Source organism: Diadema antillarum, unplaced genomic scaffold, assembly GCF_040938485.1.
Source record: "Diadema antillarum isolate AM-2024a unplaced genomic scaffold, OU_Dant_1.0 seq00000187_RagTag, whole genome shotgun sequence".
NCBI lineage: Eukaryota > Metazoa > Echinodermata > Echinoidea > Diadematoida > Diadematidae > Diadema > Diadema antillarum.
This window is the reverse complement of record NW_027271251.1, coordinates 1-101,521: the sequence shown is the minus strand read 5'-3', so window position 1 is coordinate 101,521 and position 101,521 is coordinate 1. Positions and strand designations below refer to the sequence as shown.

Here is a 101,521-nt window from a genome sequence, read left to right as displayed (position 1 = left end):
GATTAAATGCGAGCGAGCGAGCCCCTTGAAAATTTTGACATTTTATAGACCCAAAACTGCCGTTTTACATAGCTATTTGTTTTCGCTTTGGAAATTAAGGGGGTGCGCACTGGGCTCAACTGCTGGCAATTACTGGCAGCAACATCAGGAGAATGGCATAACGATTTTTAAAATGCGAGAGAGCGAAGCGAGCGAGCTTGAAATTTTTGACATTTTACAGTCCAAAAACTGCCGTTTGTAGCTATATTTTTTTCGCTTTGGAAATTAAGGGGGGAGGGGGCGCACCGGGCGCAACTGCTAGCAATTCTGTACTGGCAGCAACATCAGGAGAATGGCATAACGATTAAATGCGAGCGAGCGAAGCGAGCGAGCTTGAAAATTTTGACATTTTACAATCCCCAAACTGCCGTTTGTAGCTATATTTTTTTTTTCGCTTTGGAAATTAAGGGGGCGCACCGGGCGCAACTGCCGGCAATTACTGGCAGCAACATCAGGAAAATGGCGTAGCGATTAAATGCGAGCGAGCGAAGCGACCGAGCTTGAAAAGTTTGACATTTTACAGTCCAAAAACTGCCGTTTGTAGCTATATTTTTTTCGCAATTTGGAAATTAAGTGTGTGTGTGTGGGGGGGGGGGGGGGGCGCCCGGTGCGCCCCCTCCCCGGATCCGGCACTGGTAGTCAAAGGTGTCGGTTTATGTTCATGATTGGGGGAGGTATGACCAGCGACGGGGCGTCGAAGTGACCAAGTGGGGGAAGGATGTCCAGAATCTGCACTTTAGAGCATCCCCTAATTGTTTGTGTGTGTGTGTGTGTGTGTGTGTGTGTGTGTGTGTGTGTGTGTGCTTTATATACATGGACAAGTTAGGAAATAGCCCAGGTCAAGTCTTATTATTGGCAATGCAAGGCATTTTAATATAGACTAGTATGTAAAGCAACACTGCAAAATCAACGATCTATAGCTTTTATGTAACGAAGAGTAAGGTACAAAGGTGTACATTTGATTTAACACATTGCGCAACATTGCAGCGACTCTTTTTGCCGTTCGGATGTTCTGAGTACACTGCGCACATCCTGCTTATATTCAGAATGCCAACCATGCAGGAATCACGCTGAATCACAATCTTTTGTCGGCTAGTTTCACACTATATACCTCTTTAATTATGGTTAAAAGAAATCTTAGAAAAATGTTTTATTTCTTGATCACCCTTTCATGTCGATTTCAAAAGCAGTTTACTAACCCTTGACAGGGTGGTCCACAACTTGAAATTTTAGCATGTTGCAAGCTCACAATCTGAGAATATTGCAGAAAATTGAATATGCGCGGAGCGCACACGATGAGTACATAGTACGCAATATTTTGCTGCTTATCTCTCTTTGTGCTGCTTACATTCAATGTTCTCTCATGTTTTATATATCTAAAGTACCTAGTAGTTTGATGTTTCTTATGTTATGCACATGTTTTGCACATTTTTGAATACTTTTACTTTGAGCTTGTTGCAAATTCTTGAGGATGTTGCATAGCATGTTGCTGGCTTTTTAGGATGTTGCACAAGAATTTTAGCATGTTGCAGCGACATGCTGAAACCCCTCGTGGACCACCCTGCTTGAATTACCATTTTGGTTATTTTTTTATTTTTATTTTTTTACCAGCGGATGGGGGGGGGGGGGGGGGCACGTGCCCCCCGTAGTTACACCACTGCATAGACCTATGATGGTCAAACATAATGTGGTATAATAAAATAGACATCAAACAAAATGTAGCGGGTTGCAATTTTCTCTTCGAAATAAATTTTGCGAGAAACATTTGTGACTTTTTTTTTGTGCAAGCCAAATGAAAGGGCGAGCATTGGGTCATGCTCTTTAGGCCTATGGGCTGTTTTAGCACGTCTGTAAATAGGGCGCCTAACTTCACCATCTTCAACACAATACTCTACAATTAATATAGTACAGGATGTACCTGCATGTGCAACTGTCGTCTTTCTTATTTATTTCAGGCCTGTATGTCTCTCATTCTTTGACATTAGGCCTAATGTTTATAAAAGCAAGCAATTTAGTCGTAACTCCTGTAGGTCTATATCAATCTGCTTATCAATATATGAATTTATAACTCAATCAAAGCATGTCATATACCTATATACTTTATTAATCTTGGAGTATTTTTTTTCTATGTATCCCTGAGGGCCTATATCGGGTTTCCTTTATAGTGTCCGGGATTTTGTTTGATCTTGGAGTTTCTATCTATAATATCCAAGTATTTTGTTCACCTAATTCTATTCTACTATTGTTATCATTTGGTCCATTATAAATTACCTTATCCGCATACTATAATTCCTTGGGGTTTTTTTTTCTTTCTCTCTTTATGGGGATAGGGTGGGTGGTGATGAGGCAGTTTCCAAAACGATGCATGATTTAGTTACATTAAAGGTCGTCCATGCATGGGAGTGTTCATGTGAACATGCATGCTTCTCATCATTTCCGTGCCTTACAGAAACGCGGATTTTGGAATTCTGCAAGAGATCTTTTGGCATGTATAACCAAGAAAAACTGTTTATTACAATGAAAACTGTTTGCGAATTTGACTGCAAGTTGTTTACGAATTTGATTACAACTGTTAAAGGGATCGTATAGTCTTAGTTGAGACCTAATTTCAGGTTTCTAACATTTTTTTTGGTGAGATAATGAGAAACCTCTTATGAAATATGAAAGAGCATGTAATTCCATGAGGAGTTCAATGTTTATTTGATGAAAATTGGTTTTGAAATGGCTTAGATATCCAAAAACAGAGCAATTCTAATAAAATGTGGGACCCACCTTTTATTACGATCGCTTTGTTTTACTTTGTTTTTTGATGTTTCAGTCATTCCAAACCCAATTTTCATCTAATAAACTTTGAATTCCTCTTAAATTGGTATGCTCTATACTTTTTCGTAAGTTTTTTCTTGGTATCTCGCGAAAAGTTAAAAGCCCAATTCTCATCTCCACCAATACTGTACCATCCCTTTAACCCGTATACCCTGAAGTTCCCTAGAATTCGCGCTTTACGCTCGCAAACATTCCCAGCTCAGTCCGCGTTTAGGTGTTCGTGCTTTTGGTAGAGCACGTTTATATTGAAGGCTACAATACAACAATACAGCGCGCTAGACTACGGGAAAAAAAGCGTCGTAGACAACCGCGAGAAATGATATGGTGTGACTACATTTTTTGTCTTCTATTGCAATATTAAATAGTAGCAAGTTTTGAAAATGCCCAAAGAAAAGAGTCCTCTCAAAGCAGTTCAGAGGGAAGGGGATACCGTCAAGAAAGAGGTAACTAATACCGCATTTTTTCACTTTGTTTGTTTATCTGTGACTGTGAGTCTGTGTAAACCAACTCAGGGTGCATTCTGTAGCCCCATTCATACCATTTTGCGTTTCTTAATTAATATGGAACTGCACCATCACACACACCTAACCTGGCCTGGTTACTGTAAAAGTGGTTTCTTTCGCGTACAGATACTTTCGCGGTTTCCATCGGTGCCGACTTTGGAAAGACTTCCATATGTACCCCCCCCCCCCCATTATTATACACAGTCTACATTGTATGAGCTTCCTGTGAAGTCCACATTTCCCTAGGAGTCGGACACTGAGATCAATGACGTTACCCTAGCCTGACCAGTGTCAGTGTCTGACATGTGGTAGTGTTAAACGTTGTAAACGATCGTCACTATTGACGGCAAAATCACATAAAATGCCTTTTGTTTTGTTTGATTTTAAAGGACAAGTTCACCTTCATAAACATAAGGATTGAGAAAATGTAGCAATATTAGTAGAACACATCATTGAAAGTTTGAGGAAAATCAGACGATCCGTTCAAAAGTTATGAATTTTTGAAGTTTTTGTGCAGTACCCGCTGGATGAGAAGACTACTGCTGTGTATGAATAACTTAGATGTCACATGCGTACAACAATATAAGGAAAATATAAAGAGAATTTCACAAAATTCCATCTTTTGAAAAAAGTACACATTCCCCTGACTCCTTACCGACACATGTTATGGGTAATATTATTCCCCCTGCCTTTAGAAAGAGGCAAGTCAAGTGCTCTTTTATTATGCGAAAAAAGTGAAAATATGTTGAATTTTCTTTTACATTTTCTTTATACTGTTGTACGCATATGACTCACAAGTTGTCGTAGTCTCCTCATCCAGCGGTTCCAACACAAAAATTTAAAAAATTCATAACTTTTGCATCGATTGTCCAATTTTCCTCAAACTTTCACTGATGTGTTCTGCTAATATTGTTGCATTTTCTCAATCCTTATGTTTATGAAGGTGAACTTGTCCTTTAAGAGTAAGATAATTTTTACCACTCACCTACAGCGTATTTTCCTGATGGTTGAGTTGAATTCGGCGTTTTGTTGGTATCCAGACCTTATTGTTGAATTTTTCAGAGTAGATTGTGCGGTGGCATCTTTTCCTTCGAGAGCTTCACAAAATCGACAAACTACCACGCATGCGGAACCGGAAGTGCTTGCGTTTTACGTACGCCTGCGCTTTTTATGTGTTACGTACGTAAAGCCACAGCACTCGTATCCGCGCGTGCTGCGCTGGCAATGATTTGACCTTTTTATGGGTCATCCCAACTAGCTATGTTGTAGTATAGGAGAGTGAATGCCATTCAAATAACACGCAGATGAGGAGTGAAGCAATACGGACATTTACAGACCTGACTTTAGCCACGGATTTCGGTGAGTTTTTGACGTAATTAAACAAAAAATCGCATACCGATTATTGAATGATTATCATAGATAACGAGGATTCCTTATATTTTAGTTTTCCATGATTAATAAAGATATTCATGAAGGAAACGCACACCCACCGCTGAAAAATAACAACGTCTGCGAAGGAATAGACGTGCAGCCGCTGTCGCTTCACGACAGCGGCTGCATGTAGTTAATGTTACCCTAACTCTAACCCTAACCCTAACCCTAATCCTAAACTGAGTAAACTCTAATCCTAATCCCAAAGCCACCTAAACTTATTCATGTTACTTATACATAACGCATAGCGGGGGGTACATATGGAAGTCTTGCCCCGACTTTTTCGTGTGTCTTTAAATTCGCGGTCGGCAAAATTTGTGAATTCACAGTCGGCAAAAACCGTTTTATTTTGCGCGTGAAAACCCAAACTATAATCCAATCATTCTTTTATTTATTAAATAGAAATTAAAATCAAATGCAGACTTACCTGAAATCCCGTCTCTCGAGTACTTTAAACATGCTTTTACCTACATTGCGCAGTATCGCTATGTGTGTTGGCCATCAATACACTCAATGCGCGGAATCTACGTGTGTGCATGTGCGCAATACTGTAGCGTTGTAACAAGCGGCGAGTTCAAAACATTTTCGTGTGATGTTAAATTCGCGGTTCAACCTCAAAGCGCGAAAAGCGCGAAAATAAAACAACCGCGAAAGAAACCACTTTTACAGTAACTAGTAGGTACAATGTACCTATACACAGCCCTTTCGTGCACGGCGTCTGGTCGGGCTGCATCACACCCAGCATAGCATAGCCTCGTAGGTTCTAACTAGCACTGTGGTAGCAGACCAGAGCGCTCCTTGTGCACAATACAGTTGTAGAGTCGACAGAGTGCTGTTTCTGTTAAACGATGAAAGAGAAACACAAATTTTCGCCTCTCTAATAAGTTGGGTATTTCACTAGATCTAACCCCGGGCTGGGGCGCTCCTTGAGTCCTTGACCTTGTATTTTGTAGTTAGTCTAAACTTTACACAGTTTTTGTGGGAGCGCCCCGAGTTGAAAGAGTGCTGTCACTGAACGTTCGAAGACAAACCCAAATTTTTGCGGCTGTATAAGTTACGTATTTCACCAGCAAAAGGCTTACTTTTATACTCTGTGACTACATATTTAAGTCTCTTAGTCAATTCATACTTGCAGTGCACTTGCACACTTTGAAACTGATCCTATTCTATTGACTTGAAAAGACGTTTTTCTACGAGTCCATCTCTATTCTCCCTGTTTCTCCCTTCGTTTTTTGAAACAATCTTTGCGAAGGCACACAGCGCATTGGCGATATGAATATGCATGAAAGGTGCAATGTCTTTTGCCTTTGGACAAGGCCCTTTCGCTCTCACGCTATTGCGCTCGGCTGGGATATCGCTTCTTCATTCGACCAGAAAGCAATGCAATACAGCGAGAAGGCGAGGTTAGCGCACGTGCACAGGTTTTAAGTCCGTTGAAGGGAGCAGTTATCACTCTCACAGATTCCTCTTGACCGGATCATTTAAAGTCTCAGATTTTTACAGAAGGAGGAGTAAAACGGAGCAAAACGTTCTCAGGCAAGTGTTATCATGAATTGGACCAAATCTGTAAGTATTCAAATTGAAGCAATTTTTAGTACTTAAGTTGGAATTCATCCGCAATACTACCCCATACTGTGACTCAATATCCTTCCATAAAGGGCTGTGTTTCGCAGTTAGGTATTTCACCAGCAAAAGGCTTAAATACTTTTATACAAACGTCGATTACCATTAAGTCGCCACTACCTAAAGTGGCCAGACATTCACATCGCATGTAACGTGTGCCGCGATTGGAGATCAGCTGGGGCGACGGATTTTCATCACTCTCAAAATACATTCCTAATTCACCTTTCTCCACCACAAAACACAAATAATTTGTAATCCAAATGTATTTTACCATATGTAACAGGTGACAAAACCATTTTTAATGCGAGGATGTTTTTGATTTTGAATGGATTTCAGGTGGCAGATTAACAAAGTTTTTCAAACGCGATAATGCACAATGTATCCTACATTGAAGTGTGTGTACAACACATGTGCTTAATAATGCGTGGTGCACTATGGGCGGGGAACTAACAGTGCCTATCATTAGTTCGCCAACCCGGAAGTGCATAGGAAATACACGCTTGTAAGTGGCGACTAAGCGATAATTGACGTTCGATCTATAATTACATGCCATAGTTATGGGTGAACTCGACCCCCAGCGCGCATTCTAATTTCTAGTAAACTCGGCCTAGCGGGTAAACTCGGCCCCCACCATGCGCATTCTGGCTTAGCGGGTAGACTCGGCCACAGTGCGCGCTGGGGGCCGAGTTTACCCAGAGTTTACCCATAACTACGGTACGTTTCCTATCTAACTCGGTCATAGTCGATAGAATAATATCTACCTGCCATTCGAGCTCACTTGCTAATTTCCACACTGATCCCATGGTCTTGAAAAGACATTTTTATACAAGTCCATCTCCATTCTCCCTGTTCCTTCCTTTGTTTTTCAAAACAACCTTTGCAAGAAAAAGCGCTATGTTTTTTGCCTTTGGACAAGGCCCTTTTGCTCTCACGCTGTCGCGCTTGGCTGGGATCACTTCTTCACTCGCCCAGAAAGCAACACAATACAGTGAGAGAGGGCCTTCTCAACAGCTTGTTAAAGTGTATCTGTACACAAAAATTCAGTTTTCTGACATTGTAGGTTATTGTACTGGTAATATCCCTATGAAAAATAAGAGTGCAACGTTACTCAAACACAGAGATATAGCAATGTATTAAGAGACATATAGCAATCTCTAGAATGCCAAAAATTACATGCACTTTGATCTAAGAGTAGTCTTCTGGCCTTATCGACTGCATTAAATTGTGTAGTTCGAAAATTTTCTGTACGATGAGTTTACTACGCTACTCTCAAAACACACAAACGCACGCAAATGTCCACGTACGCAGCTAGGTTGGTGCTACCGCGCCGCGCCAGGCCACTGACCAGGCAACCGCGGCAGCCTCTACTCACGCGGATGCATATGGCTCGATGAGGCGATACTGATAGACAGTATTCGATATAGCTGTGTGCAGACGAAGGTGAACGAAGGAAACGTACAAACAACGATGGTCTATGCGCGGCTACTATTTTCAAATCTGGCTACTATTGCAGCGCACACTAGTGCGTGCTGATTTATTATTAAAATTAATATTTCACAGTTTGGGACATTTTTTGTGATGGGATAGAATTTTCTGTAGAGTTCGTAGGACATGTTCTCACATCTCTCAAATTCAAATTTATGGGGAGAGATTCCCTTTAAAAGGCTATACTGCACTCCTGCGATTTCCTGAATTCAACAAATATTGCTTAGCTTGAACAAAAAAAAAAAAAGAAGAAAATCACCAAAGGCTTTGGCAAATTTAAGCATATAGAGAGTGCTCAACAGACGGTGTAAATCATGTCAGTTGAGATCGCAAGGTCATACCTTGCAATGCATTGCAGGTTCTGTAGTATTACACTTGGAGTTAGATAACATTAGACTTTGGCACATTCTGGGGAATTATGTCTGCACTTTTTGAGATACACAAACTCTGCTGACGTTGTATTGATTCTCTTTTTCTACCAGATTCAGTTCAAATATGTTGATATCAATATTGTGTCAGGTGACTGCTTCTATTTATTATGTAGGTCTTTTGTGCTACCATATGGTTTGGTTATCAGTTATTTGATTTCTAACTTTTCAATGAAAAATCTTGTAAAAATGCTTGTACACTGTTTTTTATCTGCAATAGAATGCTTCCCCTCGTTGTTTACCAATGTCTTTGTTTATCCCTGACCCTAGATAATAACAATTCTACTTATAGTTCAGTTATGCACACTGTTTTGCTGCCCTCTTTATAGTGTTGATTACTGCTTTCTACATGTAGCTTAAACAGCTCAGTAATGGACATGCCTTTATAAAAGCTTTACATATGATACCAACTTTGTCCGTCAACATTTGCTCTTTTAATGAATTGATATAAATGACCAGAGAATTTATTCTGTTAGTGTTTTAAGTTTGTAAAAGTAAGTTCCAATGCATTCTCATTCAGATGTCATAACAGTCATGATACATAAGTTTTGCTATATCAGGTGCTAAAGTTTATGAATGCATATTGTCAGCATGTTTCTGCTTACAATTTGTATTTATGGCCAGATTGGACCCTGACTTTATTTTGCAATGCCTTTTCTTTTTTCTTTTTCATATAAACCTTCCAAACTATCAGATTGATGCTTACATGGAAGAATGTGGGCTAGTTTTGGATGATTCCACTCTCAAAGACAGAACCTCACGCATGAAGAAGCTGTATGAAAGGTATTACCATAGGGATAATGTGATCAGTTATTGCAGATTTTTGTGTGTGTATTTGTGTGTGTGTGTGTGTGTGTGTGTGTGTGTGTGTGTGTTTGTGCAAGTGTGTATTTCTGTTCGCTGATAATAAAGACATAACTGGATTTCATCTGAAGTTTTGATTATTTAGGGAGAGGAAAGAATGCAACCATCTTATCACATTCTGTGTATGCAGATTTTCAACACATCCTTGAAAATAATGAAGTTTATTTGTTGTCTGAATTCCCTGTGTTGCCATGCTTTGTTTTTAATTGATTTTCCTATATTATCTTCTCCGTGATGTAATGTTCAGGGCCGGTGCACCGGGGGGCTAACTAATTTGGCCCTGATGTTAGCTTGTTCAGAAGTAATCTCACTCAAATAACATCCACATACATTTACTAAAGGTCAATGGATGCTTTGTTTTTGTCACAAAATCATGACTGAACTACATGAAGATAAATTTGAATAAACAATGTAAGTTTGGGCAAACTGACTGTCATTTTTTTTTTTCATGCATGGCAGCTGCTATAAAACATTAGGACAAAGAGCATAATTGTTATTTTGGTAACAAAGAGTGGAAATGAAGTGTTCCGTGCACACCTTTTGGCTATTCACTTGATGGTTTGATGTGATAAACTGGAATGGCAGATTTTAGTTTTTGAAAACATGATGGTGAAATGGATTCAATCATCTCTGAAGTCTTCTCTGCTGCTTGAATTGAAGAAAAGACATTCAATGACATTATCTCAGAAGTCAAGTACATGTAACTGTAACCTTGTTTTATAATGACTTCTTTCTGATTCATAATAAGTTTGCACACTGCCTGATAATTTATACTTGTCTGCATGTAAGAGTCTGAGTTGTCATTTAGTGTTGGTTATTTCTGTTAGTGGTAATGTTACACTTTTTTGTGTACTTTGTGATTAATTAGAATCAATAGTAAATTGCCCACCATATCCACACTCTTTAAGGCTAAAAAATAGTACTCGACAGGGCCTTAACATTCATCTTACACCACTAGTAATTTGCTTGCTATATATCAGAAAGATCTACCAAGAAACTTGTCTGGCTGGCACAGTTTGCCAGGGTATCGAATTGTTTTGTAGTATTTTGAGATCAAAAAGTTTGAAATTTAAAAGTCAGTATACTGATTCTGGAAGCACTCTCGCCTGTTCAGTAGTGGGTGTGTAGAATGCTGCAAGTATGTGATAATCAAATCGTGTCCTGGTAGTGTTTGTATTAAATCGCATGCAGAACAAACTGCATGCAATTCACTCATGAGAGTGATGAATGCCACTATGGTCTGATATATATTGTAATCGATGTTAAATTATGTAAAACATTCTGTAGCAACCACGTACGGGTAAGCCTTGAAACCTTTGGGTGAACCTTTCTGGTTAATATTTTGCAATTTCATCAATACCCAGCAGTAATTGTGTTATCATGGCATTCTTTCGCACATTTTTTATGCAGAAGTATACAACCAGAGGTAAAATCAAATGTTCTGCAAGTATACAAAACTAAGTTTTAGCTTTAATCAATGCTTCACATTACATATTTTTTAACTTGTGAATTTTTCATCTTTAGGAGTAAACAGCTCAGGCAGAAGTGCAAAACACTGGAAAAGAAGATACAGAAAGTTTCAAAGGTAAATAATTGGAATATATATTTACAGTGATGTTTTGCTTTTTTGTTATGCTTTTGATTTTAGATTTAGAGTATGTACATTTTTGTTAAATAAATCAGGTTTTGTATATTATTTTTGTTCAAAATGCATAGTAAGACATTTTTTTTCTTGTTTTTTTAACACGGTTGCAAATATGTAAAAATGCAAGATATGAGAGCAAATCTTACCCCAAGGGAGAAGTCGTTTGAGAGGGAGCAGTGAAATAAAGGTGAAAACTGTATGGAAATTTAAACAAAGTCAAACAGATGGTGAGAATAGTATGGCCATTTACGTCTTAGTATTATGAAATATACACTATGTAGACATTCTATTGCGATAACAAAATTAATTCCTCCGTCATATGACTTGTTAAAATATCAGAGCAATTTCATTTATGTCAAAAAAAAAAGAACATTGTTGTATTGAGTGCACTCAAAGTCTCTTTACTGATAGGACAAGATATAATTGAACATCTACTAAAGAGGAAGTCAATATCATGGTAACGGTTTGGTTTTCTGTAGGTTCGTTAATCCAAACTTGAAATAAGGTTCTTTACTCAAAAAACTTGTTAGTTTGAAAATATAAAAAGGTTTGTTATTCCGAAGGTTTGTTTATCTGAAAACGAAATAAGGTTTGTTATTCCGAATGTTTTCTAGTACGCACCATCTTTATATTTTCTGATTAACAAACCTTATTTTATGTTTGGATAAACGATACCTTAGGAATAATGAATCTCACCTAATTTTCAGATTAACGAACCTCTAGGTGTAGGAAATTTGCTTGTTTGGAAATAATGAACCTTATTTTATTTTTGGATTAATAAACCTTCAGAATTATGAACATCACCCAATACTACTCTGCAGGTTCAAGACAAACCATATTCTGGTACTTCTACATAGGAAGTGAGAAGAGCTATGCAAGAGGCAAAGTGATGTCTAATTGCGGATGTTTGTAAGGCTGTAGATGAAATACTGGCATGCAAAAGCCTACCAATTTCATGTTTGTGTGATTATATTCACACTGCTCTACTTCTTCAGTATTGCTGCTTCTATCATGAAACTTTTTTTTTTTTTTTTTTGGGGGGGGGGGGGGGGGGGGGCTAAGTATTCCTAAAAGAAGTAAGAGCATTGAAGATATCAAAACAAAACAAAAGATGTGCACAACACATAATTGTTCATTGCATGGCACATTTTTCTTCACTGGAGTTCTGCATTCTGTAGCAGACTGCAGAGGTAAATTGAATCTTCCTCTCTCATGAATATGATATAGATATTTATAGCAATGCGGGAATGTTTTTATTGACATCATTGGCAAAGAATGTAACATGTGTCAATATTCATTTTGTGTTGACTCCTAATGTCTGTCCTGCCATCCTGTATTTTCCCCTATTGCCCGAGATATTTTCTGATCTCTGTTAATAAACTCTCTTTCTCTTTCTCATGTATTTGCGTTGTCTTTGAAAGGGCAAGGAACCAACAGTCATCCCTAATTTTGATGAGATCAAAGAGAGGGAGATTGAGCGAATGCAGACTCTTGCGGTAAGACAACTGCTGATGCTGCTGTGCTGTTGTGGATGTGACAAAAATTTGCTTTTCTCACATATGCTTAGTCAGGCTGGTGGATAAGTGCAAGCACATGCCCAAATAGAAAGGTCTCCTGGCAGAACAAAACAAAAGAAAACAAATTGAAATTATATAAACAACATCAACAAACATATTGCAGTCACTGAAATCCTTATCGGTTACTCTCACTGCACAATTCTACCTCATTATCTTTGTGGCATTGCTCTGGCTACCTGATTTTAATTTTCCACAGTAAGAACACAGGACCACTTTAGTGTAACTTGGGGTTTAGTTGCTCAGTAGGGCATCTTTAAATTTTGCATATGTCTGCAATTTTTTTTTTCCTTGTTTATGGAGATTGATTGATGAATAGCACCATGGCATTTGCTTTAAACTATGAGCATCTCCAATCTTAATACCGTACTCCTATTTTATGAGCTTTTTATGTGGAGCCCATTTACAACAATTTATATACACTGTATATATCAAGACACTGGGTCTGTCATTATTTTAGATGCAAAAGAAATAATCCGATGCTTGTAGAGTGACGGTAAGTATGTATTTCAAATCCTCTGCCACAGAAGGGTGCCAGAGGCATGAGAATGCAGATCATTTGTCAGTTTGTACATCTCTGATGTTGTAAGTTAACTCAATGTAAGACAATTAAAAATACCCATACCCTTGGATCTTTTTGATGCCTGATCTAGGAGGGTACAGGGGGAGCGCATATGCTGATCAGACTTTGGAGAACATCACTGAAGGTCAAAGGTCAAGACCACTGAAATTCATGTTATATCCTTTATGCAACCATAACTTTGGCTAGGAATGTCCAGTGGTGATATAATGTATTAGAAACTATAGAAATGAATAGGCAATGGTCTTTGTGACATGATAGGATGACAGCCAAGATCATGTACCTAGTATGTAAATGAAGAGCCACCCTGCAGCAGTATAGCTCGAGAAGGTTGTAAGGCATTCCACTTGGCTGCATGTGGCAGACGTATTGCTCTAGTTAGTTTTCAATGCCATCCTAAGGTAGGAGATTTCATTTACTGACTGTAATTAAAATTGCTTGGTAAGAATTTTAGGCACATGCAAGTTCAAGCTGAAATTCAAAGCAATGTAGATATTGTAGTAGTGCTACATGATGCTGGACACACACATACATTGTGCAATGTAGAATGAGTCTTGCATATCTTTTAGTATCAACAAGATTACATGCAATTATGATATGAAAGCTGACCTGAATTATTTTTGAAAATAATCGAGACAAACTAATTTTAACCCATGCCATTTTGTTGGTTGGACATTGTTATGGACCTTGTAAATCAGGTACTTTCTTGCACAATCAAAGAAGTATTCATGAATGCAAATAAGCAAATTGTACTGTATGTACAACTGTCTTTAAATGGAGATGAAAAATGCCTTGGCATCCACTGCAGGTACGACTAGAGAAAGTGGGTGACAAGCTGGAGCCAGATGAAGTTGAGGAGTCATATTTTAGGTGAGCATATTTCATCCTTTTTTCTTTTTTTTTTAAAGCTCTCACTGTCACTTTCAGTATTGCACTAACGGTACTGCAAAATTCCAAGCAAGTTATGTCTCAACTCTTCGTGTACCATGGTGTAAACCCCATGTGTGCCACATTATTCTGAGACCGCAATGCATGAGCACATTTGGAAAACATTCTGTTTTTCAAAGCCATGTAACTTTTTATAGAATAGTTTATGCCAGAAATTCAATCCAACAAAATTTTAGAGAAAATTGTAAGCCGTCCTGTAGTGTAAATCTTATGACAAAGATATGACTTTTTAAAAATTTTGTGAATGGCTAGCATTCAAAACAAATCAGGTTGTGCATAGTTTTGTGTTTGAGTTAAAATATGCGTAGTTGGCAAGCCATCGACTGAGTTGGACATGCAAAACTGGCACACAAAGAGTTGATAATAGCGAAAAGTTTGTGTAGTCCACCTGTTAAAATGGAGACCACAAAATGTTATTGTCTTTGTTTCGTACATGCAAGTGTACTTTGTTAGCAGAGATATTTGACCAAATTGTGTACTTTACTCTTTTTTTTTTCAAGAAAGGTGTGTTACATTTAAGCATGATTGAAATGAAATGCATATGATTTAAATTGTTTTATGTTGTGTAAAGAATAATAGACAAATGAGTGAGAGACACTTTAAAACAATTTACAATTATGACGATTTGGATGTGAAAATTTATCCCGTGGAAATTTTTCGCAAAGTTACATCTGACCAGAAATTTTACGTAACAAAGTAATATAAATTTTACATAACAAAGTAGTATAAACTATATGTTCATACATCCTGTGTCATAAGAGAGTGGGTTCTTGCAAACGTCTGGAATTAATTTTGTATCATTGAGTTTCCTGATTTGTTTCACAACTTGTATGCAGAGTGCCCACATAGCATGGAAATTCAAGTTTCACTGCATTTAATGTACATTGTTTGCATGGTATGCAGCTAACAATAGAGCATTACTGCCGTTGTAATGCATGTTTTAGATACTGCAATGATGGTGTGGTTTGTGCAAATGCTTGAATATGTAGGCCGGCTACAAAATGACGGTAAGATACCTAGTTATCAATTATGTAATTTGTTGAGGATCAGCCAACAAAGATGTATGCTTGCATTGTCTCTGGCCAAGAATGGCCAAGAACACTGCTGTTCTATGTTCTATATAATATGAACTTTTTCTTTTGTTCCCTCAATGCACTCATTGAAAATGTAAGAGAGAGAGAGAGAGAGAGAGAGAGAGAGAGAGAGAGAGAGAATTTTGACCTATCCTGTTAGTATTGAAAATGTGCTGTCTGCATCCTGTAATGCTGTAGAACACTTTTCAAAGTTTGACAAGTGTTTGCTTTGCAACGGCATTATTTTTAGGACATTTTCCCTGTGTAGGTGATCCATGCTGAATGGCGATTAATCATTGATGCCTTAAACAAATGTATAGCTTAAATTAATAGAAGCATGTCACTAGTAAGTAATGAGCTATATACAGAACATTACTCGCAGATGAACAAGCTCTGTGCGTATATAGTGGGCAAGTGAAATATTTTCTGTCCTGAGCCAAGGGGAAAGAAAAAAAGATTCTTATAAAATGTGGAACTTTTTTTGAAGAATTTAACCAACGATGAACATTGCAATTTACCAAAAATAGGAAATTCACCAGTGATGGCCTTCCTAGCAAGCAGCAGGCCAGTAAAACTGTGGTGGAAGAGTTTGATGATGATGATGATGATGACGAGGATGACGACACCGATGATGATGATGATGATGATGAAGACTGTGAAGATGGAAATCAAGATGAAGATAATGCAGGAGGAGCTGATGACAGTGTACAGAATGTAAGTGAAGACAATGAAGACGAAGATGAGGATGAAAACGGAGACAAGAGTCCTCAAACAAAATCAAAATTTGGTCGCATGGGGCTCTTTCGTCGATCTAAGAGTCCAACAAAAGCGGCAGGAAAATCTGAGAAGTCGGAAGAGGATACTGACAAAGGAAAGAAGAACAAGGGGAAGGACAAGAATGATAAGGAGAAAGAAAAGACTGAGAAGGAGAAGGAAAAGACCGATAAGGAGAAAGAGAAAGAGAAAAAGGAGCAGGAGAAGAAGGAAAAGAAGGAGAAGGAGAAACTTGAGAAGGAGAGGAAGGAGAAGGAGAAAAAGGAGCAGAAGGAAAAGGAGAAAGAAGAAAAGAGGAAGAAAAAAGAAAAAGAAGCCCTGGAGAAAGCTGCAAAGAGTGGGAAGGGCAAGAAGGATGCAGATGGAGAAGACAAAAAGGACAAGAAAGAAGATGAGGAGGAGCAGCGGCCGGAGTCACCCAGCAAAAGAGGCTTTGGGGCTAAACTCTTCAGCCGTGACTCCAAGAAACCAAAGACAGATGAGAAGAGTAAGGATAAGTCAGCTAAGAAAAAGAACGCCAATGACAGTCGCCAGGAGGAAGATGACGAAGAGGAAGAGGATGAAGAAGAAGAACAAGAAGATGAAGAAGATGAAGAAGATGAAGAAGATGAAGAAGAGGAAGGAGAAAGAGAAGAAGAAGATATGAAGGCTGAAGACAGGAGAAATGAAGAAGAGGAAGAAGAAGAAGAAGAGGAAGAGGAAGAGGAGGAGGAAGAAGAGGAGGATGAAGAAAATGATGAAAAAGAAGCTAAACAGGCAGCAACTGCTCCAGTTGTGAAAGAAGAGAAAGCGGACAAGAAAAGAAAATGGAGTCTCTTTCGGAGGGAGAAGTCGCCTCAAAGGTGATTCTTTTGTTCTCTTGAAATACCTTGTCATCTGGTAATGGTGTCCTCTGGTTTGCTATACTGTCTCTAATACCATGACTTCTTGTGTGCATCTCATCTCCTGCAAATAGCAATGACATGTGACTCAGCACCCATTCTACCTTTCACAATCTACTGACTACCACATCTTCTCTTGAATTAACCATTTTCTTATGAGATGTCATCTTGAAACTTGTTTGTTTTTTAGTGTGTTGTTGTTGTTTCTAATTGCCTATGTTGTGGCAATATGAGTGACAATTCACATTTATGTGATGTGGTGTATATGTCTACAACTGGTAATGCATTCACTTTTTATTCTTCTTTCAAGCAATCAATGCACTGTGTTGCTTGTTTATGTGTTGTAGTGGATGTAAGGAGATGATATCTGTAAATGTTTTGCATATTAATGTATCAAAACTGCTGCAGAAAGCAACATGAGAAGAATTCCATTACTGTAAAGCAAGACATTTTCTTGGCATTAAATTTTTTGGGCCTTTGGGCTTTTTTGCAATGTGGATTTTTCGCTGATTGCCGCTGGCATTCAATGCAGATAGTGTATTTATAGACAAAATTTTTTTTTTTTTTGTTGTGGTGCATTTAGAAATATGAATCTTGGCTCTCGCGACAGCAATGTCTGGTTTTTCAGTAGTCATGTTTAATATTGCATATATATGTTATTCTCTGTAAGAGAGACCTACCTCATGCACATGCAGTTACAGGATGTACAAATACATGTATGTTGCTTCTTCCCATGGCTCAGCTGGAGTTTAAAAACCAGTCTTGAAAAATCCTTTATAGATAGATTTGATTTTTTAAAGTAAGGATAGCCTTATTTAAAAGAGAAGATTTGATCTTCATGATCGTTTTTAAGTTGGTTTTAGACTGGTTCAATGTAATGTTGGGAGCACAAACATAATTATCACTATTTTCATCTGAAAAATTCCTACTGACTCCACAAAAGGATAGCATTGTGTAATCTTTTGCTGGGTTGATGATCTGTGATGATACACCACTTGATACAATTGATGTAACGTAGGGTGATAAATTGCTGCAAGCCCATGCACCCAGTCACAACCACCATACGTGTGTTCATGATAATTTAGCTGCTCTATGCCTGCTGTTTGATCATGTGTATGGCCAATGATATACTATTCTCTATACAGTGGTCCCAAAAATTTAGGATAAATAAGTATTATTGTACGCACAAAGAGATGATAGACAGCTTCAATAGAGCCTGCAAATGCCATTCATTATATTCTTAGTTCTTTTCTTCGCAGAAATCAAGAGACATAGATATGTCATTGCCATGTGTTTTAAAGCAAAACAGATTTATAAACAAGTCTCCCTTAGCCCTGTGGTCCGTGTTATTCACACTTGTCAAGATGTTTTACAATACATGTTTAATTCATATGTGAATGGTGAATGGTATTCTTTCTGTCTATTTTACAGAGTGCAGTCTCACAATATCACAAATGTGTCATTAATTGAGTATGGTAATGTCATGTATTGTCAACACAAACTACACTAATACATGTTTGTGTGTTTGTGGGTGATTTTATGTCTTGTGTGTATGTCCATAAAAGTCTAAAGACATATGAATGGAACATGCCTATTACACTTGCCTGTTTGGTGTAGTAAGCAACAGATAGCAGATAATGTATTTCAAGTGGGCTTTTGTATGGGGTTGCAAAAGGGTCTATGGCATAATTACAACTGTACGTGACGGCGGTTCCAGACCTTTAGTAATTTTGTGTATTTCAAACTTGCTGAAATCAGTCAAAATTTTTAACATATTAACATGAAAGTGCACATGGTCTAACTGCAAAAAAAAAAAAAAAAAAAAAAAAAAATCAAGCATGTGTACAACACTTGTATGTTTTGAAGCACTGCATTATTGATGTTCAAAGTGCTGTTTGCAGATCCTATGCATTTTTATGTGTACATTGTTAATTGTTTGTCATGTCATATTTGTACATTTGTGTCATGTTTCTTGTTTTCTCCACTAACACAATGCAACATGTCTGGTTTTGGCATCTTTCAACGAAAGTGAAAAGGAGGTTGACAGGTTTGAGCTCAAAGTCCCAAAAATGCACATATCTCGTAATCATCAATACTGTTACCTATGCAGCTTGGTGCTTGCGCACATTTCATACATAAGACTTGCATAGTCTATCATGGTGTAATGCTTCATAAGATTGCAGCAGTTGATATGTGCTTTATGCAGGGCCTTATGACTTGCACTTTTCATCACTTCTCCTTCAAAAAGGTTTTCATTTAAAATATGTACCTGATTGATCGTCGATTTTATGACTGTTCAAGGAGGAAAAAACCCTTATCTTTGCTTTTATGAAATCATGTAGATGATTGTCTTGATGATTGAACAAATTACTTCCTCTGCATTCAATGAGTTTATATATATATACACAATTGTAGCTCTCTCTTAATTCTGTGTGTATCAAAAGCTAGATGATGGAAATGTCAATTTTTAGTCTTGCTTATAGAATATATCCTCTTCAAACAATAAACATCCTTGAATGCAGCCTTTCAATAAGAATTTGAAGAGTGTGTACTATCATTTCTTCCTATAATCTTATGTTTTGTGTTGTAGTGATGCACAAAATAGCTTACAGAAGAAACTTTTTACAAGAGAAGTTATGCATAATGCTATTACAATATTCCGCATTTGTCTTGTGGCCATACAAAGAGATTTATTGCATAAGTTTTGCTCACAGTCCAGAGTATATACCTCCAAGTGAAAAGGGAAATTAATTCTTGTGCCTCCTCTGTTACTCTTGTGTGTGTCGGTATATATATTTTCAGATTTGGTTTTTTTTTTTGTCGTATGTTACAAGTTACACTGTACCGTTGTTGCTATGGTGTGATGTCTGCTATTGCACTACAAAGTCAGTCAACCCTCTCTCATCTAAACACATTTTAGACCAGCCCTGCTACTAAAAATAACTGTCTCTTTGCTTTTTTTTTTTTTTTTTGGTTACTTCTAACGTGCTGATGAAGTATGTTGATTGTTGCTTTTTTTCGAATTCTTATTTCTTTTTTATTCTAGTCTATTTCCCTGCTGTGCTTGCACCTCTATTTCCAGGGGCCCCATTAAATAAAGATGTTTGCAATCATTGTAAGTTTCAACAATTGGTTGGTTACCACAGCAACGGCTTCAGAGTTCATAGCTGTTTGGTTCTCTCTGGCTCATGACTGTTGTAACTACACATAGCACAACTTACAATAATTGCAAACCTATGTTTGAAATGAACCCTTGAATGGGCGTGCATTGCTGGAAGAGCACAGCCATCTTCCTCTCTTGAGTGTCTGTGATATTTGTCAAAGGAATGACTGGAAGCAACCACCATTATTTTAAGTTTAATAGGTAGACAAGAAAGGTCTTTGCCATTTCATTGCCCCTTTTTATAGCATAGTGTAAACATGAATGTATTTCTATGACTGTTCATTTGGTATAATTTAGTCAGACTAATGAAAATTTATGGAAAAAGGTAAACTATAGGTCAAAATCTATGAATGAAAAGAATTCATGTAGAGTGTGATCATATGAACAGCAGAACTTACAGTTTTGCAGAGGACCTTCCCAAAACCATTTAATATGATTGAATTTAGTAGTTGGGCACAATCCCAATTATTTTGAACAAAGAAAAGTGATATCTTATAGGTTAATTTTGCGGTTGATGAATTATTTGAAGGGAATCAGGTGAGGAAATAGAAATGTCACAGAAAAAAAAGGTTTGCCAGACAAATAACTTGGTAGCAGGAAATCTTTTCATAAACCTTTTGGATCAAGATATGAGGGAGGTTGCCCCAGTCCCTTTAAAACATATGACAAAATTGTCTAGATATTGGAAAGTACTGTTCAAAATGCTTGTTTAGAAAAGCTCAGAAAACAGATAAAGAGGGCTTTGGGCTGAACAGTTGTACGACATTTGAATAGATTTTGTGACTCCTCTTCTTCTTACTACCACCAGTCAGTACAAAATTGGCAACTTACAACTGCCTGCTTCAAGCAAGTCTTCATCTATAGGCAATTCCTCCTTTAAAAAATCTATGCTCTTTGGACATGATTATCTGTGCTATCTTGAGCGAACTTCATATGCCTTTTTGATACTTGTGTACTTAACTGTTGCTGTGTATTAACATTTCAAAGCTGTGATTTAATCTCTTGCTGTCTTTCCGTGAATCTATGTTTGTTGACTTTCAATCATAATTTGTGTGATTATGTGGGCTGACAGCTCATAATAAAATGCTAACCTCTTTCTTTGTTTCTTTTCTGTCATTATTCATTTTCAATTACTAAATGAATGTATGTATGCTAATGTTCCACCCATCTAACTTGCTTTCAACTTGATTTTCAATAGATTTTTATCACAATTTTAATTCTAAGCTTACATTAGAGTATACTAAAGAGATTTTGTGGTTAGGGCTTTAATCATTTTAGTTATGGAGATGGAATAGTATGTCCATACATTTTTTTTTTTTTTTTTTACAGCTCTAAAGTAGTACAGTACTAGATTTAGTTGAAATTAAATTGACAACATATACCATACACCTACAATTAATCACACAGCCAATTGCTGTGAAGCTAAAACTTGGTAAACATAAAGTATAAAGGATATGTAATATGAATTTTGTGAGGATATCTTTATCCAAACGATCACCAATTTTTCAATTTGATCATGAACATTGCAGAGGAAATGAAATATGAATGATATAAATTTTACTAATGCTTAGCTCAAGTAAAAACAAAAAGTAGTAATATTATGTTGCTCAAATAAGTAAACATCTCTTCTGTGGTATCTCAGCAAGAATTACACAATGTTATTAGAAAATGCATAGTTTTGATATTATTTGCAGAGTGCTAATTGGTTGAATATTTTGCATAAGACCTTTTGACAAAATGCATTTTATGAAGGCTATAATCTCACTCATGTTGCAGACAATTCAAAAAGGAAAATGAAAAAGATGCGAAGAAAAGCAAAGGTAAGAAACAGTAGCTAGAACATAATCCTATACTGAACAATTTACCCTCTGTTACAGAGCTGCAATCTTTAGTTTACATCATAGATTACAATGTGGGGATTCCTTCCTAATGCACATTAGAATTTGTGATTTACTTTGCAGAAAAAAGTGTCCCAGCACAATTTCCTGATATTGCAATACTATGGTATCAACATTTTATGTTTGTCATCCACATCATTTACTTCGTCAAATTTCTTCTACCACTTATTTTAGATATCAATTTTTAATTCATCATGTACAGGAGGTTACACCATGCTGGGCAAACAACCTGCTCTTTCAGATGTTTACACTTGACACATCTATTCTTATTGCATTATTTTATTGCTTTGATGGAAAAAGTATGTTGCTTGTGGTAATGTTACTATGAAGCAGATTGTAGAATTGGGTTTGATTGACTGAAAAGAAGTCAGACTTTAGTGTTATGCTGTTGTATCATTGTGGCCTGTATTTCTTTTCTGGTCAATGAGAGAAAACATTATCGTATTGCATCTGCATATCTTGCTTAGGGGTTGTCATTGCTTCTTGAAAGTAATATAATAATAATGATGATAATAATAATGATAATGATAATAGTAATAATGATAATAATAATGATAACAATAATGATAATGATAATGATAATTATAATAATGATAGTAATAATAATAATAATGATGATAATAATAATAATAATAATAATAATAATAATAATAATGATTGCATTTTGTTTGTCACAGATGCTAAAAAGAAACAAGTAAAAGAAGAAGAAGAAATGGAGGAGGAAGAAGAAGAAGAAGAGGAGGAGGAGGAAGGAGAAGAGGAGGAAGATGAAGATGATGAAGAGTATGTACATGTTGGTTTATTGACATTTTTCATTTACTTTAGTTTTCGCCACCTGCAAATGCTGTAGACATGTATGCCATCTTTTTCTTATTTTCAGAAAATTTGGACTTGTAAATTAATTGTCTCCCGCAACGCAGATAGACTGTACATCATTATCATGGTGGGGGAGCACTTAACGTTTCTTGACAACAAATAATGCTTGTTTCTCATTCCATCATGGTGGTTCATGATCACAAAATCAATCACTTGCAAATTTTACAAGTCTCAATTTGCGAAGTACATTTTATTACACTCACAAATTGTATGCCATATACAGAAGTAACCTGTCACTATGGTCAAAGTATGATACCTTGTAAAGCATGTCAATAGTTCAAAACAATACAGCAATTTGTCATGACGCTCATAACATGTCTAATTGCCTTACAAATGTTGATCCCCTGCACTTCAAATGCAAAAATGTGAATCCACAACATTGGGGAATTTCTAATGTTTGTATAACCCTTGTGCTTGGTTCATAGCTCCATGGGAAGAGAAAACGCTTTTAGCTTGAACATCCAAATGCATTTGTGCAATCAGTAATGGTAACCCATTGTGAGTTAGACATATGTTTCACAAGACACTTGTATTTGTCCAACACAAAAGGCTACTTGACTTTTGATAGCTGTATTATTAATAGATGGTTACTATCTTATTGTAAAATGGAGAATTTTAGATGTGATTTCATTTAATGTCATTCTAGAGAAGAGTCTGAAGAGGAAGTACCTGTGGCAAAGAGGAAGGCGATGCCACAAAAAGAAGAGAGTGAAGAAGAAGAAGAAGAAGAAGAAGATGAAGAGGATGATGATGGAGAAGATGAAGATGAGGAAGAGGATGAGGAAGAAGATGAGGAGGAGGAAGAGGAGGAGGAGCTGGAAGAGGAAGAATTTGAAGCAGAGTCTGAAGAATCTGAAACACTCAATCCACCAAATGAAGGGGTTTGTAGCATGGCTATTAGCATGTCATTGTTTTCTGTTAGTATGTAATCAGTGTTCCTTTTCTCCCTTGTCTTAGTTTGCCATATACTGGTTTTATTGGACAGGATTGATTCACTGTAATGGAAAAAGTATTCACTATACCAATTGTACATGCAATGAAGCAGTTAGAGTAACTGCATGTGGCAGGAGTGGAGAACTTGATATGTTTGCTAAACCCTCTGGCTGTCATATGCCTCTCTTGCATTTGCTGATAATGCTGCATATCAATGATTTGGTAGAATGGGTCAACAATTTGTGTACAGCAACCACAACTTAACTTTATTGTTTAGTAGAAGCTACCTCTGAATAAGATGTTATTTTGTCTCGTGGAAAGAAAAAAGTCAATTTTGTATTGGCAATATAAATGGGTCTATGTTTTCCCAAGGAACTAAGGTAGATTTGTCACATCATCAGTTTTTAATATTTCATCACTCCAAAGGAAAACTTGTTTGAAGCAGTCTGTGACTTTGATGGGGAGGAAGAGGATGACCTCAGCTTCCGTCGGGGAGCTGTATTGACCATTCTCAGTGAGAGGTTCGTATCTGGTCAGTTGGCCTGTCCATTAGCCGACCTGTGATTCAACCTAGAGAATTCTATTGTGTGCAGAGATGAATTTCACCACCTGTCTTTTGGATCAAAAGGCGACAAAGCCTCTTGAAAATAACAAGTACGAAAACGGAAATATCCAACTCACCCACAGCAGCATCGGTACTGCAGTCAAAGCTTGTGCCTCTCTGCTGGACAGCACATACACACAAATTAATCTTTGTTTGGATGGAGAAGTTTTCATGGTTGATTTTCCAGTTAAATCACTCTTGAATATTAGGAGTTATGTAGTGTTGGTGGGGGAGGGGATTGATATCTTTAGTCGTGGTTTTATCAGAAGTCTATCATGACCATTTTGAAGGGAACCGTTATATGCATATGTAAAGATGTACAGAGAGAAGGAGATTTTAGACCAAAGAATGTCAAAGGGTACAACTGTATGCACCCATTGAAAATTAACCAGTCATTGAATGGGTATCAGTGTATGCATGCAGAGAGGTGAGATGGAATTAATGGTGCTTCTGTCAGTAGCTGGAAACTTCTGGATTGGTCCTAGGAGTATAGAAATGCTTTCTTTCATCTGCAGAAAATCGGAAGTGCAACAAAAGTTAAGCATCTCTTCCGTCAGCAGATGCAATCCTTTTATATCCTTATAATATTGTAGAAGTGTAGGTTGAAAGAGTTGTTGAAATTTTACCTTTGTGGCAAAATATAATGGAAAGGGTCTGTCATTGAAAGAATCTCAAGAAGGCCTGCCTACTAACCATCACATGCATTGACATGGATTCAAGTAGCCACATAATTATATAGATGTGATGGGGTCAATTCTAGGAAATGCCTTGGATTCAATTCTAGAAGTGATCACATCTTTTTATTATTGATATTTCACATGTGCATTTATATAAATGGTAAGTTTCAGCAGCGTCCAGTTTGACTTCTCAATGCACTTTTCTTCTCAGCTTTTGAAAAATATGAACAAAAAACTTAAACTATATAATGTATTGTGATTTTATTATGACTACCTGGTAATGTGACATTGCTCTCTACTCAGAAATAGTTTCATGTAACCATTCCCACATTTAACTCACTTGAGTCATGGGCTTGGACTCTGAAGGGCCAAAGTACTGATATTGCAAACAAACACCTTCTCAAGATTCAGCAGTACACTTTGGAGTTATCGTGTAGATATCTGCTTGCGTTAAACAGGAAGATAAATGTTGTTCATTCCAGCTTCAGGGGTGGCTATGCTGGTCTCCGTGAGTAAATCCTGAATTTCCTTTTCATCATTTTCTTTGAGTGCAAGCAGAAATTGTAAGGCTCTAGTTATTGTTGTCTTTCCTCAGGGAAGACGGCTGGTGGATGGCTGAAGATGAGGAAGGAAACAAGGGACTTGTTCCAAGCACATACCTCAAGGTACGTCCCATGTTTATTCACTGGTGTGCATGTAGCTCTCAGTGCTGGTGTATCAAATGCATTGCTTTGTCATGCTCCATTGCTTTAGTAGGTTTGTGACATATAACATCCAATTAGCCTGCCTTTACAAACAGGTTTTATTCTAGTTAAGGCGAAATTTCATTTGTTCACAACCAGAAAAAACTATTTACCTTGTGTGAGCTTTCGCTTACTGTCTGTAGGCTTCTTCAGACTGGCGTTGACTCTCTCGGACTATAAGACTGCCGACACCCCATGTACGGCGAGTCAACGCCAGTCTGAAGAAGCCTACAGACAGTAGGCGAAAGCTCACTCAAGGTAAATAGTTTTCTCTGGTTGTGAACAAATGAAATTTTGCCTTAACTAGAGAATTACCAATCAGATGAACCTCTTCCAAGATCTAAGGTTTTATTCTAATATTCATAACAGGAAATATAACAGGAAAAGCACTTTGATCCTTGGATAGGACATAAGATGGAGGTCACCTGTGTGAAAGACTCACAACTCGTGTACCTAAAATGCTCCTCGTAAAGAGCAGGGTGCAGATTCGTGTGAAGTTATCTGCTGCAAATACACGTAGGAAAATGAATGGGAGGTGCTGGTTTCTCTTGGTCTGCCCCAGGTGGCAAGCAAAGGTTGAAAAATGGTATCAACACGGCACATGGTGCCACCTAAAGAAAAACAAGACAATGAAATATTAGCTTTTTAATCAAATGATTTTATATGTGCCCCTATCCATGTGCTTTGCTTTTATGTGTTATGTGAGAAGAATGTAATTCTTTGTGTGAAAAATATGGTCAGGGGAAGGTAATACCAGTATCAGTCCACTTGTTAATTGCTCCATAACTTTGCTATGTAGTGAGATTTAGACTAACAATGATTCTCTACAAATTTGTATGTTGTGTCGCAAGATTTTGGAAAGGGTGCTGGATATGATATTATGGATGCAAATTTATCACAAATGTTGGCCGTTTCACATTATGCAGTGAAGTCATATAGGATTGTGATGTATAGTTTTCTAATATGATCACAAAATGCATGTGTTGCAGAAGTGCTGTCTTTGTTCCTTGATTGATTCTTAAAGTTCCTGGTCGTAGAGTGCATTGTTTCACTTCTACTTGCTATAAGTCTTTGTGAGAGCTGATATTAAATCAGGGACTTGAATATCACCTGAAGAAGGTAAAGAATCATCTTGAATCAATTCAATCTGTGACAACTTGAAGATTTTGATCATAATTGTTCATATTTCATGTTATACATGATTGCAGCTCAAGAAAGAACACAATGACTACAGAGATGTACAGTCACCAGAGGCTGAGGGTATGTGAAGTAAATGCGTATGTAGTATAGTAGGGCGATTTACTGATTAGATTTAGGGTGAAATTATTTTTAAGGCTATTGTCAAAAGGAAACTTTGCTGTCAAAGTGACAGGGATGCAAGTGCAGAACTATTTATTTTTCTTTATCCATAATAACAAAAAAATATTGTTTTGAAATTCTTTAAAAAAAGTTTTATAAAATTGGATAAAGCTTTCTTAACATGTATAATTTTTCCATTTTGTTTTGTGTTTTCCCTTTTCAACAGTCTGTTGTGTTTTGTTTGGTTATTTGTTTTTTGATCCACAGAGGATGGTTGCTCTGTATTTTGAAGCAATTGCACTGAAAATCCCTGAAATAAATCAGAACAGTTCATCTCGAAAATGATCTGACTTTAGAATGAATTCCTTGTTTGGTAATTGTCAATATGGTATACACCAACAAATATGTGGGTCAGAGATAGTTGTTTGTAATATCATATCAGTTGATTTTGTGCGATTTAATACAATGTATTTCTAGTGATCACATGTAAAATTTTTTGTATCATGGATGTACATTGCACCCTCAAGCTCTTGCTCTGATATATTAGAGAATTTTGAAGGGAATTATACATTTCACAGCTGATATTGATCACTCACATCATCAAGAAATTATGATAATTCAAATATTCTTGCAGATTTAACAAGATTTTACTGCAGGTTATGTCACGCAAATCGTTGGATGAGATGATTTTATGAAATTAATGTCATCAGATGTAACATGGACTTTGTTCTTGGTCTTACAGAGCCTGCTACAACACTGTCACCCCGAAGGTACATTATGCCAAGTTTGCATTGATGTAGCATTAACACTCCTTGCTTTCTCTCCTCCTTTGCCAGACTAGGTGTGGTGACTTTACCCATCATATTTTCTTTGTCCATAACAATTCATAACAATGGAAAGTTGTTATTGTTTTTTTTTTTATTTCTATTTCTCAAGCAGTCTATCTTGCATCTGTGAGATCTGTTCAAGAAATGTTCAATGTTCATCAAATTTGACCAAAATGAATGCTACAAAGAGGAGGCAGAACCCCAATCAAAATAAACATTGATATCACAGTAGAATAAAACCGGTTGTAAGGTGGTCCAACCAGAATTAAACAGAACAATTTATGGAACATACCATGCACTGTGAAAACTATGGAAAGCCTCTTGCATTCACACAGGCAAAAATTCTCACATCATTTTATGTGAAATAAAATGGAAGAAAAGAAACGATGCAAGAAAGCAATCAAGAGGTTTTAGCAAACAGAGGCAAGAGAGACTGCTTGGAGATGGGTTGATGCTGTGTACACAAATTGAATTATGCTTACCAAGTCACATGTTTATCCTCCGCCTCCTCTCTCAGAAGACTGCCCTCAAGATGAATTAGGTGAAAGGTATTATGATTTTTTTTTAGCGATGTTTTTCAGCATCTTCTACATGTCCATTGCATCATGTGCATGACCATTGTGCTTGCTGAAGACTTGCAAAATGCTTTGGGAAAACCACAACATGAATCCCTGAATTCTGTGTAAATTGTCCAAAGTCCGTTCCCTTCCCCTCCTCCCTCCTTCCCATCCATCAATCCCTCCATCAGTCCATTCTTCTTTGACTCGCCCTGCCTACTTCATGTATGGCAAGACAGAATAAATGACCCACAAATTAATTCTAACCCTGTCTATTACAATCGCTTTCCTGAAATCCATTCAGGTCATGCTGATTACTTGTAGGGTTATCAAATGCCTTATGGCTCATGAATAGTTTCTTACCAGTGACATTAGATAGACGGAAGAGAGAAAATATATTTTCTTTTGTGTAGCTACCACCAAGGTGCATAGATGTCATGTATGGATTCCTCCCCACTCCCCTCCCCAACACTCAGATCATAGGAATACTGGTTTATGATCCCTTTGGAATTCATTTATATTGTTGGTAGAGTCAAGCTTTTAGGTATAGTGTACCAACCCCCCCCCCCTTTTTTTTTTTAGCTCTTGGTCTTGCAGTGCTAAAAGGTCATTGAATTGTCTTGCATGGGCATGACTCATGTGTACAAAATTTTAACGCACAATTCTTCATCAAAATCTACAGGGGCACAGGTGGAGATTTAGATTTGATAGACAGTATATCATCTTTATTTATTTATTTTTTTGTCTTTTGTTGCAAAAAAAAAAATGCACCAAAATGATAGACAATCTGCATGTACTGTGGCGTTTAATAATGGAAAACCTGTTTGCCTAAAATTGATAAAATGCTTTTACTCACTCGCCTTTTAGAATATATCTGGTAATGTCGTGATTTGAGTCAAGATTTGTAGTCTCAATTCAGTCCAAATGTCATATTGATGCTAGTAATCTAGATTGGCTGGTCCCTCTTCTTTGTAGAGCTGTAACTGTGACTAAAATTCGCCCACCTACTATGAGTGTGGAATATTTTGGCAGTGTGGATTATTTCACACTCCACTAAAATGGTGCAGAAATAGAGCACAGTTTGTGTGTCTTTTAGAGCTATTATAGCACATGCATAAACACTGTCAAAAATTATTATTTTAATCGTCAAAATTATAAGCAAGCATTGTTTACTATAAATGGCCAAGTGTGAAAATTTGATTGTGAAAATTACCGCTTTTACATTATGTGCTACTAAACTATTTACAGACACTGTCTAATCTACATTTGCTATCAGTCAGTTATGTTCAGGGTCAAATGGGAGGTTCTATGTCAAGTCTAGCCCAGTTAGATTCTGTATTGTTGTTGTTGTTGTTGTTTTTGTTGTTGTTTTATGGGAAGGGGGGTTTGTATGTGTGTGTAGGTTCTTCCATTGAGCAGAGCTCTATAATTGAGTGAAAACTACTTGCTTTAGCCAGTGTTTCTCAATGATCATGTTATGATTCTCTTTTTTTGCTGTCAATGCTAATCAGAGACAGGTAATATTATTTACCTAATCTGTGTGTTTGCGCTGCAGTGTTAATAACACTCTGTGAGGGAGTAAATTCACTAAAATCATGATGGTGGATAACCTAAATGGGAATGATTGTGATGAAATTTTGGAGAAAATGTATCACAAAGGACTGTATGTCCTACACTATTAAGAAATAATGAACCATGAACAAATATGATTACACATTTCAAGAAGAGATTCTATTCATGGAGATATTTGAAGAAAAAAAAATCATATTTAGAACGGAAATTTGATTGGGATTATCTGAAGATCTTGACGGGTAGTGGGTATTCTCTCTATTGCATGTATTGTGAAAAAAAAACAGAGATGCATTGAGTTAAAGCAATACAGAATTCCCACAAATATATTCAAATCATTCAAGTATAATTGGATGCAAGTGGATACATACATTGTATCGCAGACTCGTTTAAGAACATTTCCAACTAAATTTATCTTCTTTTCTGCACATCATTTTTAAAGGGATCGTACAGTTTTGGTTGAGACCTAATTTCAAGTTTCTAACTTTTTTGGTGAGATAATGAGAAACCTCTTATGAAATATGAAAGAGCATGTAATTCTACGAGGAATTCAACGTTTATTTGATAAAAATTGGTTTTAAAATGGCTGAGATATCCAAAAAAGAGTGATTCTTATAAAGTGTGGGACCCACACTTTATTACGATCGCTTTGTTTTACTTTGTTTTTGGATGTTTCAGTCATGCCAAACCCGATTTTCATCAAATAAACTTTGAATTCCTTTTGAAATGGTATGCTCTGTACTTTATCATACGTGTTTTCTTGGTATCTCGCAAAAAGTTAAAAGCCCAATTTTCATCTCCACCAATACTGTACTGTCCCTTTAAGATTTGTTATATGAGTGTTGCACATTGCACTTCAAAATTTATCAAATGAGAGGGAGAGAGAGAGAGAGAGAGAAGGTGGGAGAGGAAGAAAGAAAACTTGATTGCCATAATAATAATGACCCATATTCATACATACAACTTATATTGCAAGAAATCCACTCCATAGAATGCTGTTGAGTGCTATAAAAGAGACAGGACCATCAATGCTAAGACTATATGAATGAACTGAATGAGATAGTGATGTTGCCCAATAAACTGACATACATTTTACCCTATTCTCACTTCTACACAAGATCATCTGAATGTCATGTTTGCTGTGTGACTAATTCATGAATCACTGTTTGTTTGATTGTTGTTGTTTTTTTAGTTATTACATCTGTGTGCGTCATACTAACAGCCAGAATGTTTATAGCTGTGTTAGTGAAATGCTTTTGTCATTATGTCTCCTTGTTTGAAGTTAAGAACTTTCTTTGGTTGGACATGGCACATAAACAAAATGAACATCTTACAATGTATGCTGCCTGGTTCAGAGATAGACAAGGGTATCATGTATAAATATCAGTGATGGAATTGTTGAGTTCTTTGAAATTTGTTCATCTGTCTTGACATCAAGGTGATAAATACTGTGTATGAAAGAGCAAGTAAAAAGTAGAGGCAAAGTATTATAAATGTCACTGACAAAGGGTTCAAGTAAATTTTCATGATTGATACAATTTTCAATCGACTCACTGACATTATGTCATCAAATTAGGTTTGTGTAGAAAGTATGATTTGACTCCTGATTTCCTTCCAATGTGTATTTCTCAATACAGCAAAGAATTATGGAGAGGTCTAAAGAAAGCTGTGACTGAGGTAAGCAAAGTGTAACAACAGAGTAAATATTCTAATGATGATGTGTCAGGCTTGCTAGGAATTAAAGACTTGATCACCCATCCTTATGTTTTTGCTCTTAGACCCCGTTTACAGTGCGAGGCTCAGCCGTGGCCGAGCCCACCTTCATTTCAGTGTAAACGCGCAAAAGGCCAAATGCGAGGCCAAAATTGGCCTCGCATTTGGCCACGCTCTGGAGGGGCCGAGCCCGGCCTTTTCTCAGTGTAAACGCAAACTGGGCCAAATGCGCGGCCAACTTTAGTCTGGCTTCCAAACCCTCTGCCTGTACTATTTCGCTGTTTAGGTTATTAACCCCCTCAACGTCGAAAACTAGTATATTTAAGGTGGTTTTGTCCTGCAAAGGATTTTTTCCTTCGGCAAAGGCCTTTGCCCGAACGGCGACTTCGTCGCCACGGAATTCATTTGGCAAAGGGTCTGAAAACCAGACAATACTAAATTGCGTTTGTTTACAGGCAGAGCGCCACTACGACAAAATATTGAAAGGTTTGAATCAAAAGTGCAGCCGAGCCCGGCAGTGTAAATGGACAATATTGCGGGGCCCGGCCTCGCAATTGAGGCTGGGCTCGGCCGCGGCTCGGCCCAGCCCCGCACTGTAAACGGGTCTTAGTGATTTGGACAAGAGATAGTTTGGTGGTTCAGCATGTCTGTTTAACGTGACATTGATGCCATTGATTGTACATATCTTGACAGTGTCAGGGTATAATTTTTACATGGTTTCCCATACAAGGACTGACTAGGTGAGCTAATGGTGTCACTGCCTTGCAAGGCTCTCATTGACAAGTTCATGAGTAATCACAAGTTTGTTTGAAGCTAAATTTAAAAAAAAATCATATTTTCATCACAGTTTAGTTTGTTTTAATATCATAACAAAACAATTGTGCATTTTGAGGAGGGTGAGGCTGTAGTTGTGGAATTATTCACAAAAGACATGGGTTTAAAGATGTTTTAATGTGCAAACCAATGGGATAACTGGATTCATGTATCCAAGTCACCTTGAAGATGGAATCACATTTCACTTCTTCTTCTTTTTAAGTGCAAGTTATCTCCTGCAGACAACATAACGTAGTGCTTTTGATGGTACTCTGAGCAATTAAAATGGCATACAATGACAACTGTTCTTGTATTGTTCAGGACCCTTCTATCTTTGTATTTTCTTTTTGGCAATATTTCTTTTTTTCCCTTGTAGACTGGAGTGACCGATGTCCTTTCAGCCATGGGTGCCATTCCCTCCGGCTTCAGGCCGTCCACAACTGCCCGCCACTTGAAGTCTGGTGAGGTTCAGTCCCTGATTTTCTTTTTCATCTATCTAATTGTGTAAATTTGGTTGCCAATTAACACTTATTGATGTAATGAATGAGTCTCCCTCAAAAAGTGACTTAGAGACGAGTGCCTTCTCTTTAAGAGGTTAATCAACAGGCAGCCTCATATAGCAGACATGTGTGATATTCACATCATGTTTTAAAGGCAGAGACAAGGACGGGGTTACAGCAAAGTTAATTCAAAATCAGAAATATGAGGAGAAAAATCTTCATAAACATTTTGCACCATTGTGAATTTATCAGGCCTTTTTATGCACTACATCACTGAGAGTGTCCAGTGTTTAATAATAAAGTTGATGATTTTATTGTATGCACAGTACTTTATGAAATATATGACAAGATTTTCTTAAACTTTAATCAATATCAGTTGACATGGAGATGTTGATTGTCACAGTGCCTTTATATCACATAGTATTAAATTGGCTTTTCTTGATGGTGTCCTGTAAAGTAATTTGAAACACGTACCACATGGCTTAAATAAGTGTATGCTGACATACAACACTTCTTCAAATTGTTTCAACTTAAGTTACCTTCCCTTGGAGGAAGTATGCTAAATCCAACCCATTCCTCAACTACATGCCTCATTCTTGTGTGTACCTGGATTCATTTTCCAGATGCCTACACTCTGAGCAATTTCCTCAAGCCTCGCTTTGCAGAGTCCTGTCTGGGGTTTAAGGATCTCAACTGGTCACCTCATGAAAATCAAGTAAGTCAAATCATGGTGTCCATGGTAGTAATTTTTTTTTTTCTGAGGAAATTGAAACTGCCTACTAATTCATGACTCCCATCTATTTTAAGCATTTTTTATCTGATTTCCCGTTTTATGGATCAATTTTTGATGTGTTTCTTTCAACATGTGGAAGTATGTAGCTGAGTACCTTATTCAGTGACAATGAGAGTAGGTCATGATTGTTAATCATCATTATCATGACTTTACACAAGAATACTTACAGGGGTGTAAAGCTGATGACTACGTTAAGGTATAATGATATGGTAATTGTAGTAGTGGTTGTAGTAAGAAGAAGAAGAGGAAGAAGAATGAAAAAAGAAAAAGGAGGAAGAGAAGGAGAAGAATATCTGACAGATCCTTCACTTTTGCGTTCTCCTTTGACAAGTGTGTTTGAGATAGATAACTGTGCTGTGTGGCTGACATATTTGTTGTACAGATTCGAGCAAAGACTGTTCGAATGCAGAAGCTGCTTACTCTTCTGATGGTCCGTAACGTCCCACCGTGTGGAGTTGGTAAGCCATATCATAGCTTTATTCATTTGTTTTTGTTAGGATGGGGGCACTTATCTTATTCTTTGAATAGTATACAAATAATGAATGTTTATGAGTGCAATGGACAGAATATTTCATGAGGTGAAAGATGAAATGATCCATTCAACTCGGCTGCGCCTCGTTGAATGGATCAAAAATTTCATCTTTCACCGAATGAAATATTCTGTCCATTGCACGACTGAAAAACATTTATTATTTGTTTTATATAATGCCTGGAAGCGATCCTTGTCCTTTCATGTTTTATTAATTTAGAAACAGAGATAATCTGAGATCGCGAGAGTGCTCACTGGGCGCTTTATGCTATGTAGTGCGCTGTCGCATACATACACTGCAAAACGCAAGCGTATACGCGTAGTATGCCGGGCTCTCAGTGAGCGTGCAATGGAGCAAATCGTGTGGATCCAAAATTGCACGGTAAATGGAACCATAATTGCAGGGATGATGACGTCATAGTGAAATGGGCCGAATAATCAATGTCAAACAACCAATCAAATGACAAGGATCTCTTCAGGCGTTATATAAATGCAGCTATCTCAATGAATAGACATATGTATGTGATGGTTGAATTTGAAATGGTGTTATTATCAAGGGCTTCTTCCTTAGCATGCTGCAGGGAAAATTCTTCTTTTTTTTAAATGATATTAAGCAAAGGAATGAACAATTCAATTTAAGGTTGGTTTGAAATGTGAACGACATGATTTTGTCTCATCTATTGATTGACATAGGGGCACAAATATTTAGGGTTTTTTATTCATCAAAATTTAGCTCATTCTTGATCTTCAGGTATGGAGTGTATGTTTAGTATTTTATAGTTCTGTAAATATGCTGTTTTGTGTGATGTGGTTTTGCTTCTTTCAGGTATAGAGATAAGGAGTCGGCATGTTCGCATCTGTTTCTTTGACGGAGACAAGGTAATTGTTATCTTTGTGGCCTTGGTAGTATCAGTTCTTCTCCATTTTTCTCAGCTTTTGAAGTCTTTGGGCGTTAACTTAGGGATTATGTATGTTATGGTATGATTTGTATGCCAAGGCAGCTCTCTGTTTGTCAGCTGGCTTATTCGTTACAAAGGTGACAGCCCATTTAAGTGTGGCAAGTTTGCATCAGCATGATTATAGTAATTGACTTCAAAATAGCACAAATCAAATCAAAGAGCAATTCATATGCTGCGATGAGTGCCACACATGTTAATAAGACTTTTAATTTTTTTTGTATGTTAAAATGAAAGACTGTATTTCTGTTGTATGTCATAAAGTTAATCATTGTGAAACATTTCAATTTTTCTCAATTTTGCTTCTATACCTATATTGAGATGAGAATAGTGTAGACCATATGGGGGTACTTTCTTTTAAAGTGTAACGAGTTTGTATGTGCCACAAGTTGTGTTAAAAAATTCAAGGTAGTACATTGATATTTTTGGGGAGAAAAATAAATGTACTACTGTCATATATGCTTTGATATGTTTGAAGTATGTTCTTGGTATGGCTTTGTGTTTGATCATAAAGATAAATTCTGTGACCTTCTAACATGTTTCACCATCACAAGATTCTGAGCAACATCCACACAGTGCAGGCAACATGGAGTAAAAATGACCCCAAGACGTGGAGATTTTCTCCAAAGGTGAGAGAATATTTAGCTTGTCTCTACTACCCTTGGAGAGCATTGGAAGTGCATCACATTTAAGGTGTTCTGACAAGTATGGTGCTGTATATGTGGAACATATGAATTCACCATTCTTACATAATGAATATGTGCAGGATATAATATGTCTGTATGTTGAGATACTACTTTTTTGTCACCTTCCAGGTAGTCCAGTCTTGAATGTTTTAAAAAAGAAGAAGAATAAGAAGAAAAATATTTAAAAATCCACCTTCCAGGTAGTACAGTAGTGAATGTTAAAAAAAAAAGAACAGAAGGAAAAAAAAAGATGTAGTTGGTATCAGTATTATAGCGTCTTGTCAATGCACTGTGTCCACCTACCAGAAGGATCTGATTTTATGAAAGTGAATGTCTCCCATGAAGAAAGTCCATCATTCTGAAATCTCATCTTTCCTTGAATTTTCTGACAACTCAAAGTTTGCTGGTATGAATTGAGGAAAGCTATTTCAAAACAAAAGTGAGTCCATATCACTTTGTTTAGCTAGAACTAAGGAGATATAGCTGGGGGTAGAAAGCAAAATCCTGAGATAAATTTGAACTGTGAGGACATCATTATTCCCAACTAAGGCCATGCCAAATGCTCTATATAATCACATTCAATTTTGATAGCATAGGAAAACTTTTCCCCCCTCTTTCTGTAGGTGACAGCTCTTCTGCCCAGTGTTCTTGATGGAGATGCATTCATTCGAACCTCTCATACAGAGGAAAACACAGGTAAATGAATATCATTTCGTGGAGTCATCTAACATGGTGGGATATTAAAGTATTAAAGCCACCACTGAGTGGACTAGAAGCAGCAGCTGTTGGATCCCAGAAAAATGCGGTACTTTAGATGTGTAGAAATGTAATAATCTCTGGGTTGTTTTCTTTTTCCAGGTATGCCTGTGAATGTTAGAGGATTTCTTACTTGTCCACAGTGGCTATTATTGTTGGGTGTCTTCTTGGAAATGTTCGCACATTACATACAATTATTTTGACAAAAGAAACTTGAAACACCTATTTATGACAATAGCTGGGGATGAAAATATGCAAATTACTATTTTCTAATGGATAGACAATCATTACTGCAAAGTTGACATACCAGTAATCACTTTTCATTGATGAAACTGAATGTGCAGGAAAATGTCTTGATGAATTATTTGGCAAATCCAGACATATTTTTGCTTTTAGTATGTTTCAGTTTTTGTAAAGCACAGAATTCAGTTGTACTTTGTTTTAACTCTGATTTTCTTAAATTTCATGATTCTTTTGGTCTTATTTCTCTTTACTTTCTGCAGGATTACTGTATGAGCTGTGCCTTTCCTATGTTAGACCAGTAAGTGAAATATTTTTGATATATTTGATTTTACATCAGCATTGTAATTCATTGTCATAAAGCAGAAGCATCAAAATAGGGATGTCAATTACATGTATGTGTATCATAGATTTTTTTTTCTGTCTCAATTCGCTCTTACTGTACATATATTTACATTTAGAGTGAGAGGAACCATTACATTTTTAATTGAATATTTTACATACAGTAGGTATATTTGCCAAAATATGTTTTATTCCTTTAAGTGAGTAATTACACTTCAAATTTTGTCTTCCACAGAAAACTGGTGAGAAAGGAGAGCTCAGCTGTGGCTGGGTGTACCAGCCTCTGTATGACGCAGCCACAGGTGCCCCCATCATGAACAAGTGAGTAGACCCTAATCATATGGACTGTGATGTGATCTTAGGTCTATCATTCTCACTATCTTTTTGACTAGTAAATTGTTAAAGCACAAAGAAAAACATTGAAAGAATTGGAGCAACTCCTATTTTGACATCAAGTTTTGCCATGAACTCTCCATTCTTTGTCATTACGTGATTCATGTGTGTATATTTGTTCAGCAGGCTTTCTCTTCTTTTGAAATTAGCTCAGGCAAGAAGTGTTACCATGCTACTGGAGAGAATGGTTGAAGTTCAGATCATGCTGGTCGTAGATGAATGTGATACTAAAGAATATGAATATGAAAAACATGTAGGCATAATTAACCTTTTAATTCCATAATCCTGGTAACATTCTCACATTTGGTTTTGATTGAGGATACAATTGTATGTTGAATTGGATGTCCTTGATTTCTGAGATACTGGCTGTGTAGGAAGTTACTATGATGGTATATCGGTAGCTAGTTTTTGTTTGGTTTTGTTTCCTTTTTTTTTAGGTTAGAGGGTAGAGGAGGGGTGAGAGGGGAGGGGCAGAGGAGGGTTTGCAAGTATATACATGTGCTTTAGCTGACTTTAATGCCCTTTCTGGTAGACGTTCTATTTATCCGTGATCATCAATCAGTTTCTAACTAAGAATGTCATGATTATGGTCACAGAGGTACTTTGCATGAATTACAAGTAGGTACTCATTAAATGGATTTTGTTTATTACTCTGCAAGAGCTGCTTCCGTGCCTTATTTCACATTGTCTGTAATTTATCACATCCGTGCCAGGATCTATGATCTGACGGTCAACGGTGGAACCCCCTTCGAGCAAGACGTGGAAGTTGACCCTTCCATCAGCAGGAGAAGTGAGTAATACCAGTGTGTCCTTGGTTTGGTCCAGGTAGCCACGCCACTAGGATCCATTAGTCATGCATTTGATTATGAAAGTTTCCTACAGTCCAGACATTGTAATGTGATATATTGTAGAGTTCACACTGTCTGAAACTGCATAATCATGCATATTATACAGGCATTGTAATATATGTAATCAACACACTTAGATATGAAATCAAACACAACTGTGTCTATTTCCAGTAGCTATTGAGTACTAATAAACCCTGAAACTTGACAGTCTGTGTAATGACTGGTTGTGATATGTGTAGATTGGCACCTAAGTGTCTTTGTTAGCAGTCTGTAGGTTGCCTTCTTGTGTAGTAGGCTAGTAGGGGTATGGCAATTGTTGTGCAAATTATGAAGTGTTTAAGATATGGTGCAGTAATGGCTCTAAGGGATCAAATCAGCCCAAGAGAAAGAATTGCTAGTATCTCAAAACTGAAAGTATGTTTAGCCACCATGTTTTTTGTTTTTGTTTTTTTGCAAGTGTGCAAGTTTGTGATATTCATTGGATTTAATGGCCCACATTTACAAAGGCAGTTTGATTTAGCCAATAGATTATGCAAACTGTGTAAATTGTGTGACAGATCAATTATGGCAACAGATATCGAATTGTGAACGCACACTGATATGTGCATGTAAGTTTAATCTGATTTAAGATTTTTTTCCTCTCTGCCCAAAACCTACTTTTCAGACTTTTTTGCACCTCAAATGCATTGATATTTTCAGTTTAATGCACATCAGACATTTTTTTCCCCCATAAGTTTTTTTTTTTTTTTACTTTTTTTTTCCAAGTACTCACACCCCTCATTTCTGCAAACGATGACCATGATATCCCAAGCTAATCCTCACTACACCCTCACCATATTGTCTCACTTGTTGACGAGGCACCATGTCACGTTTCTCAGAACAAAACTTTGTTATGAAAAATCAATCACATATGACACCAGTATTTATAATGCTTTTTCTTGGGCAATGCACTGTTTAGAAATGGAAGGTAAGCTCAGTGCAATTTTTTTTCACTCTTTGTCTTTGATGAGCTGAAGCCTCTTGACTCATTCCTGTGCTATCTGTTGAGCTTTCAACCCTTAAATGTATCCATGACAACCCTGTAACCCTAACAACCCAGCCCCAGCTAGCCCGCCCATTCCTACCTCCGGCCTCATCCTCCATCCCCCTACCCTCCCCCCAACCCACCCTCCACACACACACACACACACACTCACACACACTCACACACACACACACACACACACACACACACACACACACACACACACACACACACTTGCACACATGTGCAATGCAGCATCATGGTTAAGTATTTGATCATGGCATAAGATGGGGTGACCTATAAGGTATGATAAAGTCAACAAAATATTTACTTTTCTTTGTGTGCTGGCATCACATTGCACAACATGCACAAAATTACCTCACTGCCAAAATGTTCTCTATTGAAATCATTTGAGTGATTGGAGAAAAAAAAAACTTTACTTGTGAGGTCAAATAGCTTGGGCAAGGATTTTAAGGCTTTGCAGAATATACTCCTTATGCTAACCAATTAATATTGATGTGTTGGTGCCGGAGGACATGTTTAGTGAACTACCAACTACAAATTTAAAGGTAAAAGCAAAACTTAACCCATAATTTTCTTCCTTTTTTTTTTCATTCTAATATCAGATGAAAGAAGAGATTTGTCGCATGTGTACAGATACAATTTGAAAGACATACCATATCCATAAGTGTATTTAAAACAACAAAAAGCACAAAATAAAACAAATTGTACCTAAAAATGACTTTACCTCATGATTCCATTACACATTCAGTTACCACTTGTTCTACCTCATTAGCACAAGTAACAATTAATTTCTTTTTTTTTCATTAAATGCCCCATTCCCTTTGATATGGAATAAATTTGATATTTACAAACAAGATACATATGATCTATATGATCATTAACATGTTTTTCTAATCAACCAAGTAAGCATCGTCTGTTCAGTGTGTTTGTTGTATCCATGGAAAGGGGCCGCACATGCTTTATGAGCTTGTTGCACAGAATTCAGTCTTGCTGTGTCTCATGCCACTTGATTCATGCCATATAGATTTGATGATCAGAAATATGCACCATTCTCGTCACGGAACAGGTTATCTTAATTTCACAATGTCCAAAATTTTCATTTTTGCCCATTGCGTGTACACTCATACCACCTAAGTACATTCATATACACCTTGCCATTTTTTTTTTTTCTTGATAGGATAAGTTTGCTTCTTACTCTATGGTACAGGTATGTCGTCATCATTCGTTTCAGCAAACTCCAACATGAAAATTAATTATTTGCACATCTTAACTTTTGTTGTTTTTCGTGGTATTTTAGCACTTTGGGGAATAATGACATTATTGGAAAATGGTTTAAGAGAAATAGATAAAGTATGATGTTGCCATCACACAGTATGAGGTTAATGCCTGCACTTGTCTTGTTCTGTGATATGTGCTTTCTAAAATGTCTCATGTTTCTTTTTTTATGTAGGTATTGTTTGACAATGTTTTCAGTTTAAGGAAGCTGAGCTGCATGGTTCTACATGCTGCCATAGTCTCTGTCGTCATGTGTTAATGATGCTATGCGAGATTTGCTTTTCAAAGATTCCTTTAAATGCTTCCAAAAGGGGAATTTTGCTAGGAACAGGATTTACTATACTCATCTTTCAACTTTTGTATGATCGAGTGGCTTTCATCCATTTTGAACATCATCATATGGCTCAGTCAGCAATGTTCAACAAATCTAAGATTGAGCTGCAACAGTGTTATTAAAGCAGTGTTTATGATTTTGTCAATGCATAATAAAAAAGATCTGTGATGGCTGGAGCTGCATGAAAGTTTGTGAAGTCGGCAGGTCATTTTAAACAATGAAGTCACATAGTGTTAATTTGTGTTTTGAAATTGATCTATAGATATTTGCTGCAGATATGAATAGAATATTCTCTCCATTTCTTATCATAGAAGCAGAAATCTTTTGATGGACACAAACATTTTTACTCAGTCTGCTTAGCTGTGAGAGCAGGAATCTGTTGATAACACATCTTGTTCTTTAGTTAGTAGGATTTTTTTTTCAATCTAACTACGAACACAGGAATGTCATTTGTCAATTCAACACTGATCTTCAACTTATGCTTCCAGAGTGTTTTAAGGTATTGCCTTCCAGACACTCATCTTTGAAATTTTTGTACCCGTGTTGCAGAGAGAGTGAATGCATCGTTGTTTGACCTGTCTTATTCCAAATGTTGTCAACATCCAGGTAGCTCAAGTAAATTCCGTGCCATGATGTCTGCAAACAAGCAGCCGCGCCTCCAACTCAAGTTTCTCACGCCCACCAAGGAGCAGAAACCATTGCTCGAGTGAGTTCACCCGCACTTTGTCAGTGATAATGAGATACCAATGACTGTGATGATGGCAATGATTAACATGATGAACATGATGATAATGATGATGATGATGATGATGATGATGATGATGATGATGATGATGATGATGATGTTAATGAGGATCATGATCTTAACCATTAGTGAAATTAGTATGAGGGATTTACCCAGTGTCATGACCAGGTATGTTATGAAGTGGCGATGGAAGTTTGCTGCTTGAGGGTAGTGATAAATCACATTCCTGGTGCTAGCGGACATACTGCTGATGATTGTGTTGTTTTTTGTTTTATCAGTTGTGATTGTGGATGATAGTGATAATTCTTCATAAATACATCTATGACCTCTGCTATGACAACTGTTACAATTGTAAATTTACAGCAAGGTAATAGGTACTTATGAGGGTGATGATAAACTAGATTACAAGTTATATTTTCCCCTGACTCTTTGTGCTGGTGAGTTTAAGGGTTTTATGAAACATAAGTGTAACTGTGGAATGTCATGTCCTATGAAAATTTGTTGAATCTTGATGATAAATTAACATTCTGACAGTGTGGTTGTTTCAATTCAGCAGAGGTATTGTCTTCACAGACCTATCATGTTTTAATAGAATTGTCTTTGAAGTGATCTGCTGCCTCAAGAAAATTTGTTTCAAACTGCAGACGTACTCCTTAAAGAAACCAATCTGTGGGTAATTGATTCGATGTTATATTGCAGCTCATGTCTTCTTCATCTTACCTGTCCATATTGTTTGTCTCACTGCCAGCTTGCTGCCAGAGACACTGGTCAGCTGCCTCGTCTACCTCCCGTTCCTCACTTTCTTCCGCAAGCTGCAGGCTGATGAAGTCCTCAGAGACCGCATCGACCTTCAGAACGCAGGTAGGCAAAGTCGTGCCCACATTATGAAAATATCTCGCTAAGTTGCATATCTGTGTCTTTGTATGTGTGTATGTTTGTTTGTTTTTTTATTGTAGACTCTTTGGAATATATGGCAGCTATGCAGTATATCATCAATTACACAGTGGCAGAAGATTCAGAATGGATTTGACCAATGATAAATCTTTTCTGGCTTTCTTGTGATTTGAATGCTTGAGTACCTAGTATGTTGCTGTAAGTAAATCAACAGCAAAATACACAGCTGAGGTGGGAAGAAAACCTTTTTCAAATGCTTTTGCTCATCAGAACCATTCTGTCCCATAGTAAAACTTAGAATAGAATTAAGATGAAATATTCCAAATGAAGTTTATCAGATTGGTATCTGTAAAAGTGAGTGAGTCACTTTCATTCAAGCTTTGATTTGTTTAGGAGATAATCTCTTTTTGTAAAGGTTATCATGGATGTTTTGGAGAATTTATTTGCTTTACCGACTTCATATTTGAGTCCAAATGTTTGTGCAATTTCATCAGTATTGTATGCTGTGACAACATTGAGTAATTAACTTTCCTCTCACATGTGTTTAAATGTTCTTTGACATTTTTCTTGTCGTATTTGATACAGACCTGATTCACTGCCCAGTTCTTGCCACGTTCCCAGAAGCTACCAAGTACCCCGACCTGATGGATGCACTGAGAGTGAGGAACCCACAGCAAGATTGTTTTTCTTGTTTTTACCTGTGTGTGTGTGTATATGAGTTTGGTGTTCTATGTATAGAGTAGCTTGCAGTTTGTCTGTTTGTGTCTGTGTTGGTGAATATGCGTACATGAATTGAATGTCTGTGTACAAATGTATGTGTTTGTCTGCATGCTGCATGCCACATAAAGTTTACTCTTCCTTTCTAATTTGAATGTAGTGTCAAAATAGAAGACAAAAGGAAAGGCTTACAAACAAGCTGTAGAAATTCAGAAATTTTCAAAGAAATGAGGGTTTGAAATTATAAGATTTTGACAGAGGGATTTTCTTCAAGAAGAATTGGTTTGTTTTCCATGTAACAATTAAGAATGTGTATCTTGATGTGATGAACGTTTGATTATGGGAATTTGTTTTTGCACTTATTTCAGAGTTCTTGGGCAGACAAGAAGGCCAAAGTCAAGAAGCTTGAAAAGGTAATTTCTTCAATATCATACAGTTCCTACACATAAGGAAAGTGAATAAAGCTGATATTTTAACATACTCTTTTGAATTTCATTCCCTTTATCATTACTACGTTCTATTGGATATTGATCAATAAAACACCTTTTCAATTTCAATTTCAATTTCAATTTCAATTTCCTTTCAGGGAAAGTCATATAGTTTTATGAAATACCAGTTGTGCCAGTATGTAGCAGATTGTGCAAACGTAGGTACAGGAAAAATGGAAAATGTAAATTTCCATGCTTATGCAGATAAATGATTCTGAGTGCTAAATTGTAAAGTCTTTCCTTCCTTAATGTGATGTATTGTCAACCTTTACAGAAAGATCCAGAGCAGATGAAAGCTCTCTTCACATCAGTATTCATGGAGTCCGTCTATCCCATCCTGAAATTACCGTCTCTGCCACCGTACAAGTGGGCTGATGAAGACAGAGATAGTGTGAGTATAAATCATGACAGATATACCCAACATCTACTGATTACTTCACAGGAATATCCAGCAAATTGGAATCAAAAGCAAGAGAAATAGTTGTGAGGTGCTTAGAAGGTATCATTCCCATAATGCATTTTTCAAAGATTGCATTTATTTTGCTGTATCCATTGCCAGCAAACATTTTACACTAATGTATACGTGTATAGCCTGTTTCATTCATTCGTTTTATTTCATAATTCAGGTAAAAATGGCAAAATAACAAGCATTCATATATACACAATATGTACTGGTATGAAGGTGTAAAAACAGCAAACAGATGCAATAGAGCAAACAGAATGCATTGTGATAAAGAAAAATGAAATAGGATGTATCAGTATCAGAAAAAGCCAATGAGGCTTGACAGCTAGATGCTGCTGATTTAAATATGTCATTGTTTCGATTTCTACTGACATGATTGTGCAATCGATAGATCTCATCGATAGATATTCCCATGACATCACAGCAGCAGGTATACATGTATGTGGTTTATCTGTAAAATAATTATCTGTTTAGGTGTTCTGGTTAGGTATAGCCTCTATCGGTCTTCAGTAGCATTTTAGAACTGGAGAATGGATGAAAAGAAAATAAGTATGAGTCTCTAGAGGCATTCATTTTCATTCATTTTCATTTGTGCTCAGCATTATACCATAACAGCTGTATGTTTTTTGCTTGTAATAGTGTCCCAAAGCACCATTTGACCTTATGCTTTTGATGTAATGGTGATTAGATTATGTTTTCAAGTGTGTGGCACATGAAATAAAACTGGGTTGGGAAAAGAACTTTGTCCTTTTACTGACAAAGAAATAGGCCTTCTCACTTGACTTTTTGTTGCTCTCTGTATGTATACCTCCTGCAGGAACGTTGGCAGGTAATCTCAGAGTTCCTGCAGACCAACAAGGAGAAGGGGATCCTAGCTGCCTTCCTGTCTCCCGGTGGAGACCACACCCCTTTTGACATGTCAGAGGTCGCCTACAACTTGCTGGACTCATTCCAAGAACTGACCTAGCTGGGATCTAGCAGAAGTTTAGGGGAAACTGCTTCCAGAAAAACTATTGCTAAGAAGAGAATGGTATTCATTGGACTACCTTGAGATGATTGGCAAGAGCATGACTCCAGCTTGGAAGAGTGAATTGTTTTGAAATGGGCAGTGTTTGTAAGACCTGACTTGAGGATGGACTGTACTCAAGAGACTGTCATTGAAAGTGGACAGTGTTCCATGGACGACTTTGAAAGTAGACAGTGCTTGGAACACCTGTCCAATCTTTGAGAGTGGACACTGCATGGGAGACTGTCCTTGAAAGTGATTTTGCATGACAGACAATCTTTGAGAACAGACCGTGCTTGCTATGGTGCCCTTTGCCCTCCAGTGGAATGTGGAATGTGCTTGAACGAATGTCATGGTCTATAAATAATTGGAGAGGGGGGAGGGGGCACCAGAACAGCAGTAACTTAGTAAGAGATACAAATGTGAGGGGTTGAAAGAATTGTAGCTGAAAGAAGAGCTGAGAGCTGAATTCAGGCAAAATGTCATGCAGCAACACCTTGACTATCTGAGAACTCATGTGTGCCAGTGTGCTCAGAGATGTAGTGTTTTCCACAACAATGATGATTTGGAATGTAATCAAACTTACACAGCCAGATAGAGATCATGGAATATCTGACTTGGGTTTTTGTTGTTGTTGTGTTTTAACAGAGTTTTTCACTGTCTCAGGCAATCCTATCCCCTTTATCTGGAATGCAGAATTTTGACTTTAAAAAAAAAAAAAATCAAATGGTATTAGATTGATAATCTAATACAGTGCACTCCTGTTATAACGAACATGATTATAACGAAATTCTGGTCACAATGAAGTAAAAATTCAGATTGTAACATTATCCACTCTTTGTTTTTTATTGTTTATCTGTTTGGTTATAATGAAATTTCGATGTAATGAAAGAAAACTGCCGGTCCCGAGGACTTCGTTATAACGGGAATCCACTGTAGGAACTTTTCTCTGAGAGTCCACTTGTTATGTGTCAGAGGGCTGAGGGTGGATTTCATTGTGGTTTGTGAGCTGTACCCATTGACTATACCAAATGTTTAAAGGGATGGTACAATATTGGTGGAGATGAGAATTGGGCTTTTAACTTTTTGCGAGATACCAAGAAAACACTTATGATGTAATACAGAGCATACCATTTTAAGAGGAATTCAAAGTTTATTTGATGAAAATCAGGTTTGAAATGACTGAAACATCCAAAAACAAAGTAAAACTAAGCGATCGTAATGAGGTGTGGGTATCACACTTTATTAGAATTGCTCTGTTTTGGATATCTCAGCCATTTCAAAACCAATTTTCATCAAATACACATTGAATTCCTCATAGAATTACATGCTCTTTCATGTTTCATAAGAGGTTTCTCATTATCTCACCAAAAGTGTTAGAAACCTGAAATTAGGTCTGAACCAAAACTATACGATCCCTTTAAGTAATACAAGCATAGTTTTGGAGAGCAAGCATTTGTAGGGCATAGGACTGCCCTTGACTGTTGTCATACTGTCATATGCTGGTTTCTGTTGACCATTCAGCTTGGTACTTCCAAGGAAATACAGCTTGCTGACACATGATTAGCAGACCCTTGTGAGGCACCCCCTTGGTCATTTTTGTGATTATCATGTTTCTTCAGTGCTATGTAGTCCTGTGTATTGATAAGCTGACATGAAAATGGTGTTTGTTTATAGTAAGGAACAAATTGATAAGAAAGAAAACTTGCCATTTCCTTAAAGCCTCCTTTTAACAAGGTACCTCATAACAGAAATGACCAAATTTAAAAGTCAGCTGCATTTCACTGATTACAATGTTCTTGGACACCGTCTTTGGCATATATTGCGTCACAAGGGACTAAAGACAAACAATAGATTCACCCTCATTTTAAAATACTCCTCTCATATGCTGTCAAATCATATTTCTTGCTTTTGAAATGTCAAACCTGTTTCACCAAGTCAGTGCTCAATTTTATGAAGTGACTTATCATGTTAATGATCGCATAAACAACTTTTAATCTAGTACAGTGTAGATGGTTCTACTGGAAGAGTTTGTTTACCGTAACTAGGAGGTACCATTTGAAATGAACTCAGCTCTGTGACTTAGATTATGAAATTGAGGTATTTACATTTATTGTTTTGATTTTAAGATGTTCTTCTTTAACCCCATTTCTATAAGTTCTTATTCTTTGTAATGCTTCTACCAAAACCAGCTGCCCAAAGGATCCCTTTAATGTTCCTGAATAATTCAGTTTTTAATTCTTTTGATGTACAATTCTTTTGGTATGAAAAATGACTTTATTTTCATTGCATATTCACAGTGAAGTGAAATCTACCGATGGTCCATTCTGTTATTCCCAACTGAGTCATGCTCCCATTTTTTTTTTTAACCAGCTTGATAGATCTGGTAAATGATATCTGCAATGTGCTCTGCATTGATGAATTTTCCTTATAACTTGGTCCAGATGTTGACAGCTCCAAATTTACCCTACAGTATATACCAGATATATTTTGTCGAATTACCACAATGAAATAAGGTGTCACATAGATGAATTGATATAAGAACATCAGCTATCTCTTCATCCCGGTGTCATTTTTTCCTTGTATGTTTTCATTTTTGTGCAATACTTATTGATGTCTGTTAGAGAAGTACTGTGATGTGTCCAGCTTGTAGGGAGAAAAAATTGTTCAAATTGTTCAAATTTGCAATCACCTTGATCAGATATGCATTATATGACTGAAACAAGTACATGTACTAGTGTTTGATTAAAATCAAAGTATTTGGAAAGCCCTAGTGAACAAGTGTTTTGTTGTGCTACAGTTTTTTTTTTTTTGGTTTTTGGTTGTTGTTGGTTTTTTTTTTTTTTTGGGGGGGGGGGCATATACAGGAATAATTACCAATCTACATCGAAACAAGAAACTCTCTTCTTTCAAATTACATGTTGTTCATCTAGAGGTCGTAAAGAGAACAAAACAAGAATAACAGGAAATTAAATGACATGAACATTTACTGAAAAACTGTTTTTAGAACATGAGGATGCTGCATTTCACTTCATGTACAGTAATTAACCAGGATGTAGGAAGCATGTTTATATGGAATTTTGAAATATCATTATATATACCAAAAACTGCAGTTAATGTGGTAGAAGCCCGACAATAAGTTCAATCAGCTCTGAGCAGTTATGTGGTTGTCATCCTTTGTGGTTGTCACTCCATCTATATCAACTGCATCTATTGTAATGTACACCTACTCCTACTTTGTTATTAACAAAAAGTCTTCAAATATCCTCACTGAAGCATATACATATATAAATTATATATATTCATATATATATATATATATGTATATATGTATATATATATATATATATATATATATATATATATATATATATATATATATATATATATATATATATATATATGTTCCCTGTAACCACTTAACCAAATTTAATGGGCTTGCTGCAAGAGGTAGGTAAGAAGTTATAATTTCATACCCTGAAATAGCATTACAATTGTTCGATGATTTTGAAAGTTATCAATTCAAAATATGATCATATGTATATATATATATTTTTTTTTTGGGGGGGGGAGGGACATACTGTATATAGCCCATATGTATATATGAATATATATATATATATATATATATATATATATATATATATACATGTATTTCATAGTTATATCTATATACACATATGTATATGGTATATATGTGTATCATATATATATTTATATAATTGGTTGGTTAGTTTGATATTTTGTTAGTTGAATAGTTAGTTAATGATTATCAGTAACAACTGACCTGATATGAGGGCAGGGTGGAGGAATCCAAGTGATATTGATAAGAAAAACTGAAGGAAACAGAGAGAGGGAGGGAAAGAGAAACATTAAGATGGGGAAAAGAGAAGTTGAAGTTTATAATGGAACAGGAGTTCATTCCCCTGGTAGAAGTAAATTTGTTTCGCTTGAAGAAAAAACAACAACAACAACACTGCAATGTTCAAGTAGACTGCACAGGGAAATCTAAAATTCTACTGCAGTCAGCTTTGCAATAAATGCAAGTGAAAATTGCAGTAAAATCTAACAGAAATAAGACATCATAATTTAAAAAAAAAAAATTCTGGTTTTTGTTTGCTCTTTTGTCTGATTGCATATTTCTATTTTGTTATAAGTTTCTCTTTCAACCAATATCATTTTGCATCGCAGAATACAATTCTAAAAAGTTAGCAAAACTTTGATAAAAACTGAATGCTTTGTTTGCCAAAAACCGGAGTTAATGTGAAATTGATTTGGTTATTTTTTCTGCTAAATTTCTTTAAAAAAAAAAAATCATTTCTACTGTGTTTTTTCGTTGGTAACGTCTCAACGCAGCGATAGACAAGTGGGCTCCCATGCCTAGTGAACCATAACTTCACCATGTAGCACAGCTGCAGCTTTTGTTTGGTTTGGTGGAATTAATCACGCGTATCATCCATCCACAACATCAACAGTACAGAGTAGCCATACACCTGCCAGCTGAGCTGTGGAGCTGTACGCACTGCGCGCTGGCTGGTAATGGCCGTGACATACATGTGTATAAGTTCACAGTGGTGACGTCTGAGTCACATTATTGTCGAGAGCCAAGTTTCCGAGGAAGGACGGACGGAGGCCACAACCTTTTTGTTATCAGATTGTATGAACCGTTATAAAAGTATCCTGTAATCGCTTGATTGTATAGCCATTTTACCTCGTTGTTCGGAACATTATTCTTCGCTGTGCAAACTGAACCCATCTTGCAGTCGCTGAAAGCTCTCTTCGTTCGTACCGTGACCCCGGAGTTCTGCGGCAGCAGTCAGGCTGAAACCCGTACTTGCAACCGATCGCTGACTCAGAGACTAGGAGTGTCTGACGTTGCTAATTCACCTCGGAGAAAACATGGCGGATGATCATAGAGTTACTGTCAGAACCAGCCGATCGGTTCGGTCTCAACTGTTTGGATGTCATCCATCATGTGCTTCCAATGTTTGGGCGTTATTGGCATCTATTTGTAAGTGTTTTGGTCTCATAATTAAAAATAAAAGGATTTAGTTTTTCATGACATAGCAGTGGACCTCCTTTTCTGTTGATACTATTACTAACTATCATGATATGATAGACTTGCATCTGGTATGGTACAAGTAAAAATTACACTAGCTCTTCTAATCTCAGAGAACCGCTAGTGCCAGTATTAGCTAGTCTTGGGAGTTTAGTATTTTCTTTTTCACATACGAAATTGACTGGGACGGTGCTTTTCCTCACATGTCGTTTGAGACAGTGTAATGTTCTTTTCTGACTTGGAAATGCTAATTCAATTGGTAGAATCTACATGTATGTAAAGTGCCGACAGAGGCTCTGTAGTCTGAAGAAGAAGTACCAGTAAACACTCTTTGTTATGTTGAATTTCAGTTTCATTAACTCTATTGTTAATCTGTTCTTTCATACTTCAGAAGTTTGTAGTCTTGTGTATTTAAAGGTAGATGAGTCGAATTATACATTGTACAACATGTATTTCAACATTCAATGGGAACTTACTGTGAACAGTATAAACTCTGTCATTGATGTCAGGTACCGGTATCAGACCTGATTAGCATTGATGCTTTTTTTTTTTTTTTTTTGTATACTTTTTGTCAAGTGACATATTATCAGTGCTTTTTATTATTATCAATGCTAATTATTGTGTCGTTTTGAGTTTGTTTTGGACTACAAACTTCAGTGTCAAAAGAAAAATCAAAAGAAAGAAAAGCGATCCTCAACACATCAATAAGAAGAATTGTGATAATAAAATATAGACAGATTTATCAACCTCTGATGATTGAATATTCCTGCACTGTGAACAGAGAGTTGTTGAGTCTCAAGTATTTAATCATCACTATGTTGTTTAAGTTTGTTATTCATGTTTCTTTAGCAGGCTGTTAATCACACATTCACAGTTTTTTAGAGCTGTGCTTCTCAGCCAATGGGTCGCAAAGCGGTCATGGATGGGCAGCAGTGCAATGTTGCCCAAAAATGAAACAAAACAACACAAATAATCATATTCCATCTAACCGGGTCAACAACAAAAAACAAAACAAACATACTGTATATAGGAGCCAGAGTGGGCCTCGGGTTAAAAAAAAAGAAGAAGTTTATTTTAGGGTATCATGTTGTCCACCTCTGATATACTACTGTGATATATTTACTGCATTTTAATTATGCGTTTAAGACTGTTTGAAAATTCACCCTGTTACTTTAGATACCCATTGGCACATCTCTCAGACTCTCTTCCACAAACATAGAGTATTCCGTTATCAGAGTGCATTTTGAAATGTGGCTGTATAATACTGTACATGTATGCATGACAGTCTCTCTTTGCAATTACACATTTCATATGATTATTTACTTTTGCTTTTCATTTAAGCTTTGATTGGAGTTGGTGTTTACTTTGTGATGGACAATGCTGCAAAATTCTGGATTTGGGTGTATCTCTTGTAAGTAGCTACATTTGTATTAACTATCTAGATCTTTGCTGCATATATGATGAATTCCTGTAAAAGAAACAAAACTATGGCACATAGTACTTACTGTATGTCAACATTTTTGCTTCAATGGAGCTGGCCCTGTTTCTATGCAATAAGCAGATAATTTTTGTATGATTTTGTTTGTAAGACATTTAGTGAATTAAAATCCAGATCTTGCCCAAAGAGTGGAGGAACTTTGTAATATACAAAGCTCAAACTCAGTGTTGCTGATAATTTCGAATTTCTTGTAAAGGGTGATGTGATTTTCCTGAATCAGTAGAATGATATTACAGTTGTTAGCAAGTGTCAGAAATTTCTCAACTGTCAGAAAAGATTTTTGTTGAATATGGCTTCAAACAGCCCTGGCATTCTTTTGCTGAAAAATGTAAATACCTCCTCTCTCTCTCTCTCTCTCCCCCCCCCCCCCCCCCCATTGGAGTATCTTGATGGGTCAAGATACCATAGACTTAACTGAACATAAACAGTATAATAACTTAGTTATTGTTTTGTTTTTCACGTGTTTGTAAGGTTTTATGTCAGCAAGGAAGTTCAGCTACAAATGAACATGTATTTATTGCTAAATTTATCTTTACATTATCGATTCAGAAACTTTTAATGAGTGTGCTTTCCAATATGTCATGAGATCATGATTGATGGAATTCATATTGCTATCAATCATATACATAACTATGAATGGCTTATTGTCGGCCAACCCTGGACTGCTTTTTGGAGCAGATCATCTGTATTTTATTTGAAGATACACATGTGGGAAATGAGGCAAGACTGAAACAAATGATTGCTGTGAAGAAAAAAGTTGTTGTTTTTTAAAATTGAATTTATTTATTTATTCTTTTAAGCCGTTGAGGACGAGTCCCGAGTATACTCAGGCAAGCGTCTATGGGAAATGCGTGTTGTAGCAAAATCAAACAGTCCTCAATGGGTTTTCAAAAGTATGCATGGAATAGGGAATAATGTGTAGTCAGTTATTTGTACTGGATACAAGACTGTAGTACAAAACATGTGTTGGATGCATCATATACCAATCAAATATAAGACAAAATATAAAATGTTATATAAGATAGAGGAGCACAGTGTGTTTAAATCTGAATTTGATGAGATCCAGTTTGCAGTGTGTTATCTGGAGACCTCTGCATGCTTCTTCCTTCTCTCAGAGATTATATTGATCATTGCTTTCCGTTGTGTCATTTCACTCCACTATTTAGTGTTGCTGGAAGCATTGTGCTGCTTCTTGAAATATTGACACTCTTCACGTACACAACTTGGTGCAGGTAAATATGCTCTTCTTGTCTTATACCCCGTCACACTTATTCGGAATCAGCACGAATCAAGCAGAACCAGCCGGAATTAAAGATCTTCCAAATTCGTGCCACATTCGGGAGAAAAATTCAAATTCTAACAGTTTGGTAGGGAATGTTGTTCGAATACTTGGAATGGACTTCGAATCCTCCTCGAATCATTCTGCACTTTCCGAATGAATTAGCTCTCGAATGCTGCTCGAATGTACTTGAAACGCTGTAGGAATATTGAGAATACTGTTAGAATGGGGTCAGAATCTTCGAATTGCCGCACAGCGCCGTTCGATTGCTGCCTGAAGTCTGATGGTCGGAAAGCGTCTCGCATGCAGTACAAACTCATTTCGAATGTGATCAGAATGTTCCAGGAATGGCTACCAAATATACTTTGAATGTTCATGAATTCAAACAAAATGCAGCCTGAAAATTTGGAAATACACTTAGAACGTACTTAGAATGCAAGATGAATGTCCCTTGTGTGTCAAGAATTCCGCCGGGATGCTCTCCGATAGCGTATAAAATGGTGATTTTCACCAGTCTCAACCCGACCATCCTTGGACCATATTGCTTTGCTACAGATTGCTGTCCTCCAGCAAGACCTTCTTGAAAGAGAGTGTCTAGGCCAATTACCCCAGACCCTTCCCGTGACCCTAACCCTACTCCTAATTCGGAACCTAATCCTAACCCTAACCCAAACTCTAACCCTAAAGCTAACCCTAATCGTAATCTTTACTCTAACCTTTTCACTATCCAGTATTTAACTAGGGATAATTGTATGAGCATTTGAGCATTTGAGATATTTTGGCAGAATTTGAGGTGCAACACTGTTGCGATTCTCCCTCAAATAAGAACAGATTGTTTCAAATGCTGTTCGAATCCCGTCAGAATATTTAGAATGCCGTAGGAATATTTAGAATGCAATCAGAGTCCAGTTAGAATACGTTTCGAATAAAAATTGATATTTCTCCACTTCAAATGCCATGCTTAAAACATTCGGGCTGGCCACAAGAATGGGCCCGAATGTTTGGAACGCACTCAGAATGTCGTCAGAATTTTTAGCATGCACTTCGAATATGCAGGAAGGCAGGAAGAATTTTCATTCCAACGGCATTCCGGCTCATTCTGCCTCTAGTGTGACGGGGTATTAAGTTGTTGTTGTTTTTTTCATTATTGTAGATTGATAAGCAAGAACAGACATAAATGTTCCAAAGGGATGTTCGAAGATAACATTTTTGTAGGCATCACAAATCATTTGTGAATCCAGAACTAAAACTGCAAAATTATCAAATTGTATTGTAGATTTGTCAATTGCACTGAAAATGTCTTTTTTCTACCATTTGCCATTTGTTTACATAAAAGTGATTTTAATAGTGATGTCATCTACTAAGGATGATCTTCCCATGGGAGAATATCCTGAGCCACTGATATGTGAACATATTTATCCAGTTGCTGCGTAATGTTTGATGTAACCAACACAATATTGCATGTTGTAGGGGCTTTCCTTGTCCATGTACACTTTTGAGGCACTGTAATGATTTTACTATTGGCATTATATTATGCGAAGTGCATTGTATATACATTACAACTTTGTATTTGTGTTGTCAGGGGCAAACACAATACAAAGTGCTTGTATTTCTAATTGTATGGATGTTTATTAGTTTACTCAGATGAGCACCTTGCCAAAAATCTTGTAGTAAAAGCTCCCATCTAGATTTGTATTCATTTCCTTAAAAAAAAAAGAAGAAAAAAATCTGCATTTGAAATCTCTGCAATACCTGCAGAAGTTTTTATATAAAGATATTTCTATAAGCATGAAATTGATATCAGTGGACCTACTGTTTGTATTGATGAAAAGAAAAATCGCAAACAAAGCCACTTCAATTTTCTTGTCCATTTCTCATTTATTTCTAAAGTTTATGTCCCATATGAACAGACATGTTGTCAAAATCTATGCCCCTGCTATTTACAGCCCTGTTTGAATCCATTTTTGTTCTCATTGTTTCAGGCAAAGCTGCACAAAGGCTATCAAGGCAATGTGGTTTATTGACACATGGAAGAGGGGACTGGTGTACATCATCATGGGAATTATCTGTTTCATCCCGTTTGGTGTGGACCTTCGTATACTCTGTGGTAAGTAAACAAACTTTTTCTTTCAATACACTTTATTGGTGCTTTTGATTGTAATGACTTGTAGACATACATTGCTCATAATGGTATCAAATGAAACTCAAGTAGGGCAACATGTAGTAAACAAAATATCCTCATTTCTTATCTTGATGCAGAAATGTGCAAAAATTCCTCGCAAATGATATTCGCATTTGCAGTATTGCATACATACAGTTGCACATAAATCTTCCTTTTATTCCAGAGCATGAAAGCCAGTCAGACATCATGTCAACCTTAGTCATGCCCTTACCTCTGTCTATTCATCTTTGAATCGTTCCCTGTGTTACATCTATATTCTGTTACCTCATCTATTAACCCCCCCCCCCCCCTTGCTTTTCTGCAGAATAATAGTATAATATGTTTTAATGCTCTAGTATGGTTTTGGAGGCCAAAAGAAAGTGTTTCAAGAGACTTTGATACTGCTTGATTCTTTAAAATATTCTTCCCAGTGCTTTACACTGGGACACAGTGTCATGCAATGTGATTATGTCATATGTTTGGACAATTGCAATTACCATGACGACAGCCCAGTTCTCATGACCAATATACAGTCAAACCTGTCCATAGTGGCCACCCGAGGTAGACGAAAAGAGTTGCAGGTTATCTGACATTTTGTGTGTATCACATGCATGCATATGTATCATTGTTGTATACAAGTATTATTTATGTACACTTATGCATGTGTTCCTTGCATCGAACAATGGCATTATTGACTGAGATATTGCACACTGGTGTGCATACAGTAAGCACGTTTTTCATCAGTCATTACTATGCCTGAATAGCAGGTGAATGCAGGGCTGGTTATGACTGAATTGTTTGCCAAGCATGACCAGCATGGCTGCAAGCAGAAAAACATGCTGAATTATCAGGACTTCTGTGGCTCTGTGGCTGATGTACACAGGTTAAAATCTACCGCGGGAAACGAAATTGGCGGACATAATTGGCGGCCACTATATACATGGTCATTAACGTGGCATTTCTCGGGGGGGGGGGGGGGGGGGGGGGGGGGGTTAAGTGGTTGCTATAGACAGGTGGCCACTAAGGCAAGTTTGATTGTATTTCTTTTGCTGAAGTAACTAGGTAAGTTGTAAATTTGTCTTTGAACAGCCTTTGTAGTAAAATGGAGGACCTACATAGTGATGATATAAGTCGTTAGTTCCAACTTTGTTCCAGCTGGTGTATGCTTAGGCTTTCTCTTTGCAAATTTATAGCTCTTCATCGATTTCATTTTATCATGTACCGACTGCTGCCTCAGTATAAAAATAGTTCAGTGTTTTTTATATCAGTGGCAGTATAAAATGCGAATCGCAAAATGTGCAAGTAATTAGCAATCATTTTAGAAGGAGTGAATGTTAATTCCACGTCCTTTCTCATCTCACAGCACAGAATGTTGTCACATCACAGACACATATTGTAGTACAACTGCACAATAACCTGCATGCACAATATGATTGTATGCAGGGTATACGTTGGGTATATTGAAGCTCTGAGAGTGCATGTATGGCCAGTTGAAGGAGAGCCGGATCTTAATGGAAACAATGGAATACAATACAATGTACATCATGTGAACTTGTGATAAACTTAGCTCTGATATCATGTTACAAGGACAACGTGCCAGGAAACTGGCATTTTGTATGCCTGTTTGTCTGTGTGTCAAATATGCTTAGGGCCATGTATGCATAATGGCAACCACCATGCTTATCTAACCTTTAGCAGGGGGCTGTTCGAACACACAGGAGTAAATCAATGCATTCATGCTACCACACAGTTAGCTGACCCCCTTGATAAGAACATGATGACAGTTAAAATACCACGCGGTAGTTTCTTGTACCAGCATCTCTGTTTGTAATAGCTGTTTGTGTGTAATGCTTAATTTGTAGCAGGCAGGATATTGTGTCTAACTAGTGGTAGGTATAGTTTCTGAAGGAATTGTAAACCTCATTGGGAAATGTGCAGGTATGCAGGCTACTGTACAGCAGTAGAAAAGAAGCAGTTCAGTTTTTGCTGTGTAATGAGCTGGTCTTGTATACAGCCATTTGTGACACAACTAATCTTCAAGGCAAGGTTTTTGTAATGTAGTAAAAGACATGAGTCATGTGATTGACAATTCATGATGTCCATGTAATAAAAAAGTAAGCCATTCCACCCAGAAGGAGGCTAAAAGGCAGCTTAAAGACACTCCATTTTAATGTAAGACTAGAAAGAATAACTTTTTAGGTCAAACAGTGAAAATTCATCAAAATCAAGCAAAACAAATAGGAGTCATGTTATTTTAAACTTCAACATACTTTCAGTAAATAGTGTATTTCATTCATTTTCATTTCATTTATTTTATTTTCACTTAATAAAACATGCATACATAAAAAATGTGACAATAGTATAACAAATATAACATGAAAAGTGACAAAATAGACAAACAAGCAAACAAACAACCAAAGTTATCAAGTGAAGGGGTTAATGAGAAGGCGCTGGGCCTTATTTAAAACTAACCCCGGGAAAGTAAATACAGTGTATTGTCTCTTCTTTCTACAAACTATAACCAGTAACTGAAAAAAAAAATATTCGCATACATACACATACACATACACAAAACATACACAAGCACATTAACAATACACAAGATGCCATTTACACAAACACACCCCTGTCATGCTCCTCTACTATTAATTCAGAATGATATTGAGTAATTCCAGAATACTTTTCAAGTAAAATACGCTTGAATGCTTTCTTAAAACTTGTTACTGTCTTCTTACATTTCACATCAGAGTGTATAGAATTCCAGATTGTGGACCTTAAAAGAATATTGACTTTTTGTAAGAGGATGTACGAATCATAGGCAAGTAAAAATTTTTACAATTTCTTGTGCCATAGTTATGATTATCTTTGTTTAATTTGAAATAGTTGTGATACAGTTGTGATACAGGTCACAATCACAATCACCTATGCAAATTACAAAGATGAGTCTACAATATATTTCCTTCACAAATCTTCCATTGGTTTGCATGACTATAAAAAAATGTTTACAACAAATATATGTATGAATGAGTTACCAACACAATCACCCTCTCCCTCAAAAAGTTTTTAACAAACTCTTTATTTTTTTTTTTTTTTATTGTCATGGAACATCATTTTTCCGGTGGAATTTTGGTGAAGGTTTATGTAGAGGTTAATGACAGACTCTTTAGGGCTCTAACATCGTCACATCTTTTAATTTGCATAATATGTTACTGTAGATAATACTGATGGAACTGAAGAATTCCATATCTTTCTTCACTTTGCACTGTATTTAAATGAAACTTCTGCCACTCTTCTGTTCATTTCTATTCATATGTGCCACCTTTAATGTATCAGAATTTTACTTCAGAATGCAATCAAAGTATGTTTTGGCAGTGCCAGCCATAGTCAAAGGGAGAAGGAAATTCCGATCAAAGGGCAAAGTACTTTCACAAATTGGAGCATTTACACACTGACCGAGCATCAGCAAATGAGTGTTTCCTTTAAAGTGAATGCTTTTTGAGTATTTTCCACCACTGAGATACCACCAACACAGAGACTCCAACCCAAAGCACCTTCTGATAAAGCTGGAGATTCTCCCGCCTGAAACCCTAGCAAACGGAAGACTCCAACTTGATGTGTGCGAAGCGCGAAGTTCCTAGGGTTCTAGATGCTCTCTGGCGCTATCGAAGGCTTAATTTTTCAACATACAATAGCAATATGTAAGAAATCCTTTCAAACGGGAGACACAGAGCCAGGGCGGGAGAAATTAAATCTCAAGCGGGAGAACGGGAGATTTTGCAAAAATGGGTTTTCGGCGGAAGATCTCCCGTCGAAAACGGGAGAGTTGGAGTCTCTGCCAACACATGCATGCACGCCCACACAATGCATACACTAGAAAAAAAAACACATACTTTTTTTTTTTTAAAGAGGTGTTATAGTCAAGTGTTGAAACCTGTCATCTCATAGTAGACCTGATGAACCTGTGCTCCTCAAAATATGTCCAGAAAATGCTTGACACGATATTATCTCAGGTAGGGGTAAATGTTCTGAGCTATTTTATTTGCTTTCTTTGCAGGGATCATGCTGTTTCTGAGTGGATTCCTCTACATCTCGAAGACTTGCAAGACAACGCGAGATCCTGAAGATCGCAAAGAGCTAGTGGAAGATGATGCAGAGCAGCAGAACCAAGCTTAATCTTCATCCCCACACCCCTCATCCCTCCTGTCTACCAAATACCAGTCCATCTCACTTTAGCCTAATGGTCCTGTGCAACTATTCTCATCAGTAGTTTATCTTATTCACTGCTAAGGGAAAGCTGAATGTTACATCATGTACTATGCGACTTCCATTTGAAGTATCAGTGTCCATCTGGTGCAGAAAAGACTCTTTGTCAACTGTGAAGTGTTTTGAGCCAGTATCAGTTTATGTATGATCATGTCCCTAATTGTGTACCCTGGTATATCAAGCATTAAAAATGTAGCCAAAAAGTAGATGATTTGGATAAAGCATTTTAGGGTTTGTGTCACCTTGTAAATTGTAAATGTTTGTTTTGACTTGCTATGCTGACACAACTGCAAACTTCGCAACACTTCACAATATTGTCAGTTGTGTGTGGCCTATCAAACATGCATAACATTTTATGTAGTATATGTAGTACAATGCTTTCAGCCTAAAGTTATATGCAGAGTACATTGATGGTACATTTGTTCTATAGAATGAAATGTATGCAATTGTGTGTTGTCATTGAATTATGTGATTCATGGTAAGAAAGGCAATAATATGCCCGATGCGAGGTGGATTTGGAAGGTAAACTTCAATAATCAAATTTCTCATAGACTGCTGCCCAAGATTGCATTAAAGTAAGGGTGTTAGCTGAAGAAAGAAATGGTAGCTGGAGGTTATTAGCAGTGATTTGGTCAAGTGCTTTTGTGTTGGTTTTATTTTTTTTTCTGTGGAATGACAATGCATCATTTTCTGAAAGACATGGTTCTTTAAGAGTGAGCAGCTAAGGCAAGTTCCCTTATAAATGTTGTTAATGCTCTCCATATTGTGTAGCCCCCTGAAATGTGACGCTGCAAATGGACAACTAAAAAAAATGTGACGTGCCGGTAGATCGAGGAGGCTGTAGGTGAGCTCGCCTAGTACCTCCTTTGGTAGATGTCCTGCTTAATGACTGTACCTTCATTATAACATGATTCAGCAGTGCAATGGAAAAAAAAATCACCTCAAGTGAATAGTTTTCTTCAGTGGAATTTTTGCTCTACTTTACAAGAATCAGAAAGGGCATAAGATCTGTAAAGATCTCTTACCTGTCGTCATCAGCATAGTTTTTTATTTTTATTGTATTTTATGTTTGCCCTCTTGAGATCAAAAGGCTGTGATTGATACTGTCATATTCTTTCTTCTTTTTTTTTTAATGATAAGCATGTATGATGCATGTTAAAGGAGGAATAGTCCTAGGCTTGATAGTGATGGTGTTATTCTATATTCAGCACGTTATGTTTCTGTGACTGAAAGGTGATACAACGTATGGGTGTATGCAGAGTTTTGTCTGTGCACCTTTAAACTTGGCAATGTTTGGCCTCGGGTAGTCCCATTTGATGTAGGAAGCAGTCTGCTGTATGTTTTATGTTTATATGTAGCACCTGGCACGAGGAACTGTGAGTGATCAGGGGCAGGTGTGGGTGGGTGTGTGCAGCATTACAGAGGTAATGAGGTCTCTGGCAAATTTAATGGAACTTTCATCTAAGACAGGGTTTGGAGATGTGCTAAAGAGAGTACTGAGAGAGAGAGGGAGAGAGAAAGAGAGAGAGAGAGATTGATATCAACGAAAGTTTATTTATTTTTAACATTAATATAATATGTTGCTATCCTTGTGACATGTCTTATCAGCATTTTTGTTCATACACAAACCATCACGTAAATTTGCGAGTGAAAAAGTTGATGAGGGGTAATGAAGTTTGTATGGCCAGTTTAAAGAAATGAAGGAAAAAATTTGCCAATTTGACACATTTAGGATATGTTTATGTATTTTGTCTTTGTCATTATTTCTAACTTGCAGGGATTGTTCTACAAGAACATTTAGGAAAGCTGTCTTGTCATAAATATTACACTCTTCTTCCTTTTTTTTTTCACTTGATCACTGTGATCCAGTGAGAATATTATTCAGTGTAAGAAGTGCAAGACATATATCATGACATGTTGTAAGTATTTAGATCATTTATTTTCTGGTTTGTTTGTATGTTGAGTGCTTTTGTTTTGTTTACAGGTCAAATTATTTCACTGCCTTCATAAATGTTGTCTACTCCAGGTACTATTCTTCACTCTTCCTTTACCTCATATATGCAAATTTCAGATAGAGTGCTTTGAACCTGCTCATTGCTTGCTCCGACAGCTGGCATTTGACTATATTAACCAGTTCCATGTTCGCGAGGGAATTTTAGGCTGAATGAGCTAGAAGCTGCAAATACCGAGAGAAAAGACACTTCAATCAAATTAAAGTTTGCATCCTCAGTCAATGTAACAGTTTATTACAACTTTTCATTATAGGAACACCCTAGCGATTACCATTGGATGCAAACAAGTGGTGCTTTTTGTATCAAGCTCAAAGTTACATCTCATTTGCACTTCACATACATGTTGATATGGGTTGACTTGGTATATTAGCACAAAAAAAAAAGTACTGCCTTTTATATTTTGATTAAGTATCTGTTTATATATGTATCGTAGTACTGCAATTTTGGTCAGTAGATATGCATGTATATTTTTCAGTCCCTATTACACATTTATGCTCTATGTATATGCCCATTTTGCAAATTAAAAAAAAAAGATCTGATGACATGTCATTGTAACTTACATAATCATGATAAGCAACATTGGGAAACAATGCGATTTGATGTTTGTGAGGGTCATTTGATAAGTTATATGGCAAGAAGACATTATTGTACTCGTGTTGTAATTAGGAATCAGTAACAATCAAACTAGTGACTATCATGTTGTTGCCAAATTTTTAGTACTCTGTAAATTGATTGCTACTTGTACAAACTGGTCCTGGCTAGCTTTAATTACCAAGGGTATGAGGTTTGATGTGATGTCACTTAGATTCATAACAGAAATATAAGTCTGTTATATCACTTTTAGGTAAGCCATCAGAAGAAAGTTGTATGTTGATGTAGAGTGGTATTGTATACTTGGAAGGATATGCCAACTTTTTCTGTCAAACGGCTCAGCATACTCATAACGCAGAACCCTCAATCCTCAATTGGCTAGGGAGCAATATTTTGTTGTGAGTGCAAAATCTGTCTGCTGCACAAATTTGCCACAGAGTCAAAATCATTTATGACAATCAATTTCACATCTCTGTTGAGCACTCTGATCAGTCATATCTTGGATGAATGAGTGTTTCCTCAGCCAGTCCCTCCTTTCTCCCTTCCTCTCAGAGAGTTAGTAATAACTGAGTTGTGAACAAGAACAATCATAAGGTAAGCAACCTATGTTATATGCCATGCAGGTGAAGATGGAATATGCTGTGCAAAGTGTTGCCGGTGATTTGCTGTGTGCACAGTTTGGTGTTATTTCAAGATGCCATGTGTATTGGTACTTCTGTTACCACCATGAACACACCTATAAGATGCTCCCTGTATGAAATACAGCTTGTATCATTCACAAACTTTGTTGCGTGGTGCAGTTATGTGGCTTTGAAGACATTGATAGCTGCTGTTGAACTGAATTATGAATTATAGTCGAGACAGAGAGAAAAAAAAATACATTGTAGAAAGGATAGGGTTAAGCTTGATTCTATGTAAGGCCAAACATTTTGACATTTCTCTTGTACGCATACACATGCTTGCATTAGGGCGTTTTATATTTCGGCATGTGTGCGCACAGGTAGCAAATTATTAAAAAAAAGAGAAAAAAGTCAACTAAAAAAAGTTCAAAAGAATAGCAATTACATGAGGCATATTAAAGTGTAATAGAAAAGAATGCCAAGATTTTACAGTGACCTTTTTTCCCCGAATTCAGTGGTTCCATGGGACCAGGCAATAGACTAAATATTGGCCTGCTGTGTGAGTATGAAACCAGGCATAGTTGTTACGCATTTGGATGTGTGTCTTTGCAATGTAAATAGGGCACCGGTAATATGAGAAGTACGTGTCATAACGGTGTATACAAGATGGTAGGATGGTAGAGAATGCAGTTACCCAGTAATTGCACAAGCACCCATGTACTCTACCGCCTAGCTTAATTATGTGCCCTGTAATTGTTGGACTACATCAATTTACTTGTTGGTCTATTATCCCCTTACAAAAGTGTACATGCGAAAAAACAAAAACAAAAACAAGAAAAAAACAAGAATATGATGGACCAGAATACTGGACCTTTTGTTAATGTGCATATCAAATAAGATGACCCGCTAGATTTGTCCAATGAAAACATATTGTAGCAGAGTTACGAGGATGGATACTGTATATCTCAAGTTCAGTATTTCAAACAGTAAGTGAACATATAAAATATGCAACAAAGTTGGTAGACAAACATGCATACTCCTTAATATGTGATGTGTATCCTTACAGAAAAGTATAATGGTTAAAGACTCGCAGTATGCTGTCAGTTTGCTCATGCACAGTTTGTATTCTTCAGGGCTAAATTCACCAAATGTGAAAAGCCAAATTCTAATGGTTAGGGTTGCATAAATAAATTTTGTTCATTGATGTATAGTATTACATATGCCAATGAAATGGGATTGTGCATCAAACCAAAGCATGCAGCATTTCTTTAAATAAACTGGTATCATGCTGAAACATGTACCACTGATTTGCGTGTATCATTGGTTCCTGTGTTGTGAGAGAGACAAGCAAAACATCACTGGCAATGACTGTTGTGATTGATCATTCAGATACATGTACTAGCTACCATGGAAGCAGCTCGAAAGTATGACAAACTGTTTGCCATGTTAAAATGATTAAATACTGCTTCAGTGCACTCCTGTAATAATGAACACAGTTATAACGTAATTCCAGTTGCAATGAAGTAAAAATTCAGGCTGCAACATTATCCACTCTGTATTTTTATTGTTTATTTGTTCGGTTATAACGAAATTTCCATATAACGAAAGAAAACTGCCGGTCACAAGGACTTCGTTTTAACGCGAGTCCACTGTACCAGTGTAGCCTATAATCTAGGAGGAAGATGCAGTTATGGTCTTTATTGTCGCGCTTAATGCTTGATGCGGCAAGAGTATTCTTTGCTAAGTGATACATCTGATGCGGCGAGACTACCAACAGCGGATGCGCATCCACCACCTATATCCACTCGTCTTCCTTTAGTCGTTGACACGGATTCATAGTTGATAACAAGAAAATGACTAAAGCAAGATGAGTGGATATTAACGTTGGGTGCTTCCAATGTTCGTAGTCTCGCCGCATCAAACATATCGCTTAGCAAAGACAATAGTTTCACTGCATCAGACGTTTAGCGTAACAGCAAGAGACAATAGTCACATCCACCGCCTAGATTATTGGCTGCTACCAATGCCAAAAGCATACCAAGTTCTTACCACCTGGTGAAGAAAACTCTTGGCATAGATATATTGCATTCATTTGAAAGAATAACAACAACAAAAGACCTTATTTTTGCAAGTATGTCAAAGCATTTATTGTACTATATATCTGTTGACATTATAGACAAATATGGAGTATCGAAAAGGCACTGGGCTTGAAAGAATGTGTCAGATAGGTTTAGGACGGAGCAAATTGTTGGGGCCGACATTTAGTACACGAACATCTTTGTGTCTTTCAGGTATATATATCTGCGCCTTCATGCTAATCTTCAGTGTACAAATAACTTGATAGAACCCATTCCTGTTTTTATAATGTTTGAAACTTGAGTACATATCCTCTGATGCAATGAAAGTAAGAAAAAAATAAATGACTACATTTGCATAATTGGAAGGGAAAAAAAAAGTCATACATTCTGCTTCAGCATATACTTCACAATCCATGACAGCATACGGAGCAGCAATAATTAACTATTGCCTTCTTGCTTCATTTCACTCTCCTTCTGCTGTGTTGTTTCTTTCTGTTTAAATCCCACGGATAATCCAAATATCGGATAACTGTTTAATTACCACATGCAAGTTTTCAAGCGTCTTGCCAGAAAATCATGTGGTACATTATCACATGTTCCAGCCAGAGATGGTTAGCATCAACATCACAAAAGGGTCAATCCGGGGGTCATCATCACACCAGACTGTGGCTGCACTCTTTATCTGTCCAGAGAGGACTTCTCCTTTTCCTTCTCCTTTAACTGCTGGGTGCGATGGGACTCTTGGTTCTTCTTGAGGATCTGGTTGATGCAGTACTCGCTCTCCTGACCCACCTCTGTCAGCCGAAGGTCCAGCTCCCGCACCACGGGGTTCTCCTCCATCCCCTCTTGGACCTGTTTCCCTCCATCCTGTTAAGAATGAGTTAGACAGTGCATTTTTTCTTAAATTATTTTTTTTTTTCAACGAGGAATGAGTAAATGAAGAAGTGTCATGCCACAGTTCACATATCTTATGTCTGGGCTTCTGCAGAATGATGTTTGGAACTGATACAGTCTTTTGACTATGAACTATCATCCTGTTAGCACAACAGCAGGTCAGCACGACAGCAGAGCCTATGCACGACTTCACCCTTTGTATAGAGTTTACACTCTTGCTGATCTCAACCATTGACATACTCATGTCCCCTGAGTAAGGCAAAATTATGTTTCAGATATATCTGGTTAGTCATTCCCCCCCCCCCCCCACCCCCCGAGTTAAGAGTCATTCTGAATTCCAATGTATGGAAATAATAATTCCTGCTAGATGTAGCTCTTGCACATTGTTAATCTGGCAAGATTTGAATGAGATGATGCAAGTCACTTCTGGCTTTATTTATGAAAATTTCTCAATTCCACATTCTCTATTTGGATATTTTCTGCAGAACTGTGTAACATGCATTAAGGATTTTGTTTTACTCTGTACATCTGTTATATAAACTATACAAGAATATTAGATGGCTTAGACAGTTTCTGGTACGTGATTGGTCGAGAGCTCATCACGTGATGCTGTTTGCGAGGATCGCAACTGTTATATTTTCCAAGCTCGTTATATTGACCAACTGGTCAACTGAATATATTTTTTCCATGTGTGTCGCCCTCTTACGGTTGAAAAACAAACAATTACACCAATATAAGGATGTGGGACCACGTCGGTAACTGGGAGGAGCAAAAAGGTTACTATCGATAACTGCAGTCTGGACCGATATAATCTTTTCCAACTCATCCCCCCCCCCCCCACCACCACGCACACACACACACACACACACACACGATGCGTGAGAGAGTAGACTAGACGGCGCGGCGCGGAGTAGCGTCATGCGCTAGGCCTGCCTGGTATACGTACGTGTGGATGGAATTCGGGAAGCTAAACGTTACGCTTATACGTACAGTGTATAAATACATGCTACATACTAGTACTGTAGGCTACCCAATGTACCGTTTACGTATGCACGTATCATTCGGCCCGCGAAGTTTGGATTCACACCTCAAAATGGAGCCCCGTTTTGTCTATAATAAACGACGACGAGGATTTTGGAGGATAAGGAAAACATGGCCTAAACCAAGCGAGTTAATAGTCTAGAGACATTTAGTTCAGTTCAGTTCTTAGAACGAGGGCAATTCATGCATCTTTGTATTGACGTAACTTAACGACGAGTTAGACTTACGTTAGATCCAGGCCTAACGTTACATCGAACAAACCATGGTTGTGGAGGACTATAAACTGTTCGACACGGAGCAGACTGGTTTGCATATCACTGTGTTTCTACAATGTTCATCTCTGCAACAGAGGGAAAAAAAGACTGATTTTGAAATTGCTGCAGATTCCTGATGACAGAAGGTAACGTTAGGCCTACGTCTATTACAGTTATAATAGAGTCTATCTCTAGTGGGCCCTATAACATTTAACAAACATGTAGAGCCTAGTTGTCTAGAACCTCAGAAGGTTCTATGTGTTAGACTCAGAGCTAATTAACGTTAGAATCTAGACATAGATAACGTTAGGGCCTACCTGTAGAAACAAAATGTCAAATGATAAAGATTGCCCAGTAGGCTACAGTAGGCAATAACGTTTAAGGCCTAAAGTTAGATTTGTTTTGTGAGTAGACCCTAAAACATCTTTTGGACCTGCGCCTAATTTGACTATATAGGGCCCTAAAGCGTCGTTACTTTGAGCCTAACGTTAACGTTAGTAGACCCTAGGGCCTCCTGTCGTTTATAGAGGACGTGAGCCTAGCAACTACACAGTCCAGTCGCCGCTTTACAACTACAAAATCGCGACAGTCTGCGCGCATACAGCGTCTGGTCGGGCTGACATGAGCGTATTAACGGTTAGGCTATACGTCGTTAGTGTAGGCTCTTCTGCAAAGCACAATCGAGGGCAAGGCCATCTAATATAACAGATATCGACTGGTAGGGGGTGGAATGTAACAATCTTTGGACCGCCAGGGAGTTATATTTTCCCTCGTGATCATATTTTCCCTTGGGAAAATATAACTCCCTTGCGGTCCAAAGAATGTTATATTCCACCCCGTACCAGTCAATATCTGTATAATAATATTTCAGGTTTCTGGTTTCTTTCTTTGTATCAAATATTTCTAGTTTAACTTTTTGCATGTGTGATACAATTGCAACAACCAACAACCAAAAAAAAAAAGAACAACAGCCCAATATTAAAATTTGCCACAATGTCCAATGATATTTCATCACTTTCCATCTCGTTTGCATATATCTACTCGCCAAAGACTCAGAATGTAATGAAGGGTTACTTATGACTGGAAAGCAATCATTCTGACTCTTTTTAGACATACATAGTGCATCATTCTAGCAAACTCTTTAATTCCCCATAACTTGGGGATAATCACCTTTAATCTAGCAGCTGATTCAATGAGTGACACCATCACTGTCAAAGGATAATGTTATTGCAAAACCTACCTGGCCTAGTCTATTGCAGGACACATTGATGTTGACCAAGGTACTGTTGTGAATTAGAACCTGGGCCAGTGCAGCTGCTGTGGGCTCACTCAGTTCGTTACTTCCCATGTTGATGGTCTCCAGTGTTGCATTCTTCATCAGGGCTCTGCACAGCGCCTGTCCACCTGATGACAGAACAGATTAAAACAAGACCTTTGACATAAAATCCTAAACACTATATGTGGTACCTTTCTCACCTTGATCAATTCCTGAGATTCATAAATCTTACTTCTGTGTGTGATGTCTTTTTATATGGTTTAGAGTTGAGATTAAACATTTTGGAACAACATGGATAAAAAACAAAACAAAACAAAACAAAAAACCCTGAAAATTTGTACTCCTGTATGTTGTGCACTTCACAGGAAGAACAGATACTGGTCATTTTAATACTTATTTTCTTTACAATACCAGTTGGTGCTATTAGTTTTACTGGCACATCCATTTTAAGATTACAGATTTCACCCAGTTTTGCAAGTAAACATGGTTTCCATAAATCCCTACACCAAAGTGAATCATCAACCTACAGATGGAACATGCAATTTGTAGACTATGGGAAAAAATGATTGTACTATTAAAAAAAACAAAAAACATTGATCCCTTTAGGTTGATCCAAGAAGCAGTCTTATTTGATAGGTATACTATGCCACAAGAGAATTGTTTGAAATACACTATAAGCTTGACAAATCAAGATATTATCAATATCCCATCCACATGTATGTTATTAGACTCTTTAGCAAGAAGAAGAAAAATACAAAAAAAAAGGAAAAAGAAAATGCAATAAAGTTGACTGAAAGTCCTTTGTATCTCTCATGTGTATTAATGTATGTGTCACTAAGTTTCACTTGCATAACAACTTAGCAACTTCAACAACATATGATAACATACTTTGTGAGAAAGTATTGTGTCATACCTTCATCTCCCATCCTGTTGAGTCTCAAGTCCAATTCCTTCAGTGTCTTGTTCTTCCCTAAGGCATGCCCAATTGCTGCTGCTCCTGCAGACCTTACACGGTTGTTAGACAGATCTAACCGTGTGAGCTTGCAGTGCCCATTTAGGAACTTCCCAATTGCCCTTGCCCCATGGTCACCAATGATGTTATGTGAAAGGTCCAGTTCCTCAAGACCAGGATGATCCAGGACGTGGGCAATGAGAACACGAGCCTTGTCATCATCCACCTTGCTCCTGTGGAGCTGGAATTTCTTCAGGTGACTGCACCTCTTGATACACTTGGACAATAGCATGCAGTCCCTGGCAGTGAACTGGAAAAGGTTCCACTCAAAGTTCATGCCGCAGTCTCGAACCCCGTACGTGACGCTGAACTCCTCCAAGTGGGGGAGCTTGTCCAGGGTGGTAGAGAACTCAAAGTGGTCCATGATGGGTCCATCCAAACCGGCATCACTGCCAGCATCAGAAACATCATCCATGATCTTTGTTGGCTCCTCTTTGACAGGAGGTAGCAACTGCTTGATGATTAGTCGCTTCACATATGGTGCACACAATGGCAAAGTGTTCTCAAGTACTGCCATGTCTGAGGTCTCAGGCACAAAGTGCTCAATGATATTTTCCAGATGCGTTTCAAAGAACATTCGCTTCCAACTATTGTCAAACTTGGAGACGTCACACACCTCCTTCCCTGCCTTGCAACGCCTCTCCCAGTAGCCTTCATCTGAAACCAAGTGTGCCACGACCTTCAGAGGCAGGTCGACCGAGATCTTTTCAAGGACCTTAGCTTTGTACTTAGGAAGCAATTCGTCCAGCTTTGGATGTTCTGTAGAAAGGAAATATATATGCACATGGTACTCAGTGCTGATTCAACTTGTTTGCTCGTCATCTTATGCAATCTGGCTGTAACTAAATTGATATACCCATGATTACTATGTAATGGATATTTTTGAGTATTTTTTTTTTCTTATCCAGGCACACACAAGTCTCATCGAATATTTATCTATTTTATTCATTCATAGCACACCCTCAAGCATTGACAGAAATATGTACCGGTACATAACTATTCCAATAGCAATGTCAGAAAGTGGTAAGCCCAACCTCTGTGTACCAAATACAAAATGAAACAACAAAAACTGTCTTGCTTTAGTCTTTAAGCAGTTTTAATGTCTGTTTCACTGCTGATAACAATTAACAGTAATGTTATGAGGATTAAAATATTTGGGGACAGCTAATAGAGACAAAATAAATATTTTGTCTCCATTCTATAAATAAGAAATATTCACCTGCAAAATTGCTGACAATGTGATTGACACAAAGTTCCGTCAGAAGGGGCACCGTGGCTAGCGACCAGTCAGGGTCCTCTGCTATAATCCGCCTCATATTTCTATTGTCGGCTGCTGGATTGCTCTTCGCACTGGTGATGGGAGACGGGATAGAACGCTTGGCACTTCTGCCACCTCTCTTGGCGCTGTTGGCATTGTTGTTACTAGCGCTGGTTGGGACTGCATTGTTGTTACTGTTGGTTTCTCCCTTGGTTCCACCAGCTGAGGCAGGACCATTTTGCTCCGAGAGCGGAGGTTCCGTAGTAGTAGCCATCTGTGAGTTCTTTTGAGTTCTTCAAAGAGCTTGTGAAAAAAAAAAAAAATACTGATAACTATACACGTGTATACTAGACAACATACATATCATTTATAGTTCTAATAGCATAAAGCTATGGCTCCAAAAGAAATATTAATGCTAGGCAAAAAGCAAAATCTATATAGCTAAATCACATTTCAACAATGAATGCCTTTCTTGCATTAGCTTTTGTTTAGGTACATTTGCATATTACAGACTACAACTTGCTATGAGTGACTACCACAATTACTACTTGTACTAGTAGAACCTTTCTACTACTAGATTTCATGTTTACTAAAATTACTACTACTGTAAGTTACTAGGATCTCTAGGTACGCTAGATACTAATAAATGGTTCATACATACATAAATTCAAACTTTGAAATGAAGTTAACCTTGCCTCGCTGTGGAATTGAATTGGTAATTTATGTAGACTATATAGGCTCACTATCTGCCTTGGCTCCAATTTAGAAATGAAGAACTACACGTTCGCTGTTGTTAGTCACAAAATGTGTCACCTACTTTGTTTGAGTGTCTTTCTACTGTGTAATATAGAGAATTATGGTCTGCAGAGCTGGGGATACGGATGTCCCGAAGCACCACACACTGCATATGCACCAGCGGAGGTGACCTCCCTGCTGCATGCACTGACGTTCAGAACGACAGTTAATGGAGAGGAGACGTAAACCACAACAATGCCTCACTATCGTCGGTATTCTGACACGATATTGACGTACATTGTATTACTATCAGTAAAACAGCTACTACGGCTACTACAGCTATTATGGCCTGGGTCTTCGCCTGCCCCGCAGCCGAGATATGGAGCTCATTTGTCGGGCAGAAGCTCGGGGGACTTCCGGCATCGGCACCTGTGTTGGTACGCATAAGAGTTTGAGCTCGCGTTCGGGGGACGTGGGAAGCAGGTGACAAACCCATCTTCATTCCACATAATATTGAGTTTAACAACATTGAATCTTCATCTTTCTGAGATAGAAACCTTCACTACTATTTTTTGAAGGAGTTTATGTGAATACAGTAAAACATCGATCTTTTAATAAAGCACAATAATTACCTTTTGTCAGTCTTCCTACAGTCCCGAACCGGTATTGTTGTATGTTGCTGTGACAACTATTGCGCATGCTCAGCACGCTGTCCGCGACCGACCACCAAACGAGCAGGCACAGCGGTACAGGTACACCGGATTATACGGTATGGCCCTTCACCCATCCATGCGATGAGTACACGAGTATCGCATCCTGAGGAAAACGCCGTTAGGCCAGTTCCCCACCCCCACCCAAAAAAAGTAAAATTGATAAATAGTTTAGTATATAGATAAATAACAATAATAGTACATTTAGTAAATGATAATAATAACAGCAGGGATTGAATGTTGATTCTTTTTTTGAAACAGGCAATGAGTTGATAATTATTCCGAACTTGATAATGTTTGAATATTGGAATGCAGATGAAACACTAAGTATTACAAACTAACACATTTGATGCTTTTCACGCAAAAAAGAATGTACTAGTGAGGAAGATTTTATTGAAGACCATGTGCAATTAACAGCGAAAGGTGATGAAATAAGACTCCCACTTTAGCAAAGTAATTTAATCAAAGTGGTTTTGCTCCTTGGAGAGAAATCTATCCCGAGTGTTACTAGTCCTTTCGAGAGGGGACTTAAAAAACAAACAAGCAACATACTTCCCATGTGGTTGTTTTCTAAATGTTTTCTTTTTCATTTACATATTTTTATTTATGTTGTCTGTTATAATATGTTTCATCATGGGTGTTGTACAAAGGTCTTTTTGAGGTATTAGTTATTAGTCAATTGTTGATATTTTGGTAAATGTCGGTGTATTTTTATTTTTATTTTTTTTACCGGTCAGGTGCTTTTTGTTGTCCCCCCCCCCCCCCCCATCACCACAGTCAATACTTTCAATCGTTTCTTCTTTATCAAACTCCTCTCTTGCTATTACCACTATTCTCCCTTGCTTCTCATCATATCTTACAGGGCCCAGATTGGGGGGGGGGGGGGGAGGCGAGAGGTTAAATAGATGAAATTTGGCGAGGAGATGCCGTAATCAGGCTTTATAAACAGCTTGTGTGAGAGAGAGTGTGTGTGTGTGTGTGCGTGTTAGTGTGTGTGGCGTGCGTGTGTGTGTAGTGTGTGTGTAGATATCTAATTTCAATTGAATTATATATTTTTCATTTATATGAATTAAGACACCGTCTGTGCAATCCTTTTGTTAGTATGTATACACTGTAAAAACATCGGTGTTAGATTTAACACCACGGGTGTTAAATCTAACACCGATCAAACTTCAATAAAGGACCACACCCACAGGTGTTGAAAATGCACTGTGATGGTGTTGAAAAGTGTTCACCTGACACTTCGTGGTGTTGATTTGACACTGTACCTGGTGTTATTTTGACACTGTACTGCATGGTGTTAATTAAAAAATGACACCACATGGTGTTGATTTGATATTTGTTGGTGTTAATATCAATGGTTTAACACCCGTCCAGCTTCAATGAGAGATCACACCAGCTGGTGTTACTGTGGTGTAGATTTATTTTCACATTTGTTCAAAAATCTAGTATTTTAATGTAAAATTCTTGATCGTCTTGTTTAAATTAAAAATCAACAAGAAGTGCAGTTACTAAGAAACTCTTCAAAAAACAGTTTAAAATTTGGAAATGACACCCGGAGGTGTCAATTTAACACCAGAAATGAGCATCGAAAATTTAACACCAGCTCGGTGTTCACTATTTAACACCGGACTTTTTGCAGTGTAATATACTATTATGCTATTATGAACAATATAATGTAGGGCCCTATGTTGTCGTTTTTTATTATGCCAGTGGAGTGCGAATTTCTGTATTCATTTTAACAGAAAATAAAGTACCTTGTATCCTTGTAATTAGTACAATCATTTGACTGCTTCCTTATAGCAGCCTAAAAAACAACAAAACAAAATAAAACACACACACACACAAATTTAATCATGTTTCAACATAATAATTCATATAGTTCAGGACATCCCAACACTCGAATACATGTATAAAATATCATACTACTTGTATGATATATCACACTACTTGTGCAATTGCCTTCATATACCATTTTCTCCCTCTCTCTCTCATCGACCGTCTATCCATGCATTCTTATCCTCTAAACTTTTCATCGCACGCAAATCCAGCATGACCAGGCAAATAGGCCTATACATAAGAGGTTAGTTGTTTACACTCACCCATATTTTCTGAGTGTCTTAAGACCTGAACTCTCCCTCCCTCCCTCTCTCTCACTCCCTCTCCCCCCCCCCCCCCGTTTTTGTTTTTGATTGTTGTTATGTTTTTACCTCTCTCCCTCTCTTTCCCTATTTCTCTTTAATGTTATCAAATCATTGTTGCAATATATGACAGGCAGAGGGTTCCACACTAACTTCTTTTATTCTAATAGAGCCCAGGGCCGGCGCACAGAAGTCTTGTTCTGTGGGCCGGCGCCGCATTTAGAAAAACAAAACAAAACAAAATGCGGGTGGGGGTGGGGGCAGTTTTTATTTCTGGTGCCCCTTCCGGGTTTCATCAGCTGACACCTACGTATGTATTATGCATAAAAAGTGGGGGGGGGGGGGGACGAGCCACCCACCTTGCGCCGGCCCTGGGGCCTACTTTTTATATAATAATATTTACATTTCTCATTTCATATTTATATTTGTGCGAAACAACACATTATTGTCAGAAAATAAAATTAAGAAAAAAGACAATCGAACATGAATATCTCAACAGCTGAAACCTAAATACATGTATAGCATTATTTTGAAGTTTGTTATCCATGTGGTTGTTATCCTATGTGGTTTATTATGATTTTTTTTTTTTCATTTTCACAGTTAAGTGGAACAGAGCCCTGTATTTGGTAAGAAACGTTTGTGGAATATCATGGAAACAGTGCTTTTGTATAGATCAATAAATATGGACTTGTCTCGGGGACGGTCAAATGGCCGGATGGATGTGATGGATGGACCCCGATGGAGTGAGTGAGCTAGACGAGAGGAAGAGTGCATGCATCACGGGGGGTTTACTAGCCATGAGCGCATTGATCTTGCAATTTGCTTGCGGAATTAGGAACGCAATCGGATCGGAGGCATACACAAGGTGCGATCGCGAGTCGTGCAATTCTGCTCGAAGTTGGACGTGAAGGTGATGCAATAATTATTTTTCTTCATTAGGATATAGTGAGGATAATATGTAGAATTCCCGTATTTGTAAGTGATCACAATGTCATCAAATAGCAGAAACACGTATCTGCGTTACCTTTTGTTTCGATGTTTTGTCTGTCCTTTGCATTTGTGTGGTCCCATGTGTGTATTTTTGTGTGGGGAAATGTGTTCAGTCGATGAGAGTGGGTACGGCCCTACCACGGCCCGGGTTAAGCGCTCCTTATTGTACACAGTTATACTGTCCGTAGCGTTGGGGCTGGTCGCAGTTAGGGTACGGTATGCATTAGACAGAAAGATCCGTCTGTCCGGAGGACTCTTTTATATTTTGCCATTAACGCTGTCCTCCGTGAGCCGTGAAGCCAGACGCAGTCTCCGCGGAACATTCCCCGACGGACAGATACAGACCGATCTTTCGGTCAAGGTATGCATGGGATGCGTGCCGGTAGGCGGTAGTGTTTCTAGGTTATTATAGGTGCAGTCTACTGTAACGGCACTTTCTCTTGATCTTGTCGGTTTGATTGCGCACCCTCCTTGATTGCATCTTATCTGATCTGTAAAGTTAGGCCAAGATTTTTTTTTTTTTTTTTTTGAAGTGGACAACCGAAACTTGTCACTTTCTATCAATCATTAATTTATAAATTTACCGTTAATTGTTTTGTATACAGTCAACTCCACATGAGTCGATTTTATTTGACTGGACAGAGCTGGGATGACCTCGGCCTACATTGTATTATTAACTTGGCAATCTGTACTGGGTTTTAGGGGGCTAACTTAATTTAGGCTTCTAACTTCAGCACAGCCATGTGTAATTTACCCCTGGAAAAATTGAAAAAGAAAAAGTGATGTGTATCAACATCGCAAAGTGATATTAAATTTAAGTGGCTTTAGGGTTTAATTTGTTAAAAAGGGTTAGAAATAGGGTTAGGGTTAGGTTAGGGGCTTCTGTTACTATTCAACTTTTGCATGTACAGAGGATTAACACAAAAGCAAAGGCTATGAATGTAAAATCAGGGCTTTTTATTTTCATTGACTTTACTAGCCAATTATTTGACATAGACTATGAGCCATAGACTTACATGAAGTCGACTGTATATTTACCGTACTGTGGATCTTAAATAGCAGGATGAAATGCTGTTCAAGTGGTCAAATACACCCACACACCCACACACACAGAACTTATACACTATCAGCTGATATATGCAACAATCTTCGGGATTAAAGACATTAGTCTGAGTTTGAGGAAGAAAAAGAAAAAAAAGAATCTTCAACACAAGCGAAACCTGTAAAAATAAAGGAAAAAGTGACAAATGACAACAAAAACCCTTTTTATGTCAGCAGCATGCCTATTACATAAAGCAAGTATGCACTGTGCTGTTAGCTATAATACGCTTATCACTAGTAACTACAATCCTGTGCACATTCTGTGTCCACAGCCCCATTTAAGACCATGATATTGATAGTAAACAAATCGAGTTCACTTTCTTTGTCACCTTTAATAGTAAGATGTTTGCAGCTGTTGTTAGTCGAAGTGTCGATATATTCCAAGAGCTATATACCTCCATGGTGTATTGTAAATTTTCAAAATGATGCACTGCTAGCGAAATAAGTAAAATATTTTGGGTTTGCACACCATTTGTTTGGAGGGATGTGTGTCTGCAAAGTCCTTGGATTATGTCACATTTTTCTGCATTAACAATTTGAAGGGTGACCACATTTGTTTGGTATCAGTAAGTTTCATTCAATTGACCTTTTTTTTTTTCTTGCCTTATTAGTCATAAGGAATACAATTCGTCACTAAGTCATAAGATTACCATATGTGTAAGTGCTTGTACAACTGTACACCATACTAAAACTGTTAAATTGCTGATGTACATGTGGCCACCGTCACCACCATGCATTGGCCATTTCAACAAAAAGATCAATCGAGCACTTAAAAGTTGGACTATAACTCACCCCATACTCCATGTCTGTATGCATCTTTTGATACAGATATAGCATTGCCGAAAAAATGAATAAAAGACCCCAACCAGGAGAGACGGAGGAAGACCTCCTCAGACTACAGGAGCAGTTCTTGGCCCAGAAGAGCACACCATCAGTGAAGGTGAAAAAGGCAGACAAACGCAAGGCATCTAATGGTGAATCAAACAGTGGTCTCTCTGCTGACACTAGGAAGGAGTTCAGTGGAGTGAATGTTGCCAAGGATGTCGTCACGATACCAGGTCTGTTAAATCATGTTTCACATTTTCAAACACCTTCTCTTTTTTAGATGTTAAACATGGACAGCTTTGGCTCTCCACTTTGTAACACAGTGTGCAGTTTGGTGAATTCTTTTACACAGATATATAAAGTTGTTCAGGGGCATTATTGCCCTTTCCTGATATATGCCAGGTATGAATTGATGCTCTCTGTTGATAGTCAACATTGATTAAAAATGAACCATTCTTTTGTTATTTTCATCTGCTTGTATTTTGCTTTGTTTGGTTTTGTTTGTTTGTTTGTTTGTTTGTTTGTTTGTTTGTTTGTTTGTTTTTAGTGGGGCATGGGAGGAAGAAGAGTGAAGGCAACACTAGCTACTAAGTGTATCAAGTTGTATCAAGATCTTTAAAAAAAAAAGAAAAGAAAAAGGAAAACCATGCTAGTGAGACAAGCAAACATCAGTTGCCAATAAATTCTAGTTGTCTATGAGTAGGACAAAATTTAGAACAATTCATGCCTTCTGATTGTGATTATTAGTCCCCAACTGATGTTCTTATTTGAATCCTAGTATTCCTTTCAACAATTACTTTTGTCTTGCTAGAGTCTCTATTATTCTGATAATTATGAGGCATATTGCATATAAAAAATAAAGCAGTTATTGCAGTACTTTAATAGATTATGTTTTTCCCCCAGGATTACCCCAAGCCATGCCAGCAATGGATTCGCTCCCCAAGAAACGTTCAAAATTTAAGTCTAATCAGCGCAATTCTGGTTCAGCCATGGTAAGCTCAATGTGTAGTTCTGCTATCTTTGTTCTTGTATAATCTAATCGATGTTAAGAAGTATTAGAGATTTTACATTTGATTTATCTGATTTTCTGTTTTTTATGACAGTTCAAAAGAATAAAAATTTCATAACTATTTTAGAGTAAAATTGATTATCCAGTGTCTGAGGTTAAATGATCTTAACACAAGGACTGCTCAATTTCAGAACTTATGCAGGCTTTGTGTTACTACTTTCTAATGCATCATGAAGTTTTTAAATGTTTTCTCATAGTATGACAAATGTATATGCATCTGCCTTGGTCTCATAAGAACTTGAGCATAGTTTTGAAAGGAATTCTTCTTTTTGAAATATTCTGGTAATTTTTCAAATTGGTGTGCTGTTGTGATCATGTGGCATTAGCAGATCAATGATATATCAAACATCAAGCACTGAAAGATACAACCAAATTTTTGATTGCTCTAAATTTGTCAATGATCTGATGATCCATATGTAGAAATTGTTGTTAGTGTATTTTTTTTATGCCATTGTTCTTTGATGTCCACTTTCATTAGAACTTTCAAGTCAACAGATCAATCACAATACTTCAACAGCCTTTTTATGTAATTATCTGACCCTATACAAACATGTTTAGCATGAAATTATGAGTAATATGTTAGCAGTGGTGTGTCAATGCTGGATGCTGGCACTGGTCCGACGGTTCCTGACCAGTAAAAATTGCAGTCGGACCAGTCTTTTTTTCAGGAATGGACCAGTAAAACATGGAAAAAATGGGTACTTACTGGTGTGACAGACAGGTCGGACCGGTAGAAAAAATGATTTAGTGTGCAGCCCTGGGTGTGTAACTGCATTCTTGTTTATGATATGAATAGCTCTTGACATTTAAATGAGTATTTATTTTCTTTCTATTCATTAATAAAGTAACTTACTGATTGCTCTGAAGCTGTCAGAATGTATTTCTGTATCAAAACAATATGATTCTATTGTCTTATTTTGTTGGTTTATTTCTTTGTGTTTGCTAAGCCATCAGCATCTGGTCCTCAAGTAGGGCAGAGAATGACCTTTGACCTTGATGTTGATGAGGAAGATGACCCAGAAGCTGCTATGGATAGTAAGTGCAGTGAACTGCTTTATGTGAATCTATTTAACACATTTGATTTTTGATTGTATAAGAATAAATTGTTTTGTTTGTTTGTTTGTTTGGGTAGTGGAAGTTATAGTATTTCAGTTTTATGTACATGTAGTTATCTACATTATTGCCATTACTGTGTGAATTTGATGGACCATGTAACATTTCCAATGTAATATTTGTCAATATACTGGGTAGTTAATTTTGCAAGATCATCAATGTATCTTATTAGTGTTCATTATGTGATTGATGTTGATAGAGATCATATTCATTACTACTAATATCACTTGGGTAGTGGTAGTGTATCAGCAGCATTGGTTGTAACACTGGTATTATGCAATCACCACTATATTTTGATAGATGACATCCATGTTCACATTGTGATTGTAGACATCTTGACTTTGTGATTAATTATTACTTTGATGTTCTTCCAATAGGGCATGATACACATATAACAGCAGTGCTGACAAGGATAATGGTAAGTAAAAACAAATATTGGTATATTTGCTGTAGAATTTTGTATGTCAACAGGCATTATTGTTCATATGAGAAGTTTGAGGTACAGGAAGCTTGAAAGATAGGATGCTGGATGTGATGATTGTTATTGAACAAATATAGTAGATTAATCCCGAGTAGGCTGTCAGTTTTCACATTCAGTGGAAGAATGTTTTGTTCATTACGTCAATCATTCCGCGCTTAAGATTTTAAATGTCACTTCTTAATACTTGACTTTTATGAGAAATAGTTGAGTTCTGATGATAGTATTCATTGACAGTTAATGTGTAGTTTAAAAAGATGATGAAGGCAACCAAACTTTACTGTCAAATGTCGCAATGATCCTGTATAAATGTGTGTAAATAAAATGCTGTCATTCATGCAAGCAAATCCAGCTCAAGAAATGTAAATTTATGTAGTTGCTAAGTACCAACTTTTTAAGCATCAAATCATTGAATTTCTCCATACAGGAACACGACACAAGACAGAAACCTGTGTTTTTGCCCCAAGTTACCAATCATGGATTTCCCACTGTGCCTCACAGGAACATCTCAGCCACTAAGGTAATGTGTAATCACTGAAGGTTGAATAACTGCATCTGTTTACAGAATACAAAGATTGTCATTGCATGGATATTATTGGGCATAGAGCCTATCAAAAGGAATTGTTTTTACCTGCCCATGTAAGTCATTTGAAGTTGTGCAACATCAGCCTTGCAAGAAACTATTAAATATTTCTCACTCTTATGAACTGTGCATGAATCTATTACTCTAACTTTGATATGGCATACATCCATATCATTGACTTGAAGCCAGAATGTTTCAATAAAACAGTTTCACTACAAGATTTTTGCACAGTAATAAAAACCGTCACAATGTCAGTGTTTGTGTAAAATGTGCTTGACTACATTCTGAGTTAGATGGTGCACAGTCGATCACGTGACTATTGATTTCTAATGAGTTAGAATTGATAACCTCCTGGTTTCAATATTGAAAATAAGGCTAAATATTTTGTTGGCAAAACAAAAATAATGATAATGTGTCATCAACTGCATTGCTCATAGTTTTCAACAGTAAGAACCATGTTGTCACATTTACTTCTTTGTCCCAGGTGACAGATGGCAAGTCTAAGAAGAAACAGAGTCTGTTTGCACAGCAGTTTGAGTCAACCCCTCCTGTAGACTTTGGAGTGACACTGGAGCCACCAACAAGAGCAACGTTACCAGGGAAACCTGAATCAGAGGAGGTTTCTATGGAAACACAAGGTAATAATGAGAAGTGTTCTTGTTTGTTGTTATGATTCCTAATTTGTTGAAAAAAAAGATGAATAAGTACTAAGATAAGCACATATCTTGCCAAGCTGTAATCTATTTATCTATATATTTATTTTTGCTGTTAGATGTACAGAAAATATATGAAAACAGAATCAGTCAGATGGAGAAAAAAGTTTCAGCTAAATTTTTAATTACTGATTCTGTGTGATTTTCCTTTTGCATCATTTTTTTTAAAGAGAGTCGGCACATTTGATGTTGAAGCATTGATTATCAGAGGATTGATAACAAAATACGAAATTTTCACAATTGTAAAAGAATCGGCAGAGTCGACCGTCACAGACTCAATGAAGCAGACGCCCCCAGAGGTGCATGCAAACACAGCTGCTTTGGCATCGATGACATCAGCGCCATCATCAACATCGTTTCCAGCCAGCAGATTGCTCGACGGCTCAGGTTTACTTGCAGAAGGTGTCACTGAGGATGTTGCCAAGCAAGAAGCACAGGACATCCATCTGGAGAATGTGTCCAAGATGGCTGCCATGTCTGAGGAAGAGATCCTTCAGGAGCAGGGGAGATTGAAAGCAATGCTTGGTAAGAGGGAAAGAAGACTTGTTGGAATTAACACATGAGACTGGACAGTAATAAAAACAGAAAAAGTACAATAGATGAGATGAGAATACAGTCAAACCTGTCTATAGTGGCCACCCAAGGAAGACAAAAAAAGTGGCCGTTATAGACAGGTGTCCGCTATGGCAGGTTTGACTGTATATTGATTATTTGCAATTTGGAATAAAGATAACATAGGCAGGGAAGAGTTTGAGGAATATGTCATTATACTTATTACAATTTTGAGATTAGTAGTGGAGACGGACTAATGGAGTAAAAATATGCGTCACTCTTTCACAAAATATGTTGATGGCGATTATTGCCCAATTCTTTCTCAAGCAAGATGCACTTGTACTTATTTCAGATCCAGGTGTACTAGCATTCCTACGCACAAAAAATCAGCAAAGCAAGCAACCGCAAGAGAGTGCCAGAGAGAATGAGTCGATATTGCCATCACATTCAGCACCCAATTCAACAATATCACCATCATCTTCATCACCACCACCACCTGTGTCCACACAACAGGCATCATCACCTCTGAGAGAAGGCGAAGAAGTGATGGATACATCTGTGGAACCGAAGACTGGTGATGGAGGAGCACCCGCTCAGGATTCTGGAACCTCAAGTGTACGAGAAGCCAGTATGGGTGGAGAGAAATCAGCTCAAGTTGATTCCACAGCAGGTTAGACAAGAGTCGCAGGGAATTCAAAGAAAGTCCACCATGATGCTTGTTAAGTACTTTTAACTGATGAAAATAGTCTCATCACTGTGCATGTGCTTCATTGATACAGAGCTATAAGGCGTATGTGTAACATACAGTTCTCTTGGTTCTTGCTGTTTTTGCTGTTATCGTTCTGTTTTCTTTGGCTATTGATAAAAATTAGTAGCATTAACATGTGCATGTCCTGTACAAAAATAGAACCTGTCAAATCAATCATTTAGGACAGCACATATGTGAATCATTCAAAAGGACGCAGTTGCAGCCAGCTGCCAAAGCATGATGGATGATTAATATCTGTTGCCAAAGCAATATTGAAATACTAACATATTGCACAACATCATCTGAAAAGTTACAAGAAATAAACACATACATTGTATTAATTGACAGTACTTTGCGCCAATGAATCAATCACAATTTACTTGATCTCACCCTAGTGCATGATTAGTATTTGTGTTGAATATTCTATAGTTGTTGCTTTTTAAGCCCTTCTTATAGCATTAATTTTATCTCTCCCTTACAGCATTCCCAGTGGAGGTGAATAAGAAGTGGCTCAACATGAAAGTTGTGGAGGGTGACAAACTTGAGTGGATGGGTGACCTGCCCAAACCTTCAGGCAAGAGTACTAACAGGGAATCTCAAGCTAGATTTGACTTCAATGGCCAGCTAGTTTCCAGGAATGCCAAAGTGCCTGTCAGGGAGGGGCTGTATCACCATGGAGCTGAACAAGAGGTTGGTAGACAAAATCGTGTGTTTTTACTGTTTGTGTGTGGTTTCAATGTCAATATCTCTTGCCATCAGCAAACAAGTGTTTTTGTTGGGAAAATATTTCATTTTTTTTTTCTTTTAGGGTCTTTTTAAAAGCTGTTGTGCTTTTGATCTGTAGAGTACCCTGATTAGATCTTTGTTAAGTCATGACTGACAAATCTGCGTTATTGTCTATATAATCTTATAATACTCTGTAATGTTTTCTCCTAAACAGTGCATATAGCACGTCCAATGTATATGTAACAGTGGTTTGAAGAAATGAAAACTTCATACATTTCTCTTCTTTCAGTGATATTCTCTCTGGCAGCATTCCAATTATTCTTGTAATTTTTTATGTTTGTTAAGAGTCGGGATGTAAGAAGATGCATTAAGATGATTATTATCATAAGCTATTCATAATCGTATGAACCAGCACACTCCGTGGGGCTTGAACTGAAAATATAAAGCCAAAACAAAATGATATTCCAATTTGGTGTACAGGCTAATTTTGTCAAATTAAATGCTCCTAGTTTGCTTTCTGCTGTATTCATAAATAAATCTGTATTTATTTTGGCCAAAGTTACCTTCATACTCAGTATGGTACGTTTTTGATACTTTTTTGATGTGTTTTTGATAGTGCTAGAAGCTGTGCCACAGAACTTTGTATTTGGACAGGAACAGAATGTCTGTTTTCATGATATACTGTGTACATGATTTTCCAAGAAACCTCTTCTTGTTTTGTCCATACTAGGCTCCTGGTTACTCTCTTGAAGAACTCTTCACCCTATCTCGCAGTGCTGTCATCCAGCAGAGGGTCTTAGCCCTGCAGACTTTGGCAAGGGTCATTTATAATGTGAGTCATCCCTCATTCCGTCATGGCTAATTAGGGGGGTTCTCTTTTCACCAACTCCTTTGAATGTACTTGAAAGATGTGTCCAAATTTTAAGTTGGAATCTTTTGAGAACATAATGTTGATAATGATTATAATGGAAATGGTAATTATATTACTAACTGCTACTGGTACTACAGCTTTTGTTTCTACTGCTACTACTGCTGCTGTAACTACAACAACAACTACTAATACTGCTACTACTACTTCTACTACTTCTACTACTACTACTACTACTACAACTACTACTACTACTACTACCACTGCTTTTACCCCTGCCACTGCTACTACTATTCTTACTACTATGGCTACTTCTAATGTTGATAATCATAACGATTGTGATTTATTATGATAAATACATACATACATACATACATACATACGTAATGATGGTATAAAATGACGATAATGATGGTCAAATGAAACAAAAAAGTCTTATTTTCATTTTAACCATAATCAACATTACTGCCATGCCAAACCATTGGATGGATATACAAACACCTAAACACACAATGTGGAATACTACAGATTCCTGTATAAGTTATTCTCCTTTTAACTAGCAACTGAGGAATTCTCCCAATCATCGTGGATGTTGACTACGTAATTAAGTGTATTTACTGTGTTGCTTTAGTACCGTACAGACAGCCTGGGTGGAGACCTGAAGAGCCCCCTCATATCAAGGCTCCTCAAGGCTGGTGTTCTCTTCCTCCTCCGCTGGGCCATTGATGACTCCAACGAGGGCGTCCTATCAGCTGGCATAGAGGCCCTTGCTGCCTTGATCATCCAACCTGGTGATGAGGTAATCCAATGAGGCAGGATTCCAGTTGTTTGTTTGGCCTTGAGTGTGAAGGAAATAGACTCTTTCCATGGTGCACAGCAGTAGACTGCGCTTGGTCTTGCATTGATGTTGTCCTCATTTCATAGAACATTTGCAGTGATTGTTACCTGCAATAATTGCCACTAAATTTCAACAGCATTGCATAACCAATCAGTTTCAAGCATTGTGATTGTTGCTGCAGTAGCTGTAATTGCCCTAGTTTGGGATACAGGGCCTTGCTGCTGGTATGATACAGATTTCATTTCAAAAGTTCTCTCTCTTTGCAGCAATGTACGTGTTATCTTATTTCATCTTTTTACCATACCCTTCTGCCATCAAACTATTAGGAAGTACTGGACAAGATCTACACATGGCATCAGGGATTTGCCGTGCCTCCAATGCTGCCACAGAAGAGAGATGAAGGGGACGAAGATGATGATGATGAAGAGGAAGAAGAAGAAGAGGACCAGGAGAGCAAACCAGATCAACACATCGCCAGTCAAGATGTGATCAAGGTAGTCTTCGTTTCTTTATCTCATTGCATACCTGTAACAGAATTCTGGTTTAAATAGATACACTCGTCTTCAGATGAAAATGGCCATTTACTTATTGGTACTGAAAGTTGTTAGGTTTTATAAAAAGACGAAGAAAAATCTTTGAGATACAGTGGAACTTCTTCAGCATACACACAGTGGTCGAGAATTTAACTGTAGCAGGAGAGATGCCAATATTTTTTATATTAAAAATTGTGGAGCACTCGCTCTGGAAAAGCATAATGAAACATTTTTAAAGAGGAGATGAGACTAACTATTAACAATTAAATGAGGAAAAAACTCAGATATTTCTCTCAGCAGTTCTTCCATGGAAATGTGAAATTCTTCATTATCAAGGACGGCAATGCAATGATCTAATACCAAATATATTTAAAAATATTAAAAGTAATACCAAAAATATGTATCACAAATTAATGCAGGCATAATTATGTATTTTTACTCCATAATTTTCCTCCAATCTGGTTCATGGTCACTAGGGTCTCCTCAAGATGTCCCTGCTCCCCAGACTGCGATACATCCTAGAGGTTGTGAGACCATCTCCTCCGGCCATCCTCAACTCACTGTCCATCCTCATCCGTATCGCCAGGCACTCGCCTGACTCGGCGCTTGCCGTCTTCCGATGTCCCCGCCTTGTCCGTGTTGTTATTGCAGAATTTTTGCCGACCACGTCATGGACCAGGCAGGGTGTGTATCTCTTAAATTCTGATGGACATAACTCTTTTTCCAGCAAGTTTCTCTTTGAACAATCTTCACATGAGGAGAGCTAACATCATTTTCACGTAAATAGTTTTGCCTTTACTATTGCAGCCACTGACTTGAGAGTGGGGCTGTCTTTGGATAAAGTTGAGATCATTGATCACAATGTGTGTAATCCATTAACTGGCTGTTTGCTGATTTGGAAACCAGTTTTCCAGCGATATTTTGTTGGTTTTTTTTTTTTAGCTAAACCTGCCGTCATTTCTTAATGTTCTGATTCACTGTTGCAGAAGATCCAGTTTCCAACCTGTATGGCCACCCTACTGTTCTTGCAATGAAATTAATCAGAGTGTTATGCGTCAGTCGTAGACACATAGCAGACACACTGGTGAGTTGGACGTCAAATATCTTGATCATTTAGTGATAAGTCATATCATATAAAACTCAGATCTATTCTTGATGTGTAAGTCTTTTTTTTCTTTTTTTCTTTTTTTTTTTGCAAAGCATAGTTTATGACTTGTAGCTTTGTATTGCCAAGCATTTTATGCTCTCTATCAAATCTCTTTCTTATCTCATGCTTTGTATGTTTGCCTTTCTCTTTTTTGAAGCAAGATTTGATACCTACTAATGAGCATTGAAAAAAAGGCAGAAGGAAATGTATGAATGAAGGGAAAATAATTACATTTGTTGGGCAATTTGCTTAGTTTTACAGTATTACAGATTACCCACAATATATGTGTCATATATCAACACATTGTTCCTTCAGAAATGAAACAATGGGCAGTGACATTCCTCCTTAAACTGTTCTGGTTTCAGGTGTCCAAGCATCCCCTTAAAGCAGCCATTCTGAGGTACACATCAATGGAGCCCACCAACATGAACCTCAATGTAGCGGAGGCGTTCCAACTCAGCACAGAGAGCTTCCGAGCCTGGTCAGCCTGTGTGCGGTATGGCCTTGCCTGTGAAGCCTACAGGTGAGTTCAAGGGGAAATGTGTCATTTGTCAATGACCATGAGCCATTTGGCTAATCACCAGTGGTATTTGGTTCCAATTTACTGGAAAATTTCATTTGAAGTCATATGTTCTGTTCACTCTGTGAAATGATTGACAATATTAATGTAACAAAAATACCTAAAGGCTTTTTTTTCCAACCTCTTTGTAAGTATTTTAAGTGTTGACATGACATCAGTGCTTACATTTCTTCATCAGTTCAAATTTATATGAATGACTTCAATCTCGTGATGCATTCTTATATCAGTGAGACATGCATCTAATTTTCAACCACTGACTACTTCCTTTGCACCCAAAGGGAAATGTACCCACTGCTGATGCAGCAGCTCCAGCTCTTCCAACGACTATCAGTACTCCCTCTCTCCTCCATGGAAGAAGAGGTCACCTACCAAGTCCACAGGCTACAGCTAATTAGGGCAAGTGCCCTCATCTCATTACTGGAGGGGGTGGTGCAGGTGGCAGGAACAGCAGCAGAGCTACAAGCAAGATTTGCAATGAGGTGACCCTACATTCCATATATGTTTGGTTTGGGGGTTGTTTTTTGTTGGGGATATTTTTAATGCCTGAACTACTGCCTTGATTGAATATGTCATTTTGTGTGTAGATATGTTCCCTATACTTCTAATACAAAAGAAAAAACCTGTCATATCCACTTGCTCGGTGCCTGTTGTTCTGCCATTTTGAGATATAATGGGGCATTACATTGGATATATTGCTTTCATCTTGATATGTTGTTGGTATTTTGATTTTTAAGGCGCGTGTCATTCAATTGTGAATATTGACGATATTCTCGTACATCGGTAGTCTTGCCAACAGCAAGTTCTTTACCTAATGTCCGATGAAATGTATATGTGATGTGTGTAATTGTTGCTGCACCTCTACATGGAGACACAGCTTTATTTACATTGTATGTGGATGATCTTCTTCTCTTCCATATTCATTAGTGTTGGTGGATGCAGTATCACAAATCTGAATATAGTTCTGATGAATTTTAGAATAACACTATGCCATAGAGTAATTTTCAAAGTCATTTTCATTCTGGAGACTGATTAGGGTTTCAGGCATAGCTTTCCAGCTTTTAACCTTTCTTTTGACTTTGGTTATACCAGGAATGATGCCACAAACATGGAGCCATCGCAGGATACACTTAGCCCACCCCCAATTGACTGGAGTCATGTGACTGGGTTGACCACACCCCTTGAAGCATGCGCCCAACGCTGGTTGGTTGAGATGACAGGATGCACTGAGGTCCTCTCGCCGGAGGCCATGTCCCTCGCTGGTAGTGCCCTGGAGTTTTTGGCCACCTTCTATGTCAAGAGTATGCTGCAGGTGAGTCAGATATTGTATCATGTGCGACAATGCTAGTTCTATTTTGTAGCAAATGGAGATCTGTCTGATGAGTTTTCTCAAGAATAATGTCGCCAGAAATCTTTTCTGTTCTCATTTCCTCATCTCAGTAGTTCTGATCACATCTTTACCGTCAGTTTCCACATACTTAAAATTTATTTGATGATTGCTGTCATAATATTTTAAGCAGCTTGTTATTATAAGCTATGTTACCCACTTCCTTTATAGATTGAACCCATGCATCTAAAATCACATGAATAAAAGTAGACAAATAATTTCTTAATGCAAATTGTCAGAGTTGTCACATTCATCTCATCTGCAATCAGAAATGAAAACAGAAAGACAAAGACATACATGAATAGGGGAAAGTATGTTAAATTTGATGAGGTTGACACAAACTTTCAATGTGAGCATTTGATTGTTTGTTCTTCATCTTCAGCCATCCTTCAAAGCCGTTGACTGTCTTGAGCACATAGAGGAGTTTGTCACCCATACGCTGCTGCCGTACATGAAATCATCATCCTTCCATTCAGCCATCCACAATCTTCAGTAAGTCATTCCTTCATTCTCTTCTCTCTCATATGTGTATGTATTTCCTTTAAGTAATGCTTTTGCCTATGTTCTTTTAGCATTCATTCCGCAATGTTATGACGCTTATCATTCAGATACAAAAAAAAGAAAAAAAGTCTCTTAGAAAGCCTTTGTAGAAATTATTAAGAATGATGAGAAATTTAGTCATATTCCTATCATGTTTAGGAGTGATAAAATATTCTTTGAGACTGTAAGTCTATTTTTAGGAGAGGACAATGATGGTGACTATTTTTCCTCAATACTTTTCAGATTGCACTCCAGTTTGAAGTATGCAGCATTGAATGCAAAAAGGTACTCGCCCCAACCACTTCCTAGCTTCAGCTGTCACCAAGACAACAGTGACGACCGAGTGCACCCCTGTGTCCAGCAAAGGTCAACACTGGGATACAGCATGGCTCTCTTTAGACTAACCCACCAGCTGATCAAAATCCACAAGGGTGTGGCGGCAAAATTTGAACCCATCGTTCTCAGCTGCTACATCATTCCTTACCTGGAAAATTTCTGTCAGGAGAACCCGAGTGGAAACAATGGACTCGCAGAACATTTTGCAATACACGAGCACATGGCAACTTATTTCCTCATCAAAATATTCCAATGTGTGGTAAGAAACAATAGAAGTGACGTTCAAGCTTTGTTTTGCTTTTTTTATTTGATGATCACAGAGCTAGTGGTTGTTATTTCTGTAGAGACCTCTGCTTATCAGTTAGTATCTGTTTGAATGAATGTCTTCTCGCTAGCTATAATCAGTGCATAAGCGCCTTTCAACTACTAATTCTTTCCAAACAGAGGATTTGCAAATTAAGGTATAGGTAAGTCAGCATCAAAGTTATTTCATATGCTGTGTATAAAAATTTTAAATGAACACTTGCTGATCCTTGTATTCTAGACATTTATGACACCTTTGTAGCTTGAAGAGTTGCCCTGTACATTGCAAATTTGTTGAATTTCATTGGTCAATTGATATTATCCTGGTTTTAAATCTGTGAAAATATTCAACATTATTTGTTGATTGGCATGTGTGTCTGCCTTTTTAATGCCTCCAAACCTTTTTGTATGTTTACGTTGCCTGCTTGAATATTCCCCGTATCTCTGCCTCTCCTTTCATGTTTACTTCTGTTTCTGTATCCTTTTGTTCAAGAGATCTTTGTTTTCCCTGTAATGTAACATATGTTTTTCCTTGAGTTTACCTCTGACTCATAGTCTCTCATTTTTTCTCTTTTTTACCACTCTTACTATTTGTTTCCCCTCCGTATGATGCCTTGTCACTCCTTATAGTGTGATATTCATTTTATAAAAAACTAATATGTGTTTGTGTATTAACAAAATCATGTTGTACTAATGCTGTGATGAAATGGATCTGGTTGGTTTGAATAGGTTCAACAGGTGGAATCTTGCAAGCATCACAGCAAGCTGTACCACAAGGCAGCCATCAAGCTGTTTGCCCGCCTACATCCCGGCTGCGAGCATTTTGCACATGACCTCATGTCCACTGTCCTCTTCAGCACTGAATTCCTATCGTGAGTATTGCAGGTCATGTGACCACAGATATCCAAAAGTGACAAAACTTCCTTCAGTTTCATTTTGTCTTTTCATAGTCTATGATAAGAATACTGAAATGGTAAAATAGGTTTTCATTCAGTCCAGGGGGGTGTTTCATGAAACTTTTTGTCAGTGATGTACACCGACAACTGTTAAAAGCTACTGAAATCCTTGCGTCTGATTGGCTGATAGCAAATTTGTTGGTGAAAACCTCTGACGAACTCGTTGATGAAACGCCCCCCAGGGGGGCATTTCATGAAGTGTTTGTGCGACAAACATGTCTGACAAATTTGCTCTCAGCCAATCAGATGCAAGGATTTCACTAGCTTATAACAGTTTGTCAGAAAAAAAAATATCTGACAAAATGCTTCATGAAATGCCCCCTGATGCACCTCAGTTGTGCTATTGTTCATTATAGTTTACCACAGAATTTTTTAAAGACTGCCATTTTGAAAAGGAATGTTCAAGTGATAGTAATCACTGCAGTACATACTTGAACATAATGGGGCTAAGGTGGCATGAGCTTTAGACATGATATTGCTCAATTTCACAATAGTGAGATGTTATTCTGCATGTGCATAAAATTTTGGTACTATGTGGAAAGCTGCAGATCATATCTTGAAGGTTTTGAGCTGCTTGAGAAATCTGACATTAAAAGGGGTCTAATTGATCAAAGACCAAACAATCAGATTCTTTTGTAGCACATATGCTAGTAATAGATGCTATTTCATGTCTTTTTCCCCATCAACTTCTCCCCAAGTCCCCAAGACTTTGGAAAATATAATATGGTAGTTAAAAAATGTAGCATAGTTCATATATTCATTTATCAATCATGTATTATCATTGTTGTTGTTGTTGTTGTTGTTGTTGTTGTTGTTGTTGTTGTTGTTGTTGTTATTTTTCCTCTTTTTTTCTATCTTCAGAGAAGGCAGTGTAGGGGACCCCATGGCAGCAGACTTGGCTGAATTCCTCACATTTTCTGATGCAGACGATAACTCATCACCTAATGAGAAACCCAAGGAGCGTAGTCCAAGCCGTGGTGAGCTTCTACATGATGCTTATCTGAAGCTGGACAGCATCAGAAACCTGTACATGGTGTACTTCGGGAAGGAGAAGAACTCATTGCCCAAGTCTAGGTATGTCTGTCCAGAAATCATTTCCCTCTCCTTTTTATCAGCAGTTTAAAGGGGTCAATCAATCTGTCTGTGTGATTCTCTTGCAAATGATTGACAAATTGCATGTTAGCTCAGCATATATATGTAGACTGATATTGATTATGTTTATTAGATATTGCTAGTTTGTGCTTTAGACCAGCAAGAATAAGTCAAAGGAGCAATGGCTCCAAGTTCTTCCTCCCTAGCTGTCTTGGAAGTTAGAATGTACTTTCTTAATCTTCATTGATAAATGCTACCCTGCATTGATTACAGCACCATAAATCATGGACAACTGTAACTGATCTTCATAATACATTATCCGTTTATTTTCCTTGAAATGGTATTTAAAACAAAAATTGGATATTGGAAACGAAATTTGATTTGAATTGAATTGAATCAGTGGGCTGCTGTTTGTTCATTCTCTATTTGCTGTGTGGTATTTGTCATTTGTTAAATATTTAGTTTTGTCAGAGGGACTTAATAAGTACCATCATGCATCTCTTTGACTGTGCAATCTTGTTATAGATCCCGTTTTGTTGGTAGACCTCATGAGTTGTCCAGTCTGGCGTTCCCCCCACTCACCGGCCCACTCCTTCCCCTGGACTGGCCATTCCTCCCACTGGTCCAGCTTTTCTCTGAGGCACAGAAAGCGTGAGTTTTGGGCTCCTTCACAGAAATCTTTACCCAGGGATGCTGTATGCACAAAAGTTTTAAAAAGATAAAAAAAGACACTCAAGTGCATGACTCTACATTCATGTTTATGATTAATATGGTGGCACAAGCAGGGGTTTGGGGGTCGTTTGTTTAGTTTCTTTCCAACAGTATGTCTTGCTGTTTTTCCTTTTTGTTGTATGGATCTGTCATGTGTGTAATTGAGCTGATATGAATCATATTTTTCCCCAATACTAATGCGGTGCATGAAGTGTGTATGATAGAGTACAATAGGGCATAAAATAATACTCAGTTATCAAATGTATCAAAAAGCACTTGGTATCAAGTGGATTACCAGTAGGTAAAATGTGGAGTATAGTAAGATGTCATATGGAAACAGCAAAAGGGATTGCGACTGAATGAAGTTTGACTCAATCTGCACATGTTTTTATCTCCAGTGCATGGCTATCAAATTTTATAGAGTTTGTTGGCTCTATGGTACAAGTGTTGTTGAAAATATTTGTATTGTGCCAATGCAAATACTGAAATATGATGTGTTCAGAATGTTAATTTTGTCGTTTGTTAACTGCTGAACATGAGTGCTATAATTTGTAAAAGTTTTTCTGTATTATGCTTCATTCATACATATAGAGAGATGAAGGGCCAGTCGGTCAAGTCTCTGCCCCCTTACATCATGGCTGCAGTCACCGACACCCTGCGCTGGGTCTTCATGCTGGAGACATGGCGGCCGGATAGTCTCAAGTCCATTCCCCTGGCTGCTAAGATTGCACGACTCTACTGTGTCTTCCTCACAGGTGGGCCATTATCAGCATGTCCAAGAAGTTTGTTCCTAGGGCAATTCCTATTAGGACATGTGTATGGCCATATGCCATATGTGTCCAATGCTGCATAGCCCTTTAAGTTTGATTTTTTCCCCCTTCTTTTATTTTTTCCTTTTTGGTGGTCCGTAACTGTATGAAGATTAAATGATGCAGATTTACATAATGAATTTTTGTTATATTTAGTCCTCTTTTTGTCTTGATATGATTTTTTATGTGTAAAGATACATATGGGCCTTGACGCGAGAAAAGGGCCCTTAGCGCCGTTGCGCGCAAACGCCAGAAAACGGCACGGAAGTTTGACAAAGCAATACGAAAAAGATCAACTATCTAACTGCGCGCACATGCATAGATGCATCAAAAAGTGACAGGATTTGGACAAAACAAGCTTTGTTGAATGTCGTAATGGGGTCATTTAGGATTGGAATTTCAGAGAAAGGTTTGCATATCTAAATACGTCGGAGTTCCTTCTACAATGTAGAGGTGAAAACTCATTTTCGGTATTAAATGCCCTAAGGGCCCTTTTCTCGCGTCACGGCCCATATGTTATCCCACAAGTCCCACAAGTCCCACAAGTCCAAGCACCTTGATGAGTAGAATGGTGTAAGCTCCATTCAGTGTTCAGCCTCTGTTCCCCTTTGCTTCTCATTTGGCAGTATATTTATTTGCTGTTCCCAGACGGCTTGTGCACTCACAATTAACACTAATTAACATTCTGGAAAAATGAAGTAAAGATAGACAAAAGTGAATGAAATAAAGAAGTGTGAGAGGTTCAACCCTTGAATTGTCCTTGTTTGTCTTGCACGTGATTCTAGTCAGTAAAATTTGACAAACAGGAAGGAATCTACAATCTAGGAATGTTAAACAGGTGTGAAAACAAAGAACTGGAGCTGTGTGGATTTGTCTGTTGATCAGTGTGTGGGGAAATGTGTTGTGTGGTATGACAAATATGAGAAAATGCTGCTTTGCCCAGGTATGCTATTCCTTAATGCCAGGAATGTTTTTGCAGGTGTCCCAGAAAACAAGAGAAATGAACAACTGTTTATGCTATGTGGAACAGGTGTTTGAAAATATGTCAGGAGTGGTTGAAATGCCCAAACTCATGTAAAATAGAAAATATTCAGTGGACTTGTCTACAGGTTTATTCAAATTCTATGTGTACCTCCCAGATTTCCATGACCAAGGTTATTAATAATAAAATGAAACCTGGTAACAGCTTACTGTTGCAGGAGATTATGTACCATCTTTTTCTTTATTTTCAACAGTCATCATTTTGATATGTATCTGGCAAAATTATGATTCTGTCTTTCTTTGTGTGAAATGTGCTTTGTCTTTCTGCAACATAAAAATCTCAAAGTACACACATATACACTATACCTGTGCATGTGTTTGTATGTGTGTATGTATGCAGGTATTTATGTATGTATGTATGTATGTATGTATGTATTTGTGTAGATAGGTATTTGTATACATATGGACATATGTAAATCTAATTGTATATGTCAGTTTCCCTTTGTTTGCGTGTATTTAATTGCATGTGTGTGCATATTTGTGTGCATGTCTATGAAGGAGTAATATTCTTTCTTTTTTTTTATTTCTCTCTCTCTCTTTCCAGCTGGTGACTTATTCATGGAACCATCAGTTCATCATTACCTCTCAGCACTGTTCAAGATCTACACCACTCCAGACAATATGAAGGCACTCAACTTTGATCAGAAAATACCTGGTTTAGCATCATTCCACGACCTGTAAGTAAATCACACATCAAGTATTGCAAATTCTGACCCATTGAGGAACTGCAGTGGTTACACCAATTTTCTATTCTTGTCAACTGGACATACATGCTGTCCAATTTGTAAGATTAAAGCTTTGTGTTGCAGAACCAGACATACATTTGGGAATAAGGTGTTCAAGGGATAGTAGCTGATTGCCTTTTGTTACTTTGTAGTGTTTTGTGTGCTTTGTATGCTATATAACAATGTAACAATTCTTCTGTAAATATTGTAAATACGTTATATTATAATCTATATCATTGAAAGGACTGGCCTCGACTAGCCTGCAAGCTATTGCCAGTTCTTTTTTGCCAAACTATATCTCAACTATTAATTGTTGTGACTTTGTTGACGATGTTTGTTTGTTTGGTAAATAAATCTCATTTCATATACATGTGAATGTACATTTGAGTATGCATATGTGAATGAAACTACTAGTGTACGTACTGGTGTAAGTGTATATACATGACAAGTAGATGAATAGATAGATAGATAGATAGATAGATAGATAGACAGATAGATCAGTGGATAGAGATGCAAACAGAGAGATAGGTGTATAAACGGGTGGATAGAGAGATTGACAGACAGATCTAAAGACAAACAAAAGGTACATAATAGATAGAGGGAGAATTAATGTTTCAGTTACTCCATATGAACATTCACTGTATTCTGGCCAGCAAATATGCAACTGTCTCTGTCTGTTGAAATTGGGATGAAGGAAAGTAAGATATTTGTAGGAAGCTTAGTCAGCAAGTGGAGAACATGATCTTGATGCTGTTTGTTTCAAACTGACTTTTCAGGTACATTGCTGCGCTGTCACAGTACGAGGCGGTGTCATTTGGGGACCCGCTCTTTGCCCACGTCGTACTCCTCCCTCTACAGCAGAGGTTCAGTGTACACCTTCGCAAGGCTCTCTGGTTTGACCACATTGATGTCATAAGGACGCTGTCATTACGTCCATCCCAGGTATGCAGTGCCTAGGGCTCAATACTTATCCCAATATTCAACGTTTTGATTGACTCCAGTTGTAATTTGCTTCGAAGTTTGTGATGATGTGAATAATGACAGATTTGACAAAATGATTATCATAAGATAACAATGACTCATTACCAAAGATTATTTGTCAAGTAATAATTTCAGGCATGAATGTTTTTATCAAGTACTATGAATACCCCTGGAGACCTAGTGTCTTTTGGATTGCGTGATGTAGAGTTGTATGAGAGTTGCGCCTATGTCTTTGAAATGGACACTCATATGTTGTTGTTTTTTTTAATATCCTTGCCATTTTCTGTATACGCTGAATATTTCACAAGGTTTTTATTTTTGTGAGTTGGGTGCTTTTCACAAATTTAGAAACACACGAAGATATTAAGTCTGCTCCCAACACAAATATGATGTGCATGCATACCTTCTCCATTCAGAACTGTACTCCACAATCGCGAATTTAACTACTTGCAAAATTGTTGAAAAGTCCCAATTTGCACAAAATTAGACCCACTAAATATGTGGCGTTTACAATACCTTGTCTGTATTGTGTAGCTGACTGCAATTTTGTGGTAATACTTTTACATATATTTCTCACCCTTTCCCCTGCCAGTGCCTCATTCCGATAGAGACCTTCCTGCACCCATGCGAGGAAGAGGCTGACCTAGTAGAGATCTACTTCAGCAGCCTCCACCGTGGCAAGGTGCGCCCCACCTGGTCTCCCATCATGTACCTGGTAGCCGTGCACCATGTTGTCAGCTTTGCCTTCAGCCCCAAGGCTGGCGGGACCGAGGGGGAGGCACTCAGGACTGCCAGAGCCCAGCTGAAGATTGTGAAGGGCATCCTCGCACTTCAGAATGAGGTAGGGTCCACACTGAGGCACATTTTAGAGAGGGCCAACTCATGCGTAGAGATCGAAAGAAGGAAAACTTAATCTTTCTAATGGATATTGGGTTGGAATCAAAACTGGTGACTGTGTGATGAGTTATGCAACAATTGTCTGTAATACATCTAGGTTTAGCAGTTCACTGAACAGTACTCCATATAGTTCAAGCATTATTGGATTCCACCATTTAATAGATTGATGTATCTTGCTTTGTGTTTCTGGAAGGGTTGAATCTATTTGAATATGAGAAAGAATCTGTTTTAACAGCCAACTAAAGGAGTTAAAAGAAGAGCATTACGCTCACTATGCATGTCACAGCCATCACCATGAATTATTTCTGTACATGTTGCTCTTTTTCACTTGCATGAATGTATCACAAACAGCAGGTAAGTGTGCTGCAATGTTTCATCAATGAGCAATAATGTTACCTATATTCCATATGACTGACTAATAGAAACTAGCTGTACAAAAGTGGTTAATTTTTCAAAGCATCTTCATGACTTACTATAGAACTTGGAAAGAAGTCCATTCCTCAATACCTGGAAAGTTCTAAACTAATGCCAAATGTAATAGTGGTGTGAGATACTTTTAGTGATATGAGAACTAAGTGTTAAGTGCTAGAATGTCTTATGAATTTGCTTATTCTCCTACTAGGACCTGAAGCAGTTACTGCTGCTGTACCAAGGCCCCAGCTCCAGTGACCCCAAGGGGTACACCCTGCACAACTCTCTGCCTCAGGACCGGGCTAACATCCTCTTTGCAGCCGAGAGACTGGCACAGGAGCGACGGAAGTAGCACCCTAAAGAAGATGAAGTAAACGGGGAAACCCTGATACGAGGGTCTGGGGGTGAGTGATAGTATGCTGCAAGTGGAAATTAAGTTTTTATGACTGGTTACCTCGTCTCTGTGTTAGGGATCGTATAGTTTTGGTTGAGACCTAATTTCAGGTTTCTAACATTTTTTAGTGAGAAAATGAGAAACCTGTCATGAAATATGAAAAAGCATGTAATTCCATGAGGATTTCAACATTTATTTGATGAAAATTGGTTTTGAAATGGCTGAGATATCCAAAACAGAGCAATTCTAATAAAGTGTGGGACCCACCTCAGACCTTTGAGTGAGTTCACACTTGATACAGGTGACCAAGATCATTATGTGACTTACAGATGTACCTCCATTTCAGTGGAGACGTGTTGAGCAGCAAAATTTCAACACCGCGAAATTTACAGTAGTGTGCTTCTTGCAAGCAGCAAGCAATCTGTGTTCATCCTTGATGCCATACAATAGTCACTTTTTGTGACTTCCTTTTTTTTTTATATCATTCATTCATTCATAAATATCTATATTGGTCTTTGTCAGACATAGAGATTTGGCTTCCATTGGCATTACATTGCAACAATTTGACGCTTATTTTGGATCATTTTTTTTTTATGTCACAACATATTAATGTTATACAAATATGCCGTCAAGTGTCAGTGAGTAATTTTGAAGAAATGAATGTGGTCCAGGTATACAAATTATCCTCCACATGATTTAAAGATATCCAAAAGATGGAACAAATTATTTTCAACAAAGTCATTGTTTGACCTTTTAGGTCAGCTTAGGCTGTTAGCTCAAGGTATAAGTAACACCTATAATTGATTTAGCATTTAATCAGAAATCATACAAGAGAAAATAGTGGGCGGATAAGAAAAAAATGACTTTTTTCAGATATCATTCCCTTTCAGTCATCCACATATTTCTCGTCGACATGTTGAATGGTGATGGATTTTACCTCATAGTAATGCACTCAGAAATAGTATCAGGAAATACTATATTACTAAAAGACTTGGTTTGCTATTTGAAATGTGTTTATGATATGAGACTTCAAATTCCTTTTGAAGAGCATTTAGCCCTAAAGGGGCCGGGCTTTTTTGGCTATGCTCAGACCGGGGGGGGATGGATTCCGCCCCCCCCCCCCCCCCCCCCCCCCGAGATCTCGGCCGTCGGTGGTGCGATCGCGATGAAATTTTGCATGCTTGAGACCCGCGTCATAATCTACAAGATTGTGTCATGAGATTTTTTGAAACAATCAATTTCTAATTTTAATTAATTAATTTATGCAAATTAAGCTCAAGATAATATTTTAGCCTAATTAAAGCATTTAGAGTCTAATTTTTGATCTGTAAATCTGTTTCAGCATATTCAACAATTTTACATCACAAAAACTTCCAAAACTCATTTCAATTCTTATGTATTTTATTGTTTTCAGAATTTCTTATGTATTTCATTGTTTTTCAACTTTTGTTTTTTCTTTGTTTTTTCATTGGAAATTGTCACTGACCACTTTTCTACCATAATTAGCACAAAATTAATCAATGAAAGTGCTTAATTATAAAAATAATCAGGTTTTTATGACTTTCATGACAGAGCACTGTTTTCCATAGGAAATGTACACTAAATCACAAAATTGTGCCCGTTTTGGGGCGACATTCCGTTACAAAAATGGGCGTGGCTTCGCAAAAGTACGCGCGGACGTTGCAAATTTGGTCTCAAAAGTTGCGCGAGACTTGAACGAAGAAAGTCAAGAAGCCTCGCGACGAGGCCTTCTCGCGTTACTATACAAATGATACACAGGATAGAGTGTGTTAGTGAAGGTGCGGCGCGCTCGAGAGTATTGACAATGGTGCGACATGCACGAGGCGCAGCCGAGTGCATGTTTGCAACCGTTGTCAATACTCGAGTGAGCCGCACCTTCACTAACGCCACGAAATAATCCTGTGCATCATTTGTTTTATAAAATGGGTCGAAAACTAACAGCATTATTCACGTACCTTTGTGGGTCAATACCAGTCAGCTACATGTAGCACTCGCTCAAAAGTCAAGATGTCCGAAGATGTTCGTCCCAAACATTTACGCATGTCGCACTCGGAAATCCCGCACATAAGTACTGTACGTACGTATAAGAGTATACGTACGCCACGTGTTATGCACAAGAAAGGCCGCCGGCTGTTGTGGCAGCCTGAACTAGAAGTTGTTTACAGGATTGACAGCGCGTATAGTAGTGCGTGACGCACTTGTAACAACTGATTGAGTGCGCACTGCTAGTGTAAACATTGTGACGTACATCAGGCCCCGGCCGTGCATTTACTAAGAAATTAATGCACGCACACGTGACTCATTTCAGCGCTTCCAATTGGCTACATTATTGAACCCATTTTATAAAGAATTATAGCGCGAAACGTTGAGGGGGGGCGGATTCCGCCCCCCCCCCCCCCCCCCCCCCCCCCCCGGCCCTTTTAGGGTTAAACCATGCTTGCAACAATGAAAGATGTAATCTAAAAAAAGAGGTAAACTGAGGAAACTCAATAGAAACCCACTCATTAGAGTTTTTGTCATGACACAGATCAATTTTGGCAGCTTCAATACAGCAACTATTATTTGTAAATGTAGAGTTGAAGTGAAAATTCATCAATATTCCTGAAATATCTACTCGTAATTATCTGCATTTTACTTTGAAACCTAAGTTATTGTGTTAAGTGTGTGATACATTGTAATGCATGTTGGTTTTCTAATGTCTTGTCCACATAATGTGCTCATGATCTAAGAATTTGCAAAGTTGTTTAAATTTGGCAATGGATTATGTTAATTTCAACTGTGTAAATGTGTGTGCCAGCCAGTGGCTTATGTCAACAGACCTCCACATGAACTAGCCCATTCTAACACACACGTGTGCAAGGTACACCTGTGTTTCTCTTGTTTTGATCTGTGGATTAATTTAAACTATGGACATGATTCAAACTTCCTTTGAAAATTCAGACCAAAACATCAGCTTATGTATGATTGTAATGTCAGTAGTAGCATTCTTACTTCCCACTACCACCCTGGTTAGGTTATTGTGACATTTGATTGATTTTGAAGCCAGGCAGAGAGAACACAATGGCGTAAAGTGAATCTTTGTTTGAAGAATCTATTCTGGATCATTATTGTTCCACCTGAATTTGAATTTAAAGCATGGAATTAAAAAAAACACTTTATCCAGGGAGTAGAGTCCGACCTGTTAATGTAGGAAAAGTAAAATCAATCAATAAAACAGTGACTCTTGTTACACAAACCATCTGGTTAGTATTATGCTTGTAACAGATCTTATGACACATTACACTAAAATTATTATTCAGGGTTCGAAATTGGCAATGGTCCGCTGGCCATTGGCCACCCAAAATCACGTCGGACTAGCTAAAAATCATAAAATTCTGAAGTAACTAGTCCGTCTGGCTAGCCAAAATATTGCTTCAGTGTCAAAATTGATTCTAAGTAGTCCGCCTGGCTAGTCAAAAAAAAAATTAAATGCGACCCCTGTTATTATTGCAGAAAAAAGAAATTGCATGAGCTTGATGATTTTACTGTGTTGTGACGAAGCTATATATATCATGGTTCTTTCTTCTTCTTCTTTTTTTTCAAGAAAGTGATAGCTTATGTTTCCATTTGCACAGTGAGTGCATGGTGGTTTCTTTACACATTTGTGAAATTATCCACAGTCATTTATCAGAAGAAATGAAGGTATGACATTTGATTCAAATATCTAAGAAATATGAGATGTATACTTTCAATTAGATGAAAAAAGAAAGAGTTGAAAGTGTTTATGTCAATGCCTTGAAGACCCCGAGAGAGATAACCACATCCAGTTATCAAGCTGT

The 101,521-nt window shown here is 37.6% G+C and overlaps 4 protein-coding genes and 1 long non-coding RNA gene across 5 annotated transcripts; 4 read left to right on the top strand and 1 right to left on the bottom strand.

The window, feature by feature from the left end:
- Positions 1 to 3,242: 3,242 nt before the first annotated feature.
- Positions 3,243 to 45,317, top strand: LOC139728611 (uncharacterized). Its single transcript, XM_071639553.1, has 29 exons — positions 3,243 to 3,305; positions 9,027 to 9,115; positions 10,721 to 10,781; positions 12,263 to 12,337; positions 13,804 to 13,865; positions 15,544 to 16,632; positions 21,611 to 21,654; positions 22,410 to 22,515; positions 23,255 to 23,489; positions 23,968 to 24,062; positions 25,418 to 25,487; positions 26,774 to 26,825; positions 27,607 to 27,634; positions 31,455 to 31,494; positions 32,720 to 32,804; positions 33,467 to 33,558; positions 34,019 to 34,094; positions 34,992 to 35,044; positions 35,676 to 35,750; positions 36,431 to 36,503; positions 37,067 to 37,104; positions 37,381 to 37,466; positions 38,252 to 38,328; positions 41,650 to 41,749; positions 42,537 to 42,649; positions 43,268 to 43,341; positions 43,768 to 43,812; positions 44,162 to 44,278; positions 45,168 to 45,317. Exons 1-29 carry the CDS (start codon positions 3,243 to 3,245, stop codon positions 45,315 to 45,317), a joined length of 3,363 nt encoding a protein of 1,120 aa, XP_071495654.1.
- Positions 45,318 to 49,883: 4,566 nt separating this feature from the next.
- On the top strand, positions 49,884 to 59,770 carry LOC139728587 (uncharacterized). The gene is made up of 5 exons (XM_071639522.1): positions 49,884 to 50,367; positions 51,757 to 51,826; positions 53,080 to 53,145; positions 55,175 to 55,299; positions 59,408 to 59,770. The coding sequence occupies exons 1-5, from the start codon at positions 50,256 to 50,258 to the stop codon at positions 59,524 to 59,526; spliced, it is 492 nt and encodes a 163-aa protein (XP_071495623.1). The 5' UTR covers positions 49,884 to 50,255; the 3' UTR covers positions 59,527 to 59,770.
- A 5,825-nt stretch (positions 59,771 to 65,595) lies between these two features.
- Positions 65,596 to 70,944, bottom strand: LOC139728585 (dynein regulatory complex subunit 5-like). The gene is made up of 4 exons (XM_071639521.1): positions 70,614 to 70,944; positions 69,296 to 70,153; positions 68,347 to 68,510; positions 65,596 to 65,784 (listed from the first exon to the last, which is right to left on the bottom strand). The coding sequence occupies exons 1-4, from the start codon at positions 70,924 to 70,926 to the stop codon at positions 65,596 to 65,598; spliced, it is 1,524 nt and encodes a 507-aa protein (XP_071495622.1). The 5' UTR covers positions 70,927 to 70,944.
- Positions 70,945 to 75,092: 4,148 nt separating this feature from the next.
- LOC139728584 (uncharacterized) lies at positions 75,093 to 78,144 on the top strand. Its single transcript, XR_011710818.1, has 3 exons — positions 75,093 to 75,148; positions 77,158 to 77,387; positions 78,058 to 78,144. It is a non-coding gene; the product is annotated as an uncharacterized lncRNA (long non-coding RNA).
- Positions 78,145 to 79,203: 1,059 nt separating this feature from the next.
- Positions 79,204 to 98,045, top strand: LOC139728610 (RNA polymerase II-associated protein 1-like). The gene is made up of 25 exons (XM_071639552.1): positions 79,204 to 79,258; positions 79,714 to 79,754; positions 80,242 to 80,334; positions 80,882 to 81,035; positions 81,360 to 81,635; positions 82,015 to 82,332; positions 82,892 to 83,100; positions 83,867 to 83,968; positions 84,636 to 84,803; positions 85,169 to 85,336; positions 85,852 to 86,059; positions 86,362 to 86,459; positions 86,888 to 87,045; positions 87,381 to 87,581; positions 88,192 to 88,411; positions 88,869 to 88,978; positions 89,270 to 89,621; positions 90,395 to 90,537; positions 91,483 to 91,695; positions 92,239 to 92,364; positions 93,016 to 93,179; positions 94,819 to 94,951; positions 95,776 to 95,941; positions 96,573 to 96,821; positions 97,500 to 98,045. The coding sequence occupies exons 1-25, from the start codon at positions 79,204 to 79,206 to the stop codon at positions 97,638 to 97,640; spliced, it is 4,266 nt and encodes a 1,421-aa protein (XP_071495653.1). The 3' UTR covers positions 97,641 to 98,045.
- Positions 98,046 to 101,521: the final 3,476 nt, after the last annotated feature.

Bases quoted from the DNA above. Each gene is read 5' to 3' on its own strand.
- LOC139728611 (XM_071639553.1), top strand. From the start codon at position 3,243: ATGCCCAAAGAAAAGAGTCCTCTCAAAGCAGTTCAGAGGGAAGGGGAT. The intron at 12,338-13,803 runs GTAAGACAACTG...CATCCACTGCAG, and splicing joins AGCGAATGCAGACTCTTGCG to GTACGACTAGAGAAAGTGGG. The intron at 36,504-37,066 runs GTAAATGAATAT...TACTTTCTGCAG, and splicing joins TCATACAGAGGAAAACACAG to GATTACTGTATGAGCTGTGC.
- LOC139728587 (XM_071639522.1), top strand. From the start codon at position 50,256: ATGGCGGATGATCATAGAGTTACTGTCAGAACCAGCCGATCGGTTCGG. The intron at 50,368-51,756 runs GTAAGTGTTTTG...TTTTCATTTAAG, and splicing joins GGCGTTATTGGCATCTATTT to CTTTGATTGGAGTTGGTGTT. The intron at 53,146-55,174 runs GTAAATATGCTC...TCATTGTTTCAG, and splicing joins ACGTACACAACTTGGTGCAG to GCAAAGCTGCACAAAGGCTA.
- LOC139728585 (XM_071639521.1), bottom strand. From the start codon at position 70,926: ATGGCTACTACTACGGAACCTCCGCTCTCGGAGCAAAATGGTCCTGCC. The intron at 68,511-69,295 runs GTATGACACAAT...TTCTGTCATCAG, and splicing joins CAACAGGATGGGAGATGAAG to GTGGACAGGCGCTGTGCAGA. The intron at 65,785-68,346 runs GTAGGTTTTGCA...CATTCTTAACAG, and splicing joins CCTGCAATAGACTAGGCCAG to GATGGAGGGAAACAGGTCCA.
- LOC139728610 (XM_071639552.1), top strand. From the start codon at position 79,204: ATGACCTTTGACCTTGATGTTGATGAGGAAGATGACCCAGAAGCTGCT. The intron at 83,969-84,635 runs GTGAGTCATCCC...GTGTTGCTTTAG, and splicing joins TGGCAAGGGTCATTTATAAT to TACCGTACAGACAGCCTGGG. The intron at 93,180-94,818 runs GTGGGCCATTAT...CTCTCTTTCCAG, and splicing joins CTACTGTGTCTTCCTCACAG to CTGGTGACTTATTCATGGAA.